At 45.6% G+C, this 142,673-nt stretch overlaps 9 protein-coding genes across 9 annotated transcripts in view; 7 read left to right on the top strand and 2 right to left on the bottom strand.

Annotated features, from left to right (window-relative positions):
- Nucleotides 1-22,855: 22,855 nt before the first annotated feature.
- On the bottom strand, nt 22,856-48,633 carry rpap1 (RNA polymerase II associated protein 1). Its single transcript, XM_084438735.1, has 26 exons — nt 48,562-48,633; nt 47,721-47,917; nt 46,613-46,767; nt 46,213-46,305; nt 45,329-45,512; nt 44,833-45,000; nt 44,199-44,447; nt 42,472-42,587; nt 40,794-40,892; nt 40,017-40,118; nt 39,077-39,244; nt 37,726-37,905; nt 37,301-37,435; nt 36,477-36,647; nt 36,138-36,295; nt 35,700-35,870; nt 33,291-33,486; nt 32,926-33,035; nt 32,540-32,735; nt 32,045-32,194; nt 30,823-30,965; nt 29,692-30,118; nt 29,178-29,528; nt 28,673-28,849; nt 27,503-27,559; nt 22,856-24,135 (listed from the first exon to the last, which is right to left on the bottom strand). Exons 2-26 carry the CDS (start codon nt 47,911-47,913, stop codon nt 23,986-23,988), a joined length of 4,299 nt encoding a protein of 1,432 aa, XP_084294861.1. The 5' UTR covers nt 47,914-47,917; nt 48,562-48,633; the 3' UTR covers nt 22,856-23,985.
- Nucleotides 48,634-49,482: 849 nt separating this feature from the next.
- On the top strand, nt 49,483-54,104 carry LOC311309324 (transmembrane protein 151B; the record flags this gene model as incomplete). Its single annotated transcript, XM_084438550.1, has 2 exons — nt 49,483-49,599; nt 52,440-54,104. 2 exons carry the CDS (start codon nt 49,483-49,485, stop codon nt 54,102-54,104), a joined length of 1,782 nt encoding a protein of 593 aa, XP_084294676.1.
- Nucleotides 54,105-55,758: 1,654 nt separating this feature from the next.
- heatr4 (HEAT repeat containing 4) lies at nt 55,759-61,975 on the top strand (the record flags this gene model as incomplete). Its single annotated transcript, XM_084438456.1, has 18 exons — nt 55,759-55,971; nt 56,095-56,255; nt 56,566-56,754; nt 57,026-57,109; nt 57,376-57,563; nt 57,705-57,884; nt 58,019-58,255; nt 58,820-58,963; nt 59,086-59,262; nt 59,394-59,563; nt 59,731-59,835; nt 59,980-60,098; nt 60,338-60,518; nt 60,876-60,945; nt 61,065-61,254; nt 61,537-61,615; nt 61,721-61,877; nt 61,965-61,975. The coding sequence occupies 18 exons, from the start codon at nt 55,759-55,761 to the stop codon at nt 61,973-61,975; spliced, it is 2,655 nt and encodes an 884-aa protein (XP_084294582.1).
- Nucleotides 61,976-62,913: 938 nt separating this feature from the next.
- Nucleotides 62,914-64,786, bottom strand: haus2 (HAUS augmin like complex subunit 2). The gene is made up of 6 exons (XM_084438126.1): nt 64,536-64,786; nt 64,252-64,347; nt 63,972-64,041; nt 63,710-63,842; nt 63,279-63,387; nt 62,914-63,108 (listed from the first exon to the last, which is right to left on the bottom strand). The coding sequence occupies exons 1-6, from the start codon at nt 64,620-64,622 to the stop codon at nt 62,992-62,994; spliced, it is 612 nt and encodes a 203-aa protein (XP_084294252.1). The 5' UTR covers nt 64,623-64,786; the 3' UTR covers nt 62,914-62,991.
- A 291-nt stretch (nt 64,787-65,077) lies between these two features.
- On the top strand, nt 65,078-75,449 carry lrrc57 (leucine rich repeat containing 57). The gene is made up of 6 exons (XM_084437741.1): nt 65,078-65,184; nt 65,554-65,834; nt 66,197-66,332; nt 68,108-68,376; nt 72,666-72,851; nt 73,993-75,449. The coding sequence occupies exons 2-6, from the start codon at nt 65,751-65,753 to the stop codon at nt 74,032-74,034; spliced, it is 717 nt and encodes a 238-aa protein (XP_084293867.1). The 5' UTR covers nt 65,078-65,184; nt 65,554-65,750; the 3' UTR covers nt 74,035-75,449.
- Nucleotides 75,450-79,038: 3,589 nt separating this feature from the next.
- Nucleotides 79,039-108,004, top strand: tyro3 (TYRO3 protein tyrosine kinase; the record flags this gene model as incomplete). The annotated part of the gene is made up of 19 exons (XM_084438455.1): nt 79,039-79,105; nt 79,580-79,763; nt 83,398-83,498; nt 83,672-83,842; nt 85,667-85,753; nt 85,982-86,097; nt 87,682-87,862; nt 90,120-90,262; nt 92,260-92,398; nt 92,648-92,771; nt 93,020-93,120; nt 94,520-94,615; nt 95,105-95,185; nt 103,534-103,626; nt 103,864-103,985; nt 104,506-104,615; nt 104,926-105,085; nt 105,314-105,450; nt 105,689-108,004. 19 exons carry the CDS (start codon nt 79,039-79,041, stop codon nt 106,098-106,100), a joined length of 2,625 nt encoding a protein of 874 aa, XP_084294581.1. The 3' UTR covers nt 106,101-108,004.
- Nucleotides 108,005-108,185: 181 nt separating this feature from the next.
- LOC311309268 (uncharacterized protein) lies at nt 108,186-118,251 on the top strand (the record flags this gene model as incomplete). Its single annotated transcript, XM_084438454.1, has 6 exons — nt 108,186-108,250; nt 110,892-112,065; nt 112,250-112,494; nt 115,078-115,206; nt 117,413-117,589; nt 117,848-118,251. The coding sequence occupies exons 2-6, from the start codon at nt 110,963-110,965 to the stop codon at nt 118,249-118,251; spliced, it is 2,058 nt and encodes a 685-aa protein (XP_084294580.1). The 5' UTR covers nt 108,186-108,250; nt 110,892-110,962.
- On the top strand, nt 118,152-136,772 carry LOC311309144 (uncharacterized protein). Its single transcript, XM_084438323.1, has 19 exons — nt 118,152-118,269; nt 119,019-119,295; nt 124,689-125,005; nt 125,720-125,759; nt 125,985-126,553; nt 126,802-127,111; nt 128,834-129,145; nt 129,286-130,151; nt 130,441-130,563; nt 131,633-131,744; nt 131,836-132,080; nt 132,214-132,326; nt 132,459-132,507; nt 132,653-132,751; nt 132,972-133,083; nt 133,200-133,421; nt 133,673-133,834; nt 134,250-134,378; nt 134,753-136,772. The coding sequence occupies exons 2-19, from the start codon at nt 119,088-119,090 to the stop codon at nt 135,604-135,606; spliced, it is 4,842 nt and encodes a 1,613-aa protein (XP_084294449.1). The 5' UTR covers nt 118,152-118,269; nt 119,019-119,087; the 3' UTR covers nt 135,607-136,772.
- A 3,330-nt stretch (nt 136,773-140,102) lies between these two features.
- The window catches only part of mapkbp1 (mitogen-activated protein kinase binding protein 1), a gene marked incomplete at both ends in the record, with an annotated part of 38,113 nt that continues 35,542 nt past the window's right edge, over nt 140,103-142,673 (top strand). Inside the window, one exon of the mRNA XM_084438453.1 lies at nt 140,103-140,216. Coding sequence (XP_084294579.1) covers nt 140,103-140,216 — 114 coding nt within the window. The remainder of the gene's footprint in view (nt 140,217-142,673) is intronic.

Below are 142,673 nucleotides of genomic sequence, written 5' to 3'. Positions count from 1 at the left end.
TTGCCAAGGTGCAACCCTTTCTCTCTCAGGCTGACACCGAAAGACTAATACATGCTTTCATCACAAGAAGGCTGGACTACTGCAATGCTCTACTATCAGGCCTACCAAAGAAAGCTACAAATGATACAGAATGCTGCAGCACGAGTCCTCACTAAGACTAGACAAAGGGCACACATCACACCAGCCTTAAAATCACTATACTGGTTATCTGTCAACTCTAGAATAGACTTTAAAATAGTCACTCACCACAAAACATTTCAGAAATGCTTGTTAGGTACATGCCACAGACCACTCAGATCCTCAGGTACTGAACTTTTAACAGTTCCAAAAGCCAGGACCAAGAAACACGGAGAGGCAGCTTTTAGTTTCTATGCCCCCAACCTCTGGAACACACTGCCGGAGTGCCTAAGAAAGGCCGAAACAACGGAGGTCTTCAAGCGAGATCTCAAGACGTACCTTTTCGACCTAGCCTACTAGCCAGGACCTTGAGACACAGAAAGGCAGCCTGAAACCTACCTGTGAATCCTCTGTATACATTGGTGTATTTTCTGCTATGCACTGTATATATATCAAGTAGTGTACAGAAGCTGGTTACCCTGAAACAGGCTTGTTTTGTTCTGACATCTGTGTTGATTCAACGGCTCAGCGTGCTATTAACCGTTTTCTGCCTCCCCTAGGGCCTCTCTCTCTCTCTCTCTCTCCCTCCTATCTTCTAACCAGGTCCAGTGGATGCCCCACTGTTGCCCGCACACCACCCTGAGTTCGATTGATATCCCCGTGTCAGCTGTGGATGTTGTAGTATTTAGTTAACACACACACACACATACACACAGACGCACATCAGTCCACATCCGGCTTAGGCCTGGACCTGATGCTCTTAGCCTTTCTTGCCCTGAAAATGTAATTTAATGTAATTTATTGCTCTATAAATGTTCTTAGGTGTTAGACAAATATATTCCAGGAGCTTGCTCCAGGTTGCCTGTTTTAATATCCGTGTTGCTTTTATGGCTCTGTGTGCTACTAACAGCCCCACTGTCACCAGCAGACCTCCCTGAGTCCGATAGATACCCCTGTGTCTGCTGTGGATGTCGTAGCATTTAGTTAACACACACACACATACACACAGACATACACCAGCCCACTTCCGGCTCTAGGCCTGGGCCATAGCAAACACACACCAGTATTTGCCATGTCTCTCCTATGTTGTTTTTAGCTTCCCTTACTCTGAAAATGTAATTTAATGTAATTTATTGCTTTATAAAATTTATAAAGCAATAAATTACATTAAATTACATTTTCAGAGTAAGGGAATGTTCTTAGCTGGTAGACAAACATACTCCAGGAGCTTGCTCGATCGCCTTGTTGAGAGGGGTCAGGGAAGAATTTTTACAGCTCACTTATCTGGCCCCCGGGTGATTACTGTTTTTTTGCTTCCTATACAAATAAAGCTTTGATTGATTGATTGAAGGTTACACAGTTTTCTGGAATAGCCGGACCAAGATTAAATTCATAATTCACAATATTCAAGCCAAGTAGACAATCATACACTGAGTACTAGGTTAGCTTGTACCACAGTTCCTTAGAGGAATTCTATATAATTTCTGGATTCAAATATAAAATTGTCGATTGCATCGTTAAAGCCTAACAGAATTGCACCCACAGGGCTGAACTTCAAAAGCGAGTTCGACAATTCGAAGTGACCTCTTCAATATGTCACAGCATGTATTGAGATTTTCAGATAAACACACAGATTAGGACAAATTAATGATCTAAGATTATTTATGAGAAGATTATATCCAGGTATCAGACAGCCATTCCAAGTGGCGTATTTTTGATCTGTAGGGAAACAGCTTATTCAACTTTAAATAGCAACAGTGTAATATGGATGTTATCTTGCTCATTTAATTCCCATGATTAAGAAGGTTGATCACACCTCCATACCTCAAATGCAGGTAATTCATCCACAATCAAACTCTAGACACCATAGAGCTATCTCAAATTTTCTATTTGTTTTCGGTATATTCTTTATATATATTTATTGTGCTGTTTGTTTAGTTCAGATCCAAATGCTACATTGAGTTCCATGAAGCAAATAAGAAAGGTATTCAGATCTTAAATAATGTTCCTAAATGGAATGCTTGGATAATTTTTGAGAATACTTTTTCAAGTCCTGGATATTCTCAAATCTGTGTGTATCATTTGTATGGTTATTATTTTCATCATTATTATTTTTGAAATGTTCTTAAGTGTATGGGGAAGTGTTTAACTGCTGTTACAGATATGCCTATGCTGCCTTAATGATTATAGAAAAGGTTATATTTAATATTAATTCAATTCAAGACCTTAATGATGTCTGTGCCATTGACATTGGGGATTTTAAATATTTTGATACATAATCTGATGTTTCTAATTTGAATTTAAGGGTTTTCCTCTAAAACAAAGAAAGAGTTTTTTTCCCACTCACTCATGAATATATGAAATGTGTATTAGATTAGTAATCATGTTATCTTGCTTATGCCAAATTTTGTGAGTTTTGGTACATGGTTTGCATGTGGAAAGAAAATAATCTCGAGTTTGTTAAATAACCTTGAGTTTGTACATATTTATTATGGTCCACCTAGTGGAGAATATATTACTTCCTTTCCATATGTGTAGAATTAGGTTTTTACCAAATTTGATTATTTTTATTATGATATTTCTTAATTTGATTATCCACATTGTTGATTCTTTAATTTTTTAATATTGTTGTGGATGTTTAATCCACAAAACCGGGGAAATTCAAGTATCACCAATGTGTTACCCCCCAATTTGTCCTTTTCTTCATTTTCCTACCTGACTGTTGTTCTAACTTTGTAGTGCGTTCCCCTAGAATCAGTCTGTTAAAACTACAAATTGTTCCTGTGCATCACTTCCCTGTCCTCTTCATCCTGAAACTGTGTCACTTCCTTTTTCACGTTATAAACTATCACTTTCATTCCCCAGTCACCCACTCTTGCTCGGATTCACTTCCTGTAAAGAGTCCGGTTTGCAAATCGTAACAGAATAAACTTATTGTCTTTGTTTGAAACCAGCTTGACCGAACACTCAGCGTGTTTTTTGAAATCTAAACTAAACCAAGTAAGATTTTTAATTCATACCCCCCTCTGGGCCACTTGGCCCAGAGTGCCGGAAGAGGGAACGGCATCTAGCCCCCTGCCTCTATGACGATCAGAGTGGGCCGCGATCGGGAAGACGTTCGAAGGTAACTCAGCCTACTAAGACCGTCAAAGAGAGCCACAGGGGGACTGCTGTACATTATAGTCCCTGGCCTCCACGGGCCGACGCTTCGTGGAGTTCTGAAGGAGATACAGCCTAGTGTCTCTGCCTCCATGGTGACTGGTGGGACCGCTGGATGGCCCTTCGGAGATGTTTCGGCCCACGATCAACACGGAGAGCCACAGAGCCAACTTACCTCTTGTCCCTTCTTAGACTTCACTTGGACCGGTACTATGGAGAGTGTACAGTCATGCTCTCCAGCCACCGTAAGACCACTGGTTTGAACAGACATCAGAGCACTGCCCACTGCAGTCCCAGATTCTCTTTTGGCTTGCACTGAATCTGTTTCTTTCTCTTTTTAGCGGATATGGAGTATGCTAGGGTGCTTCAGACTGCAGACTCTACATGAGAGGCGCTTCCTACAGTCTCTACTCATGTGCCCAATGCACAAACAGCCAAAACACACACCATGTTCTTTTAAGGAAGTGATTTTCTCGCTATGCACCTCATTTTCTAATTGAAGGCACAGATCCAATGTATGTCCACCTCCACAGAACATGCAAACCCTCTTAACAGATGAGCTTTTCTGTTTTTGTTTCAGGTTAAGCCCTTTTCTCCACTGCTGCAACGGTGGTAGCAAAGCTACTTCCCTTTGCCCTAGAACAAGGTTGAAATTTAGGTTTCCTCACATCCTTTGTTACTGACGCTGATGGAGTATCTTGTACAGGTATGTCTCCAAACAGTGGATCGCTTGCAATCTTCACTTGTCTTTGAATGAAGACAATATGTCAACAATATCTGCAAACCTAGCCCTATGGCCATGTCTTTCCTGCAACTCCCAGGCCACAGTTCTCCATCTATCCCTGTGTTTGTAGGGCAACTTCTTTATGATGGTGAGCATATTGGCAGGCATGTCCAAGTCATACAGATACTCAACCCCCTCCATGGCGTTGCAACATCCTCTCAGGAAGAGAGTGTATGCCTGCAGAGCTTTCACGTCTTCTGATTTTATTGTTGGCCATGAAAGAGCCTTTTCCATGTAGGCAGAAGCAATTTTCTGTGTGTTACCAAAATGCTCTTGAAGTAAAGCCTTAGCCTTGTCATATCCTCCATCATGGGCCCATATGCTGGCAGCTTCTGACAAGCTCCCTGGGGTGACCTCTGGTGTACTGTTCAAGGTAGTACAAGCAGTCTTTAGGGTTGTCAGTCTTCTCTTCAATTAGGTGCTCAAAAACTCTTATAAATGTGTGATACTGCAAAGCATCACCTTCAAACACCTGAATGTCTCTTCTTGGCAACACTGAAAGAAACTGTTGCTGAACTAACATGGCTGTTATTTCATTTTGTTTTTCCAAAACTGTGATTATATGACTCTGATCACTGCTGCCTGGCACTAGTGCTGCAGGTTGATTATTTTGGTACTGAAGCTGTGCTTCCACCATTTGTGGATGTGCTTGAGTGGTGTAAGATGCACTTTGATGTCTCTTGGCCTCTGAGCTCCTTGAGAATATAGGTTGAGGTTGTAGATCAGGTATAACATCACCCAATTTAGATATTGCACCCATAAGATGTGGATTGGGCTGGCCACTTATTGGAATGTTTGTCAGGCACAAATTTGTCCGCATCAGCATTGAGTGTTTGAGCTTTGTTTTGTCCCCTCTACCTCTCAACATCAGAAGTCATGCCGTAAGAATTCCTGGATTGCATACTAGCAGCGCGAGACCGTCCAGAGCCTCTTAGCACACTCACTTTAGCCATTGATGTGGCTATTTCCATTTCAAGTTCCAGTTTCTCTTTTCTTTTCCTTATCTGTTCCTACTGTTGATCTAATGCATGTTTGTCCTTTAACAGCCGATGTCTTGCCATGAGGGTAGCCATGTCCGCCTCAGCTTTGATGCGTGCTGATGAAGATGATGTTGAAGCACTGGACCTAATTCCAGCAGAGTTCCGCTTTCCAGACCCTCTGCTTACAGTTTTTGACACACTGTCACTTGGCTTAATATCATCTTGCATGACAGAGGTTTGATCATTTTGTTTTAAGTGTTTTGAAACATGACACTCTTTCCCATCATGGCATAGCCCAGCGTCAGCAATTGACCCTTGTTGTAATGCAGATATGGGAACATCATTTTTGACAGCATGGTCAGTAGAAGGCCTACTGCTTATTTGTCTCCCTGTTTCAGTAAGGGAGACAAATAAGACATCCTCAATTAATCCCTGGTGGTGTTTAAGCACATTTACAAACCATTCATTTTGTCTTTCCCGTTCCTCCTCAGGAATTAAAGTAATCAGAGACTGGTGTAGCAGGGTGGTTTTTTCAACCATTTGAATCACGTTCTCGAGTTGAGATCTCACTCGCGAGTTATTGTCATAATTTTACATGAGATCCTTCATCACCTTTATTAGAGCATTGATTTTGTGAATTTTAGCTTGACTCTCTTTTTGGAGCGATTAGATTTTATTCGCCAAAGCATTGGCGGTGAGTTTGATTTGTCTCTTTCCCGTTTCATCCATGTTTGAACCTGATTTTGATCCACTCATTGCCATTTCCCAAAAGCAAACTCGCAACAAGCAATAGCGAACGCGCAACAATCCGTAACACACAATAAACCATCAATCACACTGCTGTCTCCCAAACGACAACACAAGCAAACAACGATGTGTCCCCAATGAACGAACAGCAATGCGACTTCTTAACACTGCGTTTCAAACAAACCATCTACACAGCGAGACTTGTCACAAAGTGACATACCGCTTCTGGTGCTGTGTAGATTGTCGTAGTAGGCCTTTGATCTTGTAGCAGCAATGAATGAATGAACCGCGCTTTCCAATGCAGCGGTGATCCAAAGCGTTCCACAACGATCCACGCAATCCGAGATGGCTACCAGCCTCATTTCCCGTAGATCAACACTTTGGATGAAATCTTTTTCTGTTGACTAATGTTTGCGGAGATCCAAGCTGGCCGTGAGGGACTAAACATAGGAAGATGTACACTGTGACGCGTAGCAAAAATAATTCAGGTCCACTTCAAGTAGTCCGTTTGACCGTTTGTTCCATCCAAAAAACTAACTGGTACCAGATACAAATTAAAGTGCGTTGACGGTCAATAGAAAAATATGCACTTCCCGTGCTCACCCCCTCTCCTTGCCCAAGCCAACAGGTGAACAGGTGAGTGCAAAGCCCCTGTGAACACGCCCACCACCCAAGGTGACAGTGCGTGACTATAAAATATTGTGGACATAAATACATGGCTCCTACAGTCAAGTTTATTCATCAAGTCAACTTCAAGCTCGTTTTTCTTTTTCTTGAATTCCTTAGATCTTTTGATCGAAATACATCTGACCTTAAATTTAAAGAATTCCCAATTTTTCCTATAACCATTTGAGTCATCGAGGATTTCCTCTACAACAATTTTTTTTATAGAATCATTGAAGGAGTCATCATTTAAAAGGGAGTTGTTAAATTTCCAATATCCTCGCATATTGTTGAGTTCCTTTAATTTTGAAGATATTTCACTAAATCATGTCTTGTTATAAGCCTGGGAGTTAAAACCATATATATTGCAAACAATAAAGATGGCATTGTCCTGCTTAACTATTAGGGCAATCCTTCTACCATCGCTAGAACTCACTGTTTCAAGAACATCCCCTTTAAATGTATGCAAAAAAATAAAACACCAGCAGAATGATTCGTACCATGACTAAAATGAGCTAAGTTACCCCATTGTGTTTTCCAAAATGTTGTATCCAATTCACAAGAATGTGTTTCCTGAAGTAGAACTAAATCAGCCTCAGATCTCTTGCACAACAAAAAGATAGCTTTCCTCTTAGTAAGATCCCTAATCCCCTGACATCTAAAGACATGACATTAAGAGAATTAAACGTAAAATCCATAGAAAATAAAAAACATAAGACAAATAGGATTACCTGTAAACACCAGAAACCTTGAGATGTGCTGAAATGGTAAATGGACTGCACTTATATAGCGCTTTTCCACCTTAGCGGCACTCAAAGCGCTTTACAATGGCCCCTCATTCACCCATTCACACACACATTGACACACCAATGGCGGTAGCTGCCATGCAAGGTGCTAATCTGCTCATTGGGAGCAATTTGTTAGGAGCAATTGGTTAGGTGTCTTGCTCAAGTACACTTCGACATGTGGACAGTCGGAGCTGGGATTCGAACCACTGACCCTTCGATCACTGAACAACCCGCTCTACCAACTGAGCTACAGCAGCCCCTGAAAGAATGCCACCGAGAGCGAGGTAGTGAATAACAACCATCTGAACTGGCATAGCAGTGACAGAGAAAATTATTCTATAGCCTTGTGTAATATGGGATCAAAAAACAATACAACAAATAAAATAACTATAATAATTGAATGATCCTTTAGAAAGAAGCAATAAAAGAGGGCCTAGGGGTGTATTACCAAAACATGGTAAAAGGGGTTTGTGTTTCCACCCCTCCAAGGCTTTAACAATGTCCACAAGACAATGAAAAGTAAGACAGGCCTAAAGTCCATTTCAGATTAGATGACATGGGCAGCAACCAAAATACGTCCATCTGAACAGAAATTAACTCATAAATGCATGTCGCTCAAAAAGTATGCAGCTTGTGCAGGTCCTTTGGTTCAAAAATAAATAAATAAAAAAAGCCCATGAGTCATCAAGTCAATCACATATGCATGAGAATACAGTTATCAGCATAGTCCCATATGAACTTTTCTTTGAAAACAAAAGACGACTTCATTAATGAGTTAACCAATAAAAGTAAAGTCTCAATCTAGTCTGTCTCACTCGAAAGGTAGTAGGCCTATTTCTTCATCATTCTCCTCATGACTGAATGAAAAACCTAAAATATGACAATGAAAAACCTAAATAAGAGCATCTGTGTTTGCAACACGCTTCACTGCTAAAGATACTGAGTAGGCTACCTATGTTACCTCAGAGCAGTCACACTTCTTCCCATTTATGAAGACGAAAGGACCTCGAAAAGAGGCTTTCTTCCATTCTTCTTTCGCTTTCTTCACTAAGGGCCAAAGCTTTTCTCATGCAGCTTTATCCTCTGGGGACAGTGCTTCAGTGATTCTCAGCTTGTTGTCGAAAATAAACTTTGAACTTTTCGCCTCCTGCCACACAGTGTCACGATGACGTCTCATTGTGAACAGGACTATGGTTGATCTAGTCGAGTTGTATTGTCGCCGTTGCCCAAGGCGACGGACGATATCGATCCCCTTCTTGAGACTGTCACAAATCTTGGGAGCCGTTTTCTCAAGGATGTCAATAACCTTGCTCCTGATGTTTTCCCCCGTCCTCCTCTCTCACTCCATGTATCTTCAGGGACCACTTTCGGCTGTAACAGCAACCGCCACCTTCAGCATCCTGTTCTCTGCTTGTAGTTTATGAATCTCGTTGTTCATGCTGTCCAGTGTCCGCTTCTGTTGACTGACATCCAGAGTAAGCTGTTGGACTGTCAGGGATAGCTTCTCCACCTGTCTTGATGTAGACTCCGTTGTTTTTTCAGTGGCAGATATTTTTTCCGGAAAGTCTCCATGTTTTTCAGAAAGCGAATGGATTGCTGCTAGAATCTCAGCATTGTCTCTACTGACACGTTTTGTCTTCTTCGCTGGAGGTTTTTCGGGAGTTTGTAGAGGTGGAAATGCGGTGTCATCAGATTGGAAGTTAAGGTTAGCTTCTGCACCCTCTTCGTGAAGTTCTTCTAAGTCCTGCATGTCTGCGGGGTTGTTGCTAGCACCAGGCTCAAGTAGCGTGTCTCGTGTCTTGTCTGTGAACAAAACTCTACTGCCTTACCTTCTTTTCTCCATTCAAGTTGAAATCATCTCGACATATAAAAAGTCACTTGTGCATTGCCTTGTGTCAATAATTAATGTTATATCGGTAGTTAATTCACAAACCCTCCTAAGAACCTGACAGAGCGAAATACATGCGCCCTCCTACATCACTGCCATCTTGGCCCCCATTTGTCACAAGCGGTGATAAAGCCAAGAATACGTGGGGGATGTCGTCATCATCTGCTGTTGCTGCAACGTCCCGAGCCGCTTCATTCACAGGGGCTGTGAAATCGTGGTGTGTCTCGTGGTGTTTTCCGTGAACCACTGAGAATTAAACGAGGGTACAATTCGGGGGGAAAGTCGACACCAAATATTTCAACAAGGTCTGATATCACACTCTCTGCAGAAACGGTCTCCGTGGTCGATTCTGTGCAGGGGCGAAAAAAAGTGAAAATAAGATCAGTGAAATGGAGGACACTTGATAACCAACCGACAGAAAAGATGTTGTTCAATAAAATAATCAATAGAACATACCTAACGTCTGATTAATAGATGGATGGCTCAGCTCTGAATCTGCATGACTGGTAGACCTAGTAGTTTTCTTTCTCTTCAGACGGTTATGCCATCAATCTTAACCAGTGCCCCTGGACCTCTGGAATTACAATAGCCCCAAAACATCACTGACCCACCATCATATTTCACTGTGGGTATGAGGTGCCTCTCCTTGTATGCATCTCTGTTTGGACATCAAACATGCCGATGCTGTATCTGTATTTTCAATTTTGGTCTCATCTGACCAGAACAGCTTCTTCCAGTCATCATTTAAATGATGTTTGGCAAACTCAAAGTGCTTGCTTCTGTGTCTTGTGGTCAGAAAAGGCATTCTTCTGGCAACTCCTCTCAAGAGCCTGTGGTTGTAGCGTCTAATGGTGCTTTTTGAAACCTGGTGAGCCTAAGATGCCACCAAGGCCTGCAATTTTGTTGAAAGGGATTCTTGGGGATGTTGATGCTTCTCTTACCATCCTCCTCAGTATCCTGGGCTGACACATGCAGTTGTGTCCTCCAGTGGCGATTGCTCCTATAAGCCAGGGTAAGCCTGGCTTACCCATACAAATCCAAACAAAACTAGATTTGTGCGCCTGCTTTCAGTGAAAGGCACGAAAATCGACCAGTGAAAACAGTTCAGAGGCGCTACAGGTCTGTAAAGTCTCGAAAGTCGTTTGCACTGTTCGGAGACGCACGGAGCTGGTTAGGACACGTTTATTGAGAATACTGGAAGCGATTCAATTTTTGCTCGCTCGCTTCTCCCGCTCGCGTTAGGTCCGTTGACAGCTGTCTTACTAGCTCGTCATTCACTTAACATTGTAGGCCAGGTAAAAGGATTCAGAAAGAAAGACTCAACAAATCAAATATAGCCCACACATACAAAACCGCGAAAAATGTTGTCATTAGTTGAAATGTAACCTAATCTGTAATTTGTCAAAATGTTAAAGTCGCACAGAAACGGACGTTTGAGATCATCTAACTTCCGTAGCTTGACGTATTTCCGATGCAAACAAGCTATGAGGGTGGGACATATATTTAGAGGAATTTGATTGGAACATTGACAAGTGGACGGGTTTTAAGAACTTTAGACAGATTCGATAGAAGGATAGCATTGATTGACGGGTGGATGTCGTGAGGTTATTGGCCTAAAATCTAAGGTACCTGTTGTCGTCATTGCACGTGACCTACCGTTTTCCAGGAAGTAAGAAATTATATACTTTTATATAAGATTACAACAAAAGTAGAATTTTGTAAATTTTTTGGCATACATCGTTGAATAGGTGAACACTATGACCAATTATGTGAACCAAAATGGGACAGAATTCTTTTTTCATTTCAGTGCGACTTTAAAAGTGGGCGTAGGGTAAGCCAGTTCTCGAAGTGCTTACTGTACATTGGAATTCCCATTGATGTTTTAACATTGGGACGGTTTATCCAATCAAAACTTGTCATGACTGTCCTGTCATTCACATCGCTTGTCAATCACGTTACCCACTTTAGCTATCTAGCCAGACCCGTTTCCAGAATGAAATGCCAGGGGGGGCATTCAATATGTTAGGGGGGGCACACACAAATTGTTTAGGTGCTTTTAAGCCCGTTTTAAGTCGTTTTTCAGCCAGATTTAGAGGGATATCTCATTTCTCATTGTTATTCTAAGTTCTCACCGACACCTACCTCTGTGTGTTTTTGACATAAGTCTATATCTATCTATCTATCTATCTATCTGTCTGTCTGTCTGTCTGTCTGTCTGTCTACCTTACCGTTACCATATCTTTGGAATGTCTCCTCACTGCTCAGAATTCATCAAAACTGTCAAAATAAGTTGATTGCTGTTATATGGAGAATATGCAAAAACATTTTTGTTAAACCTTTTTAAATAAAAATAACACTAAACCTATCAAGTCCATCATAAGTGATTCAAAGTACTGTACATGCAAAAGGGCATCCCTGTTGTGCAAACAAATAAACAAGTTTTCCCCAAAAGAAAATTGCAGCTTATGAAACTAGCATCTTCAGCCTTATTTGACGAGTCACTTAACCAGCCAACTCTCCTCTCCAGATAGGTGGGGTGACCTGAGAACCTAAACCCTGGGTGGATAATTGTCTTGGTAAAGTTAAAACATGTTAAAAACGATTGTAATTACTAAAATGTTTTTATCAAGACAACTAAGCCCTGGCGTCGCGCACAATTTTGGGAGGGATGCGCTTTCAAAGCATGCCCTGATGGGAGGTTTCACAGCACCAGAAGGGCGCTGAGCAGTGGCATTTCTATATGCAAAAAACATACAGAAACAACCAAGCTTTTAGGGACACACTAAATAAACTACAGAGCCATTATATGACAACAATGGCCAAGCACCACGAAGAGGTATGACAGAACGATAAAATACACCCCCTTAGGGCACAGCACTCAATAGCCTACTCCCTCACTAATCAGTGTTTAGGCTACTACTAGCCTACTAGGCCTTAGCCCACCGCTCCAGGAAGCAAAGTTAACGCTCTCGAGTGCCGATTAAATCAAGGCAAAGCAAAACGCACAGCCATAACAACTGGTAATTAATCACAAAAGACCTACCTTATATCGTAACCCAAACTCGTTTAATCCACTTTATTTTGTAATCAATTTTCAACAAATAGCCTACTCAAGATCTCCGTTTTCAATGTTCATTGATGCTGCCAGTAGCTATATAGCTAAAGTGGGTAACGTGATTGACCAATAGGTGATGTGAATGACGGGACAGTCAAGTTGTTGCATCATTTTACCTGGCCTACAATATTAAGTGAATAACGAGCTAGTAAGACCGGTCAACGGACCGTAACGTGGACTGTATTTTCATGAGGACTGTAGGGGGCAACGGAGCACTACCAAAATGCTAAACACGGATGAAAATGAAGCGATATGGCAGAATACAAGACGCATTTAAGACAGACAGTCTGAAAGTCGATTTTCGTGCCTTCTTTCACTGAAAGAAAGCGCACAAATCAAGTTTTATTTTTGTATGGGTAGCCTAAGCCAAGGAGCAATCACCACTACTTCTGAATCTTCTGACATCCACTAATAATTCATCCCATGTATGCAAGTGTTTGCACTAGTATGTCGTTAACATTACCAAAAATAACCGCGCGGCACGGAATGAATGATCTGCCCTACTCTGCCTGGGATTGGCTAATATGGTGCCTTCCTTGGTTGAGATTGGTCAGGTTTTAGTGGTCAGTTCGATTGGTTAAAGTATATCAGGGTAAGCCAATCAGATGCAGAATAGCCCGGGGTCATTCCGTCATCACAGAGATAGTACGTCTTTCGCGTTTCGTTCAGGGCGGGCCCAGCTGATTCAGTGGGCGGGCCTGGCCCCCAAATGCCCGCCCTTGGAGACAGGACTGTATCTAGCTACTGGCAGCATCAATGAACATGGAAAACGGAGATCTTGAGTATTTGTTGAAAGTTGATTCCAAAATGAAGTGGATTAAACAAGTCTGGGTTACGATATAAGGTAGGTCTTTTGTGATTAATTACCAGTTGGTATGGCTGTGCATTTTGCTTCGCCTAGATTTAATCAGCACTCGAGAGCGTAAACTTTGCTTCCTGGAGCGGTGGGCTAATAGGCCTAGTAGCCTAGTTAGTGGAGTGGCTAAGAGCTGATTTTAGGCAGAATCGTTCAGTTGGTGATACAAGCATGAAAATTGGCATGAGCAGTCTCCATGGGTCACTTAAAGGAATAGTAAAGGGAAAATGCATGTTTAGCCCTGTTTTAGGGTTACTTGTGATCATATACAATGATTCAGATCAAAACGTTGACAAAGCTAGCATTTTCGAGAAAGTTAATAATTGCTCTACCACCGTTTTGGTCATACAATGGATGTGGATGGGCATCTTGAAAAATCATTCAAAAACATGTTGAACTCTCGATTTCAAAGACAAGAAACTCACCTAGGTGTTAGTTAGCGTTCTGGCAAATAATTTGACATAAAGTAAGATTCTAGTTCATCTGGAAAGGCTTTTTTTTTATATTTAGCATCAAACTATTTAGTCGCAGCACATAGGTGTGTAAACTTCCGCTTTAACTGATTCCGATATTGCGCAATGCCTTGATCTCGCGGTAGGCGACGTCCGTGGATTCCGCTCAGCTTCCTTATTTGAAAAGCTAGCCACAACAACAAGACAGGCTCGTGCGAAGCGATTGTTTGGGATCTCAACAATGACACGCTATTGTGCCGTTTCCAATTGTGGCAAAATCCGTTCATCTGTAACTTGTCATAGACTTCCCTACAACGATCCCGCAAGATTGAAGTTGTGGCTAGAATCTCTTTACTTGGACGTAAACACACCCGTAGATATTCTTCGGTCTTAGATCACCGTGTGTGCGCTTTGCATTTTGAGGACAAATGTTATAAGCCTAGGCTATTCTCGAAGAAATCTCCCAAAAGGGTCTTCCTCAAACGTGATGCTGTTCTGACTTTACATAGAGGAACGACAGAAGACGAACGAGTGGAAGAACTTAGCAAGTTCTTATTGCCAGCTGTGTGTGTGTGTGTGTGTGTGTGCGCCCGTGTGTGTGTGTGTTGAAGCATAATAATAATAATAATCCCTTCGCTAAGACTAACTTTAGAAAAATATAATTGTAAGAAGTGGTCTTACAGCATGAAATAATCAAAACTGTAGATTTATTCGCTCAGACATAAATACTAGTGGTAAAAGCAGGACTCACTTTCAACAGGCAAGGAGTCAGACTCATGGACCGAAAGGTTTGCCATGTCAACTGTTAGAAACAGGTCCCACTCGGTACAGCACAAACTTTCCTCTTCGGTGGGCATCTGTCGGCAATGTTTGCAAGCACACCACCAAACACCCGTGGTTCGTTGTATAGTGACAGCTTCATCGACCGTCTCTGGCCCTGCGGTTCGGCGAGCCTCCATCTCTTCCATTTGCTGTAGTTCCTCCTCACTATATTCAGGCTCGAAACGATAAGCACTGCTTGTCTGTGAGCTAAAGAGTAGCGTGAGCAGTGAGTAAACTAGCTAGCCTAGCTAACATAAACAATAGCTACCGTAAGTAGTTCCGCTTCCTGAATTACCTCTGCGGATTGATCTACACATCTACAACGGTCGCATCAATACAAGTCAATGGATTTCATAAAATGATCAATTAAACCCTACAGGATTCATACTTTGCGGCGAATTTGATGTCAGAACACCAACGGACACCAATTACACCCTCGGTGAGCTTCTTGTCTTTGCTTTGTAAACGTTTTGATCTGAATCATTGTATATGATCACAAGTAACCCTAAAACAGGGCTAAACATGCATTTTCCCTTTACTATTCCTTTAACAAGAAAATGGTCCGAGCCAACTTTAATTTTCTAGATGGCGGCCATTTTTCAAGATGGCCGCCACCTTAGTGGAACAATTAAATGATGTAATTGTTTAGTAGGTGATATAGGCATAAAATTGGCATGAGCAGTCTCCCTGAGTCACTTAACGAGAAAATCTTCCCAGCCCATTAAAATGTCAAGATGGCGGCCATTTTTCAAGATGGCCGCCATCCTAGTGGAGCAGTCAAGGGGAGACACGGTAGGTGAAAACATCGTTTTTCAACGCCCTGGTCAAATTTGAGATTTTGTGCTAGTTTGCTTCCATAACATGTCTTCTTTCATACTAGTGGAAATAACACATCAAAAATACGCATTAAGATGTTTATTTTACTTCATTTAGTCTGTTTGCGTCTGTAGATTCTTCCTAAAATCACCAAAAGTTAGCATTTTTTCGCAACGAACCAGACCGCGGCCGTCTTTTGGATCCGCTCATGTGAGATATCATTGGAAAGATCTGGCTCTCGTGCGCAATGCTATCGCAACCAAACCTGATAGTTTCATTTGTATCAGCAACCAATCGTGGAAATACAAAGGCGGGTTTGATGCTAAGCGTGAAATCTCATTGGCTGTTGTTGATTTCTGAGAACGTGATTGGTTCAGCGCGTCATGTGACACGTTTCCACTTCCTTATATCTAATCCAAACAATGCCGTCTGTAAAGCGTTCTAAACGTAATAAGCAACAACGACAACAGTGTTTGCCCGCAAGGTTAAACAGAAAACAAGAGAAACTAAATGGAAAGGTTTACATTTATGAGATATAAAGTGCCTATTCGCGCAAGTTGTCATTAGCCGGTGCTAGCATGTCCAGTGAGCAGCAGGGAGATGAGGCTAGCGCTAGCATGTCCGGTGAGCAGCAGAGAGATGCGGCGCGTTTGAATGAGCTGATAACTGGGTTGATTTGTCCTAATTGTGCAGGGAGTGGTCTTAAAACTAACATAGATCCTCAGAATAGTGGGTTCTGTAGTACTTTGCTCTTAGAGTGCAGTCTTTGTGAGAAATGGCTATCGCAAAAGTGTCTACACATCGACTCGGCTTCATGATACAACTAGGAATGATGTTGCATTTGATGTCAATGTGAGGATGGTCCTCTTAGCGCACGAGTTAGGGTTGGGGTATGCAGCTCTCCAAAAGATTTGTAAAGTGTTGGATCCCAGGGCTTCATCTGAAAACGTATCAGAAACATGACAAGAGGGTGACAGGTAGGCTATTGAAACGTGTTCCCTCTCTCTCTCTCTCTCTCTAGCCAATATCGGAAGCCTATACATATGCACAGTAGTCTCCCTCTCTCTACCTGTGGCATTTCTACATGCGTCCATAAACTGACCAAATAAACTGTTTTAATTTCAGTTGCTGAAATAGAGAGAGGTCTGGAGTCCTTGCACAGAAGCAGAGAGCAGATTAGGCAGGCATATGCAGATGTGGACCCAGAGGTAGGTAAGCTGACTGCCAATAAATGCAAAATGTTAAAAAATTATTACAGTTTTTGAGAATTATTACAATAATTCTCAATAACCAGCGTTCAGTGGACAACATGAAGGCGGCAATATGGGGTAGTCTGCTTCACTGATGACAACACCATGCGCACCAGGAACATATTGTGGTTTTAGGACAGTTTTGTGGACTGCAGCTGAGTGGGTTCTACAGACCAGCTGCTTAGAACAGTTTTGTGAACTCCAGCTGAGTGGGTTCTACAAACTAGCTGCCTAGAACAGTTTTGTGGATAGCTAGTGTGGTGCCATCTGAGGAGTGACTCTGTAGACCTATGACGGTGTAGCTTGATGTCTCCTATGGTGTTGCTTTTGACGATGGTTATATCACTTGTTTGTTTGGCAATCTATATTTAGCTTCTATTGGTGTTTACCCTGCATTGTTTACCACATCTTGTCCTGTGTATTTATGAATCAGCTTACTCTTCATGTTCATTCATTCATTCATGTTTTCTCCATGTAAAACGCTTAAAAAAACACAAAAAGCTAGATAATCTGTTTTCTCATGCATGTCCTCGTCAAATGTGTCTATCTTTGTCCATGATCTGTTTAACAAAATAATACAAGCTTTCTAAAAGGGAATGTTCTCTTCCCTACTAACATTGTCTCGTCTCTAGTCTCGTCTTACTAACACCCCACTCGTGGACTGTACCTTGACGTGGTGAGTGGGCTTCCAACTAAACAGGTCTTGCTTCTTTATACAAAATGTCTACTCCTGGACTATTTTGAATCCACAACATGCTGTGTTATTCAGTTTTCAGTTTCTATGTGTTTTCAGATGTTGTGTAATGTTGTGATGATGTGATTGGATATTGTGTTTGTAAATATTGGTTTACAATGCAAATGTATGGTTTTTTACAATACAAATTTTCAAAGCCCGTTTTCTCAAAATGAGTTATTTCTCATCTTTGGGACATCAAAACCACCACTTGAGTAGCACCTACATACACCTAACTTATCAGTTTTGTTCCAATCCATATTCTGAAGGGTTTGGCCAAGGGGGATTTTTTTAATTTAATTCATAGCCTGATTTATATAACAGTTTATCCCTAAAACATGGCGAAGATTGGTCTTTTTATGACTGTTGACAGTATTTTCTGATTTCTGAAGTGAAGAAAAGAGATATTAAAAATCCCCCTTGGCCAAAGTTTTGAATAGGGATATGTGAACAAAATGAAACAAGAATTTTGAATCTGGCTTGAACCAATTAAAAAAATGGATGTCCCGAAATTATGCAAATTAGCGCATATTTATCGCATATAATGCCTAATTTGCATATTAATCCATAAGATTTCAGAAAACTTGTAATACAAAAAAGATGCTCCTTAATGTACCTAACAAACTGGGGGAGTTTGATGGTGATACCTATTAAGGATTTTTTTTTCCTATTCACCTGGGGTGTCTCCCCTTAAATTATGTTTAGTTGGTGATACAAGCATGAAAATTGGCATGAGCAGTCTCCATGGGTCACTTGACAAGACACTGCTCACAACCAGTTGAGATTTCAAGATGGAGGCCATTTTTCAAGATGGCCCACCTTAGTGGAGTAGTTAAGTGATGTAGCCTAATCATTCAATTGGTGATACAAGCATGGGAATTGGCATCAGAAGTCTCCATTGGTCACTTGACAAGAAACTGCAAGACTGCCACCTTAGTGGAGCAGTTAAGTGATGTAATCGTTAAGTTGGTGATACACGCCTGAAAGTTCTTCAAGATTGCTGCCTGGATCTTTAGATTATATATTTTCCCATATAAATGTATTGAGTTCCTAAAAAGGCCAAGACTGGTTGTTTGACTGTTAAACTCCTCGCCCTAGACCTGTCCGATTTGGTAAAACCTGCCAGGAGTTGCCTCCCAACGGCATAGCTCATAGGGTTCAGTGAAGTACACAAGCTCCCTTACCACGACAAGGTAACAGTCACAAGGGAGTTTTTTGTTTTTTACTAACAGACAATAACTTTGTCAAATAAATACTAAGGGATGAGGAAACAAAAAGGAAGATTAGTAAAATAGCACAGCTGTGGTGCTGAATGGACAGCGCTTCAAAATAATGATTGAGCAATTACTAGTATTGAATGGCAATATGGACAGATCAAGAGGTAACAGCAGCTCTGACTGACAGCCGTGCAACATGACAAACTGAAAATATCTCTTACAAATAAAAGGCAGAGGTGCTGACATTACAAAGTAACTCCTCAACTAAAAATATCTCTCAAGAACTAAACAATGCTGGTGTGGTGATTGGGAGCCGAGCCATACTGTAGGTCTACACCTGAAAACACAGGCGGCCAAGGGAGAGTAACCCTGGTAAAAAGCACATAGGTTCTAGCAGGGGCAACTACATAGACATGTGCAAGTGAGTCCATATCTGAAGCACTTACACCTTCCAGTACATGCCTTGGTGCACTCACATTTGGTCAACTCCCAACAATTCTCCGCAATAGGTGGAAGAGAAGTCCAAAAGATTTTTCACCCCTCATCTTGTTTTATCCATCCGCAGTCGGATTGGCTTGCCATTTGTGGCTGTCCCCACACGTATCCAGCCTCATAAGATACACGTTTGACATGCTCTTTGAGTGCAACTTGAGTTGGTGGGATCTATATGGTCTTTGCTTTCTGGCAAAGAGATCAAGCCTAGCCTCATACAGTTATGACATTGCTGGACCTGTCATACATTAGCACAAGAAGTTTCTCCAAAGCTTGCAGGTCGCTGTCATCCACTGCAGGGGGGCATTCACTGAGTTTTCCAAATGTGTTTGAGACCTCATCACACACGTCCCATGTTTTCCAGGCAGACTTCTTTGATTTTCCATGGAAGGCTGACACAACATCACAACCACTGAATGCATGGAAGAAGAGGATACCACGTGTTTCTCAGGTCCTATGGCTGAAACCACCTCATGTATTGGGATCCATATGGTCTTCTCTCCTTAGCCGAAAGTCACCACATTTTCTCAAGGCCAAGTTGTATCAAAGAGGGCATAACAGAAGTGGCTATGATTACAATGTCTGTGTCATTTGCATCGATCTTCACAGATTTGTGTCCTTTATTCACTGCATGCTGGGCATGTAGAAAAATAAGTGTCTGCCTCAACACTATTTTTATGCCCCCTTAACTACTCCACAAAGGTGGCGGCCATCTTGAAAATGGACGCCATCTTGAAATATCAATTGGATGTGAACAGTTTATGGTCAAGGGACCTATGGAGACTGTTCATGTCCATTTTCATGCTTCTATCACCAGCTGAATGATTACATCACTTAACTACTCCACTTAGGTGGCAGCCATCTTGAAAATTCAAGTTGGCTCAGACCATTTTCTTGTTAAGTGACCCATGGAGACTGCTCATGCCAATTTTCATGCTTGTTTTGCCAACTGAAAGATTACGTCACTTATCTGCTCCACTAAGTAGGCTAGTAGTAGCCTAAACACTGACTAGTGAAGTAGGGGAGTAGGCTATTGAGTGCTGTGCCCTAAGGGGGTGCATTTTATCATTCTGTCATTCATCTTCGTGGTATTTGGCCATTGTTGTCATATGATGGCTCTGTAGTTTATTTAGTGTGTCCCTAAAAGCGTGGTTGTTTCAGTCTAAATATTGCCCTTATTCGCTCGCTCTCAAATTATTGGCCTTTGTTGATGTGTTAAAAAACATCAGTAGCCTAGGCTACTGTAGTTTTCCTGTATGTTTTTTTACATAATAAAAATGCCAGTGCTCGCGCCCTTCTGATGCTGTGAAACCTCCCATCAGGGCATGCTTTGAAAGTGCACCCCCCAAAAAATTGTGCGCGCAGTGTGTGCGTGCTTTGTTGGTCCTGGCTTACCCAGTTCTAGGACCCACCAGACACCACTGGTGTCCTCTACCTATGAGGTCTTCAAGGGATCCATATTGAATTTTTAAATAATTGCCCTGACAGTGCTCAGTGGTATATTCAACCATTTGTGGATCTTCTTGTAGTCATAACCATATTTATGAGGGTCTATCTGTCTCTTGAACTACCAGTTATTTTGTTTTCTTCATGGTGTTGGATGACAAAGGGATATTGCATGCGTGTTACCAAATTTTTATACTATAGTGAAACAGTAAGTGATGCAATTGCTCAGTGTTGTTCCTTAAGACTTAAATTAACTTAAATCATGGTGGAATTTATGGAATTCAATACCTGGTTTAATTTTGGTAGATGTCATTTACAATAATTGTTAAGGGTGCCATTAATTGTGAAACCTTGATTTGGAGAAAATAGATTTTTAATTAAATCAGTAAACGGTTTTGGATAGTTCCATTGGAACATTAATATAGTACAGTATTTATCACATGCTGGTATTTGGAGTTTATCTATAGTTATATTGTTTATCTTTTTTTTTCTTCATATATTATTTGTGCATTGCCTGTCAGGGGTGCCAGTAATTTTGGAGTCCACTGTATAATCTATAGTGTATTGTTTACAACAACAAATAACCTACCAGTGTCTGCAGCGGTTTGAATCCTGACCCAGTCACTCTCATCATGCCCTCCCCTAACAATCTCTCAAACCCAGCACGAAAAAACTACTGTATGCTTGAAATCTTAAATGATGGATGGATGATTTGTTGGACTACAAGGGATGAGGACAAAAGAGAGAGAGCTTATTCCAGATGCCTCCGTCTCCTCCTTTAGTTCTTCAGCCTCTGATTTATTTACAGAGTACACTGATCTTTTTAAATATTTTAACAGTCTGCTGGACATCCTGTGCTCTTTACGACTAGCTTTTATATGGAAGCTATACTTTTAAATAAGGCGCCATCCAGCATGAACCCCCAGCCCTGCATAAAGAGAAATAACACAGAACAGATGTGGAGACTAGACTTCGGACTGTGCAATCACAATTAGAACCCACACCAGCCTGCATTGTCTCTCTCTCCCTGAAAAACAACAGAACATCAGCATTCCACAAGGAACAAACAGGAAACCAAACCAGGCTGTCTCTATCGCCGAGATACCCTGACAAACAAGCTGACTGTATGAGGGGGGGGGTAGAAACAGACAGAGTGAGTGGGGGAGATGGAGAGAGACAGAGGTTGGGTGGGGGAAACGGCGAGACAGGGTGAAAAGCAGAGGTAGAGAGAGGAGGGAGGGAAACAGAGGCAGAGAGAGAGGGAGTGGTATGGACAGGCAAAAAAGTGTGGTAGATAGAGATAGATACAGACAGAGAAAGAGAGAGAGAGAGCATTAGGCCCCATCCTAGGAAGCTCCAGTCTGACACAAGCCAGCGGCCCCATTCTGCTCTGTTATGTGAAGGGAGGCCCTCTGCTAGCCATCACAGCCAAATCAAACTGGAGGAAGAACAGCAAACCAGTCAAGTTGGACAAGAAACAGACGTTGAGACCAAGGAACGTGATAACGCATATTGCAATACTGTTTTTGACAGAATGATAGACATTCTACAGTACATCCAGTCCTTTACTGTCCTGCCGGACCAAACTGTTGATGCCTGCTTAGGCAGTCCGTCTGAATGCTCATGTAGTCTTGTCCAACACAAACACCCCTTTGTACCTCACATCGCATGGGCATTTTTAAATCAGATTTTTACAGTACAGTCACTATAGCTTTAATTCAAATCTGATTTCACACAGCTATGTAGCAACTTCAGTGGGAAAGTAATTGGACCCACGGTGGCTAAGGTCAGCGGGATTTCACAGTGTGAGTTCTGTTGGCATGGTAACAATGGGAGCAGACAAAGCTTAGCGGTTGTCTGTGGAGTCTGACGTCCCCGATGGGTCCTTCTGCACAGTCTGATCTGACATCATTTATACCCTGGGATAACTAACTGTGAGTCAACCAAAACCTAGGGGCGCAAATTTGCTGGTGCACAGCAATAAACCAAACCCATTAAAGAAACAACTTAAGACTGAGGACAGAGGGGAAAGATTTCATCTTTAGGAAAAATCATGAAAAGTATTTTTTACGATCCATCGGGACCAACGTCTACAAGTTCAGTTAGAGGTTGAGTCAAACACTGTACAGTGCCTATCATGGTTTCAAAGAACCGAGACAGAAACAAATAAAATAGCAAAACAGTGCTGAAATGTGAAACATAAATACATGCACATACTTAAAGTGCCTGAGCCTCTAATTTTGGAAAACGCAAAACGCGGCGGCGTGGCATACAGTAGCCCACATCAGCCTGGTCGCTTGTAGAGTCTCTGTCCCATACTCTTGGCCTAGCTCATTCAATCAATTTATCATTCAATGAATCTGTCCCTGTTTGTGCTCGTCTGGTCTTCTGCATTCCGCAAATAGATTCCCAAGTTCACATCACCATAGGTTACTTTCTCAAATGTTATACCTTATACATGTACATACATTGTACATCTCAAATGTTAGGCTATATAATTATTTATATATATATATATATATAAATATATATATATATATATATATATATATATATATATATATATATAATTTAATTATAGTTTATATATAGGCCTAGTTATAGTCTTGATTTGATTTTGCAGAATAGGCTACATTCCAGTCTAAAGTTAGCCTACAAGTCCCTCAATAATCTACAGTATTGTCGCTAAGCTCCGCTGCCACTAGTTTGTTCTTGATCAACGATGCCTCCTGGTGGTTAGTGTGCAACACTGCACAAAAATACGTTGGTGCTTCCCGCCATCGCGCTGTCATCACAGCAGGCATGCCACGCCGCCGCATTTTGCGATTTCCAATATTAGCACTATGAGCACTGTACACATACTTGCAAAATCATATTTATTGAAAATAACAGTTTTGACACTTTCAGGCACTTTTCCAGTCCTCTGTAGTGCAAGCAGCAGGCCACCTGGGCCTGGCTACCCCCAATGAACATAAGTGTCAGAGAGATCATAAAGGTCTAGGAGACAACAACCATGGAAAGACTCCCAGGTGCTGTCACGAGCCACATGTATAGCAGACACTTCCATCTTTGTATGTTCCTAGCCAACCCCTTGCCTGGCCTGACCAAGGAGTTCATCAGATCCACATTTATGTAACCTACTTGGAAGACCTGAGGGGATCGGAAGCAAGTATAACAATAACTCTGGTTAACACCTAACCAGGCCTCTCAGAGACACTGACACTTCGTCTTGGGTGATCAACGTTGATTAGAAAGTAAGGTTGATTTGGTATTCAAAAATTACATTCTCAGTCTTGTACTGTATATCATAAAGCTGCTGTCAGGTCAAAATCTCATAACTCCATTTTAGTCATTTGTTTTTCCAATCAATTGAAAGTTGTTGAAAGCTGGGATTACTCATCTCATCATTAACATCTAAATGCCTCCCAGCCCTTCTAAATATGTGATTTTATGTTCCAAAACATAGAAATTGGAATGTTCTTTTCAACATTCTGAAAACTTGCCATTTTGGAGATAAAAGATTTTTACCCGACAGCAGCCTGTACTGTACCATATTCTCTCTCTTTTCTCAAGTCCCTCAGAGCTTTCTCTCTCTCCCCTCTCTCTCTTATCCTCCTTTCTCTTGCTCTGCTCCCTCCATCCTCTTCCCTCCCTCCATCTTCAATCCCCGTGGCCCTCGGAAGCCGCTGGAGAGCCCAGGACCGCCTCCAGCCGGTGGGCCCGGAAGAGGGGCAGCTGCTCGTAGGTGGAGAAGCCCAGCTCAGAGTGCTGCTGAGGCAGCCGGAACAGCAGCAGGTGGCCCCTCAACACCTAGAGAGGAGAAAGAGGGAGTTAGGAGGTGGAGGAGAGCTGGGAGGAGATAGATAATTAGGAGGGGGAGATGAAGACAGGGGGAGGAGGAAGGGAGTGGAGGGAAAGAGGAGAAGAGGTAGAATAAGAGTGCCCTGGGGAAAGAAAGCGCTAACCTGGACCCAGGGAGAAAATAGAGAGACAGAGGGGCGAATTCACTAAAGCAAATTGCGCCCGCTAATTGCACCATTATATTGCGCGTCAGTTGCGCCCGCTATGTGCTCCGTTTTAAAAACCTATTCACTAAAGACATTGCGCTAATAATATCCCAGCGCAAACACGCCCATTCGGTGTTTGCGGCTGAGTGCAATTTGCTGCTGATATAGGAAATGACTATAAATACAGCGCATGCAGCGCAAACAACTCGTATGCATATCATTGGACGATGGCAGACAGAAAGAGAAAAATACGATTCTCAGACCGCGAACTTGAAGGCCTCACGGACGAGGTTCAAAAGCATGCCTCACAGCTTTCCACCAAAAATATGACGGCTACAGCCAAAAATCAGATTTGGGGTTTAATTTCACAAGCAGTCAGTGCCATTTGTGTGTGTAAACGCGGAAGACTGCAAACGGAGGTGGAATTATTTGAAAAGACGAACAAAGGAAAAATTGTCATTTTATGTTATGCAAGTTGCAGCACGATGATCTGGCATACTTTTGGGGGAGTGTATAACATTGCCCCACCGGTACGATCTAGGCATCTAAACGGCTTTTCAGGATTCCAAATGTGCACTCAATCACACCGCGCGTCCTGATGTGAGCCCAGTTGTACGCCGCCTCTCCAACGTTGGAAGGATTACGCACGGGAGTCATCATCCATGGCTGAAGATGATACCTGCCGTCAGCTATGATACAAAAGCAAAATATTTTCAAGACCATTCAAATAAACAAAATATTGTGTAGGCTATGTTTTTATTTATTTATACCTATATCGGCCCCCAGCCGTTCAATGAACAGCTATAGGGAATGCGCAGTTTCGCGTATAGACTATTATACGCACAGTTTCGTGCTATGTAGGCTATTATAAATGAGTATTATTCATTGGGGGAGCTTGGACTCGCTGGGGACGGGTGGAGAGACGCATAGTCAACTGAGCCTTCCCAGACGCGACTTCATCCTCCAGTTGGCTGAAGAGCTGCGCGCTCTGGTGTCCAAACAGGTACCGCTGTGGTTCTAGTGTTAAATCAAAAAGTGACCTTCTTCTAAATATTCTCTCACGAACAACATGCCTGGCATTGCGATGCCGAATTCGCCTCGCAACAATCACTGCTGCCATGATCAGCGGACAGGCTGGCCGCGACACACCCCTTGCGCTTAAATACCACCACGTTTCTGAAAACGGTATTAATTTCACTTTAACTGCGTGAGGCAATTTGCGCCGATCTTTGTGAATTGGGCGGGTTTTGCAATAATGTTCATTTGCATAGAAAGGGGAACATTCTCCGCCCATATAACCTAATTTAAATATGAGCTAATAACACCGGCGCAGAGAAACGCAATGACGAACGCAACGCAGTTAACACCGTATTTCACCCTTTGCGAGGGCTTTGTGAATAGCAAACATAATTTTTACTTATTTGCACAGGCTTTGCGTCAGGAAAAGCTGCGCAATCCTTTAGTGAATTCGCCCCAGAGTATTCAAGAAAGGGAGGAGGGAGGAGAGAAAGAGGGGAGTGAATGAGAGAGAAGTAAAGAGATAAAGGGACAGTGGTGTAGAGAAGTGAGTGTTAGTGTGTGTTAAGCCCGCAATATGCTTTTTACATGTACAGTACACATCTACCACGCATCTCCTGGGTTCCTTTGGAGCGTCGGCTGCGGTTGACTGTGTAGGTCGTCAGAAATTAGCGTGCCACAAAATACGCGCTTGTCTACGCATACACATTGTTAAACAGCAAGTACTGTATATTACAGGTAGCCTGGTATGACCATCCCGATCTAGCGAGCTCACTGCTTTGCTCCGCAATATCGGTCTGGCCTTCGCCCCAAACACCTTCAGCCAATGAGCGTTCAGCAAACTTTTGCCAAATCCAGTCGGAAGAACGGTAAAAATGTATTTTCCACTGAGAAACTCATACTCTTGTTCTTGTTTAATTGTTGTGATTAAGTCTATTTCTGCAATTATTGCACTTATAGCTGCATTTATTCTTCTAACGTTAACATTAGAAACACCAACAGGAATAATTATTTGCGCGTTGGCTTGTGTCCGTAAAGTGTTAAGCTATTGGATCTCAAACATGCGCATTGCCAAATGGACGGCTTGGTTGACAGCCTACTGAGAGCCAAGGGAGAGCTGGCGCCTCGCTGGAGACCTGGAGCGCCGGATAGAGTGGGGCTCCTGGAGTGCAGTGTTCGGTTTCAAAATCGTACTTTTAGACTGACCATTCACAAGGTTTTATCAGAATACTCTTCTCTAATACATTTTTCTTGTATCTTGGAGCTTTATGAAATCACTCTATGCTATCTGTTGTGCCAATTGGCACTCCAAACAGCATAAAATATGAGCGGTGTGATCAGCTCATCACGTACGGCAGTCAGAGCTTGTAAAACATCTTAGAAACATCCCGTAATTATCCCATAACACGATTTATTCCAATAGGCTCCAACAATCTCCATGTCAGACCCATTCACTTCAAAATTATGGATTACCCAGTGCAACTGAAATTGCCATGTATAGGCAAAATCAACAGTGCGCATTTCAGGATTTTCAAAGGTAATGTTCGTCATTGCACAATGCACACTTATAAGTTTGGCAGGTGAATAGTATTGCAGTGTTTGGAGTAAGTTCATTTAGACTGCCATAACTCTATTTGACTTCCATCCAAAACATCTCAAATATGAATTTCAAATTCAAATGTCAAAGTTTCATGGACACTGGAGAACAGCCTATTACAATTTTAGAACGCATAAACTATTACATTTCCATCAGGCTAAACTAAAATGTCCCTTTGTTGGACAACTGCAATAACCTTTGTTTTCGATTCTAATTAAAAAGTAAAATAATGCAAATAAGACTATGCATAGGCTATTACAAGCCAATGAACAGCAAACATGTTCTGCCTCCTGCCAGATGAATCAAGCATTTGGTCTGTGTAAATGGAAATGATGTACGTGTTTATTTGCATATAGAGTGGTGAAGTGAGATCCGGATCTCTCGAGACAGACAACATGGTCACTCCTCCTGTCCACTTGTCAGAGATCAGAGACAGTAGTGTAGAGAAGTGTGTGTGTGCGTGTGTGTGTGTGTAATCAGGTACAGTAGTAGGTTAGAGACGGCAGAGAAGTGTGTGTGTGTGTGTGTGTGTGTGTGTGTGTGTGTGTGTAGCTACCTGGTCAGTCAGGTAATAGGTCTTCCTCAGCATACTGCGGCGGGCTGCTTCTACCTCCTGCAGACCAGAGAAACACAGCTTGGCTTCTCACTCATTATGTCACTCCCAGTCAGGCCAGGCTGAGAGAGACAGAGTGTGTGTGTATGTGTGTGTGTGTGTGTGTGTGTGTGTGCGTGCGTGCGTGTGTGTGAGAGAGAGAGAGAGAGAGAGAGAGAGAGAGAGAGAGAATGTACCTACCTGTGTAAATGTGTGTGCGTGTGCGTGTGCGCGTGTGTGTGTGTGTGCCTGTGTGTGTACCTGGGTGAAACTTGACTCCTTGGACACTGTAACAGTTTCTGAGGATATTATAACTGACTGTTTGATCTCAGTAAGGGCTACTGATGTTGATACTGGTATTGAAACTGAACATCATTCAGAGGTACCTTGCACGGAGGTAACTTTTAGACTAATCCAACAACATTGGATTGGTCTAAAACTACAAGGAAAGCTAGCTTGCCTTCCTGCAGATCCAGATCCTACGGTCTCTCACTCACCGTTGAAGAATTTTGCAGTTGATAAGGACATCGTCACTTTTACAGTTAAAGCCATAGTACAAGTCCTTCCAACTAGACTCAATCTTTCTCTCCAGTCAACTTCGAAGTTGCCTGATGAAGACCTAAGATTGCGATATTTTCAATAAAGTGGACCGGGAGAAATCAGTGTGCGGACCTTTCCTCTCTTCTCACGTATGTACTCCAAGATCCAGCACCTGGCCTACTAAGGTTGGATGTGTGCACAGCTCTTTTGCCTTTTTGACTTATTAGTTAAGGACATAATTCCATCTCCCGTCAAAATGTAAAAGATGCCATTACATAGCTTGGGTACGAATGTAAATTGTTGGTTGTTTATCTTTGGAAGCCTATGTAATATCCACAGACTAGCTGTGTGGGGCTTGCAGATGGCAGGAATGCAGATGGCAAAATTCTGTTCGATGTCTGTGATAATTGTCAGTCTCCATACATGGAGGAGACGCTGCTTCCTGTATAGACTGAGACTGGAAACTTATTTCATTGAGATTCCCAAAGCCTGTGCATCTATTATTTGTGTTCAAGGATTTCTTGTCAAATGTGAACACAAATAAACATATTAAAAATGAGTATGTGCACATCAGCGTGCGTGTGATGTGCATACCTGTGCGGTGGCGTCCTGAGAGAAGATGAAGGCGTTGAGGTGCGACAGCGCCACCACGTACAGGACAGGACACCAGCGGCGCTGCAGAGCGCCGGTCAGCAGCGAGCGGAAGTAGAGACGCAGCAGAGGGAGGGAGTCTTCGGGAGGAGAGGTGAACCGCTCTAGAGGGATGGACAGCTGAGAGGGAGAGAGAGAGAAAGGGAGAGAGAGAGAGAGAAAGGGAGAGAGAGAGGGAGAAGGAAGTGAGAGAGGGAGAGAGAGAGGGAGGGAAAGAGAGAGAGAGAGGAGGGAAGAGAAGAAGAGAGAGGGAGGGAGAGAGAGAGGAAATATTATTGCAGTACATGATTTATTGAATAACATATTTATTCATTTTTAACAATACACATGTTTGTATGTATCTTGATAATGTGATATGGCAACACGCTGGTCTTGGACGTTTAAGCGCTCAAGAGCACCATCTTCTGATAAACTCCATCAATGTCATAACCCTTGTTGTCATGGTTACCTGTTCCGGGGTGACCCCCAGGGAGCGGAGCAGCCCCACACGCTCACCGAACACCTCCAGCCTCATGGTGGCGCTGTAGCGCCTCTGCAGGGGCAGCAGCACCAGGCAGCCGAACAGCGGGTCCCCGAATGACACACCCTCGTACTGGGCCAGCAGGGCGGAGTAGAGGTCCTGGAAGGAGGCCAGGCCCGGCGGGGGGGCGCTGAGGTCCAGCGCATCCAGCTGGGAGGGCCGGGTGAGCAGCCGCAGCAGGGCCCCGCACAGCCGCTGGACCGGGCGCTCCAGGAACAGATCGCTGGAGCAGAGGAAGACGCAGGCCAGCCGCGCCAGCTTGGCCACAGGGGGGACGGCCTGGGGAGACAGGGGGGAGGGGTTGTTATTTTGGGGGTAAGACTCATCAGCCATCTGCTCAAACCTCAAACCTCACCCTGCACTTTGTAGGGGAGTGAGTGGACAAACGCACACTAGACGTCTCCTCTTTCCCTCTCACCACCCCCCCCCCCTCTCTCCTCACCCTGAGCGCCTCCTCTCTCCAGAACCCCAGCAGCAGCAGCCACTGTAGGCAGTGTGTGGTCCACTGCAGCGCCCCCGGTGGAAGCTCCTCCACCTGCAGGCCGCCGCCGTCCGACGCCCCCGCCCGCTCGTACAGGCTGACCAGCGGCAGGTAGGGCCAGTCTGCGGGCAGGGCGGGGCCGGTGAGCTCCGGGAGCAGCTGGGAGGAGACCCAGGGGTTGCGACCCAGGTGGGCGTCACGCGAGACCAGGACGTGGGGCTCCAGGTGGGCCAAGTGGGTGAGGTAGCAGCCCCGAAGGGAGGGGAGCTGGAGGCAGGCCTCCCGGAGGAGGGGGCCCACGGTCTGGGGGGAGGGAGAGGGGCCCGGCGGCTCCTGCAGACGGAGCTCAGCCAGCTCCACAGCCTCCGGACCCCCGCTCTGGCCCTCTCTGGGAGGGAGAGAGAGAGAGATGGAGAGAGAGACAGAGAGAGAGACGGAGAGAGACAGAGACAGGGAGAGAGACAGAGACGGGGAGAGAGACAAAGAGACGGAGAGAGAGACGGGGAGCGACAGGGAGAGAGAGAGAGAGAGAGAGAGAGAGAGAGAGAGACAGAGAGTGAGACAGAGAGAGGGGAGAGAGACAGAGAGAGATGGAGAGAGAGGGAGAGAGACAAAGAGAGGGAGAGAGACAGAAAGAGAGACAGGGAGAGGGAGAGAGAGAGAGAGAGAGAGACAAATAGCAAGGGAGAAAGACAGAGGAGAGGCAGAGAGATAGATAGTGAGAGAGACCGACAGGGAGAGAGAGAGGTCAGTACATGATAATCACAGAAAGAGACAGAGAGACAGAGAGGTCAGTACATGGTAATCATGGAGAGAGACAGACAGAGAGAGAGAGAGGTCAGTACTGTACATGGTAATCATATAACTCACAACCAAGCCACACAGTCAGATATGCTGTACCACAGAACCACAGACTGGGACGGCACAGCACAGGGCTGATTAGCAGTTGGTGTTAGATATTCTCTTAATTCAATTTCAAAAATATTTGCTGCAATCTCAAGAGGATCTTGGACAACTTGGCACTAAGTCTTTGAACATACACTGAGAACTGTGTTACTGTCAGAGAGCTGGAGCTGTGACCAGGAGACTCACGGTATGAAGTCTTTGTTGAAGATGACGGTGGACAGCAGCTCGTGGGCCAGGTACTCACTGCCCGGCAGCAGCCACGGCAACAGGACCAGCGCCACCTGGTGGTGCAGAGTGGCATGTCTGGCCACCTCAGGGTCAACGGCCACCTGGTAGTAGAGCACAGCAGAACACAGCACAGAGAAACATGGTTACCGGTAGGTCAGCACAGAACCTTATTCCAACCAACCTCACATGTGCTGGTGAAATATGCATGTGTGTATGTGTGTGTCAGGCCAGTCTGTGCATCAGACAGGAGCAGCGAGTAGAGGAGGTGGTGTAAGGGTTAAGCCTTGGTTATACTCCCAAACGGATGTGTAGACAAACAGCCGAGGATACCGCGGATGTGTAGGCGCTCTGTTTAATACTACTCCTGTGGTCCGCTTGGAGGAAGCGGCAGTTGGCGCTCTCATAGCGTAGAGGGCCAACTGTACTAGTCCGCTCGATGATTGAAATGAAGTGCTTAGCAGAGAAATGAGTTTCAGCTGTTTTACTTAACTGCTCTGCCCATCCTGCTTCACCTTACTGACCTCTGTGCTTGGTGTTCACATTCTCTTTGAAGTTTGTACTGTAAGAACAGACCCCTGCTCTGGGCATTTCATGGTTTATGGCAGGATAACCCCTCTAGGGAGTAGTTTAAATGACCTTTCCAGGGCTAGTTTAGGATTCCTGTATTTACTAGACTATATAAAATTATTGTGGCATTGTTTTTGCTATAATTGCACCCTCTGGAAAAACACCTGGAATTGTAAACTCTTAACCTCGTCTTGCTTGCCATTGTTGATGATGTGTAAATGATGTGTTAGCCAATCAGATTCTAAGAATCTGGTCCCACCCGGTCCTAGCTTTAAATATAGAGCTGTGCCCAAGATGAAAAGTTCCGTTCTTGGGGGAATCTCTCTCTTTTGTGTTCTTGCCAAGAGCCCAGTTGCAACTGTATGTATTTCTGGAATAAAGAACTAGTTTTTGAGGTTCCGGTCAAAACTCAGCAAATCTTTTTACTCTTTATTCACATTTAGATAGTTAAATTAAATCTAGCATTCACAGGTCACAAAAAATGGGAGGCATGTGGATGTCCCCACAGAGCCTACACGTACACCCTCTGAAGACGGAATTTATGTCACAAGGACCCTCGCGTACTCGCGGACGCCGAAAGTATAACCAGGGCTTTAGGGGTCAGAGGTCATACCAGTCTGCGTGCGAGCCGGAGCAGCAGGTAGAGCAGCTGGTGTTCGTGGCGAAGAAGCCAGGCGCTGCCGTGAGACAGGTGAGTGGGCGTGGCCTGGCTACAGGCACGCAGGTACACCAGGACAGGCTCTAATAGGAGGAGACCACTGAACTGGAGGAGGGGGAGGCGGGAGACAGAAAGAGAGAGAGAGAGAGCGAGAGAATGGATGGAGATTAGGGGAAGGAGGGAGTACGAAGGGAGAAAGTGAGGAACAGAGAAAAGGGAGGGAGAGTAAGAGAGGGAGGAAAAAAAGAAAGGAAAAAAAAAAGTGATAATAAACATCATGTCACTGTGTACACCACTGTTAACACTAGATGGCAGTAGATAGATACTTAACACAGGCTTTCTTTATGGCTGTTTTATATGTAATTGGGGGATGACGGTACATTTTCCATCATTGGATAGATAATGAAGTGATACCTTATTGTATTCTTGTTCTATTCTATCATACCATACCTTGCTGCTGAGACCTTTGTGGATGCCGGTGAGAGTGTCCAGGAGGTGGGCCAGGGCGGTGAGGAGGGGGAAGGGGGAGCCGGGGAAGGCCAGCCCCAGACGGGCCTTCCATCCCCGGCAGCCCAGCCCCGGCAGGCTGGGGGGGGTCTCCGGGCCCGGGGGGCTGGACTGGAGGTTGCACACCGCCGAGCAGGACCTGGGAACACAACACAGGGGGGTTTGGAGACGGTCTATAGTGGAGGTTTCTGGAATGAATGCACTGAATGTGAATGTAAACATACTGACCCAGCCATAACGAGTGCTTAATGTATTCAGTATGGCAGCTAGCATCTGTACATCCACAGATATAAAACAAGACTGTACGTCTACGGTTACATCTGACTCACTTGAGGTTGCTGACAAGGCCCTGCACGGCCTTGTGGGACAGCAGGGGAAGGAGCACCTCTGATGTCATCAGCTCCAGCTCCTGGAGAGTCTCCACAGGGCTGAAACATGTCTGATAAGGACAGACATGTACAAACATGCCAATTGAGACTCTCAGATCTAGTGTGTGTGTTTGTGTGTTTGCGTGCCTGAATGGGCGTGTATGTGTGTGTGTGTGTGTGTGTGTATGTGTGTCTTTGTGTGTGTGTGTGTGTGTGTCTGTGTGTGTCTGTGTGTGTGTGTTTCTTTGTGTGTGTGTGTGTGTGTGTGTGTGTGTGTGTGTGTGTGTGCGCGTGTGTATGTGCCTTCATGTGTGTGTGTGTCATACCTGTCCAGAGAGCTGGGAGTAGTGTGCCCCCAGGTAGAGCAGGTATGCGGGCAGCAGGATGAGACAGCTGCCCCTCTGGGCCGGGTAATCCAGCCCTCTCACGCAGCCCTTCAGGAGGCCCAGCACCGTGGGCTGCAGACCTGACACGTGACCCCACAACACCGGGGGAGGCGGGGGACACTCAGCACCCTGGGAACTGTTAAAAAGAAAACAGGTTAGGAATGGACCACAATTGGAATTGGGTCTCTGTGCAGGCCACAGGGGCTGCGTGTAGATAATAATTCCTGCACACTCTCTGTTGTAAAGCACTTTGATTTGTATGAAAGGTGCTATAAAAATAAAGGTTATTATTATTATTATTATTATTTAGAACAGGGCCCAGGACAACCATGGTTCCCCGGGCAGCCATATTAAATAAGAATTTAATGACTTACCTGACGAAATAAAGGTTAAATAAAAAGTGGATAGAGCTTGATGAAGGGTCTAGGCCTTGATACAGAATGGGGCCTCAGACCTGACTAGTCTAGTGAGGCTAGATGTAGATGCTAGTACCTGATTTGGAATGGGGCCCAGCCAGACGAGAGCACCAGGCGTTAGGGCTCGGTATCATTTCAAAAATTACGATACCAGTACCAATACCAGTACCCTTAAAGTGATAGCGATACCAATTGAATACTTCAATCGATACTTTGAATTTCTTTTTTGCATTTTTTCCATTCCATAACCATCATGTGAATGGAAGCATTCAGTTGTGTAAAATGCCATCAATCCTCCCACATTCAAATAATGTTTACAAGAATACATTTTGAAAGTGTTTAAAAGAGTATAAAACTGCATTTATTACAATATAACTACTGACAGTGACTACACATTTTTTCGTCATCCGTGACCTTGCAGCTAATGTGAACGGTGTGTCAAGGCTGCTGCTGGGGGTGGCAACATCAGCAGTAGCAGTTGTGGTGGTAGTAGGCCTAGGGGGGTCTTAACATTAAGCATAACATTAGTTAATAACGTTAGCCTAAACACATTTCGCTGCAACAGAAGTTAAAACTACCACTAAGTAACCAATGCACTAAGCAATGCATTACAGTAGGGTTGCTAATGCTAGCTAGCTAATGGGGGAAATCCAAGTTTTTATGCTTTTTTTTTACCATACGCCATAGGCGTGTAGTATAATGTAGTGATTTAATTTGATTTAGCTCCCCTGCATTTTAATCATGTCATTATATTGTCATAACCATCCTATGGTATACTGAGTGATATTAGATGAAAACCCCAATAATAGTATAAAAAGTCACCACCAGGTGTAGCCACTGGGAACGGATCTGTAGAAAATGGAGTTTCCCCACTAACTCAGCAGTTTAAGAAGTGCTTGGCCAGCAGCTTTAAGGCGGGAAGAATAAATGTGCGCCCGGCCTGAGCATTCAAAATATCCCAATGTCTTCCTGTTAGATTCCCAGTCTCCCCCTCCTCTCCTCACAGAGTTGCCAAAAGATTTAATTAATGCAACTCAGCAGTTTAAGAAGTGCTTGGCCAGCAGCTTTAAGGCGGGAAGAATAAATGTGCGCCCGGCCTGAGCATTCAAAATGTCCCAATGTCGTCCTGTTAGATTCCCAGTCTTCCCCTCTTCTCCTCCCAAAGTTGCCAAAAGATTTAATGCTGACACTGCAGTCTTATGTACAGAAGCAGTTTTCAGGTGCCCATATACCCAGAGGGGATTCCCGGACGGGAATCTGATGGGGGGGGCACGGATGTAGGACATATTTGGACATAAGTTATTGCTGAGCCAGCAAATTAGACACCATTTGATTGGTGGCAAAGTAAGTGATGTATGGAAAATGGGATGTGGTCAAACTATAAAGGTCAATAACACAAAGGAAAAAGGTGTGTTCTTCCCGGGAGACTCCGACTTTATGCTGTTTTGTTTCTGAAGAGCAATAAAGTCAAATCGCATTTGGAAAACTTGGTGCCTCGAGTTCTTTTTCCTTCATTCGGACTCTGAAGTTATTTTGAGACTCTGAAACCAATCTGGACTTAGATTTATTTCTTGAATTTTGACCTAAGACATAGTAAATTATTTTTACACGACAATAACCATACCTTTGAGCGTTTTGGTGGCATTACCTCAGCGTGCTAAACTGTGTCAACAACTCGAAGTTGCAGTCGATTTCACCAGACGGATTGTAGCTGTCTGCCGTAATGGACCAATCACGCGTCGCATTAAATTGAAGAACGCTTGCGGTGATTGGACCATATTACAACGTCTTTTTTTCCTAGATCTCAATACAAAAAGGATCGAATGAAGTACTGGTTTGACTGAAGATGTTTCGATGCTACTTGGTATCAGTTTGTTTCGATGCAGTACTACAAGGTATCGAGTACCGATACCCAGCCCTACCAGGCGTGTACCTGACCAGGCCAGCCTGCAACTCCTGGTGGCAGCCTGCGGTGTGGGTGACCTGAGTGAGCAGGGAGAGCAGGGCCTGGGTCCTCTGGAGCTCCAGGGCCACCAGGAGATCCCCAGGGGGCCGGGCCCGCGGCCCAGACTGCAGAACCCTCACCAGCACCGGGTACAGCTCTCTGAGGAGGCAGGAGAAGAAGAGACACCGTTACCTTAACAAACAGAACCCTTCTTACAAAGAAATGCCAACCAATATTTGATATGGCATGAAGTGAGTTGGCTATAGTAAAATTGATCAGGGATGACACGGATACTGTAGCACTGAACATCCTGAGGGAGTCTATTCATTCATGTCATACATGCATGTTGTACAGTAGGTATGCGTACTGTATGTGTGTGTGCGTGTGTGTGTGTGTGTGTGTGTGTGTGTACTATATGCGACTCACATGTAGATGTTAGTGGCCTGTCCGTAGCTGGCGGCCACAGCCCAGAGCCTGTATGTTTCTGTAGTAACCCTGAGGGCCTCCCCCTCCTCCAATAGCAGCTCTGTGGGGTCAGGGGTCAGAAAGCGGGACAGACGCTCACGCGCCCCCACAGAGTTCATCTGGGTACGGCAGAGCAACACAGGTTAAGCTATTATCATAACAACACATTTTAATTTACTACCCACAATACAGCACCTGAATGCATGTTTTTTTTATATAGGATAGACTGATTGTACCATGCATTACTAATACAGTACATGCTATATAAGCTGGCATCACCAACAAGGTAGCCATACTCACCACTCTGGCACAGGCGTGCCTACCGGAGGTCGCCAGGACACGGAGCAGCTTCATGGCGCTGGCCAATGGCAGACCATACACCGATAGGAGGAGGGGCAAAGTGGGCGGGGACCAGGAAGTAGGAAGGAACTCTGACATCACAGTCTCCATCAGACGAGGGCAGTTCAGAATCTGCATGGACAGAACACACAAAAAAGCACGCACACGCACGCACGCACGCACGCACACACACACACACACACACACAGGGCACAATGCTGTTACTACTACATTCAAACTGAGCATAGCTTTATTAATTAAGCTCACTTGGTTTCATCTCCACAAGGTCATAATGTGTAATAGGAGAATCAAGTGCACATAGCTTTAGTTTTATTATCAGGTGACAATTTGATTAATCATTAAAAAAAATAAGAAATTATATCAAATATAAAACAAGCATACTGTAAAGGAATAGAGTAAACAGCTAAGACGAGACAGACTGAGCCTGGTGTTAACTGGGTGGCAAAAGAAGAAACAAGTCTTTGGAGATATGAGACCCACACTAGCCCTACTAACTAACCAACTACTAACCCTAACCCTAACCCTACTAACTAACCAACTACTAACCCTACTAACTAACCAACTACTAACCCTAACCCTACTAACTAACCAACTACTAACCCTAACCCTACTAACTAACCAACTACTAACCCTAACCCTACTAACTAACCAACTACTAACCCTACTAACTAACCAACTACTAACCCTACTAACTAACCAACTACTAACCCTAACTAGCCCTGTAGACTGAACGGGTCCCCAGAGAGAGGCTGGTGCTGCAGTACCTGAGTGGCGGCGGAGGAGGAGTGTCTGGCGATGCGGGTCAGAACCTCCAGCAGGTCCTGGACCACCCGGGGCGACGGCCGGACAACCTCCAGGATGTAGCGCAGTCTGGGGAGGAGCGTCATCCTCAGTAAGCCCTGGGAGAGGGAGAGAGAGAGAGAGAGAGAGAGATAAGAGAGAAACATTGAGGGGTCAACCGACAGACTCAACTTTACTAATCAACAGAGAGAGAGGGGGGGGGAGGGGCAACCGCCAACAGATTCACACCACATCTTTATGACTTGAAAGTAAACAAAGAGAGAGTAGCACTGCTGATTTTAAGACAATCTCTCTCTCTCTACACAACTTTATTGACACGCTTACTGTAGGAGACAGAACAGACTTGAGACTACAGTACTGTAAAGACAGAGACGTTTTCTTTGTTCACCTTGACGACATCGTCCCTGGCGACGTCGTGGTCAGTCTTCCTCTCCTCCTTCTGTTGGTCCGTCTCTCTCAGGCTCTCCTCCAGCCCCTCGTCCTCCTCATCCTCCTCCTCCTGGGCGGAGGGGAGCAGGGGGAAGCAGGCCAGGCCCCGGAGCCAGGAGAAGCTGCTGTCCACACAGTCCTGCATGTCAGACCACGCACGGACAAGGACGCAGATGCAGACATGGAGACAGACAGAGAGATGGACAGAGAGACAGACAGAGAGATGGACAGAGAGGAAACAATGAGGTGTGAGTGATGCAAAACACTCTCTTGCCCAATCAATGATCCCATCTCAACCTCACTCAGCCCAAACCTCGGGTGACCTAGCCTCTAGCCCCTGAGTACTGTTCCTGAGAAAGGCCTGGGTGGGTGCATGTGGAGGCAATGATACCTCAGTAACCACTGATGTCCATGCCTTGTTGTAACTAAGATAGAGCTATTGACCATGTTGATAGATCCATACCTCTAAAACCAACACCAGTGATGTGTGAGATTGGTACATCTCTCTCTCTCTCTCTCTCTGTCTCTGTCTCTCTCTCTCTCTCTCTGTAACTACGTTTCCATCTAAAAGTGATTCGAATCTTTGGGAAATGCGCATTATAAGAAATACGAATCATGTGTGTTTCCATTAAATGTTTGGAGCGTGAAAACTACACTACGAACTTGCGCGAGTTGCAAGATTACCTGACCACAGAACCGGAAACAAAACAAGTCTTGCATGCTGTTGCCGGCATCAAAACAACGCACCATGCAATATTGTTGACGAAAGGAGCGCACGTCTGTCGTGTGACTAGCCAGATGTAAACATTTTGCTTTCCTACCCAGAGAAGATGATTCCTGAGACGAGTTGGTGATTGCAGAAGGATGACTTGTGTAACTGATATATTGTGCTCATTTGAATTTTGAATGTACATTGCTAAAGAACATCTTTAGATCTGAGAGCTAGTCACGTGTGTGCAAGTACGCTACGTCAGACTTAATTAGAATAAAACTGTTTCCATCTCCCGTTCAACACTTTTTTTAATCAACCAAAACCCGGATATAGCGAGCATATTTTTGTTTGTGCGAATCAGGGGATTTTAATTCGAATTTTGCCGTTTCCATCATCATTTTCCGATGCGATACTTCTGCATCTAAACAGGCTAATGGAAACATAACTTGTGTCTCTCTGTCTGTCTGTCTCTCTGTCTCTCTGTCTGTCTGTCTCTCTGTCTGTCTGTCTCTCTCTCTCGGTCTCTCTCTCGGTCTCTCTCTCGGTCTCTCTCTCGGTCTCTCTCTCGGTCTCTCTCTCTCTGTCTGTGTTCTTTTACCTCATCCTCTGATGACACCAGGAGGGCTCTGAGCGCGTGCACCGCTGCTGACATCACTCCCTCCACACTGTCGTCCAATGAGAAACGGAGCAGGAAGAGGAGGCCGGCGTCCAGGAGAGTAGACACCACACTGCCTCGGAGTGCAGACGCATATTCTCCAGCACGTGCCTACAGACACACACACGCACGCACGCACGCACGCACACACGCACACGCACACGCACACACACACACACACACACACACACACACACAGGGTGCGTTAAATAGCTGAGCGCTCAGTGAGCGATCAGTGATCAGAATTCACTTAGCGGGTTGCTCAGTTACGCTCAGACTGATCTGCTCAGAGCACAAGTGAGCAGTTTTGAACTATGATCTGTTTGAGCCAAACACCACGACATAATCATCATCACTGAACAAAAAAATAAAATAAAGATGGATGCCGAAATTATGCTGGTATGCCTGTCGGATGGCAAAATAAATGCATCCATTTTTGTAACCGAAGAAGAACTTTGACGTATAAATGAAGGTAAATAAATAACATTACATTTAAATTCCATTTTGATAATTTGCCTAGCTAACATTGTAACGGCAAGGATGCCATTTGGACCTACGTTAGCTATAGTGGCAGAAAGACAACAGGTGGTGATTAAAGTTCTCGTCTCCTAGCAACTCAGCGCTGTTAGAGCAGACCGTTAAGTGGAAAAAAAAATGCTCCGAGTGAGCATTCGCTCACCAAGCGCTCAGCTACTTAACACACCCACAGAATAGAAGTGTACAGAATGACTGCAAGAATGACTGTAATGTTTGGAACACTATTGTGTTGTATGGTACTGTGTGTATGTGTGTGTGTGTGTGTGTGTGTGTGTGTGTGTGTGTGTGTGCGTGCGTGCGTGCGTGCGTGCGTGCGTGCGTGCGTGCGTGCGTGTGCGTGTGTTACCTTGTTGAGGACATTAGCCAGGGTGCTGAGAGCCAGGCTCCTCTGCTGGATCACCTGACTGCGAGAGAGGAGGAAGAGCTCCTGGAGGGAGTAGCCAGCCAGCTGAGGAGAACGTGGAGGAGAACCATTAACACAGCTAGCTGAGAAGAACGTGGAGGGGAACCATTAACACAGCTAGCTCAGGAGAACGTGGAGCGGAGCCATTAACACAGCTAGCTCAGGATAACGTGGAGAGGAACCATTAACACAGCTAGCTCAGGATAACGTGGAGAAAAACCATTAACACAGCTAGCTCAAGAGAACATGGAAGGGAACCATTAACACAGCCAGCCCAAGAACGTTGAGGAGAACCATTAACACAGCTAGCTCAGGAGAACGTGGAGAGGAACCATTAACACAGCTAGCTCAAGAGAACATGGAGGAGAACCATTTACACTGATAGCTAAGGAGAACGTGGAGGAGAACCATTAACAACACGTCCTGCTGAGGAGAAACATTAATGACACACTCAGCAGAGGGGCTGGCTGAGCAAAGAGACAAGGGGTGGAGAGAAGAGGCTAGATCCGGAAATAGCCCAGCTCCAGTGTGTTCTAGGCCCTGTTCCAACACTCTGAAAATGCCTCCTTCCTTCCTTGAAGTAATTTCCAATCTAACGTGACTGGATTGTGAAAACATCTAATTACATCTAATCGAGCCATATCAGACTAACGATTTCACAATGTGAGAGAGGAAAGAAGACTGCTATCTCTAGGAAGGAAGGAGGAAGACAGGGCTGACCTCAGGCTCGTCTCCATGGTGATGCAGACCCAGGTGGGTGGGCAGGTCCACAGTGGGCGGTACCAGGGTGCCAGTGAAGTCAAAACGCGCCTGCATTGCCTATCAAAACAAAGACACCGGAATAAAATAGGTCAAAGTCAAACAAGACCATGTTGGGTGCAGGTTGCTGGGTGTAGGCTGAAGGGTGTATGGAGTACTAGGTATATAGGCTTGGATGTAGGATCTAGGGATCAGGGTGTAGGAAGTAGGGTGTACTGTAGGATCTAGGTTTAGGGTATATAAACTAGGGTGTAGGATTTAGGGTTTAGGGGGCCTTTTTACAATACCAAGTATGCCCAAGTTCGGACGTGCGTCCTTGCTAGTCTGGACTTGGGAAGTTTGCATCAGAGTATGAACTTCCAAGGATGGGAGGAAGCAAGTTCAGTCATTCAGCAATTGGAACAGCAGCATCCTTGTTGACGTCACCTTCTCGGCTTGTTTTGTGTGGACACCGGCAGCCGCCATTGCTAGGATTTTGAAAAGTGTTTTAAACTGTTTTAAAGTAAATATCTTTACGTTTTCATTGCTTTTCATGCGGATAATTACCACAATTGAAACCAATTATGTGGCCGTTTTAGCCAAATAACATCTGTTTCTACTAGTTTAAATAGATTATTTAGATAGGCATTTTCAATGGTGTTGCCCTAACAATCGTTAGCATAGCCGCTTGATGCGAAATGATTTCTGGGATATCTGGCTGTCTCAAGTCCATACAAGTCTGCTCCGATGCATCCTCGATAAAATGGGCAGAGCAAGAACACATCCTGGCATTTGATGCGGACTTGGGGCTTGCCTACTTTTGAATTGGAACAGTACTTGGGCTCCGGCTGATGACGTTTCACAAGTTCACAAGGACGCAAGTACGGACAAGTACGCATATTGGAAAAGGCCCAGTGTGTTGTAGGATCTAGGGTGTAGGATCTAGAGGTTAGGATGTAGGAACTAAGGTGTTGAATCTTGGGTTAAGGGTGTACAAACTGGGGCGTAGGATCTAGAGTTAAGGGTATAGGAAGTAGAGATCTAGGTTAGAGTATAGAAACAGTAGGATCTAGGGTTTAGGGTGTAGGAGGAACTAGGGCGTATGATCTAAGGTTCAGTGTGTAGGGGTTAGACTGGCTACACGAAGCAACTTTGACACAACTTTAGTTGCTTAGTTGCTTCTCGGTTGCGTCGTATAACACCTCCACCAATCGATAAGCAACTCATCTGCAACTTGACAACGATCGGACACAGGTTCCCGACCCCTGGCTGTTGTTGGGTGTGGTGGCTAGGGTGTAGCGGCTAGGTTGTATGGACTAGGGTTTAGGGACTAGGGGTTGGAGTGTAGGGTTAAGGGTGCAGAACGTAGGGGCTTGGGTGTATGGACTAGGGTTTAAGGACTAGGGGTTAAGAGTATATGGACTAGGGTTTAGGGACTAGGGGGTAAGAGTATATGGACTAGGGTTTAGGCACTAGGTGTTAGAGAGCAGGGTGTATGGACTAGAGTTTAGGGACTGGGGGTTAGTGTAGGGTGTAGGGGCTAGGGTGTATAGACTAGGGTTAGGGGTTGGAGTGTAGGGTGGATGGGGCTAGGGTTTAGGGACTAGGGGTTACAGTGTTAGGTGTAAGATGTAGGGGCTAGGGTTAGAAGGTTCCCTACCTTCTTGGTGCCTCTCCTGTGGGGGGCAGGCAGGTCTCTGGTCCACTCCAGCTTATCAGGCTCCAGCTTGTCCATGTGGAGCCACTCCTTCTGAGGACGCAATGGCAGCTGCTCCACTGGAGACACACACACACACACACACGCATGAACACACGCATACACGCACATGGCCATACACACACACACACACACACACACACACACACACACACACACACACACACACACACACACACACACACACAGGCACAAACACACACGAAGGTGGCTGATTTCTCACATCATAAAAGATTATCTGGCTGGAGTCTTAACTGAAGTTACAACAATGAGCAAAGAGGCTGGGTCTATACACAGTAAATTGGATACGGACCTCACAGAGAGTCTGGGAACAAACTCAAGCCTGTCAACTGAGCTCAAGCCCGTTCATCAGTCTCAGCTCCACAATCAATGTAATGAAGAGTCTAAAGTGGCCATCAGCTGGCTGAGCTGGGATACTGCAGGAGGTGCTGAGCTGCGCCATCTGAGGCCCAGCCCAGAGTGACGTTTCAGTGCAGGCCGGCCAGCATGCACAACCATCACTCCTCCTACCTCCTCCTCCCCACATTGTCCATCCATTCTGGGCTGTCGCTCTCCTCTATTACCCTGAGTGGATCTCCCTGGCTCTGGCCCTGGCCCTGGCTGTGCTGCTAATCAGACAGAGTGGAATCAATGAGCAGCTCCAGTATTCTAGTCACGCAGCCAGTAGGCGCTTTCTCCTCTCCGCAATACTAAATGAGTTAGGCAATTAGAAGCAAAGAAGGCGGGGGTAGGGAGAGAGGGGTTGGGGAGAGGGGGGGGGGGGTGTAGGGAGAGAGGGGTTGAGGAGAGGGAGGGAGGGGAGTAGGGAGAGAGGGGTTGGGGAGGGGGCAGGTTGGGGAGAGAGGGTGAGTGTTGGCAGTCATCCTAGTGTGCTTGACTGGCTGGTCTTGATAGTGCAGACCAAGACAAGCTCTCCATCTCTCTCCCCTATAATAGTGCTGGTGGTTAAAATGTTATCTACTGCTGAGGACCTAACAGGTCCCTAAACACTACCTCATAGCCCTTACCCCCTACACCCTAGCCCCTGCATCCCAGTCCTTACATCCTAGCCCCTACATCTCAGCCCCTACCTCCTAGCCCCTACATCCTAGTCCTACATCCTAGCCCCTACATTCTAGCCCCTACATCCCAGCCCCTACATTCTAGCCCCTACATCCCAGCCCCTACATCCTAGCCCCTACATCTCAGCCCCTACCTCCTAGCCCCTACATCCTAGTCCTACATCCTAGCCCCTACATTCTAGCCCCTACATCCCAGCCCCTACATCCTAGTCCTACATCCTAGTCCCTACATCCTAGTCCCTACATCCCAGCCCCTACATCCCAGTCCCGGCTTACCTCCTATCACATACTTTCTTCTTCCTAGCCCCTCTTCCTACAGTACCTCCAAGCCTACGCCTCCTTCCTCCTACCCCCCAGCTCTTAGCTCCCCCCAAAACTGTAGATCTGGGGAGATTAAAAAGGTCAAATAACAGCAGATCTTACCATCACCCTAACCATACCCTAACCGTACCCTATCCCCAACTTCAACACCAGAGGGAAAAGCTGAGCCATTGCCATTCAACTCACCTGGCCAGTATTCAGAGATCTCTAGAGTGGAGCAACTAGCTAAGTGCTCCTTGGGACAAAGAAGTCTACAGACTACTGTACCTTTAATTGGAGGTGTTTGTTCTTCCTCCTCCCCCTCCTCCTCTTCCTCCTCTTTCTCCATCTCCACCTGCAGAGGGTCTAGTCCTGGTGTCTGGGGGGGTGTCTGTGTGACCGGTCCTTCCTGCGGCCACTGCTCCCTGGCCCCGCCCCCCTGCAGATCCCCAGGTTGTGGGGTGGAGGAGGCCAGGGAGGAAGAAGCTGGAGCTTTCTGTGGTCCACGGGACCTTACAAAGTCCACTAGCCTGGGATCTGAGGTGCAGTGACAGAATATTGATGAACCACATGCAGGGGAGTGGAGGATTTATTCTGATGAATCCCACCCACTGCATTTCAAAATCCTCCCACACCACAACTCTTGTTGGATCTCAGAGTAATAATACATAAATAATAATAATTATTATTATTATTATTATTAATTTATTTTTATTATAAAACATTATTTGTATAGCACATTTCATACAAATAAATGCAGCTCAAAGTGCTTTACAACAGAACACAACAGGGTCCCAGAGTACCCGCGGGATTGCCCCCGGGACATGCAGCCCTCTAGTGCAAAGTCTTCTTTATAATCCGTAATGAAGACTTGTTGAATGTTCTCCAGAAGACGGAAGTATAAACCAGCCTTCAGACTCACCCAGCTGAGCCAACAGCTTCCTCTGCTCCTCCAGGATCTGGCTCTTAGACATGGACAGCAGCTTGGCCTGGTTCTCCTGGTGGATTTTCAGTGTCTCCACCCCGCCGCCTGAGTCCCCCAGCCCCCGGCCTGACACCAGCCTGGGGCCCGCCGCAGCTCCGGACTGCCCTGGGAAGGAGGGGAGGGGGGTTCCGAGAAAAAGGTCAGTCTCACTTACTGTCTGTCCTAGAGGGAGGCTGTCTGTCCTATGGCGAGGCTGGTCAGTCTAACTTACTGTCTGTCCTAAGGAGAGGATGGTCAGTCTAACTTACTGTCTGTCCTAAGGGGAGGCTGGTCAGTCTAACTTACTGTCTGTCCTAAGGAGAGGCTGGTCAGTCTAACTTACTGTCTGTCCTAAGGAGAGGCTGGTCAGTCTAACTTACTGTCTGTCCTAAGGAGAGGATGGTCAGTCTAACTTACTGTCTGTCCTAAGGAGAGGATGGTCAGTCTAACTTACTGTCTGTCCTAAGGGGAGGCTGATCAGTATCCATGGCAGAGTCTGTGGGTGGCTCTGTTCCCTTGGCCGCAGGCGTCTGAGCCCTAGCCACTGGAGCAGGGTGTAACGCTGCTTTCCCCTCCTTCAGCCTCTGGGCTGCAATCTGACAGGCAAAGATGCTCCTCTGCCCTCCGCCGACTGGCACCTGTACACAAGGCATGGATAGACCAAAGACTTAGTAGACTGATTGGTATGCTAGCATGAGTAGCGTTACATCCTTCTTATCTAAAGCAATACCTAGTTCCACGCTGATCCCCATATTCACTGTTATGTTTCAAGGACCCCCTTGAAAACGAGATGATTCATCTCAAAGGGTTTATCCTTCAATAAAGTTAACTAAGTATATGATATGTAGTGGGGCCTATTTTGCTGGTACAGAGCAATGATCAACCCCCCTAAAACATACTTAGAATAGGGAGGACAAGCACCTAAAAAATGCTGATTTCCCTAAAGAGGAGATCTAAGTGAGCACTACAAAAAGGTAAAGCAACAGACACTATCACCTGCTATACTGTACAATGCATTATGCTTTTTTTAGGTGCATGCTCATTGCTCTGACCTGAACATTTGTGGGCGCATAAGGAACTTGTGGAATACCATTCTATATTCACAGTTTTATTTCTAGAAGAGCTATTGTTAGCACACACAAAATCATAAAAAAATGAACATATAGATTTAACATATTCAATCTCAAGATCTGAGAAAATCTGGACTGGATCTCAGATGTTGGACTTTCCACACAGACGGACGAATCCGATCCAGATGAGCTGACTCCAGATGTTCACAGATGGTCTGTCAGGACCATTCAGGACATAGTGAGCAGCTGAGGTCCTGTGTAGCAGTACCTGTTTCTCCGTGTCCGAGCGATGCAGGACCTTAGGGAATGCAGTGTCTGTAAATGCAGGTAGGGATATGGGGGTAGCACTGGTGTCCCTCTCCTGGATAAAACAGGACCAGAAAAGAGCTTGTTTGTTTGTTTGATAGGAACACACACGCACGCACACACATCACCTGCAGTCCGGCACCACCAACACCAGGCAGACGTAGAGTTACATTAAGCAGGACCCATCGCACACTCATTTACTCCAAAACGTTATTTTACTGCGACAGTGTTTCAATCCCCTAAAAGGATCATCTTCTAACCTAGGCATCCCTACCTCAGTAGATGAGAAACAAGATATTAAGTAACTAAGATATGAAGTAATCATGTGATGATGAAGACGATAATGATGATGAACCACTTACTACGATCCTGGAGAGGACGGCGCTGATGTGTGTGTCGTGGGTGTCCAGACGCTCCTCTGCGTCCTCGTCCTCGAAGCGGACTCGGGCCTGCTCCGCCTTGAGGCGGGACTTCTTGGGCGCCGCCGGGGTCAGCGTGGGGATCTCATCAGGGAGATCTACAGAGCCGGACAGAGGAGGAAGTTGCTGTTGTTGGTCATCACTTGCAGACAAGTTTTGGCTTAGGTTCAGTATAGACCGACACACTCTCAACTAGAAAGGGTGCTCACAGAGCACAGATCTCTGCCCCTGAATGCATTTCGTGGCTCTGCGCACACCAAAATTGAATGGGTTCTAAATTGGCCCATGCTACACCCCTCCACCGAGTTTCATGGTAAGCAGTCTGGTACTTTTTGTGTAATCCTAGTCCAAAAAATGAATGGAAGTGAATGGCAGTCTGGGCCGTGTTTGGGTGGCTCATGGACCCGCCCTGTGATTCACTGGGGCAGAGGTAAAAATAACTAGAGAATGGGTGGCTGTATTTGGCCAGCTCTGTGGCGCCCCCCTCGGGTCACAGCCAGTGGGGGACAGTGTGGTGCACTCCAGGCTCTCCCCCTGCACACCCCAGTCCAAACTCCCTGTCTCTGGCACTCCCACACAGGGAGCTGGCTTCGTTCTAAGTTTTGTTTTCTTTCGCGGATCTGGCCTGTGATTCGGATCTGCTCCAAAATGTAAAGGGTTCTAAGGTGGCCCACCCCTCCACCAAGTTTAATAAAAATTGGTTTGGTACTTTTTGTGTAATCATAGTCCAAAAAATGTATTGAGGTGAATGGTCAGTCCGGCTGTGTTTGGGCGGCCTGTAGACCCGACCCGTGATTTGGATCTGCTCCAAAAATGAATGGTTTCTAAGTTGGACCATGCTACACCATGAAAATCGGTCCAGTAGTTTTTGCGTAATTCTGCTAACAGACAAACACACAAACAAACTCGTAAGCACAAGCTACTGTAGCTGGGGTGGAGGTAACTATGCTATTTGGCTATAAGACACACTGGCTAAAAACTAATTAGTTTTATCAGCATAGATATTTCAATGCAAAGGTAAGATGACAAGAGAAGACCGTTCATTACAAACCTTCTATGGTGACTACATCTCTCTGGTCTCCTCCAGCCTCCTCTGCGTTGTCTTCTCCTCCTCCTCCCGCTCCTCTCCTCTTGTCAGGCCTCCTGACCACAGTGACTGTGGAGGGTGCCCCTGTAGCAAGGAACTGCTGCTGTTCGCGGAGGAGGTCGGCCTCAGAGTCTGAGGGCTTGGGACGCCGCAGCATCTCTCTGGAGGAGACGGCACCGTCAGACAACAGCACACTTGCACTTTATCCCCCACTGGGACTCCCATGCCTTCCATTTTCTCAATAGATTACAGAAAAGGAGTGACAGATGATGCTGGCACTAACCATGTGGGTGAAAATAATACAATAATACTGTACTTCATGGAATAGAGATTTTGCTAATATATTGATAAGTGAACCGTACTGTATATGTGCTAAGTTTACTGAAGAGACTGTAGAGTTGAATGTAGGAGCTAATAACGTTAGCCGTAAAGGGACAATAACCTCTTAGTTGCATAACAAGATATTGCATTGTGAATATATGAGATTGACAGCCTCAGCCTGAAAGACAAACACAGCAACACCTGTTATCACTTTCAACGCACGGGGTAGCCACTACTCACAGTCAAATTGAAAACCCTACTTGTTTTAAGACTGTTGAATGTATTATTTTGCTAGCTATGAAGTGTGTTAATGCCAGAACTAAGTTAGCAATTAAACTAGCTAGCTAGCTTAAGCTAGCCAACAGTTGCATTGCTTGCGTGCAAAGGAATCATTTAATATTCTTATCCGATCAATTGTGATATTAGTAATATACCAAAACGACAGAAATATCAAATGTTCTCTATGTATATATATTACATTTACCTTCAATAAGTGTCTGTTATGAATACGCAGGACTTGCACAAAACGTATGCTATCTCCACACTTCGTTTCAAGCCACACTGACACAAGGGGGAAGTATTTACTGTAGCACTCGGCCTTCAAAATAAAAGTCCTAAATATAAATTACTTTGGATCCTACCTTCTCAGAAGGTTCTTCAGAAGTAATAACTTTATCAATGTTGTAAGAATGTGCTCGCATTTCAAATAACCGTATTGTCAATCAATAACAGTCAATCGCAACTTATCAGTCAGTTCCTTGATCCAAGTCATCTAGGTGGATTCAAGTCATCCAGCACAACGTTTCTGCGGGCAGGACTATGGACAGCGTCGCTTGCTGTGGCTGCAGAGCAGAAGCCTCGGATTGCAGGTGGAAGCATCGCTCCTGATGCTGCATATGGGAGCTCTAACCGTGTCTGTGGTTTGTGTCTGCGAAACTGGATACAATTTTAATTTTGTAGTTATTTAGGCCCTGAAGACCGAAATATGCAGTAAAATATTCTGGTATAGACAGATTGACTGTACATTAATTATGTTTGATTAAAACTATTGTTCCACCTATAAGATGTCAGCACTTTCTCAGTAGGCTACACAATATTTAGCTAATCCGGTGCATAGTGCGGCGCGCACGTGTGCATTTGTGACTGACGTGCGATCCAGAGCAACCCGCACTGTCCCGCAGTGTTTCAAACACTTTCTGTTGTAAAATCTATGCGGTCAATTCGTCCCCGCCCCTCGACCGGGTCCAAGTGGTGGAATACCTAAATCGGCATCCCCGTCCGCCGTCCCTCCCTCCCTGGCTCCGGCCCAGAGGAGGATCTGAAGTGAAGCGGAGAGGGGACGAGAGAAGCTACCGTGCGGGTCGGAAAGCTATAGAACTTGATTCTGCCATGTCAATGCAGCAGCATGTTCTCCCTCGATCTGGAAAGTGATAGCACTGCGGAAGACACAGCGCTCAACACCCCCAATGATGGAGAGGAGGAGGAAGACGCACCACCAGCTATTGTCGAGGTGCTGGAGGAGGTGAGTGTCAGCTCGGCCAAAGGCGCAAATCTCTGGCTCATCACACCGGTGGTCCTAATTAATTTACTATTGCATTGCACTGTTTAAAACTGGTTATGACTGCAGAGGTAGGCTAGAGTCTCGTCCTTGCCCTGATCAAGGGTGATTTTAATGAACTGGAACTCTTTTTTTAATGAAGCAAGGTTGCATACCGTAGGCTATTGTGTGATCATTGGCCTCTATGTTGGGTGGAAGCTAGCCTAATAAAATGCTGCAATTTGATTCCAGTGCGAACACGTGCCTCCCTACCTCTCAGGAAGATGCACTGACCTAATCAATACCTGCATTGATTTGTCCTAAATCATATTGATCGTTTCGTATTGGTTGTTTTTTGGTTTATTCAAGTCTATTTCAGTCATATGCAATTCATCAGATGAAATATAACCTAAGTGACTTCCTGTGGTGTACCACATAACAGAACCTGTATTATATGATCTCTCTGGAGTTTATTGGCTTGCTTGACCCAGCAGCAGAAAGTCTGTTTCATTCCACAGCAGCTCACGTGTCACTGGAGAACATCTCCGGTGATGGCTGGCTTCCTGGTCCTCTGAACAGCAGCCGATGCACGTAGAAGAACATGCCATCTCATTTGAAACCATGAACAGCAATGAGCACCACCGCCAATGTCAATCCTATAGTGGAGTGGATGGGATTGAGAGTCAACAGTTTTGCACTCAAACTCTCTCTTGCCACACATCAACCCTGCATACACATGATGTAATTTACTGAGCTCCCCCAAATCTGTATAATTTATGATTTTTATGATATTTTATGATTACTATGATACCTGATAATGTAGTGTTCTCAATAGGTCTAATGAGGATGAATCAAAAAATATTACTGTATACATTTTTTGTAAGCAATATATAGCCATGATGAGCATTAATATAATGTTTATTGGTGGTATGTTAACTGTCTGCATGTTGTATTGTGGACTGACCTATTGTGATGTGTAAAGTACTCTCCCCTCGGTGCTCTGTGGAACTCTTTCCTCCGTGCGCTGTGGAGTTCTGCCCTCCAGTCTGTCAGCCAGTAATTACTCTGATTCCATCTGGGGAATTGGCCATGTGCAGCCTACCGTGAAATACAGCTCCTAGGACAGACCAATGACGTCGCTTTTTTTTTGTTTTTTGCATCGGCCCTTAGAGGTAGCCTATCATACTATTGTGTTGTGTGGTGGAGGTATAAGCTCTAACCTGTCCTCTAAAGTCAATGCTATTTTTGACGTTTGCTTGACTTGTCATTGATGCCTGGTCTATAGATCCTGTCACCTTCATCTTGATAACCTCAGTACAACACTTTGACTCACTTTATATGTGAATAATTTCAATATGTGGACATAGCTTTACAATATGTATGGCTTTCCAGGGGTTCAACTGAGCTTTGTTGACATGGTGAGATGGGTTTCCCTGACCCTGACTAGGCTCTCTTGTCAGATAAATCAAACACAACTCAAATGAATTGGTAGAAGTTTAACTGATTAGAGTATTGATTCATCTTTCTATTATGACAGAAATCGTAGGGCTGGGTAGGGCCGGGTAGTGGTAGGGTCGACCGACCTTATCTCGACAACTGGGCCTTGCCACCAGAGGGCGCTGCGGGCACAATATTGAAACGTCCATATCTCGACGTGGGAAGGTCACAAGGTTTGGACTGGGGCGTGGGGGGAGAGAGCCCGGAGTGCACCGAACCGCCCCCCTGCCGGCTCCGACCTGAGGGGGGCGCCACAGAGCTGCTCGAACACAGCCGCCCATTCACCTCCATTCATTTGGACTTGGGCTCAGGAGCCGAAATGGATGGATGGATGGATAGATGATCAATGGAACGTGCAGAACAACCACGATGGCTCCTCTATGCACTAGTTTTCTAAAAGGAGTCCATGTTCATGTATTCTTACTAATTAACTGAATTCAAGTCCAGGACAGTGCTGTATACACCCCATATTAGATGCTGTATGATGGCCAGAGTAGCTCAGAAATGAATGCCTCAGCTGAGCAGGGAAACATTTGTTGGCAGCTAGAAGTGCAAATGTGAGCAGATTGTTTGCTCTCCGGACACAGCCTATAGCTGGGGAGGCAGCAGGGCAGTTCACCTGACACCCAGCAGGTGAGAGGACACAGGGACAGGGTGTTGGCCAATGACCTGTGCCTGATTCTGTTATGGACCAATAACCACAAGGACGTTGTCAGTGGTTGCTGAACAAGTCTCAGGGGAGATGTACTGTGGAGGCTAGTGCCAAGCTAAAAAGTGAGAACACATTCAGGAGCCGCACAGACCTGCAGAGGGATATTCACTAGCTCAACACTTTTTTATTAGATTTAATTCAAAATAAGCGGTTACGTGATTGTACTGCTTTAGTCTATTTTGATTTATTGTATGTTGAGTTTCAAAAGCTCAGCAACCTACAGAGCCGTTGTGTTCCTTTGCATTCATGCCCCAAGCTGTGAAATCACTGCCATCTTTCTGGGGATCACAGGGATATGTGTTCATGTATGCAGGTCATGGAATAAACTCCAGTCTCCCCCTCACCAAGTTCAGAGGTCTACCATTAGACCAAGAGGACATTCAGGTCTCAGACGGGGACACCTTATCACAAGAGCATGATTCAAAACCACATCCACTACACCCATGTCTTGTTACACCATTTCTCTTCAGGTTCTACCTGTTTCTCTCTCCCTCTCTCTTATCGCTCTCTCTCTCTCCCTCTCTGTATTGCTCCCTCTCTCCCCTCACTCTGTCTATCTTCTTCGAACACACCCCTTTCTCGCCCTCTCACTCTCTCTCCCTCCCTCTCTCTGCAGCAACAGCCAGTGAAGCAGTCCCTGGGCGCGTGCGTGTGCCGGGAGTCTCATTGGCGCTGCCTGCTGCTCTCGCTCCTGATGTACAGCTGCCTGGGCGCCGTGACCTGGTGCCAGCTCGCCCGCGTCACAAAGCTCAGCTTCGACTCCTCCCTCACCTCCTCCCTGACCTCCTCCCTCACCTCCCTACGGGGTGCGGCGTCCGGGGCGGGCGGCCGCTCCATGATCTACCACGACAGCCCCTGCTCCGACGGCTACCTCTACATCCCGCTGGCCTTCCTGTTCATGCTGTACGTGGTCTACCTGGCGGAGTGCTGGCACTGCCGCGCCCGCAGCCAGCTGCAGGCCAAGGCCGACGTGGACAGTGTGTACGAACGTGTGCTGCGCATGCGCCAGGCGCGGCCCTGCGTCTGGTGGAAGGCCATAAGCTACCACTTCGTCCGGCGGACGCGCCAGGTGACGCGCTACCGCAACGGGGACGCCTACACCAGCACGCAGGTGTACCACGAGCGCGTCAACACGCACGTGGCCGAGGGAGAGTTCGACTACAGCCTGTGCGGGATGCGCGACGTGTCGCGGGAGCTGCAGGGGCTGGAGGGCCTACCCGCCACTCGGCTGCGCTTCACCAAGTGCTTCAGCTTCGCCGGGGCGGGGCCAGAGAATGCCTACCTCAACCAGCGGGCGCGGTTCTTCTCTGAGATTGAGGGCATGGACGACTACATGGAGGCGCGCGAGGGGATGCAGTTGAAGAACGTGGACTTCAAGGAGCACCTGATTGCTTACGTGAACCCGGACCGGCTGCCCTGGTACACCTCCCGCGTGGCTTTCTGGCTGACTGCTCTGCTCATGCTATCCTGGCCCCTGAGAGTGCTGATAGAGTACCGCACGGCCTACGTCCACTACCACGTGGAGAAGCTGTTTGGGCTGGAGTACAGCCACAACAGCCCCTCGCCCACGGACGAAGAGGAGGTTACCCTCAGGGGCAGGGGCTGCGGCGGACTCCCCAGGGTGGACACGGTAGACAGTACGGAGCTGGAGTGGCACATCCGCTCCAACCGCCAGCTCGTCCCTAGCTACTCAGAGGCTATGCTCCTGGGGCACTCCGGATCCAGGACGGCCGACGCCACCGACGACGACACCGTGTCCTCCGACCACTTCCTGCTGGAGAGCAGCCAGCGAGCGCAGAGCTACGGGACGCTGGTGCAAGACTGTGAGCACTGCTACCAGCAGCAGGGCGGTGGAGGAGGAGGAGGAAGAGGAGGGGTGGGGAGGAGGAGGAGGAGGAACACCACCACTAGCTCCAGTTGCTCCTCCATCTTCTCCCGCCATGCCTTCCACTCCCGCCTCTCTCTCGACACCTCCAGGTTCTCGCTGTGTCGCATGTACGGCTCCCGCCGCACTGTGGGGCTCTGGCGCAGCCGCAGCAGCAACCTGACGGACCGGGCCGGCGCCGCTGGTAACGGCAACAACTGCTGCGCAGACGAGCAGTGCTGCCGCTCGTACTCCAGCCAGCTAGCGCTCACCGACAGCCCGCCCACCTACCGGGACGCTCGCTTCTTCCCGGTGCTCATCGTACACCGGCCGGAGGGCTGCGCCGGGTCAGATGGCACGGAGGTACGGCGCTACTATGTCCGACGAGGATCCTGCTGCCTGGAGACCTCGCTCTGAAGGGTGGAGAGACTTATGAGAGAAATTGTGTAGCTTGAAAAGAGTAAACATACAATTAGCCTACTAAATATGACTGGTGCATAGGGCATTAACATACAGACTGCCTTTTCTTATTCAGTGTGTTGATTCATTCTTCAGTGTTAGCTGGTAGAATGTTTCACATACCAGTAGGCTATAAGATTATGATGATATTTTTGTTTGCTTTACTGATCTGACAGGAATCCTTGAGTTGCAGCAAAAAATAAATGGTGCATGTTTAATTGACAAGGTCCACTGTACTGTAGCCAAGATTGACTTGATTCTCAAAGTTGGATTGTGGTATTACCAGAGGTAGGCCCACATTTTGTCTGTTTGTCAGATATAAAAATCAGTTTCATTTTTGACTGAGGTCTGGATGAAATATTGCTTTAGCCTTATTGAACTGTTGAGATTGATTAACAATAAAATGAATGACAATGTAAGCATACAGAGAGCAATAATCTGTAATAATATATCATATTTTAATGGCAGTGACTGTTAATAAAAGAGGCATAAAGATTTTCAATGAGTTTTTTTGCCCTTACACACTGCGCCACCATCCAATTATTGTAAAACCCTTTCTCTCTCTCAATTCAATTTAAATTGAAGTAGCTTTATTGGCATGACACTGTAGGCTACACAGTAAATGTTGCCAAAGTAACCTTGATTAAAAAAAAAAAATAATAATAATATTTATGACGAGAACAAGAATAATCAATCGAATCAAACAATTTATGTAGGCCTATAGCATGTAGGCTTACATGAAGTGTTCTGGTGTAGCAGGATAAAACATAATGCTGCTATGATACAGTCCTGTCTCCTATGTACACTATGCTCTAAACATCTACAGGCATGTCTGAATCTGCCGCGAGACCGATTTTCAAGGGCCAGTGATGTCTGCGGTTCTGCAGATCCTGTTGGGTGAACACCGAGGTGCAGGTAGCCTAGCTACTACCGTAGTTAGTCGTCGAACTACAATACAGTAGCCAACTCGCAACTTGTCTCGTCTAGTTTCTCATTGGATCAATAATGACATGGTGATTAACCGCAAAAATGTAGCAAAGCTACGGGAATGTTGTCTAGCTACGATGATAACAAATATATAGAGGATAACGTAGCTACAGATCTGCAGTCGGCTTGGCTCATGGCTACATAGCGCCATCACGTTGCTTTGTTGGCATGGCAACCTCATCGTCAACATCTGAGTTAACAGGTGGTTGTAAATCCTCTACTTCCTATTTGTGTTAACAGGAAGCAAAAACGAGACCAAACAAGTTCTAAAATGCAAGTAAGTGTGATTTCTAATTAAAATGAATATGCTGTATTTAATCTAGTCGAATATCTCCTTATCAAAGTTTAAACTCTTTCACTTCGTAAAATGTTATATTGACAGATGCGATGCAACTGATTGGAAGAGAGAGAGAGAGTTTAGGTTTAATGAGTAATCTGTTGGATAATATTCAAATCAATGTGTCAACTAATTCACAACTTTTTATAACATAGGTCAAACCATTTTATTTATCTTGATTGATTCTAAATTACTGTAGTGTTGTCCTTAATCATATCTGATCAAATTCATTTTCTTTTTTCTTTCTATTTTTTGTTGAATGTCCAAGAGGACACATCACTAGACAACATGGACATGGTGAAACGTGCCAAGTCGAAGGTGAGCCGCCTCCAGAGCCTGCGAGGAGAGCGTCTCTACAGACAGCTTCTCCACAACGCCACCTGTGGCCTCACCTTCTCCAAGGAAGTTATCTGGGAGCTGGGGGCCGAGAGCGTTCCCTACAGCCAGGCTGACTTCCACTGGCTCTTCAACCCCTCTGGACCCCTGGCACCAACCACCAGGGCAAAAACCCCATGGGGGAGGGCTCTCAAATGCCCCCCACATCCCACCACCTCTCCTGTCCATGCAGAGGGAAGAGCTTCCCTGGCCCCCTCTGGTCCTCTCTCTCCGCTTCCAGCCTTACAGCTGTCTCAGACCACTCCAATGAGAACCATGGAGTCCTTCACTCTGCCCAGCCACCAGCAGGGGGGGCTGCTTGATTCATTCAAGAGGACAGGCCTGCGTGGGGTCTCTAATGTCTACAACCTTCTCAAGGAGGCGTCTGCAGGAGGCAAGCAGGAGGACAGGTCTGATTTTCTTTTTAACCTATTTAGGTGTCTAGATCGTCTAGATGTTTTCATACAAGCCATCTTTGATTTCATTATTGTTCCATTTTGTCTTTTTTGATTGTTCTATTTCTTCTTTATTTTATTTTTTATTTTTAAGTGTGACGTAAAATGCACTTTAAACTGAAATTAACTTTCAACTTTAATTTAGAGCTCTAGCATGCACGGATCTGCACAAACTGCATACCTCTCCACCTGGCACAGTATTTCTTACCTTGTCTTTCTTGTGTGATACAGTTGCTTAATAAAACAAACAAATTAATAAACACAGCTGCCACTGGGACGAGTTTGTCCTGAAGAAGCTGACCAAAACCACAGCCCAGTGGATTGTGAGTCAGCAGATCCCAGACCGCTGCCAGAACAAGCCTCGTCTGCAGAACCTGCTGAGGGACCAGTACGGCTCGGCCAGCGCTACTGACCTGGTCAGCGAGGAGCCTATGAGCGAGGAGGACTTCTGCAGGTACAGTATTGTAGAGATCCTCCGAAGCTGGGCTAATCAGAAAGATCGGGGACTACTTAACCAGTATCTGGAAGACAGACAGTTGGGTGTGTTCCTGTGTGCAATAGCCAGTACCATTGTGCTTTTGAGCAAGGGATGTAACCCCAAAACTGCCCCAGGGGCACAGCTCAATCTGTGTCTGCAATGAGATGTAAGCAGAGAATTTCCGCTGTAACTTCTGGATACAGAAGGACCAATTGTTCTCAGAATTGATTTTGATCTCAATCTCCAGGTTCCAGGAACTGCGCAGGCAGACAGAGAAGCAGAGGACTCTGCCGAGCGGCCGCATAGAGACCCCTCTACCGGTCTACTACAGGCAAGCGGGGGGCCAGCTGAGGCCTGTGTCATGTGCTACTGAACCTTCTGTGACATCTTCTCTCTAAACTATTGAAATATCTGCTTACTGCTTCAAAGTTTAGAACACAGAAAATTATATGCTCTTGTTTAGGTGCATTGCAGTTGGTCTACAATGAATTTTACCTGGAAAACTTGTTGAACTGTCAGAGTCTGTCCCGTCGTACTGACCTTGAGTTGACCTCTGCTTGTGTTGCCTCCTGATCCCCTGGTCTCTGCCTCCTCCAGGGTCCAGGGCTACTCTGTGCCTCCAGCCTCTACGGATGAACCTGGTGGTCTGAACCAGACCGCCAACACGGTGACAATCAAACACATTGAGACACCCCAGCCCCCGCGTCTGCAGGACAGTCTCAACCCCCGCGCCAGAGGCCATGTTCTATGCACAGAGAACAACTTTGAACTGGAGCTCTACTCTGGTAGAGAGCTGACTTGTTATTCTAACAGCACAAAGCCTACCTACCCTACCCACAATCCTCAATACATAGTCTACATATAGCTTCTATGGTAGGTGATGTCTCAGACTGTGGAAATGTTCTTATACTCATGCATGGTCTCAGGTATAGCCAAGCAGGTGCACCAGCGAGATCCCCGGAACCACGACCGCATTATCATGGACAACAACTCAGAGTACCAGAAGAACCTGCAGGAACTGTTCCCCTGCACCCCAGAGAAATGGACCAAAGCCTTGACCACGGCTACACAAACGAATACAGATGGTAAATACTCATGGTCTTCGAGTAAACCCTGAACTCATCAGAGGGAATGTTTGAGCAGCTATTACCTGATTTGTCCAATCCTTTAAGATCTACACAGGTGTGTATTAATGCAAAAGGACGAGGGGTTGAGTTTGCACATAGAGTCGGATGAGTAGGATATGTTGTAATCATTCACCCGCCCGCAGTAAGGATGCGCAGGCTGCAGAAGGGCATGTGGCGCTGGGTGGACCTACCTACATCAGCTGACTACACCACGGAGGCGGGCCTGCAGCCTCCAGACTACAGCGGGCCTGACACGGCAGTGCCGAGGCAGCAGCTGCTCTACCGGCCCATGCCCGAGCTCGCCTCCCTGCGATACGCCGTGGAGGAGTGGCGGAGCGCCTGGAAAATCAGTGGGTCACTGTTGGCTGATGGTGGATGCTAGATGTTCAGGCCACATTATAAATTATATTTAACCAGAATGCTTTTGTGCAAAGCAACTTGCAATATAATTGAGATAGAACACTTAAAGGAGTAGTAAAGGGAAAATGCATATACTTTATGGCGAATTATATGTCAGAACGCCAACTAACACCTCTCTGAGTTTCTTGTCTTTGAAATCAAGAGTTTAACATGTTTTTGAAAAATTTTTCACGGTGCCCACCCACATCCATTGTATGACCAAAACGGTGGTAGAGCAATTATCAGACTTTCTCAAAAGTGCTAGTTTTGTCAACGTTTTGATCTGAACCATTGTATATGATCATAAGTAACCTTAAAACAGGGCTAAACATGCATTTTCTTTACTACTCCTTTAAGAATGTCTGGAGACTCAGTTGGTGTCTGTCTGTTAATAAGTAGGATAAAGAGAAGTCACCAGCCATCTGTTTCTCGTTCATCCAGCGATAAGGAGCCATCAGTGGGTTCCTTTTCCGTGGGAGATGTCACATCTAATAGAAATGTGTGTTTTTTTCCAGAGACCACGTGGCAGAGCGTGACCATCGAGGGCCTAAAGAAGGCGCTGACAGACCTGCACTACCCCGTCCGACTGTCTGCCATCGCCACCTGCGCCTCTGCAGCCGTCAACAGACCCAGGGAGGAGCCAAAGCCCGTAGACGCAGGTCAGCTGACACTCAACCTCTCACACTCTGGATTTGTCAGCATGATAAGAAGAGATAAGCATCCCCGAGTTCAGAGAAAATGTTAGTGTGTGTGTGTGTATGCATGTGTGTTTGTCCTCCAGCCCAGTACGGCCGTGCATGGGACATCCAGGCGGTTCCCCAGGAGCTCCAGCCTCTGCTACTCCAGGCGCTGGACGACCGGGTCAGGAGGGTCCGGATGGCAGCCGCAGTGTGTCAGTACGCCACAGGCTCTCCTGACGCCCGCGCTCGGGACATCCTCCGCAACGCACTCCACCAAGGTCGGGCCAGGAATGGGGCCTTTGAAGACCACACATAGATGTTGTTGGTTCTACCTTTAAAGACTTTGTTGTATACTGTATACAGTATTTCCAATAAGATGATGACCGGTCAGGGATTGTGTTGTGAGCAGACTCCACAGGGGTGGGAGCAGACAGCTGGGTGGCAGCTCAGTGCCTGGCTATGGAGGGCGAACACAGCAGGCCTGTCATACAGAGACTCCTGTCTCAACACTTCCTGAGCAAGGCTCACTCTGATAAGGAGCAGGCCGCCTCCCTGCTGGCCTCCCTCAGCAGCAACACTGTGGGTACACAGCTGTCAACAATCTAATCAGTCAATCAGACAATCAATCAGTTCCTTCCTCTAGTCACGTTTCGTATAAAAAATGTGTAATACAATATGATTCACAAGGTTTACATTAGTGCTCTCTTAAGGTCGATCCCAGACTTGTGTTATCTGTCTCCCTCCAGACTCTAGTGCGCTCCCTGCTGGCTGAGGAGCTGAACTGTGCCAGCTGGAGGACCAGGCTCTTGGCCTGCAACACCATCTCACAGCTCAAAGGCCCAATCAATAAGGTAATCAATAGTAAAAACACAATTTATTACTATTCTTAATATAAATAACTAGTCTAGTTCTGTGCTTTATTTCAGATGTCTAATTTGAAATGTACTGTAGTAGAGTGATAATGTTGTACTAATGTAGATGTCCTCTCCCTGTAGGACGTGACTAACAAGCTGATCTACTTGATGTGGAACGACTGGCATGGTAAGGTCCGCCAGGCAGCTGCCCAGGCACTGGGGAAGTTGGGCATGGGACAAGATGTCCACAACGACCTCAGGTACCTAACGCATCACCATGGAGGGCTAGTCGTCCAGGTCGTCTGCTATCCGACCTGGAGATTTAAACTTACCCAGAGATCTCTGTCAGTTTCTCCTAGTTTTCTATTGGTCCTATCGGTTGGTTGTTCCTGACCCCATTGGTCCTCTCCTCTGGACCTGTTGCTCCAGTTGGCATGTTCCACCTGTGTCCTAGTGATACTATTGGCTGCTCCATACCCCTCTGTCTGTCTTGTCCTAGATTGAAGCTGGAGGAAGGTCCGGCCTCACGGAGGGTGGAGGCGCTGGTCCTGATGGCCGAGCTGCAGATCATGACGGCCAAGCTGCTGCCCACCTTCCTGGGCTGCCTAAACAACAACTTTGTTGCCGTCCGCAAACAGGCCTGCCTGACCGCCGCTGCCCTCATGATAAAGGACAAGATGGTAGTAGTGGAAGTAGTCTTCTTCTTCTTCGATATTACCTGGACAAATGCAGCCGCAGTTGATACAAAACATAAGCTGTGTTCGGAATCGCTCCCTATTCACTATATAGGGCGTCATCCATTTTGTTTGTAGTGTCCGAATTCTCCACGGGATTTTCGTTCTCTATATAGTCCACTATTTATTACCCACAATTCACCTTGATTTGTAGGGAACAGTGCATGTACCCTACATTTTCTCCGTTCCCTAGGTAGTTCACTACATGGTCAACCCTATATAGGGAATAGGGAGTGAGGGAACGAGGGAGCGATTCCGAACACAGCTATAGTGTCTGAGAGTATCTTTGCTTATCGGTTGCAGGTTCTTTACCAGCTGATTCAGTTGATGCAGAATGACCCAGCATGGGAGGTTAAAGTGGTCGCCATTAATGGTAAAGAACTGTGAAGTATAAGTCCACTGCAAGGACAAACTTTGCAACTTGTCCCTATATCTGTCTGCTGGTTGTAGTCTACCTGCCCCTCTGTGTGTGTGTGTGTGTGTGTGTGCTAGCTCTAGGTAAGATCGGCTGCCTGACCCTGGCCCTACAGGACCATCTGCTGTGGGCCCTGCACCACGAAGAGGAGCCCCTGGTCCGCATGGCCGCCTGTGAGGTCCTGAAGATCCTCAAGGTGAAGGGCCCAGAGCTACAGCACCTCCTCCAGGAACGCTTCGTATTGGAGCCCCACCCCCAAGTCCATAGGTGAGACAGGTACTGTATAGAACCCTACCTTCAGGTTCCACAGATGAGACAGAACCCTGGCAGCAGGTTCCACAGATAGGACAGGTATAAAACCCAACCCTCAGGTTCCAGATGAGACAGGTATAGAACCCTACCCTTAGGTTCCCCCACCCCCAACTTCTGTGTTGATGTTAGTGGACTGGATAGGCGACAAGCAATACCGAGAGACTTACTTTTGATTCATGCAGTTAGATCTGCTCCCAGTGTTGCCATTGAGTGATTTCCTACCTTCCATGTCTGAAGGCATATAGAGGCACTTCTCAAAAACTACGGCTACAGCCTGGAGGGAGACAAGGGCATGGTCCGCAAGATCAAAGACCAGGTAAACAACTCACCCTGACTGGGTTCAGTCAGCCACCCCCTCTTTATTAAACAGTTGACATTACTGTGGGGGGTGTTTATAAAGTTGTTTTGAATCATCATGTAGGTCAACCGGCTGTGCACAAAGCGCATCATCACAGACAAGGTGCTGCTGATGGAGGAGCTGGAGGATATGCACCAGCAGCACAGGCGGTCTCTGGGCAACTCCAACCAGCCCGACACGCCACCGCCGATACCCCAGCTGCTGCAGGAACGCTACAGAGGTCAGTCTGAATCTGAACCGCCGGATCCCTCATCCGACAAAGGAGTGAAATGCTTCTCCATAGCTGTCCTGTGTATTGTTTTTGAAGGTAACGTATGACCCTGATGCAGATGGTCTGTATTCCCTCCAGGTCTGAAACACTCTCCCTCTACAGTTATGTTGCTCTGCTCCTCCGACTCCTCTAACACTCAGGTACCTAGGTCTCTGCATCTGCTGGCTTCAGTATTTAAAGCTGCAATAACCGATTTTTTTCACATTTTGTCAAAACTAATTAAAACCACCTATCAGATGATTGTTTCATTGAGCCAGTGTCCTAATAATAGTGTACTACTTCAATGACTCACCCTTACCAGTCGCCATGTCTTATTCCAGCATTTCTGCCAATGTTGTCAAACTACAGCCTTTAACTTTGCTCCACCCCTGTGCCTTAAATGTATCTATTGCGCGTTTTAGGCCTTTCATTTGTAAACAAGCCTCTTACTACCATATAGCGGTAGGAAATTGTTTATTGCCGCTTTAAGTTGAGAGACTACAAACCAACAAGAGCCTACATATTCTCCATATTAGTTAAATTCATTGTACAAAGAGAACACAATTGTTATTAATATTTACAAGAGATATAATTTCACCTCTTGATGGGGAATGCAAAGAAATTAATTTCAATAAAAATATAAAAAACATGAGACACTCCAATTGATATTAAGAAAATGTACATTACAGGGTATATGACATAGCATTTTCTCATTATCCTGACAGACTTCCTCTGAGTGCAGCCCTTTCCCAGAATCCTCCTCACCTGTCAGTCAACAAGAACAAGAACTTTCTGCTTCCTGTGACAAAGACAACAAATCAGTGCTGCAGGAAACAGGAGAAAACACCCAGTAGAACTGTGGCTTCATAAAATGCATAAGTTGCTGGGTGGGGGGGGGGTTGTTTTGTTTTTTACAATGTCAGTGTACTGTACACATGGGTAATGGGTTTTCAGGTCAAGTCAAACTGGACCAAACTCTATACCTCATTCAACAATGAACCAATATTTCTGGGAAACAAACTCTGGGAGGGTTTCACCAAAGCCTAACATATAACATATAAAGTCCCCGGGTTTGACCCCGTTCTCAGGTGGAGCTGGTGTCGTTGATTAAACTGCTGTGGTGGGACCTCCACTGGAGGATCTGCTTGGACAGCTTCTCCACCTCTGCCACCTCGGCCAGGAGCTGGGCAAGACCATTGTTCTGGGGGGCGGGGGGGGGGGGGGGGGTAAAAGGACAAAGGGTGGACAGAGGGAGGGAAAGAGGGAGAAAAGAGAACGGAGAGAGGGATTGAAAGAGACAGACAGTAAATGTTCGAAACGTTCTGAGAAGGCCAAGGGCCGCCTACAGTACAATAGACTTATAACGCTCACCAGTTTGTTCATGGAATCATCCATGGTTGGTATAGTCCGGACAGTGTTCATGCTCATCTCCAGGTTCCCGATGAAGTCTACTACCATCCTGATGACCTCCACCACATACCTAGTGGTTTTACAGTTAAAAAGGGTTATGAAAGTTATATGGCAGTTAACAATAAACTTACTATCCTTTACATAACCATAGGTCATCTGTCACTGTAAATCAAAATGTAGCCTCAATGATGTATGTTCTTAGCTAGAAACATAAAGGTAAGAGAGAGAGATGAGAGCTGTAGGGTTGAGGAGAGGAGGGAGGACAGTAAGGGGACATGGAGGGCTGTTGAGGATCAGGATGAAGTAGAAAGAAAGGAGAGGTTGGAGAGGCGAGGAAATGGTGGAGAAGGGTTGTGGTGGATGGGATTAAAGAGGAGGACAGCAGTGTAGACCTGTGGAGGTCAGCCTCTACGGGCAGGTTGGTCTGACAGAGGGGTTTCATCAGTCTCTGCCGCAGACTGGCCTGCTCCCTCAGCACGTCCTGCAGGTGGCTGGTGAACTGCTGCAGGGCTGCGAACCGCTGGCCTGGTGGACGACACAGAGCAAGACGACACATCGCAGGAACGTCACCCGCACACGGCCAGTCACACTCACAACAACATACAAGCATCTTAGACCTCACTGAGCAACAGTGCCTCACCCCCATGAACTTACTCAGATGAAATTTGTGAGTGACGTCTGCACTTTCCTTCTCCAATCTTAGCAACTCTGTCTCAAGACTGATCTGGAACAAAGATATTAAGGTCAAAATACACCGACCTGGGACTGGGCCAATGGGATTGGTTTTGGCTTGATACTGTTACAGCTTGTAACAGTCAAGGGATCAGGATTCTAACACATTGCAATGGAGGTAGCTCCCAGTGATTTGAGTAAGCAATGATTACCACTTCACCAGACAAGGCCACAGTCACACACATCATGCTTATGAGCTTACCTTGTCCATCTTTTGCGTCATGGAGATCAGCTGCTGAGCCTCTTGGAGGTGTGGGGAGAAGACATGGGGTTCTTTGGGGACTGCATCCAGGTTTGCCTGTGGGGAGAGACTGGTTTCCGTAGGATATGTCCAGAAAACTCCGGCTATGGTTTATGAAAACGGCTATGGCTTATGAAAGGTAGACGTTCATTGACTAAGTAAATAAGTAGGAGGCGCATGAATTGGATTAATTAATTGATTCTTGGTGGCAGTGTATTCGAGTAAAAGATTACACGGGGGCTAACCTGAGACAGAACACCCGTGGCGACACATTTGGACAACACACTGGCGGCAGGAGTCACCGAGTATGAAGCAAGCTCCCAGGGATTCATGTAGAGACAGCGATATCCTCTTCAGATTTGGAAAGAAGTACAGTATGCAACTACGCGTATGATTTCTGAGACGACGAAACGTCGGCCTAACTATACACTATGGCACAAGCGACACAAAGTAGGCAATGGCAATATGTAATAATACGCAAGTATGCTTATCTTACTTGTTGATTAATTTCAATTCAAACGTCACCCGCCGCCATATATTCTTCGGTGGAAATTGTTTTGCTTCCGGTTATATTAAAAGCATTTTTTCCACTAGCGACATCTAATGGTCAACGTGTTAGTAGAACCGTCGATCGTTTTGTATCCTGCGGGGTATTGCCCCGATCGGCCATGTAAATTACAATCTGCGGTGGAACCCGCGGTGTGGCTCGGGTGACCTAAACGAAGGTCTAGCGAATGAAGTCTGACATGCGCATTGACGTACACTAGATAGCTTCATGGTAATCTGTTGCAAGTCTTCCTGGAAGCAGGATTATCGAGGCAGTTGTTTGACAGGACAGTATACACACAGTAGCTACAATATGAAGGTTTGACACTGGAAAGAAAATATTTTTACGTAAGTAAACAAACATATTTCAGCGTGTCTGGTTAGTAAGCTAGTGTTGGGAGATGTTAGCTAGCACTAGCTAGATTGCTAGCTCAAAGTGTAAACAGTTACCAGATGGCTACACCCAGTGCATATGGAAACAAGTTTCGTATTAATTTCTGTTTATTCCATTCCAATACTAGAGGACAATATTTAACATTGAATGAATTGAACTGTATAGATGCAACGTTAGCATACAACTGTATGTGACTTTATTAGCTTCTAGCCATCTCTGGCCACAAGCATTCTTTTCACCTCCCTGTTGCTTGTTGTTTTGACAACGCCCTCAGCCACGATCGATCATTGTTACTCACTAACAATGATCGATCGATTTCGCAGGGGGACAAACCATCTACAGCTGAATCATCTGACCGCAGCGGAAACCAGTCAGGACGAAGCCACGGAGCAACACCCATTCTGTACCAGCACTGGGGGCTACAGTTTTGGTGTAGTTCCAGCGGGGTGTGTGTGTGTGGCAGGTTTACACTAAGTTGCATCGCACCGGAGGACCGCTTCAGTGGGCAGCTGTGGTATAAATGGGGAACACTGCTCTGAAGTCACACCTGGAGACCTCACAGAAGACTGGGGTCTTTCAGCTAACTGGAAAGGGTCTTCCTGAGGTAAACACACACGCACCAGATGCAAGCTGTGCCAATAATGGCTTTTGACTCACTTCAACCCACTCCACTTGTGTGTGACAATAGTTGTTTTTATACAGAGATCCCGCCGCATAGAAGATCCCTCAATTTTCCAGCATTGTGTGTTTACACTGAACCAAAGAAAGTCATCATAATGTGGGATTCGGCCTTCTTTGGTTCAGTGTAAACAAACAAAGCTGGAAAATGTAGGTTTTGTTTTACAGCAATATAGCAGGATTTCTGTATAAAAGCAGTCACTAGTTTTTCGGTGTATGCTGTCCACTGACTAACTGCTGCTGTAGAGGTCTTGTGGATGCTTTCAATACTCAAGCTGTGTATTTCAGTTCCCTGAGGAGCTGCAGAGACTGACTGGAAACCTGCGGACTGTGGATCTGTCCAACAACAAGATAGAGGTGCTGCCGGCCTCTATAGGAAACTTCTTACAGATGAAGAGTCTGACTCTGAACTGCAACAGACTCAGTAAGTGGTTGTTCTCAATCTCTTATTATGTCTTTACTGTAACCTGCAGTCTGATATGGGAAACATTTCAAGCTCCTTTTGGTATTTGGAGCTTCACTGAATAATTGATGTCCATTTGCGGAATTGTTACAATACAGTCATTTAGCAGACGCTTTTATACAAAGTGACTTACAATAATTGCATTTAACGTAGGTAGTCAAGAGTACTACTATGCTCCTTTCTAAGCAAGTGGGACTAAGACTAAAATCAAAGTGAAAGAATGTTGTTGATCTGCAATTCTCCCTTTACATTAAAGTGTATACAGATAGGTACATGTAAGTGTGTTTGTGTGTGCATGTAGGCTTATGTTTAAAAGCGTATTTGTCACATGCACAGGTATCAACAAGTACAGTGAAATTCTTATTTTACGAGCTCAATTAACATTGCAAAATCAACAAATAATGTAATCATAATAAATGTAATAGGTAAATTATCAAAATAGGACAAACTACAAAGGGTGCTCGGAGAGCACAGGGCTCCGCCCATTAATGCATTTTGTTGGTGTAATTGAGTTGAAATGGTTACACTCACTCCTCAGTATAAATATAGTACACTTGCACCATTGAAGAGTAAGCTTTTTGGTGGTGTAACTGATTGTGGTGTTTATGAGAGGTGGTCATGTATGAACACAACTGAACATACTTGTATGCATAAGTTACAAAACTATATACAGAAATTAAGTCCAGTGTTCATTCCTCTGGGGGGTAAAAAGGATGGCACTAGCCCAGTGTCCATGCCTCTGGGAGGGGTAGAAGGCACTAGCCCAGTGTCCATGCCTCTGGGAGGGGTAGAAGGGCACTAGCCCAGTGTACATGCCTCTGGGAGTGGTAGAGGAGCACTAGCGCAGTGTCCATGTCTCTGGGATGGGTTCTAAGTTGGCTTATGCTACACCCCTCCATCGAGTTTCGTGAAAATCGTTCTGGTAGTTTTTGTGTAATCCTCAGAGATCATTATGCATAGAAACATAAGATAATATTGGTTGCTTAAACCGAAAATATATAAAGTTGATACCTAAAGCTGACTTGATTCCTCATTGTAACAAAGAGCCAACGTTCTCTAAAGAAAAATCAACATCTTCCTTGTGGCTCGAACCTGGAATAAAAATTAATGAGACTAACGCCTTAACCGCTCGACTACAGATCAGAAGAAGTAAAGACTAGAAAGTGTTCTCCGAGCACAGGTTTCCGTGCATGAATGTGTAAGTTGATAAAAAATTAATAGATCAGCTCAGAACAGCTCGATTTGACTGTCCCTGACTTTTTTCATATGATATCAGAGTGCATTTATTAGAAAATAGTTGTGGGATGTTCCAATCGCTCTGGTATTTTTTGTATAATCCTGCTATGTGACGGATAATACTGTTTTTTTCGTTTGCTTCAACACTCAAATTAAAAAGAACACAGTTAGTGAAACCTGACACTCAAGGGGCAAAACCTCAGCCCAGACATGCAGGTAGTTTGTGATTTATATGTAGGCTAATACCACAGGATCCAGGCTAAGAAAACGTAACTTTTCCTAATGCAGTGTTTATCTGATTTGTTTTTCACGAGTCAGATATGATTTTGTTTTACATGCATAGAAACATAGGACAATATTGGGCATAAACAGCAAAAAAAAAAGTTTATATCAAAAGCTGTAAATGGGGGTAAAAAGTAACATTAGCACCTGCATGGTATTTCTAAATGCTATGCAGAAAAATACAAAGTTAACGTGTGTGTGTGTGTGTGTGTTTCCAGCAAGTCTCCCCTGCGAGATAGGCAAGCTGAAGAAGCTGGAAACGCTGCTGTTGAACGGTAACCAGCTGCAGCAGCTTCCGGCTACCATCGGCCAGCTCAAGGCACTGCGGACCCTCAGCTTGGCGGGAAACAAGTTCAGGGAGTTCCCCCCGGGGCTGGGCACCCTTCGACACCTGGACTTGCTGGACCTGTCCAAGAACCACATCCGGGCAGTGCCTGCTGAAGTCTCTGCCCTGCAGACCATAGAGATCAACCTGAACCAGAACCAGGTACTGTATTCCAGCTGGATCTGCAGCTTAGTTAATGTACAGTATTTACACAAACACAGCAACAAACAAAGGCTAAAAACAAAGTGCCAAAGAGGTAAATAGGTGTACTGTAGGCAGTGTTACCAATTCCTCTGTAAGGGAAGTAGCCGTTGGATCTCCCAAAAGTAGCTAAATGACGCAATGAACTAATTTGCATAATATGCAGTTCAGAAAGAGGCAAAATGAATAGAAAAAGCTGTCTAGGTACTGCAGTTTGCAAACTAAACATTCCTAAACCCAAAGGAATTAAGCAAGTCGGTTAACGTCAAAACAGGTGATCGTCAGGTCAAAAAGGCGGTAGGCTGGTAGCTGGTAACAGACAGACAGACAGACAGACAGACAGACAGACAGACAGACAGACAGACAGACAGGCAGGCAGGCAGGCAGGCAGACAGGCAAGCAGGCAGACAGGCAAGCAGGCAGACAGAGACATCAGTGCTTTGATACCCTCACAATTTCTCTTCTGTTCATTCACAGCACAGCTGTTAACACACATACTTTAAACAACAGCACAGCTGGTCAATTTAGTTAAGGATAAACCAAAGGAACTCCACATCTGGGCCACAAACTCTGGGAGGTCTGATTTGGGAGTCAGATTGTTGCATGGGCCAATTTAGAACCCATTCAATTTTGGAGCGGATTTAAATAATGGGGCGTATCGAATTAAAACAAAACTTTGAGCAAAGCCAGCTCCCCGTGTGAGGGCTCTAGAGAGGGTTTGGACTCAGGGTTGCGGAGGGAGAGCCCGGAGTGCACTGAACTGCCCCCCGCCTAGATTACTGCCGTTGGTTCTGTCATATCTAGCTAACTAGCTAGGTAGCTCAGAGAGCAGAGCCAAAGAGCACCTGTTCAGCTGACCCCAGCTGTGTCAAACCCACCCAGCCCATAAACTGTAACAGTGATGCACCACCAGTATATTTTTTACATTTGTCATATCTAGGGTTGCAAAATTCCAGGAATATTCAAAGTTGGAAACTTTCCATGGGAATTTATGGGAATTAATGGGAATAAACTGGGAATTTTGGGGCTATTTATACCAACTGTATTTACCTCATCATAAACAGACATAAATATAAACATTTTGTATTGTCATACGCAGACATTTCTAATACAAAATTTAAAGATCACATTAGCCTATTTGTGAGTGGATTCTACAGCCCTCTTGGTGTGCGGGATTCTAGGGATTTGCTATGCATGTGATGGAAGAATGCCACTGCACCTGTGATGGATAAATGCACAGTACAGGGTTGAAATTCAACTGAATTTGCATTAAATCTGGTTGTTTTAACCAAGATCATGCTGCAAGATCTAGCATTTTATGTTTTTTTCCCAGACTAAGTCTGTGGTGGTGTAGCGGTCTAATGCATTGTGTTCCAGTGCAGCTGCCCACCGGAAACCGGTGGTCTCGCCAGATCCGAGTATGGCCGGATCCCAGAGCGGCCTATTGGGCCACCGCTCCCCAAGGATGGTTAGTTTCATCTCTGCTTGAGAGTTCGTCACACAACAGCAATCCTGTCTGGTGTTGGAATTACGGTTGCGAGCTGAGATAGTCAGGGAGTTGTTTCTCCCTTTCGCATTGCTGACTGGCCGGGTTGTGTGATGAATCCTCAACAGTTAATAGGGGGTAACTGGACACTAGGTCAGGGTCAATTGGCTACCAAGTTGGATGAAAATTTGATAAAATCCTAAAATAAGTATATAAAATAAAAAATTGTTGAAAAAAAGATGTTATAGGCTACAAAAAAGGTAAACATTTCCAAAATTCCGATGGAAAATTTCCAGAAAGTTTCCAGAAATTTTCCGCCCCTTTGCAACCCTAGTCATATCGGCACCCTAATGTCACTGTACATGCTGACTACATGCATTTATGGGTGGAGGCCTGCGTTCTCTGAGTGCTTCTAGTGTCTAAATGTTTTGTTACACATGACACTCATATGGCTTTTCTTCTGTGTGAATGCCAAGTTAAGCACCATTTTGAATTTTCCGTTACAAAAGTCATTAAGCTACAAGACTGGAGAGGTTATCATGTATTAATGTATTCATATTAACCCTATTAACATTCTGGTACCACTAATGTTTGGACCAAAATCTAGATTGGCCCCTGGACTACATGTTGCGCAGGGGGTTTGCATAGCTTGTGCATCAAAGGGTTAACTGTGTAACCTTATACCAATGTATGTGTATGTGTATGAAAGCTAAAACAGATTGGAGATATATATTGTTTGTATTGTCTAGAAGTAAAAAAGAAAAGAGAAAAAGATATACATGTTTTGTCATTTTATATGGGGGTACTGTATGTTTGTTTGTAGTGATTACTATCATCAAGCTACTAGACAGGCAGGGTTATCGTACCAAAATATAAACATGTGGGAAGACATGTAGGAAGACAAAAATACCAAAATTGTTTGGTCACCTTGAGTGGTACCAATTTGTAGAAAATATCAGTATTAGCCCCTGGACCAATTTACATATTTACAGTTTTTTGTTCTTGTTGCCATATATCTATAATGTTAGCTTTTTTTCTTTTCTTCAGGAATGTGTGATTTATTTGCAGGCAGCTCTTGCTCAGAGCGGTCCCGGTGTCTGCTGGCTGCTGCAGCTGGCTGGGACTGCGGAGCTGCCATGTAGTCAGACAGGCCGTGTGGTGCAGTGTGAGTGGTGGAGGAGGAGGAGGAGACGGCAGCCCTCGCTGTACTCTGCTCTTGTGAGCTTGGTTGTAACATGAACCGCACAATGGGATATGTTAGATGCTTTTGCAGAGCTTTGTCAACACAACCATTCCCAAATGACCAGAAAAACTCGCTAGATTTGTCAGTGGTCGCTTTTGACTAATTAAGTCTCCAAGGGAGTCTGGAAAGTCGCCAGATATAGCGAAAAAGTCACCAAATTGGCAACACTGCGACCGACAGAGCATGCTATAGAGTAGCCCTTCTCAGGATCTGTGAGTGCGCTGATGACGTACCATCTGCTACCACAGTCCTTTCTACCACCATAGGAAATTTTGACTTTTAAATAGTCGTGAAGTTGGCAGCGCTTGGCGCTCATATTTAAAAGTGTGAAGTTCTGGTCGGAAATCCTCGAAACTACCTACCGAAAAATAATGACGATGCCATAAAAACCGGCTAAAAAGATCACTTAACGGTAGCGCCGAGCTTTCAAAACCCATTGTTTGTTAGAATAGGCGTTTCTGCTTTGATGGGTGGCTTTGAAGTGTTTATTTGACACTTTTAAATATGAGCGCCAAGCGCTGCCAACTTCGCGAGTATTTAAAAGTCAAAATTTCCTATGGTGGTAGAAAGGACTGTGGTAGCAGATGGTACGTCATCAACACACTCACAGATCCTGAGAAGGGCTAGCTACAGTATAGAGCTGCTGGACGCTGCTAAAGAATGTGTACTCTGATTTTGAGCGGGTCCTGAGGAATTTGGTCTCAAGGCAAGGGAAAAAATTATTATAGTCTTTATATTGTGAGTGTATCTTTATATTGTGAGTGTATCGTATCATGAACCTTATATCGTGATTCATACCATATTGTGAGTTGTGTGTATCGTCCCAGTAGTGTACAGGTGAGGTGGGAAGCCCAAGACAGTTTATGGTAAATGGACTGCACTTATATAGCGCTTTTACAATGGCCTCTCATTCACCCATTCACACATACATATTCACACAACAATGGCAGCAGTTGCCATGCAAGATGCTAGCCTGTTCATTGGGGGCAATTTGGGGTTCAGTGTTTTGCCCAAGGACACTTTCACATATGGACAGGAGGAGCCGGGAATCAAACCACCGATCCTACGATTATTGGACGACACGCTCTACCTTATGGTTTATCAGCTTCTGGTGATTAGTTGACTTGTCTAGGGGAGAGTTGAAGGTATACATGGAATCTACTTAATAAAAGCAGGAAATCCTGGTGCGTGTCTGTATCCCGATTTGCTTAACAACCAGGCACTGTATGAAGTTGATATGTGGCAGGTGAATTGCTCGGGAAGCAAAGATGTGCTTTACAGATGTCATCGTGCAATTATTAATCGCTTGAACAGCACGGTCACATGTTCAATGGGCACAGGCAAGTGCAGCCAGTGGGCGCTGTGCCGTCACACATCACAGCTACATGTTAGAAGTAGCTGACGTTGTACAGTAGCCTACATCATACAATAATGGAAGGGAGGGACACAACTGTGTCATGGCAAGTGCATTTTGAACTTGTTCATACAGTAATAAGACAAATCCCTGTTCTCTTCCTCTAGATCTCAGTGTTGTCTGCTGAGGTGTCCACGTGTCCCAGGCTGAAGGTGCTGCGTCTGGAGGAGAACTGCCTGGAGCTGAACTCCATCCCCACCTCCATCCTGACCAGCTCCCAGGTGTCCCTGATCTCCGTGGAGGGCAACCTGTTTGAGGTGAAGAACCTGAGGGACCTGGAGGGCTACGACAAGGTGAGATGACTGTGCCTGTTTGCGTGTGTGCGTGTGCGTGTGTGTGTGTGTGTGTGTGTGTGTGTGTGTGTATGCGTGTGTGTGTGTGTGTGTGACATGGAGAGATTGTGAGTGTATGTGTGAAAGAGAGAGAGATTGTGTGCGTGTGTTGCCAAATCACTGTGCAAGACTAGAGGAAGTGAATGTCCTTGTTTACACTCTTCATCTATCTTTGTGCTGTTTATAAAAATGTTCAGATATGAGTAACAACACTCAGTGGCCTTGTGGTTAGAGTGTCCGCCCTGAGACTGGGAGGTTGTGAATTCGATCCCCGGCCGAGTCATACCAAAGACTATTAAAAAAATGGTACCCATTGCCTTCCTGCTTGGCACTCAGCATCAAGGGCTGGAATTGGGGGGCTAAATCACCAAATGATTCCCGAGCACGGCACTGCTGCTGCTCACCGCTCCCCCAGGGGATGGGTCAAATGCGGAGAACTAATTTCACCACCCCAGTTCGGGTGTGTGACAATCATTGGGACTTTAACTTTAACTTTAACTCTAGGCGTAAATAAATACCTCCCATGTCACCATGCAAAGATCTTATTAGGATGTTTCCCAAAGTTGCTTATCAGGATGTTTCCCAAAGTATTTACCAAAGCCCATTTTCTTTTATTCTGGACAATATAAAGCTTTCCTAAAGCCTAAAGTGCCCATCAGATTCAGTTTCTCTATGAATAACACAATTACGTCCAATATGTCCATGGGACTGATAAAACCATATTATTATGTTTCTCATAATATTTCCCTTGTTCAGTCAAAACCCATTTCCTGTATTATAAGATGGTATCCGTGAACAAACAACAACAACAGTCACACAATAACAGGATTGTGACCCTGCTTCACTGGATCAATAGCCTCATGAAAGTACAGGCTGAGACAGCTCAGTGTCATTTACCAGTCCTAATCCCAATATAATCTGTGGTCAAATTTAGCCAGAGCGCCAAGATTAACAAGTAACATAACAGTCATAACTTGGACCGCCAAGTAATGCGCTGCGCTCCCTCAAAGAGGTTATCTCTTTGATTTGTTGTAGTGTTGCTGTTCTCCTTTCCTCTCTGGCGTATCAGTGTCTGATGTTTATCTGATCCTTTACTCCTTAGTACATGGAGCGCTTCACCGCCAACAAGAAGAAGTTTGCCTGAGGAAGATGCAGTAGACTACAGCGCCCCATGGGGCCCAGCTTCAGAACTACACTCAGGCTCCGATAGGGTGGTCGTGGCTTAACAACAAAATTATAACAAAAGCTTCTGCAACACCAGGGTACAGTGACGGAGGATGAGGACCAAGAAAAAGACAGCATGCTACTTAACTGTGTCTCTCGTTGGAGAACAACATCAGCAGATTTCAGTCCCAGAGGTCACTAGAATGTGATGAACACTGTCCCCAGGAGAGCACATTCACTTAGGATCTCCATAGAGACGACATTTCAGGATACCAACGGGTTGTCAATAAAATTATTGTCTGTATATTAATAAGGTGCACTGTACATGGGAGTATAGTGGTTTATTAGTGATGTTTAATTACTATTTAAATTGACATGTAATTTCAAACCACTGGTATGCAAATACTTCTAATCTATCACACAAGTAACATGGCTGTAGAAGTCTCATTTATGCTCAGTATCCCAGTGTCAGTGACACTATCTTATGCAGATCCCTTTGAAGTCTAGCTATTGAAACCTGTGTTACGGAGTTACAGAAGGTCAAGGCACTGATGAAGTCTGTGTTATCGCCACCTACACAGCCACAATGAGATTATGATTTTGAAATTTATTGTACAAGTTAGATAGAAGAAGTGTGAAGGGCAGCCATATTTTTCTCTTTTCTTTTTTTCTTTTCTTTTCTGGAAACAAGACGGACACAGGGCTGGGGTCCTTCTGAGCAGTAGCACTATGCTCACCCCTAGTCATTAGAGGGCAATGGTTATAAAATCACTGGATGATCCTAGTGCTACACAGCTTAACAGATTCAGCCTTGAAACTGGGAAGAGTCCCTCGAAAGGATTGTAGCATGAAGATAATGAGTCAGTGGAGGTCAGGCGGTGTAAATCATGGGTATAAATATGGTGTTTGTGCGCTGGTGCTTTAATGAGAATCATCAGAGAAACTCCAGATCAGGTTTGCTCCCCACTTGCCTGCTCATTATACAGTTAGTGTATATTCAATTGTCTTTTTCGGGATGTCATATCTGTTCAGTTTATTGTAATGGTATCTTTTTCACCAGCTACCTTCTCTGACCAACGGAAAAAGCAAAAGTGTATGGCAATGTAACTCCTTTTGTTTTAACCTTGTACTGAATCTTGTACTAAATATTTATTTTTGTCCACAACCTCTGAAATGGGTTATTGCTATGTCTAGTCAGTGTTGTTAATTGGTGGTGTTCTTTCTGTGAGAAGAGTAGCAGTAAGCTGTCTAATGCACCATAACTAAGATTTATTTGATACCTAATGACATGTATACAGACATGGCTACTGACATGTATACAGACAGAGATGATGAATTCACTACATATTTCAAATTACTTTGCTTTTTATTCAGTGTTTTAGTGCTATTTGTCATTTATTTCCTTTCTAAACATCTGAGTCAAACCATTAAACAGTCATGGCTTGTCCATCCTAACATCTCATTAGTTTTGCCTAGGCTTACTTATGGTGGTGTTTGCTGTTTTTTCCTCAGTAAATCATTTTAGCTGCTGTTTTATCACACAACACAATCAATTTTGGTCCAGCATACTTCATATCATAGCATTCTCTTAATAAATCAACACTATATGGACAAAAGTATTGGGCCACCTACACATTACACCTACAGGAGCCTTTATGACACCCCATTCTAAATTCATAGGCATTAATATGGAGTTGGTCCTCCCTTTGCAGCTACACTTCCACTCCTCTTGGAAGGCTTTCTACAAGATTTTGGAATGTGCCTGTGGGAATTTTTGCCCATTCATCCAGAAGAGCATTTGTGAGGTCAGACACTGATGTTGGGCAAGAGGGCCTAGCTTGCAATCTATTCATCCCAGAGGTGTTCGGTGGGGTTGAGGTCAGGGCTCTGTGCAGGCCAGTCAGGTTCTTCCACACCAACCTCACCCAACCATGCTTTTATGGAGCGTGCTTTGTGCACTGGGGCACAGTCATGCTGGAACATAAAATGGCCTTCCCCAAACTGTTCCCACAAAGTTGGAAGCAATTGTCCAAAATGTCTTGGTACTGTAAACTGAAGCATTAACATTTCCCTTCACTGGACCTAAGGGGCCTAGGACAACCCCAGAAAAACAACCCCAGACCATTATCCCTCCTACACCAAACTTGGTGTGTCCCAATACTTTTGTCCATTTAGTGTTAAGTCAATGCATGATCAAATGTTGATGGTCCCATCCCCAGACTAGCCTGCTTCTCGCCTGATGTCCCCGAGGGGGCGCTCGTGCGCATTGTCTTTCCACAGCGCGGGCGCTTCATCAGAACATATCCTGCCGCGGGGGAGAAAGAACAACAACTTGAGGAGAATGTCGTTTTGAAACTGATTATCAAACTTGTGTCACCATCGGGAACTTATGACAGGGAGAGAATATATCGAGGCTTTCTCAGTCTCACGTCGCCTGGTATTTTTCATTGTTGTATCAGCTGGATGAATTGTAGCCGACAAATCTGGAGAACTGGAGTCCCAGCAGGCGAAGGGAATGTAGCTGGCTGACTGTCCCGACTAACCTACCAGCGCCGCGGTCACAGGGATCGCTGAGATTGAGCTAAAGAGCCTCACAGTTTGTGAAGATAGATGATGAAAAAATGAAAATTGCTCTTTGGATTATAGTCTTCTTTATACATAGTCATCAAGGAAGCCATGGTAAGTGCCACTCGGGAATTTACTTCACAGTCACATATGCATTTCTCAGAGCAAAACTATCTCGCAACTTGATAGAAAAGTTGCCCGATAGTCGGCTTTTTAAACATTCTCTCAATTGAAGTCATATTCTGAATTTGTCTCACAGAAGTTGTTAGTTTTAAGAATTCAGATTGAAGAGCTCAGCGTGGCTCTCTGGCACTCTGTCTTATAAAATTCGCTTAGCCAACAAACTTCCAAACGTCAGTCTCCATATCGAATACAAGAGATTAAATTGAATTAAAATGCTGTCATATTCTACTGTAGTCACTGGACTAACTTAGTGGGATGAAGGATACGTTGTCCCTGACCTTTCGGCAATAAGACATTGACCCTCCAGAATTTGGTCTTGTTTACACAGAGCCTTTCGCTCTGATCTGCACGTGTAAACACCACTTATGGAGATTTACAGATTAATCTTTTTCTCTCTTTATTATAGCAGAAGCATGTGAAGGATCATAACATTTTCTTGTCACTTTAATTATCTGTTTTTATGTCTGTATGTTGCTAGTGGCAAACACAATTCCTCCCTTGAGTGTGTTCATTGTCCGACCCCCAGGAGAGACCGTTCTTTCGTAGCCTACCAGATCACACCCCTGGCGGTGTTAGTGTAACCGAGTTGAATTGGTTTAGACCCCGATTACACTACTACGTTTTTCTGCGTTTTTCCCGAAAAAGACCTACTACGTTTTTCTGCGTTTTTCCCGAAAAAGACCTACGTTTGCGCCTAGCAATTACACTACCACGGCCAAAACGAAGCTCTAACCCGGAGGCGTTTTGGAGGTCGAGATCCGGAGCTGCGTTCTAGTGTAATAGGCAGATCCAGAGGCTTTTGTAAAAATGATAGGAAAAGGGCTGTGCTGTAATGCTGTGTTCACTTCACATTAAACCAATCAAACAGGTGATTTACGAGTTTGAGTTATATAGCAGCCTATCTTAGTTAATATACATTTATATCGTATAACTAGGATGGCGTAATGACAAAGCTGTGTTTATGGTGTAGAGCCATTGTGTTCAGAGTCAGAGAACCCGAGTTCGAACCCAGCATGGGCAAGTGAGGGGGGAAGAGATACTGATGAGCAGCTCAGTGAAGCCTTGCCTGTGACAGTGGTGCTGTGACCCGGATACACAGTTGCGCTCGACCGGCAGAGGTCGCTGTGTTGTGTGGAATGAGTTTAGAATCTCCCATCGCCACTAATTGGGCTGATAACACCCCATGTATGTCTATGGGAAAAAGTTTTTTTGGGCCACATCTCGCATTGCGTCAAGTGACTAGGCAGTCAAAAAAGGTGCAGTTCTCCACATGTAGCCTATGTGATGTGCTTTTGCTAAATGTTTCAAAGATTGCTTGTGTTTCCTCCCTCACAAACGTTTGACCGTTACCATTCTCTCCACTCAGAGCAGCTGGTCTCTCCGTGCGTGTGTGAGCGGGGTTGTGCAATACGGTGTGGAGCGGAGGAGAGACGAGAAATCTGATAATTCATAGAAAAAATGCTTCCTAGACGCGTATCTTAATCGTATTGCTAGTTAGAAACGGGGTTGGAAAGATAAAAGGTGCAAGATAATGTTTATATGGCGTAAATAAATAGAAAATCAATTTCCAATACTGTTAGTTTTGACCGGGCACAGCCATCTTACTTTGCGATGCGTCGACGCACGTTTTGCAAGTCAACGTATTTACGTACTACATCGACGCGTCGCCCCAGCCCTATTAGTGACAGCCAAAACATTTCCTTGTAGACTACTGCCCAACGCAGAGCCTATTCGCGGACGCCTTGAAATGCGTAGTTGGGGAGACTATCGTCAAATTGCCCCATCATAAACACTGCATAAAACAAGGGGGCATGGCATCCAAAGTAAATTGACAATGTGGGCTAGATGATGCAGGTTTAGCGAGAATTATTATTTTTTTTTATTGTGATGCCTGCGAGTTTGAGTTTAAAGTTTGAAAGCCGTCCCGACTCCTGCGGTCTCCCCCGAGCCTAGGCATAATGAGAGAAAGAGAGAAAAAAAGGATTTGTTAATTCGTCGAATCTGGTTTGAACAGGCGAATCTGATTCGACTCACAAAATTCAGAGTCGGGTACAGCCCTAATGTTTACACTGCGTCCAGTGCTTCATTGTCACAAATGAGCGATACATCATTGGTGGGGGACAACATGTTTACTGTGCACTTGTTTGGTGTGTGATAGAGAACTGTGGGTCAGGTAAATACGTACAGCTTGTTGAAGCAGCCTCTGCCCCCTCTCTCCCAAGCCCTGAAGAAGAATATGGTCATTGATAGCTGTGTGCTGCTGGCAGAGTGTCGGTTGGCCCTGCCTGGAGGACACAGCTGTAGTGAGCAGTCACAGGGAGAGCTTTCTCTGCTCCACTGAGCCTCTAGACGCTCGAGTCACAACACACTCACCAACCAAGGCATATCAGGCCACAGCACAATAGACACAAACTGTGCCAGACAAAAGCTGTTGGAATAGACGCAAGCTGTCATTTAATCATATTTATGTTCAGTAACAGTTTTGAATTGCCAACCCCAGCAATTATTAATCATCATAGCTGAACTTGAAGCATGTCGTACAGGCCTTCCAACTTCCTGTTTGTCTCCAAACTAGTATCATACTCCATGTATCTGTATTCCTCAGTTCCTCCCCCTTCTACTCAATGGACTTACTGTCCTATAGCCCCGAGTGTGTTTGTGTTCTCCTCAGGACAATCTCATTCATCGCTCTGATGTGGTCTGTGTGTGTGTGTGTGTGCGTTCTGGTGTATGTGTTCTGTTGTGTGTTTTGGTATGTGCGTGCGCCCTCCTCCTAGGACAACGGTTCACCAAGAACCCTGCCAACCTGACGGTAACCCAGGGCAACATGGCGCGGCTGGGCTGCGCCATCGAGGGGCTGAGCGAGCCGGAGATCATCTGGATGAAGGATGGAGAGAAGCTGTACAGTACAGACCAGATGTACATCACCCTGGAAGCACACCACTGGGAGACCTTCCACAGGTAGGCTAGGCTGCTGACATACCCAGCTTAGCTACACTTGGTTTAACTACACTTGGCTTGCCTAGCTGTCTAGATACACACATCTATACTGTAGGTAGGAGAGTAGCTTTACTCTTCAGGCCAGATGTACATCACTTTGGAGGTGGAGGCCCACCACTGGGAGACCTTCCGCAGGTAGGTTAGGCTGCTCCTGACACTACCTTGCTTAGCCACACCTGCCCTAGCTACCCCGGCCCTAGCTACACCTGGTTTAACTACACCTGATTTAAGTATACCTAGTTTAACTACACCAGGGTTAACAACACCTGATTTAAGTACACCTGGTCTAACTACACCTGGGCTAACTGAACCTGGTTTAACTACACCTGGTTTAACTACACCCGATTTAAGTACACCTGGCTTAGCTAGCTGTCTATACTGTAAGTAGGAGTAGCTTTACTCCTCAATCAGACCAGATCATCACTTTAGAGGCCCATCACTGGGAGATCCTCCACAGCTAGGCTGCTGCTAACTCTATACCTGAATTAGCTTTGCAGATACCAACTGAGACTGGTGCCTGCCATCACCTGACCAGTGACACTTCTCAGGAAATAGGTAGTCGTGCTGATGGTAGGAGAGGTTCGGATGGAGAAAGCACCGGTTTATCAGAAAAGCCAGAGACACAACAATGTGCAAACGTGGCCATGCTTTGCCACCTATTTACCCTTCAGCCTCCTCCGTTCAACCTTGTGTTGCCTCAGACGTCTGAGAGAGAGACTGGTCTACGGCGGACTGTGTGGATGTTTGGAGGTGACACTGCCGTATGTTGGCTGTGTGTTATGGTACTAGCCTCCTCTGTGTCATGGTCAAACACGTCCTGTAACACAGTAAATACTGGCGGTCAGTTGCCACTTCTTGTTCTTCCAGTCTTTGAAGACTTTTCTCCTCCCTTCAACATGGCTGAACTTGCAGGAATTCATCTGGGCTTGGAGGAGGGCCCCAGGGGGGAAGAGTCCCATGGGTACTGATCCAAGATCAGCGTTGCCTCCTCACGTTCTGATCCTGACCTCTAGTTTAAAACTGGAGAACTGGCCCTGGATCAGTCTGAATGGGCAGGTGTCCCCTGGTTTGTGTTGGGGTGGGGGGGTTGAGCTAATCGGCTTTAGCAGCTTAGTCCCAGCCAGAGCCAGTCAATATGGCTGGAGGTAGGGGGCCAGCAGAGACCATAAGGGACCATATGGATCAGAAATGCATTTTCACCATCAACTTAGCTGATGAGGTGGAGTGGAACCTAAGGAGTCACGTCAGGATCCGTACCTGCTCAGTGAAAGTACTGGTGTCTAACACACCTCAACCACACACTCTTATATTTGGAAAGCATCTCAGATATTTTGTTCAAACCCATGTCTGGTCTACAAATCCAATATTGTGCACAGAAGCCTGTACTGAATGTTGTTGAACGTCCCCCTCAGAAATCTACTTTCTAGAACAGACATGGTGGTCTTTTTGGAATAGGGCAGTCAGCTCTCTCCATCCAATTTCTATCTGTAATCTTTCATGTTTCACCTCAGTGGACATGCCTCAGAGCTAGGGCATGAGAGACACCAGCCAGATTTTGGAATGCAGTCAACTGGCCTTGAGTAATGTAAAGCTTGAAACAGGACTGTCCAGAGAGCTGTAGAGATAGCTTGCTAGTGGACTTGGTGGTAGAGTAGTCTTGCATTGCCAGACCTATCTCCGCACTTCGTTTATGCTGGCACTGGAGAAAGGTCTGGCTGGATTGAATTCATTATCATTCCGGGATAGGGGGGAAAAAGAAGCATTTCTTGAAACCAATTGCAATCGTCTTTGGTGGAGCGGTTGCTAGGTTGCTGTCGTTTCATGTTGTCTGGATTGGCCGACTGCATGAATAGGCGCCACCGATTGGGCAGTAATAAACGAAAATGACAAGGGTTATCCCAAAAAGCCACATCCGTTCAGTCAGACTAGTGACAGAGTGAACCATGCGTCTTCACTCTCAGCCGCCCCCAGTCTAATCTCCTGCACATGCAGAGCCTGGCACTGGGATTAAAGTTTCTCTGGACTCTCTGAACTCCCTCCTCCTCATAGCTAAATCGTCACAACTGGACTTTGCCCAAATACCAGTGAGGTCATATTTTGCCGTGTAATTTGTTTGGGTTTTAAATGTTGGTGAGTTCGTAGACTAATCTTAGCAGTGTCTGGAAAGGGGCCAGTTGCTGTACAGATTAGTGTCCTGACAGCCTATAGACATCTGACCACATTACCTGTCAACAAATACCGTCGATATCTTCGCTGATTACAATCCTGGGTCTGTATTTCATAGATGGATCCTGGTCCTGGGTAGACTCATCCACCTACACTCGACCTCACTTCACAGTTTTATTGTCTCTTTATGGTTCTTATCTCTGCTATTAGTTCAGACATAGATGTGTGTTCCTCTGGAATTGTCACGATGCTTGAATGATGATCCTGTTCATTTACATTACATTACATTACAGTCATTTAGCAGACGCTTTTATCCAAAGCGACTAACAATAATTGCATTTAACATAGGAAGAGCCAATGTACTACTACTTGCCAGAACTCACAAGTACATCTTCTTTCTAAAACAAGTGACTAAGAGCATAATCTAGTGCTGAAGGCAAAGTGCAAGAATCACAATCTAAAGTACAGTGCAATATAATATAATACAATAAGTGCTTAGGTGGGAGGATTGTTGTAGTACTTCTTGAAGAGATTAGTTTTGAGCCTGCGACGAAAGATGGGCAGCGACTCTGCTGTCCTGACATCAGTGGGCAGCTCATTCCACCACTGCGGGGCCAGGACAGAGAAGAGCCGTGACCGTGTCGATCGACCGCAGGAGCCTCGGAGTGACGGGGCAACCAGTCGCCCTGAGGTAGCAGAGAGTAGCGGTCGGGAGGGGGTGTAGGGTTTGACCATGGCCTGGAGGTAGGAGGGGGCTGTTCCTTTCATAGCCCTGTAGGTTAGCGCCAGAGTTTTAAACTGGATGCGAGCCGCTACAGGGAGCCAGTGTAGGGAACGGAGGAGGGAAGTTGTGTGGGAGAATTTGGGGTGGTTGAACACCAGGCGAGCAGCTTTCTGGACAAGTTCCAGAGGTTTAATGGCTGATGCCGGTGCCCCCGCGAGGAGGGAGTTGCAGTAGTCCAGGCGGGAGATGACCAGGGCCTGGATGAGTACCTGCGGCATTTCATTAGTGAGGAAAGGGCGAATCCTCCTGATGTTGTAGAGCATGAATCTGCAGTTGCAACGTGTGACGGATGTGACATGTGAGGAAAATGACAGTTGGTCATCCAGGGTCACACCCAGATTCCTCGCAGTCCGAGTCGGGGTCACCACTGTGTCTTCAATGGTGATGGCCAGGTCCCGGTGCGGACAGCCCTTCCCCAGGAGGAACAGCAGCTCAGTCTTGTCCAGATTGAGCTTGAGGTGATGTGTCGTCATCCACTCCGAAATGTCAGCCAAGCACCCAGCTATGCGTGTCTCCACTTTTGTATCAGAAGGGGGAAATGACAGAACCAGTTGGGTGTCATCGGCATCGGCATCGTTCATATGAGCGAGGCTGCGTTCGTTTTCAGCTTGAAGTCTGAATGACTGACGGTGCGTTTGTTTTCAGTGTGAAGTCGGTGCAGCAGCAGGACGCGGGGAAGTACTGGTGTGAAGTGGAGTTCCACGGCCTCACCATCTCCTCTGCGCCAGCTTGGATTACTGTAGAAGGTGAATACTACTCGCACACCTGGTACTCACACATCTCTCTCCCTCTCCCTCTCCCTCTCTCCCTCTTATCTCTCACATGTCCCCTCTCATCATCATGACCCCATGCCTTAATGTTCCTCTGTGAACCTAACAGCATAGCTCAGCCTGTCACACTCCTCTTTCCATCTCTGCAGGTGTCCCCCACTTCATCATCGAGCCCCAGGATGTGGCCACCTTCCCCGGGGTGCCCTTCAACCTGACCTGCGCTGCCGTGGGGCCCCCCGACCCCGTGGAGGTCCTGTGGTGGCTGGGGGGCGCCCAGGAGGGAGACGCCACTCCCGCCCACTCCGTGCTCCATGTCAACGGTACGCCTCTGTCTGCGTCATCAGACAGAGTACATCCTCTCCGGTTCTCTAGTAAAGGCTTTCTGTCTGATAAAGGCGCTGCGTGCTAACATGGCGGTTCCCCGCAGATGGATGACGCAAGTGTGCGACTTGCATCATCCCTTGTATTTTGTGGGATCTCCCTCAGAAAGAGGTGGTGGTGTCCCGTTGTTGGGATGAATGAAAGATCCCTCCTGTCACGCTCCCCCTCTTTTTCAATGACCTGTTAAATCAATAGCCGAATGAGTCAGATATCTGGATGAATCATAGTTCACATGGATGTATTTCTCTTCTGCTATGAGTTCATCACAGCGACGGGCTTGTGTGTCGTAGTGAATGCCATCCCATCATCAACATTAGTCATGGTGTGGGTAAGGGAAGGGATTAATATTATGTGTTGCTGGCTGGGAGACCTGACTACCTGAGAGTCTGGGGCTAGGGAGGTACTGAGCAAGGTCACTCCCGGACTGACTGACTGACTGACTGGCTGACTGACTGTTTGGTTGATTGACTTACTGCCTGGCTGGCTGACTGGTTGACTGACTGCCTGACTGTGACTGACTGACTGACTGACTGATTGGTTGACTGACTGCTTGACTGACTGACTGATTGGTTAACTGATTGGTTGACTGACTGATTGACTGACTGCCTGACTGACTAACTGGCTGATTGGTTGACTGCCTGACGAACTAGCTAGTTGGTTGGTTGGTTGACCGTCTGATGGCTGGCTAGTTGGCTGATTGACTGAATGCCTGCTAACTTAGTGGCTTGTTGACAGGTTTGCTGCCTGGCTGGCTGGTTCTTCATATGGGGGTTTACACTGTCCATGGTCTCCGCTGTTGACCAGTAAACAGACTGGGCTTGGTGGATAGGGGTGGATGGCGCCTTGTCACTGCAGTGAAATACTGTAGATAATAATATGACTATGGATTTCCGTGTGGAAACAGGTGGGTTGTAGGGGGGGGGGTATTTGCGTTCAGCAGCGTGTCTCCCCAGCGCTCTGCTGTAGAGGATATTTCATCAGCCGTGGTTCCGGTAATAAGCAGCACTGTGCGTCTGTCTGTCTCTGCTCATGTACTGTAACTGAACACGCCTCTTTTACCGCCAGTTAATACTGCTGACTCACACAGGGCTCTCTCTTTCTGTTTCATCCCTTCATCTCCCTCTCTCCATCTCTCTTTCCCTCTATTTCTCTTTTGCTCATTCTAATCTCTTGGCAGTGGTGACTAACGTGGCTATGACACACACACACACACACACACATTCCTGTAAATGTATAGGTCATACAGGACTAATTGGAAGGAGAATACTTCCCGGAAATGAAATTTGAAGGAATGACGCAACAAGCTTATCTTGTCAGTCTGGTTAAGGAGCCCTTCCTTATGCAGCCTGGCTTGGTTTTAGGCTGTTGGTTATCCATACCCCTCACCTCTGTAGTACGTAACTTGCTCTCCTGGTCCAGGCAGGTCCAGAGACAGACGGCTTCCTCCCAGAGCAGAGGCTGTAGCTGTTTCTTATTGTCCGTTATTCACTCAGAAATCCTTTCCTCCATTTTGTCCCAGGCTACCAGGTTGCCCTGCTCCGGTGGCACAGCAGGGACTGGGTCTGGTCTAACTCACTCTCCCCTCGCCCTGTGACACCTTACCTTTAAAGGGATGTGGTCTGGTTGACTGCTGTGTTGACGGTAACATGGTCACTTAACATTTCATCACTGCCGGCCTCTGTCCTGGTCCTGCTCTGGTGTCCGTACGTCTCATGCCGGGCCTGTGTGTCTGTCTGTCCTGAGTCTCTCTGTTTTCACCGTAGGTGTGAATAACAGCATCAAGTTCTACTGTGAGGCCAAGAACGCCAGAGGGATCTCTGTGTCACGTACGGGTACCGTGCACATCAAAGGTGAGCTGTCAGCGCCACTGTTGATAACTGTTATTACTGTAGTTGGTGCTACAGAGCAGAGTGGGATAGTGCTGTTTGTGTATTTGTTAAAACTGGGATTTGACAGGACTCTAAATCAGAACAACTGATTGAGGATTAGTGGATGAAGCGGGAAGTAATACTAACGTGACTTTTTTTTTTATGTGACTAGTCAGTTTTGTGAATAACCTAGAAGTGTGTGTGTTTCAGTCCTCCCATCACCCCCGGTGGGTGTACATGTGGTCCAAGTGGTTGAAAATAATGTCACGTTGGCATGGCAACCTGGGTTCACCGGCCATTCTGACCTATCGTCCTGCACCATACAGGTACTGTAACACTCTCTCCCTCACACACATACACACACACACACGCTTGTGGGTAAAGCCTTGGATATGCCATTGCTTATATAATGAAAGGGCACATTCCTGTTTCTATCAAAGGAGTTTTGTGGTGCCAGTAAAAAAGAAAAATCCATTAAATTTGTTGATACGATGAAACTTGAGGAATCGGAGAGGAAGGACTTCTGGAGTTCAACTCAACTCAACTCAACTTTATTTATAGAGCGCTTTAAAAACAACCATGGCTGCAACAAAGTGCTGTACATGAGTAATCATAAATACTATACAAACAAGTTGCAGATTTAATCATCCTTTTATTAGTCAGGCTTTGAATCGTCAGTAACAGCAATCCTGCATCAGACACAGTACAGTGGTGGTTTACACTAACGTATAGATATTTAAAAGGTAAATATTCCTAAAATATAACAGCAGTCTGACTTCTGGCCATATACAGTGTAGGTTCTGACCACTAGAAAACATAGGCCCCATTATGTGTGAATTCCTCTCAGAGATACTGTTGACGAGGTTAGCAACACATGAGCTCGTCCTCGAGGATGGCACCATTAGCCTTCCTGCCTCTAGGAAGGAAACACATCCTAACATTTGTCCTTTTCATTTTTATTAAAGGAGTAGTTTAGTATTTAGCATCATAAGCCCTGCTATAAAGTTATTTATGATCCAGGGATGAAAATTAACACCTGCCACCGGCCAAATGCAGGTAAAATTTCCAATTGCCGACTAGATTTCGGAAGGCTATCTGAAAAAAATATATACTTGGCCGGTAGATTTTTTCATCTACAGTCCCTTTGGCAGGTGACTCACCGTGAGCCAAAAAGTAAATTTTCACCCCTGTATACAACGGTCCATATAACAATTTTGACAGACTTTGCACTCTTATGATATTAGTGCTACAGGTAAGTAGTACACAGAGGTTTTCTTTGGGCATATTAATACCCATGCAGAAGGACACCATAAAAAACATTGTGTACTTTGTGACTGTGACATGAGCAATGAGCACTAATATCTCAAGAGTGCAAAGTCTGTCAAGATTTTGATATGGGAAAAAGAAATTAAACCGCACACTCAAGCTCTCGATGCTGGGTGTCTTAATCAAACAGCCTTAGGCCTAAACGCTGTCAAGATTTTGACAAATGCCGCTAGGCCGAAAGTTGTCTGTTTAAATAAATCACCCCGCATTGACAGCTTGAGTGTGCGGTTTCATTTCTTTTTTTAGTATATTTCACGCGTTACCGGCACCTCTCCAAGACTACGGTGTGCGTTTTCTCCTTTTTCCTCAATATTCTGATATGGACCATTGTATATGACCGTAAATAACCTTATGATGGTAAATAGCAAACTACTCCTTTAAGGGAAGAATTTGTCACTGAAACCTGAAGAATTTCTCCTTAATGATTTGATAAGCAATATAGCATCCATATAACTCCATGTATCCTCTATTAATAGCCCCCAAAATCTTCTCATGTTTATCATAAAACCCTACCACTCTGGAATGTTTTAAGTGTAATATCTGTCCTTCTTTCTGTCCTGCCTGTCCTCCAACCTTGCTGCCAGATGTCTAAGCGGTCTGGGCGGAGGGCCGACCTCCCAGAGCAGCGCGTGGCAGTGCCCCCCCACCAGCTGGCCCTCCAGGGCCTGGCCTGCCACGCCAACTACAGTGCCAGGCTCCGCTGCACCAACGAGGTGGGCACCTCGCCCTTCTCCCTCTGGGTGGACTTCCAGACACCAGAGGCAGGTGAGGAGATGTGTCCAGGGCCTAGCGTAGCAGGACAGTGGACAGCAACAACTGTCCCCTGTACGCTATGTTATGTTTTGTTGTGCTATGCTATGCTATGCTTACACTATACTATACTGTACTGTACTGCAGTGGAAAAGTACAGCAGAATTAAGAATATACAGTACATAGAGAATATACATAATGAATTTAAATTACAAGAAATATATACATACAGTATGCATAAATATAGAATACATACAGTACATACATACATACATACATACATACATACATACATACATACATACATACATACATACATACATACATACATATATGCACACATATCCACAACACTCAGCGCTCAGGCATTGTTGTGAGTCTGATGGCCGCTGGCACAAAGGAGCTTCTGAACCGTTCTGTATTGCACCTAGGGGGGATGAGCCTGTGGCTGAAGGTGCTTCCCATCTGCCACAGCTCGTCATAGAGGGGGTGGGAGGGGTTGTCCAGAATGGACTTCAGTTTGTCCCTCATCCTCCTCTCCACCACAGTCTCTAGGCTATCCAGCTGCCCCTCGACAGAGCTGGCCTTCCTCACCAGCTTGTTCAGTTTGTCTGCCTAGAGAGCTGTGGGCCTTCTGCTGCCTTTTGCATCATCCTATCTGTCTGAGATACTGTAGGCTTTTCTGCTGTTGTTTGAGCTTGCTTCCGTCAAAACAAAATAAAGATCAAAGTTGAACATTGAGAATGAACTGAGATTAGCAATCTCAAAACAACAACAACCCTGTTTTGAGCTGATTTGCAAGGGAAAGCAAGCACACACAATCACTGATAGGAATGTGTGGAATATGAATAGGAATAGTGATGGGATTATTTGCAACCTGCAGTAGAATGGAGTTGTGTGTGTGCCCCCAATTACCCATGGGTTTCTTGACTGAAGTTTGGGAACTGCTATACTACACTATACCATACTATATTATACTATACCATACTATACTGTACTGTACTATAGTATACTTCATTATATTATACCATACCATACACTATACTATACTAATGCTTAAACGTTCTGAATCCCCACAAACTACCACGAGCAACTGATGATGTGGAACAACTGTTTAGGGCAGATTGTTGCTGCTGCTGCTGCTGTTGTTGTTGTTATTAGATGCTAGAGACAAGTGAGTGGTGTCCAGTGAGGCAGGACAGGCCAGCCTGGATATGGTTGGGTCTGTCTTTGTTGGGGCATTGATGAGCTGGTTGTTTTGTCCAGAGTGGGTCCACCACCAGCACCAGCTGCAACTATAAAAAGTAATGTGATTGATTGAACTAATAATATGGGGACAGAGTGACAAAAGGAATAGAATGACTTTGTATCTGCAGTCTCAGAGGCTCGTAACCCCCCCCCCCCCCCCCCACACACACACACACACAGTACAAACCAGACAGTCAACAAATATGGAATCTAAATGTCTGAATATGTGGGTTTCCCTAGGTATGAATACTTTCTCAGATACTTGTCTATGTATCTGCAGACAGGTCTGCGATGCTGTACTATGTGTGGAGAGGAGCTGTGATGTGTTGTGCTGGGGGAGGTTCTGGTGGTGACCTTGTTTATATATTTGTAAACTCTCTAAACTGCTAGCGCTGGAGACTGGCCAGAGGATTCCAGCACTGATGGTACAATGGCCCATTGTGGCTAGTGCCCTCAATCCATATCAATGGGCTATTGCTGCTGCCGGAGTCCGGCCCCAGGGGCGCCACCTACTGGTCAGAGCAGGCTGCGGCTGAGGCTGCAGATCAATGCCTCATATGAACCGTTATGTCATCTTTGTCCCCCCCCCCATTTCTCTCTTGGTTCTGGGTTGATAATTACCTTAATGAGGGACGTTCTATAAGAGTTTAGTCATTATGCTGAGCCTGTTCTTCTAAGTGCTTACTGTGCTTTGTTATATGATTCACTTAAATATCATATTAGAGACTACAGGGATAGATAACACATAGCCTATAGACAAACATTTTCCAGGAGCTTGCTCAATTGTCAGGGAGAATTTTTATAGCTCACTTTTCTGGCCCCCGGGTGAAACTCTCTGGACCTGCTTCCCTCTGGAATATGTAGGGGTGGGACCCATGTCCACCGCCTCCCCCCCACCACACACACACCCCCCGCCCCCCCTCAAATCATGATTTGATAATGCATTGACATGGAGCCGCTCTGTTTGTTTTTAGGATGCAATATACAGTTGTCATTGATGTGTGTTCCTGTTCCTTTTCCCCAGTGCCCTCTGCCGCCCCCAGGAACCTGACCTTCGACCTGACGGAACAGCAACTGTCCCTGAACTGGGCGGAACTTGACGTGGAGGAGCTACAGGGGAAGCTCCTGGCCTATAAGGTCCAGTGGAACCTGGGAGGGGAGGGACAGGTATCGCAAATACAGTAACCATAACAGCCTACCAATCAATCAGTCATAAGTTGTTTTAAGCTTGTATTCCAAATCAAGAGTGTCTGCCAATCTGCAACTGTTCACATGATTCCCTTGCCTCTGGAAACATTCTAGAACCTTCAACAGCACTGTGCAGACAACTAACTAGTCAACGATCCACTGTAGCAGCTTGTGGTCAAGAACTACCAACAACTGACTTGGCAGCTCGCACACATCTGGCTTGAGACTACATATCTGGCATCTCACACTGAAATATGAGCAACCAGCCTATAGAAAGATATTGTGTGGGTGCACATATATGGTTGTGCAAGAGAAATACCAGGCCAGTCGGTCGGTCAAGTTGAAATAATTGGATCGGAGCGCTGCGTGGGTACCCAGTCAAACAAACAAGAAATAGGTGTTCTTTGGGAAGGGTTGGATCAAATAGTAATACAAATGTTTAAGTTGGTCTGCTTTGTAGTGTATCTCACAGTATGAATACTTGCAGGCAACTTAAAGAATGTCCAATGCACACTGTTCTGTTGAAAAAGTTAAAGCCTGACTGTGGCAGACCTAACGCTGAGACATAAACGCTGAGACACCAACACGTTTCGGCTCAAAATAACCTTTTTCCGGGTGCCTTTAGATACAATACAAAGAAGACCACATTCTTATTACCGGTTGGTCAAGTGTTGGCAAGTGTTGGCAACCCTGCAACAACGTTAGACCCGAGTCAAAATACTATTTGAAACAGTTACTTCAGCAGTTGCCCAAGTCTGCCTGCCTGGAATGTCAGGTGAGTGGGGACTGGACATTGTGTACATTTTTAGGAACAGCCCATTGGTTACATTGTGCCAGGAAAGAACAATCAAGAACAGATAAGTAATCTAAATGACTTTAAATAGTATTTTGACCCAGGTCTGATCAACACCATATTTACGGATGCCTGAATCAAAATCTACAGTTCACAATCTCCTGCTGTGAGCAGCAGTTTACTTATGACCGTCATTTGACTCCAACAGCTTCCTACCAACCCCACTGTTGTTAGAATGTTCTGAAATGTCAGAAATAGTTGGGGATTATGACGCTGGTCATATTTGGGTGCTGGTGTGCAGTCAGGTGGGCAGGGCATGACTCACTCCTTCCCCACGCAGTCAGCTGATCTTGTTGAATATTTAACTCCTGTTCAGAGCAGTGTTGGTGAGCAGGAGGAATGGCTTTGCTGTCCTCTCAAGGCACACCAGGGCCATAATCATTAACTGCAAATGTACACAGTGGTGAACTGAAACGTTAGCTACACTAATAGTGAAGTCACACTAATAGTGAAGCCAGTATTAACCCAATTGGCTTCAAGGGCTGCAACCACAAGGGGGCCCCGTGAGCATAATTGCCAAAAATAACTGAAAAAAGTGTTGGTGGGCCTTTGTTTTTTCAGTTTATCCATAGACTAAACTGAAAAAAACTAAATATTGTGTTCACACAGTCCTGGCTCCTCCTCACAAAAGTATAAACTTGCACAAGAAAAACAAGAACTGACACTTTGTTGACTTCTGTGACTAATTCCTCATTTTCCCAGCAAGAGAATTGTGCTTGTAGTTTTCTTGTGCAACCTTCAGTGTATTCTTCTGTCATACTGTGAGATTACTGTAACTAAATCTATATCTGAGACCTAGAGCTGCCATCCCCCCTCAGTATTCATCATCATAACAGCTGCAGTCACTCGCCTGCATGCATTCCTCAACTCCAATCAGGAAATACTATAACTGCATGTTCTATGTGTTCCACCTTTGTTTGTTCTGTGTTGTTTGTTCAGAATCCCATAATGAAGAATTTTTTTTATTGCCATGCAGTAACGTACCAGGAATTTGCTTTCGGTTGTGGTGCATAACATGGAGACAACATTGGATAGGGGGTAGGGACGAGACAGGACAGTGCAAAGACAGGACAGTGCAAAGAGCAAGTACAAAATGCTAGTTCCACTGTGTTCTCTGGTCCAGGAAGCGCTGCTGTTCAAGGACAATGTGGCCCACCTGTCTGGCGGGGCTCGCTTCTTCAACGCCACGTTCCAGGTGGCGGCGTGCACTGCAGTGGGCTGCGGACCCTGGAGCCAACCGGTCCTCGTCATGCCAGCCTCAGGTAACCATGCCAACCAGTCCTGGTTATGCCAGCCTCAGCTCAGACTGATTGATTTGATTGATTTAGGCAGCTGTAGTAAGTCTAGTGTGGCTTAGTTAGTGGAGCTCAGTGCTTGCAACACTAATGTTGTGGGTTTGAGTGCTCCTAGTGTACTTACTGTACTGAAAATGGCTGTCATGATAAGTTGTTTTAACCATAATGGTGTGTGTGTGTTCGCGTGTGTGTGCACGTGTGTACCTCTCCCAGCAGTGCCAGCCCAGACCCAGAGAGGTCACATGTGGGTGGGCCTGCTGCTGGGGTTGCTAGTGGCGACCATGGTGGGACTCCTCCTTACCGTCCTCGTGCATCGCAGGGGGAAGGAGACGCAGTTTGGGTACGCTGCCGACTTCTCTCCCTTCCGCTCTTTCTCTCTAAATAAATAGTGTTTGACTTTAGGGGCACTTGATATAGTTTGGTGTGTGTATAGTTTCTTACTTTTGTAAATGTTTGATCAGTTCTATTACACTGGGTAGGCTAAATCAAGTTCACCCAAAGTCACTGAAAGAAAGACCACCATTTTGACCTCCAGCAGATTGTATAGTCTGTGTGACCTGTGGGTGTGTTGCTGCTGTGGTCCCGCAGGTCAGTGTTCAAGCCCCCTGGAGCAGAGAGCTCCACCTCCGTCTCCTTCACGGCCGCGCGCTCTTTCAACAGGCAGTGCCCCGAGCCGCAGGAGTCCACCCGTAAGTCCTCCATGATGCCGCCACCGCAAATACTGGCGCCCCTATTGACACACCCACCAAGGCCCCGCCCCTCCTTCCAGAGAGCTGCAAGGCATCCTGTGGCCAGGCTGTCACTTCAACACAAATATAGACTACACCGCCTTGATACAGCCTTTCAGACCATGGGCCCGTAGTGATCACGCTTCTCAGAGTAGGAAGTTGGTCCTAACTGCCCGGGAATTCTCGGTGACGCAAACGTGGTCCTACTTCTACGCACAGGAGTATGAGCATGTTATTAACATTCCTGAAGATACCAGCTAGATAAGTATGGTATACCTTTGTGCAGTACGAGATTGCACACACATCCATGTTACTTCAACAGATGCCGGATAGAAAGATGATCATATAGAAAAAGAGAATATCCGCACACCGTTTTCCATGCTCCCACGGTGATTTATTAGTACAACATCAAAATGCTATGCTCTTTTTCGACTCCAAAAACTACAGAACGTCATCACACTTTCACATAACGGCTCTTCTCGTGTTGTAAAACATGCTGAGATCAACCCATAAGACCTAGTCATTACTGAGAGTGGAGGAGCGAAGCTTGATAACTAACTGTTAAGTTCTACTCTGAGCGGTGAGTAAATTTGGTCATAGTGTTGTCACAATACCAAAATTACAACTTCGATACGATACCTGCTAAAAAAATATCTCAATACCTATACTGAAACAAGACCACAGCAAAAACCTAAAACATTAGGAAAAGTAGGCTAATGGAATAATACAATGTCAGGTGTAGCCTACTGATCTCAGTGTTTGCAGTCTGCTGAGGCGCAGCAAGAACGTGAACTGTTTAAACTAAATAATTTTCATAGATAACTGTTAGGGTTTAACTGTTTACAACAGGCACTCACATGCTCGCAGTGTTGCAAATGGTGTTGCGATAGCGTTTCCATAACCTTGATAACTTCTGACAATGCTGATAAAACGTTACATGTAACTTGGATGTCATTCGTTCTCATTGTCTTTCTCGTTCTCGAAACGGCGCCGTGTAACCCAGAGAGACGCATGCACACTGCCCCGACACACTGCCTCGATGCAACTCGGAAATACGGCTCATTCTTAAAGTACCGGTACTAATAAAATGGGGTATTGTACCGTTTTTGACGGCAGGGAATCGCGGTACAGTTCTAGTATTGGTATACCGTGAAACACTATTTGGTCATAGTCATACTTTTAGCATGATTCCTAGGAGTAATTCTGAGACTCGTGATAAGGGTCCTGGTCTGCCGCCAATAAGTAGAGGTGTTCTAGTTGTGGGTTGGGGAGGGTGTAAAGTCACCCTACACTACACCCTACTACTGACTATTCCTCCTATTGAAGTGGGTGGTCAGTGATCCTCTCTGTCTCCCTCCAGTGGACAGTCTGGGGATCAACGATGACCTGAAGGCCAAGCTCCAAGATGTTCTAATCCCTGAGAGGCTGCTGACCCTCGGACACATGCTGGGGAAAGGTGTGTGTGCGTTTGTGTGTGTGCGCGTGCCTGCGTGTCTTTGTCTTTGATGCTACACAGTGCCACAGCCAGGTTGAGTTTTGCCAATCCTCTGTATACAAAATACATCCAGAGAAGAACTACTGAAGACAAGTATAAATTATGTGCTGGTTGCTGCTTTGAAAGACAGAGATGGAAATGTCAACTACAGTTAACTATGGTGTCGTTCGGTGTGGTCTATAATTATAACTGTATATTGAAAATAACAGTGTTTTGTCTGGGTGATGTTTTGGAACAGTGGAGTAGTAACAATCTTGTTAACCTGAACCTGCTCACCCTTCAGGTGATCCTGGCTCACACACAGGCCTAGCCTTGAAACACTATCTCTCAATGAGACTGGAACGAATAAAGATTCCTTAGATAATCCCATAGATTAATAACCATAGGCAGGGATTTTGATGTGTCTTTACCTTGTTCTGTTTGTTTACCTGTGTGTTTGTGTGTTAACAGGCGAGTTTGGATCAGTGCGTGAGGCTTTCCTGAAGATGGAGGACAGCAGTGTGCAGAAGGTTGCTGTAAAAGTTCTCAAATGTGAGTGACAATGTTACCGAAGCAGTTACTGAATGTGAGCTCTCGAGATAAGGGTGGTCTCTTGAGGCTAGCGCTGAGTGCTGTTAATGAGCACAACCTTGTGGTATATTGGTGATATATACCACAACCCTCAATTGAGTTATTGCTTTTATACAATGGTAAAATCATTGGAAACATTATGGGATAAATACTGGCTATTTCAGTGTATTTTATATTGATTTTAGTGAACTCCCGTCAAAAAAAGCAGTTCCTAAAACAATAACGTTGCTACGGAATTTCAAATGGTGAACATATTCCTAACATAATAGTTAAAGCTGCATTCTTTGATTTTATGCATATTGTCAAAACTAATTAAACCCACCTGATAACAGGGTGTTTCACTGAGCTGTAGTGTCCTACCTATGACTCACCCCTACTGGTCGCCTTGCTGTTGTTATTCCAGCATTTCTGCCTGTGTTGTCAATAGCCATGCCTTATATGGCTTTGGCTGTTCATTTTAGCCATTGGCTTGTAAATTTGCGTGATTCCCTTACTGCCATCTAGTGGTAAAATAACATCAATGAAAGCAGTTTTAACATGGGTTTGGAACGTAAGTGAAATGGAAAGTGTCCATTACCATTTCTTTCAGCAGGTTTCCCATCCCTGGATAAAACATGCTTCCATAGCAACAAACAACAAGCCCTAGCAACCAAAACTAATGCCAGGCTTCACTTTGATAGCAATCAGCTGAACTGATCAGTTGTCAAAACGAAATGCCATCAAACTGGTTATGCTAGCCAGCTAGTTTTCCCAAATAAATGTTAAGCTGGATACGATATTTGACTACCTGTTGAAATATTATGGTCACCTGTCACAAATAACGGTCCCAGCTGGGTAGCACAGATGAACGAACAAGTTCAGTTTTTGTGGACATGTTTTTTTCACCAACTGTTAATGTTGTAAAAATACAGTAAGCTAAATGGAAACTGGAAATGGCTACATCCCAGCGTTCTTCCTTGTCAGTACAAGATCAGTACCAGCTGCACAGTCAGTTCTGCACATGCGCGCCTGGTCCGCCATCTGTACAAACGGATCCCAATCCCTTCCACGTATAAATATAGCTAGATGGCGTTCATCTAGGAAACGTTAGGTTAGCTAACGTTACAGCAGTAAGTTATTCTAGTGAATTTAGACAAGTTCATAGGAGCTAGTGTAATGTTAGCTTAGCTAAGCAGACTAGCTAAAGCTAGTAACTGATACCGAGCTGTAAATTAATCACCAAAAATCTCTTATTGATGAAGAAAAACATGTAATAGCCTAGTTCAAAATGTCTTGATGGCAATAGATTTAAATGAAAACGAACAAAACTGTCTTTAACATAGCACTAGTTTATTGCATGTTTGCATAATTCATGTGTTACCATTGGCATTGTTGTTACATGACAGACAACAATAAAACATACAAGCTGAGCATTTTATGTGTTGGTTAATAGTCATGTCAGCTCTTACATGCAACAATCAAGCATAAAAATTATGTAGAGGGCATACTGTGAAATGGAGAGAAAGGAAGTGTAAAAAGTAACTAAAAGTAAGTAAGTCTTTTATCAGTGGACTATGGGGATGTAGTCTATAGTATGCCTCTGTTTTTTGTGCGTGGCTGGCCAGCCACACAGCTAGTATAGCGTTTGTCGGGTTATCACTCCTTCCCTCCCTCACTTACTCCCTCCCTCCCTTACTCCGTTACTCCCGACAATGTTGGCCTGCAACTGTGAGTAAAACAGAGTGGTAGGCTACAGGACGGGTAGAACAACTCAAAATTGACATTGAATGTTTTAATTTTTCCTGATGAAGCAATAGCTCATGCAAGGGTATGGTATATCACTAATGCCACGCCAAGTTGTGCTGCGGTCGACAGCAAGTGACGCAGCCCAAATTGGTTATGCTAGCCAGCTATTTTTTCACAAATAAATGTGACGCTTGTTTGGGATGTTATACATGGGTCTGTCTGGTCAGTCACAAGTCGGGAGTGACAGACTTGGCTAGCTTGCTTGCTGTGAACGACTATTGTAGGCTAGTTAGCTAGCTGGTTTACCGAACTCTAGGTAAAGATATTGTCCCCCAATTCATTTTGCAGTTTGTTTCGTTTATGGTGTACAGCAAGAAAAAGCTAGACACTTTGGCACTAGTGCATGAAACGTTCAGAAAAGTTTTCCCCACGGAGCTAGCTAGTATGGAACGGAACGTGATGCTGCCAGCTAGCTAGCCACCGAGAGGCTGTTGCCATGGGACATTAGCAGTTTACGGCAACTAACGTTGTGCTGTCAGGCGCTGAACTAGCTAGCTAACTAGCTAGCTTTAACACTTAGCTAATGCTGTGGGCTTCAACCTATTCGTGCTTGTTTGGGAAACGTAGCAAGGGGGCATCCTGGGATGGCAAAACAATTACATGAGTAGGTCGTGTGTCCACCAAAGCTTTTTTTCGGCTTAAAACGTTGGCCGCTCTGCTCAAAACACTCATCTGGGAGCGCTCATGGGCGCTGGGGAAAATGAAGGGCCCTATTTTTCGGGTCCTATTTCTAGGGTTCTATTTCGGGCGGCTGCACGGCTGGAGCTAGATATTGGGTATAGCGCCTTTTCAGCTGAAAGCTTATCGTCATAGAAACCAAACATAGCATCTTGTGTCCATATCAGAAATTGACGCTCATTTCTAGTGATTGGTGATATCGAAGTAAATATGTCAGCACAAAGTAGAGTTCTTGCCCTGGCTCAAAGCTAATTTTCTCCATTGTTGTTGTCTTCAGTAAAAACATTACAACAACTGTTCGTCTTCCGGTCCAGACAGGATGATTATGCGATGCGTCATCGCGCTTCCACTCTAGACTGGCGAAACAACACCGAACGAGAAAGGCCCCAGACTACTCGGCCACCGCTGACTTTAGCCTCGCGTCACCAGTCTCTCCTCGGGGAGAAGAGCCTGGTATCTATTTACTTCACTGCCTTAAGCCCGCCCCATCATCCGGCTTGAGCCTGTAGAGCCCGCCTCCAACATCTGCTTGCTTTATTTTTCCTTAACCGGTAGTTCTAATCTACTAATCTATCTAATCTAATCTACACCATGTGCAGCCTACAGTAAAAACATTACAACAACTGTTCGTCTTCCGGTCCAGACCAGATGATTATGCGATGCGTCATCGCGCTTCCGCTCTAGACCGCTGAAACAACACCGAACGAGAAAGGCCCCAGACTAGCTGACCTGGGAAATCTGTGGAGTCTTTTTGCTTTGATGTTCTGGGACCACTGCCTCTTGTGGTAGCAACATAGAACTGCAGGTCAACATCGACAAGGAGGAAGGGAGCGACAAATAGGATTCCCTCTTCTTGGTGTGTCGGCTTACAGCCAACACACAAAAAACACTATTTATTTAAACCAATCACAGTTGTCTTGGGCGGAGCCAGCCCCGGACGCAGCGACATAGCCTCGCGTCACCAGTCTCTTCTCGGGGAGAAGAGCCTGGTATCTATTTACTTCACTGCCTTAAAGGGCAATGCTCGTTTTTGACAACCTGGACCTTATTTACGACATATTATAAGAAGTTTGACTCACCGAGATCACTTTGGTGTAGTTCGGAGGCCTGTAGAAGAAATTTAAAATCCAGCGCGAGACAGTATATCCATGTAATGACGGTGATCGGGGCACCGAGAATGCAGTTTCTCAAAATCTATTTTCGGCCGCTAAACGGTTGTTTTCATCAATCAGATTGGATGAATCGACAGTTGAGATTCCTCAACGCGAGGCATTGTTGTCGTTTTCAAATACGGGGTCTTTAGCCTCTGTAATATGATCTTTACACGCCTTTCCCCACTTGCTCCAGCACGCATGCGCACAGGCCAGCGCGCAGACTGGCTATTCTCCGGCTCACATTCTCTGCGCTACGATCGTTGTTGGTGCCGAGAATATTGTCGTCGTCATTCGTCAGCAACAATCCGATCGTAGCCAATCTGATTGATGAAAACAACCGTTTAGCGGCCGAAAATAGATTTTGAGAAACTGCATTCTCGGTGCCCCGATCACCGTCATTACATGGATATACTGGCTCGCGCTGGATTTTAAATTTCTTCTACAGGCCTCCGAACTACACAAAAGTGATCTCGGTGAGTCAAACTTCTTATAATATGTCGTAAAATAAGGTCCAGGTTGTCAAAAACGAGCATTGCCCTTTAAGACCGCCCCATCATCTGGCTCGAGCCTGTAGAGCCCACCTCCAACATCCGCTTGCTTTATCTTTCCTTAACCGGTAGTTCTCCTTGCATCTTCTTTTACAATTTTGTTGGTTTAGATGGCTTGAGCTTTTCAGCCCAAGTTGAAAATTTTTCAACTCGGGCACACTAATGCTGTGTTCACACCGGCCGCGGCGAGAAAATGTACGCCGCCCAGTTCGCCCAATCTCGCCGCGGGATCAATGGGTCGGCGCACGAATCCGCGGCAGAAAGTTCAAAAAATTGAACTTTTGCAAATGTCGCCGCGCGGCGAATCCTGGCCACCGAGTTGTGCGATAACTTCATCAATGGGTCGCCGCGCGAATCCGCAGCAGAAAGTTAAAAAAATGTAACTTCTGCGAATGTCGCCGCGCGGCGAATCCTGACCGCCACGTGGCGAATCCTGCCCGCCGCGCCGCCGAGTTCGGCCATTCACGCCGCCCAGTTCGCGCAAATTGCCTATTATATATTTATATTTTCTATGTAAACTCGCCATGCCGCAGGAAAAATTTGCGCCCTGTGTGAACACAGCATAATAAAAAACGCTTGTCATGCACGGCGCAGCGCAGAAAATACGCTCAGCGCCACGCTGCTGGCGTTTCCAAAAACGCGGCGCATGGGTATTTTCAAAATGCGCTGCGGATTTCGGCAGCTTATTTTCCATTCAAAGCTATTGGAAAAGATCAAAATGCGGGCGGATATTGAAATGCGCTGCGCATTTGCGCTGTGCGCTGGCCAGAGCGGATTCCTGGTTTTCCCGGATGCCGAAATCCGCAGCGCATTTTAAAAATACCCATATGTGTGCACGCAGCCTAGGTAGCCTACAATGTATCGAACTTGTCAAGAATGTTGTTATGGAAACGAAGAGCCGAATCTTTTTTTCAACACAAAATCCGCTCTGGGTTTCCCATACGTTAATTTGTCCCACCATAACCTACATTTTGCAGCTATCAAAAGTTTTGACTTCTCATAAATAATTTTTTTTTAAACTCGAACGCTGTTTGTTTTGCGCTGTGCTCATGGTAGCCTACTCTGCTGGGCTACTCCCCCTCCCCCGCAAATCGCGTGGATTGAAATAGGTGTGCCAATCCCGCTTGTTGCAAGTATGATTATACAACGCTTAGTTCTGGTTCTTCATTCTGATTGGCTGGAAGCCGTGTTAAAATACTTTGTAACACACACCTGGGACCGCATATCATTCCATTTTCAGTATTAATGCGCCTCCCATTTGATCCAATGCATTGTAGTTGTTGTTGTTGCTTGGCAACCCATTTGTTAGGGGAACTATTTTGCTCCGCGGAATTGAGGGAATGATGCTTCGTTTTGAATAAATGTTAATATTTACATTGCTGTGTGTCTATTTTACACTAATAGCTGTAGTAACCGTTGTATAAAAGCAATAAACCACTCGAGGCTGTGTGTTATAGTGATTTTATAACAGCTAACAACGCCCCCTAGCTGTTATAAAATCACTATAACACACGGCCTCGAGTGGTTTATTGCTTAAATTGCACACAGCTGCTTTGATTCACGCTGGAATTCCACACGGAGTTGAGACACGTTTGTTTCAGGTAAGTTAACGTTAGCTACTTACAATATATACAATACAATCCATATTGAATATCCACTGTAGTTGTCTACTTGTCCAAACATAATTTGGGCTATGCTGCAACGTTCATTTTCCAGTCTATGTAACGCAAATTTTCCAGGCTAGCAAGCTAGACTGTTAATTAGCTACCAGAAAAGTTACCTAGCTAAAGTTAGGCTAGCACTAGCTAACGTTAGTTAGATAGATTTGCATGTAACGTTAGTCAGGCCAATGTCAAAACGGGACTGTCTTAAGCTTAGCTAATATGTTTGTACTCTTGATGTTCAGGTCATGAGTACCAGACCAATATACACATTCTTCAAGAAGAAAGTGAGAGTAGAAGCAGATGAAGAAACTGCTGCCGAGCCTGAGGTAATGTTGCCTTGCTAGCTAGGATAACGTAGCAATAGATGCCAAGTCAATAGCTAAACATATTGGCAATATTGCCTATGAATAATTATTATTCAAAAGCTTTTGTAAAAAAAAAGAAAAGAAAGTGGATTGACTAACAGTGAAATGTTTATTTGCAACAGGAGAGATGGCTTCTCCAGCCAGCAGCCGCAGCCAGCAGAGCCAGTGGCGGGAGAGGGACAGAGAGAGAGAGGGACTGACTCGACTCTCAGGCAGGAGAGCTTCCTCTCCAGCCAGCAGCCTCCACCAGCAGCCAGCAGAGCCAGTGGCGGGAGAGGAACAGAGAGAGGGGGGGACTGACTGACTATCAGGCAGGAGAGCTTCCTCTCCAGCCAGCAGCCTCAACCAGCAGCTAGCAGTCTCTCAGAGAGGGACCGAGAGAGAGAGGGACTGACTCTGATGGCAGGTAGAGGCAGCAGGGCAGGTAGCTCCTTCACTCATTCTCTCACACACTCTCTCTCACATACACACACACACACACACACTCACACTCTGTTAGTGTCAGAGGCTCATTAGATAGTAGGAAGGAGGGAGAGAGGGTGGGAGATATATTAGACCAGTGAGATGTCCAGGCCCTCTGCCCTGGTGTGTGGCAGCTGTTGGTGTCAGGGGAAGGCTTGTTCAGACTGCATGGTTGGTTGCTATCTATGAGTCTTCTCTATTAGATGATGGTCAGCTGGCTCTTTTTAGCAACTGCAGTAATTTCAGCTTCCACTGGCACATTCCCCCCAGATTTATCTTTTTCAGAACTGACATTTTTTAAGGGCTCATGTCCCGCAGTATGTTGTATTAAATAGTCTTTTGTACAGTAGATGAAAATGTGGTCTTTGGCACATTGAGTTGTTTGTCAGGGTGTTACCTGTATTTTCATTAAAAAAAGACTGGGCACGACACTGGATGTTATTTAATATTGATTTGTATTTATTAAAGTCCTGTCTCGTTTACCATGATTTGTGTATGACTACTTCTTTGCCATCCATGTGGTCCGATGATTAAATTGCTATGGTTTCTTGATTTTGCTCTCAAAGTGCGCCAAATTGATGCCTTTAAATTAACAATGTTAAAATTTTTCTCCCAGGGGAGCATGCCCCCGGACCCCCCTAGAGGGTCAGAGGTCCACCCCCCATAGTTGCCCAAAATCCTGTGGGAAACACTGTATCCACTACATAAAAAATATGGAGTGCGCACACAGACTTTGCACACAGCCTTTTATAAACAATTAAAAACATACGCTGCGCTCAGAAAAAAAATCTTTGGTGGACACACGGCCTAAGTTAGTTATTATAACTCATAGAACTGTGCTTACCTGTGGTATTGTGAATATACAACAGCTCTTAAATTAGTATGATAGTTTAATATTAAGCATCATAAGCCCTGTTATAAGGTTACTTACAATCATATACAACCGTCCATATACAAATGTTGACAGACTATACACTCGAGATATTAGTGCTCAGTGTTAGAGATGGCAAGTTAGTGCTACAGAGACATCGGCTAACAGATCTCTATGGGCATCCACTGTGTAGTTAGCTGTGACATGAGCACTAATATCTCAAGAGTGTAAAGTCTGACCAAATAGGCTATGTATATGAACCGTTGTATTAGGGATGTGTACAACTCACATTTTTCATAGTCGATTAATCAGTCGGTGGTATGAACGATTAATGAATTCATTGTTTTTTGGCCGACATTCGAAAGATTTGATTCCAACGTTTTAGAAGTGTTTATTTGAATGAAAAAAGTAAAGACCACAATTCCAATCGCTACACAAGCGCTACAGAATGGATGATGCATGACATTAGTTCAGGTTAATTTAAATATTTTTTATAAAGGATGTGAATGAAAAAAAAGTAATGACCACAATGTGACCAAAATCGATTAGTGACCAAAAATCGCCTTTCACCGTCATGAACAATTAATTGATTAATTGGACCCACCCCTACGTTGTATCGTAATTAACCTTATAATACAGCTTATGAAGCTAAATACCAAATTACTTATCACTGACTGTGAGATCAACTACCCGTTGTATATACAATGATTAACATGCAAATCTTTGACAAACCAGCTAATAATGTCTTTATCCCTCATGTTGTTTTGCTCTTGCCTCCCCAGCGGACATAAACTCTTCATGTGACATTGAGCAGTGTCTGAAGGAGGCGGCCTACATGAAGGACTTCCACCACCCCAACGTCATCCAGCTGATTGGTGGGTCTACTCAATACTATCTCTGACTTAGTCTAGCTGTCAGTTCATTATATGGAAATTGAATAAAAATAAACTATCCATCAGTGGATAGAAAGTGTCACATCGTGCAGTCATAAAACTGTATTAGTCACAAACCCTGCCTTACCAAACTACTGTGTGGTTTCACTCATTAATGCTGTTTGTCCACTCCCCCCCCCCCCCCCCCCCCCCTCACGCCCTTCTTTTTCACCTCCCAAGGAGTGAGTCTCCACAGGCGTCCACAGCAGAGGCTGCCCATCCCCATGGTCATCCTGCCCTTCATGAAGCATGGAGACCTGCACACTTTCCTGCTCATGTCACGTCTGGGGGATGAGCCCTTTGTGCGTGTCTTCTTTACACACAATACAAGCCACAATTTGTATTAAATTATAATGTAATCATATTAATTATTATTTATAACAGTGGGTACTGTGGCGTCTGTGAGCACTGTCCTCACTCCCCGGTAGTTTATTATGACTTGTCTTCCCATGCCACATAAGATTATTCTGGATGTAGGTTTTTGAGATAAGCCTCTCATTGGAACCACTCAATTCCATTGGCTCCAAACAGATTCAATCCCCGGACACTAGATCTGCCCAAGGCGAATGTGATTAGTTTAAAGAAATACAGGTTTTTTTCCCCCCATATCTCAGAATGATAATCGGGTGTAGCCAGACCCTTCTCTATTGGAACAGCACAAAAGCTGAGTCCTATATGTCTCTTGGAAACCCAAGCTTGTTTACTGTAACATTTATCAACTAACCAATATTTGTTTCCTTTATCTCCTGTTATGGAATAAATACAGGTTGACCTGTGTGGCCAAGATGTTTCACTCACTCACTGTCCCACTCTCCCTCCCAGACTCTGTGCCTGCAGATGCTAATCCAGTTCATGTTGGACATCGCTCAAGGGATGGAGTACCTGAGCAGCAAGAACATCATCCACAGAGACTTGGCAGCACGCAACTGCATGTAGGACAGTCTTTATCAAACAATAATAGAACAATACACAGCAGTCTCTAAACAGACAAGGACACAAACAACCTCTAGCCACGTATTTCCTAAATTAATACTTTGTAGATCTGATATGACTAGATGGGTGTAAACAAGATGGTCATAATCTCATCCATCTTAACAAAAGGCAAGATGGTGCTAGTACTCTATTGCTTAGACCTGTCCAGCCTACACTGGTGTTTAAGGATCGCGTGATAATGATTGGAAGGGAGTGTGTGCTCATGTGCCAAGATGTGCATGTGTGTTTGTCCGTCTCTTCTGTCCCCAGGCTGAATGAGAATATGACGGCGTGTGTGGCGGACTTTGGCCTGTCCAAGAAGATCTACAGCGGGGACTACTACAGACAGGGCTCTGTGTCCAAACTACCTGTGAAGTGGATCGCTCTGGAGAGCCTGGCAGACAATGTCTACACCACACAGAGTGACGTGGTACTGCACACACCCACAGAGGCTGATCTCATGATACACTCCATACATGTTGACAAATTGACAGGACATACACACACACTTTCACAATATCTTTAATATAGTCACCTTTCAATGGTATGTAAAACAGTGGAACAGTAATACCCAATGTTGTTGTGACAAGTTGTATTGCTCCCCCTAGTGGAGTGAGGTAGTCACTGACTCTGTGCCCCCCCCCCCCCCCCCATGTAGTGGGCGTTTGGTGTGACCATGTGGGAGATCATGGCGCTGGGGCAGACTCCCTACCCTGGTGTGGAGAACTCTGAGATCTACGAGTACCTCATCAAGGGAGAGAGGCTCAAACAGCCTCCGTACTGCAGAGATGACATGTGAGTAGATTGGTCAGATTCATCTGCTTCTGTTAAGATTGCTCATGTGTGAGCTGCTCATCTGCGTGACCCTCTTTTATGCCCTATCAAATGGTTTCACCCACTTAAAAAAAAAATCTTATCTGCTAAAACTGAAGATTTTACACAATACATGAGCTTTCTCTTTGTGATTCGCCTTTCAAATGATTAATCATCCATAACAATGTATTTGACCTCCCAATGCACTTGTCTCTCCCAGTTATGAGATCATGCACAGCTGCTGGAGCCCAGTTCCTAAATTTCGGCCCAGCTTCCAGCACCTGATCGACCAGCTAGAGGGCCTGTGGGCTGGCCTCTCCCCTGGGCCCCTCAAGGAGCCCCTGCTCTACGTCAACCTGGATGGGGAGGAGGGGGCCGAGCAGGGGGCTGGGGCCCAGGGGGGCACTGAGAATCCTGCCTGGGGGCTCCCCTGGCAGTGTGCGGGCATGGAGGAGGATGAGAAAGACTGGCTGATGGTATCGTCTGGGGCGGCCCTGGCTATTGGCGGAGACTACCGTTACATCATCGGCCCGTGTAGCACCATGGAGGAAGATATGGAGGAGGGGAGGAGGAGGGCAGGGGAGTCCATGGACAGGTTGCATGAAGAGGATGATGTCATCATTAATGTGTGATGTGATTGGACCATGCTGGACCCCCCACTCCCCTCTCTTGCCCACAGACCTTATGTATTCAGGTCTCACAGACTGACCTAACCGTCATGTAGACAGGGTCTCTGGATGCATGTGAATGGCTGTGTGCCAGTAGGCCTATGAAATGGCCTCAACTAGGCAGATATGGGTGGAAGTCTTTCCACCTCACACTGAACTCTCTTCCAGTCACACTCCTCAAATTATAAATGACATCACACATCTAGATACAATCAGCAACACTAACACCTTCATGAGATTCTATTGATAAAAGCATAGTAGCACTACTCCAGATTTACCATTGCTAATGATCATTAACATGGACTGTGGTATGAATTGGCATTAGGCATCAGTGTAACAGAAACTCACTGATGGGTTCACAGAATGAGCTCCCTCTCGGTTATTTCAAGTTTATTACTTGTAGGGACTGTACATTTCTGCTGCCTACATCTGAAATGTCTGTTGTACTGTATGTAGCCTACTGACAACTGTCTGTGCTGCTGTGTAAACCTAACGTTCTCTCATAGCCCCCCAGAGGAAACTGCTCCGACACTTGTACTGAAAGATGACACAGTGAACAAATCCTTCTGAACTCTACAGCTGAGAACTTCCAAGACTGGATGTTAAGAACCTTATTTGTGTATTTGAGATGCAACTGTACCATCCTCATACTGTAGCTGCGTGAAGATGGATGCCTCTTGGAGATTCTAGTCAGTCTTGCTCTTTGCTAATTTAACCTTTGATTTGGCTATCTGGAGCATTCATCGTATGGGATATCAAGGGACTTGCGTATTAATATTCTAAATGTAAATGTTTTTGTATATTGTGTTATAAAAAAAGCATTTTCCTAAAATACAACCTAGATTAATTGAATATACAGAGACTTGAAGCCTCAAGTTCAGCCTCCAGTCTCTGCCTCTTCTGTTGTAGGTTGGTTGTTTTTATCGCGCTGCTACATGATTTTCACATGACACTGAGAAGTGAATAATAAAGTGTTGATTGTGTCTTGTCTCATGATTGCCAGGTCTGTTGTCTGATCATGACATGGAGAATCACTGACTGGGGGTTCCACATCCTGTGAGAGGTAGTCAGTCTGCCGATGAGCAGTCTCGAGAGCCAGCTTCAGGAGAAACAAATGTACCTGCAAAAACAAACTGCATGACATTGCAGATAATCTAGACCCAGAGGCACACCCACAATATGCACACATTGTGTAGTCATGAGATCGGGGGCTAGACAACTGAACACTTCAGCATGTCATGCTACACACCAAATACATTTTAGTTCCTATTACATGTTCGGGTTTGCATAGCATTGTATGGCAGTTTGAGACATGCGAATGCTTCACAACTAAAGCATGGTCAGCCATTGCAGATGAATCCACCGACGTCACGCATGCCCAAGCGATTATGTGGTACAGGACGGTCTGTTGCGATCGTGAGTTGACTGCCAAGCCGTGTGCAAATAAAATCCGAGGTTTTCTATAGACATTTTCGACGTACGTTTACTGCAGCATGATCCCGAATTCCAATCCACACCCTCCCATTGTTTCGATGGGTGAACCCCCACCTCAATGCGTCTTGCTAGGCTGACGTTAGTTTCCCACATACACAACAGTAAAACTTTGGAGATTCGGGGATAGGAATATGTTCAACCAACATTATTGTACCCAACAAACGATCGTCCTTTAACTACTAGGTCCATAATACCACGTGTCCGTGGATGAAAAATGATCAGCTCCCAGAACCTAAACTAGCCGTTGCATGCCCTCTCATACCTGTAAAAGGAGACACACATGATCCACCCAGACACCTTTACCAAAGATCTTGTTCCTGACTACTTTAAGGAATTACTTAGTATTGATATTCCCTGCAAAAAACACGTTTCGATTTGTTTCATGGCAGAGTTCGCTGGCGCCTCCATAACAAGGATCCGTTTTGAAACGTGTCAAAATGGGTCCCGAGACTGCGCACTGGGTAGCTGGGATATGAACGCGCAGTGACGTTGTCCGACACGCAATGTTTTCCTCAGATGGCAAAAATGCACGATGTAATTCAACGGAGAACAGAGGACCAACAAAGGATCTAAACTCGCATTATAGCACTTTGATCTATTGGAATAGGCCTATGCAAAAGGTAATATTGTGCCTGGAAAAACACACGGTCCTGCGATGAAAGGCGGAGATGATTTTGCTATGTGGAGGGGAGGGTTTTGTGGTCAAACTCCGCGGCCTCGTGCTCTTACAAGCCACCATGTTGATTTGGGAATCACGCGCCATTGAATTCGGTTGGTAGTGCGCGTGCTGACTCTTTCTTCTTATTGAATGTTTCATCGTATGTTTTCGCGGTTGTAGGAAAGTAGGACACAGGCAGCATTGATAGGAAAGAATGAACATTAGTCCCATCTTATTGACGTCAATAACCATAGCTCAGATATTGCCTAATGTAAATAGAGCTAACCTTGTTGTTGGCTTGCCAGCTAACTGTGGGTTAGTGTGGCTAAATTAACATGACTAGTGCAGAGTTCAAAATGCGCTTGCCATGACATGGTAGTCACCTTCTTCCATTATAATATGGTGGTGCATGCGTAACCCATCTCTTTTGGCATGCCCGGGCAGGATTAGAACTGGGTCTGCTGCTTGAGAGGTGGACGCACTGACAGTTGCACCAATAGGGACGTCCCTCTTGGAGGGACTGTCAGCGCTCCTTTTAAGAGTGTATTTCACCTGCTACTCCACATTTCACTAGGTTACACTTGAAAGAATCTTAACGGCAGAGGTCCCTGGCTCTGTTGCATTCAAATTGAAGTAGCTAGCTAGTTAGCTAACTTGAATGCCATTGTCCACAACATAGCCGTTGAACATGTGCCCTTGCCTTTGTGAACCAATCAATAATTGCACAGATGACATCTAACTATAAAGGCAGCCTCATCCTCTATCTGAAACTAATTAGCAAGATAGAATGGAAAGCTTCACAATGTAAACTATATAGCACGATAAGGCATGTGTCTTCTATTTACTGAAATACCTAAAAAAAAAAAGCTACCCATTGCAAACATTAGCTGTACTATAGCACCATAAGGCAGACGTCCACTATATATTGCAGTATCAAAAAAGGATGGAGTGTTACCTGTTTTCAGTGTTGTAGCCAAGACGAAGACTTAGTCTGCTGTCTGGTCTGTATCCGCTCAAGAACCGATCCCATACCACATATGCATGACGTAGCCTATGTACAGGGAACAAAACATGTTTCTCTTGGACCACAGTGAAACACGCTAGGATGTCACAATACCAGAAATGGAGTTGTAGATAGAAGAAGAGTGATTTGATAAGCTTACGTTAGCTAGATAGCCAGCTAGATAGGCATATGTTTTGCATTGACTGGCATGTTCTATCTAGCTAACATAGCAACATGACTGAGCTGACAAAACAACCTGGCTAGCTAGCAAATAGCATGTTGACCTGCAGCTTGCGTCACAAACATGGTAAACTAGCTACCATGGATACTACAAAGGGATACATACAAAAATGTTTATTGTAAACCTGGCAAAGAATTCTGGAATCTAAGAAACCGACTGGCTAGAACTAGCTAGCTTACGTTAGCTAAAAACTGACCTCAACAAGATGTAATTGGTGGTTATGGCTACCACTAGCTAAGCTAGCAAGTATTGCTATGGCATATGCGCTGGGTGAGCAACTTTCATTGGAATGAATGGGCTGCCATTTTTGAATGCCTCATCGAACATAGCAGCTCCCTGTCTGAATTTCTGTCTGCATTTTCTGGTCAGTAAAATCGACCAAATGTCAAGAGGTGGACATCATTGGATTCCTTGCCGGACTTGCCAAGCAGGAAATGTCTGCTAGTCGTGATGCTAATTTTCACTATGTTCTACTACATTCACTTATGTTAACAATGCTGACAATCAGAACCATAGTAGTTGTTGCTTGAAAATCAAACAAAATATCAAGAGGTGGACATCATTGGATTCCTCTTCGCTTACAGAATCTAGCCAGGTGCTTTTGAGCAGTTTGGAGTCGTTATGTGGATGGTAAATTGACTGCACTTACATAGCGCTTTACAATGGCCTCTCATTCACCCATACATTCACACACCCATGGCAGCAGCTGCCATGCAAGGTGCTAGCCTGTTCATTGGGAGCAAATTTCTTGCCCAAGAACACTTCGACACGTGGACAGGCAGAAGCTGGGTTTTGAACCGCTGGCCCTACGATCATTGGAGGACTCACTTTACCTCCTGAGCCACAGCTGCCCCTCGTTATAAGCATGGAGAATATCCACCCATTGACCACCAGTCAGTTGGAACTTTGGTTCAAGAGCAAAATACATTTCCCTATTCATTCATCTACGGGGTCCGGTGCAATAACTGTTGGGCATATAATGAACTAAATGGCCAATTACTGATTGTGAGCTCCAACAGGTATCATTACTAGTATCATTGAAATTACTAATTAGTGCAGGCTAGCTAGTTAGGATCACCGTTTACGCAAAGCGTCACTGTAGAATTGCTCCATTCCAGTGTTACATGTGGGGAAAATTGGGGCATGTCCTTGCTGTTGTGTGATTAGCCAAATTCCAATGACCAAACAAAAATTCTTACTTAAAAGTTCACTCCCCTTTATACCAGATTTGCTTCGCTGTTTTCCCAGATTCTGGGAGAGCCTGGAACAAGACCAGTTCATGAAAGTCTCAGAGATCGAAATGCTTCTAAAATTGTCTATTTGTTTCCCTCATCATCTCCCTCTATTTGTCATTTTCAGGATGCTGACTGTGGAGATGAACATAGTGATGTGAGGGGGCTGGCTGCTCTCTAGATGACTGCATCACGTTCATGGCCGCTAAGAAGAAGAAGAAGGTGATGGTGCTTCATGACGAAGGGGCCGCTGCCCCTACTGCAGCGCCAATGGCTTCTTCCCCCCCTGCCCCTTTTGTTTTCAAACCAGGACAGGTGTTTGAGGAACAAGGCATTCTACTCACCAAGGAGGAAGTGGACATAATGGCAAAATCCAGCCCGGGGTCAGCAAAGAATATAATTAAAGTCTCTGCTATGCTCCCCTCAATCGAGTCAGCTGCCAAGTCCAATCCTCAACTGGAGAATTTACCACCAGACCGCACCTCCAAAGGTGTTAAGGTCACATTGGATAACAACAACATGTGGAATGAGTTCTTCAGGTGCAAGACAGAGATGATACTAACCAAGCAAGGTTGCAGGATGTTCCCTTATTGCAGATTCCGCATCTCTGGTCTTGAACCCTTCCAGAAATATGCTTTGCTCATGGATATCCACCAAGTTGACAACAAACAGTACAAGTGGACCGGGAAAGATTGGCAAGCCAATGGCAAAGCCGAAACCGATATACAGAGACGGCCTTTTGTTCATTCTGAGTCTCCTAACACTGGGCACTATTGGATGCAGAACCCAGTGTCTTTCTACAAGCTTAAGCTTACCAACAACACAGAGGATCAGGAGGGAAACGTTGTCTTGCACACATCACACCACTACTTACCCCGTCTGCATTTGGTTCTGGCAGACAAAGCCTCTGAAGACATTCAGCTCGATGGACCTGACATCATAACCTTTACATTTCCCCAGACTGAGTTTTTTGCCGTCACATCGTACCAAAACCCGCGCTTCACTCAGCTCAAAGTTGACTACAACCCTTTTGCCAAAGGGCTTAGAGAGGATGGACTTGGCTCCTTCACTATGAAGCTGAAATCAAGTCCCCCAAATGCCTCCAAGAAAGATGAGGCCAAATCATCCAATGAGCTGAACCCTATGAAGAAAAGCTTGAAGTCTCTGCTGGCAAACAACAAACCTAAAAACACTAAAGCAGTAAATCATGGACTCAAGATGACTGAGATTGTGAATGTTACCGATACCCCTGCAAACAAGGGTGCATCAGACAGCTCTGAGTCAACTGAAGAAAAGTCTAGGTAAGTAGGACAAAATGGATCTGTTCTTTAATCGGCATGCCAACTTGTGATTGTAATGTATGTTAACAGATACATGCATATGAATGAATTGTAGTTATTAACAGGTGTATATACTTATGGTACAATTTCACAATCACACTAAGATAGTTTTGCCCTTTTCTTTTGACGCATGTCCCTCTTCAAGGAATTTCTCAGAACTGATTCGAGAGTCGCATGTAAAACTGAGGAGATGCAACCTAAAGAAATCCACTACAACTTGCACAGTTCGGCTTACAGAAACTGACAGCTTGGTTTCCAAAGACAAAGTAGAGGAGGTAGCTGAAAACAAAGTCATGCCTCCCATTGCACACCCCAAAGGGCCATCTGGGAAGACTGTTAAAAAGACTACAATCCAGGAAAGCGTAATGCCGACCAAGGGTGTTCAGAACCGTATCCTTCCATCTTCCTCCAAGAAACCAGTTCAGAGAATTCCTCAGGCAGTCACAAAGCAGTCAGCTGACGAAAGAAGTGGAAATGGTCAAAAACCCTCTGTGGGCTCCTCTATAAACTCTGAACCTCAAAGAACCAGTTCTGATGGTCAGGTGCCAGAGAAAGCTAAACCCCACAAACGGCCTGCACCTGTGCCTTTGCCTGCCCTTGCACTATATCTACAACAGCTGAGGTCCAAATCAAGCCCTGGGAGGACCAAACCAACATCTCCCCCAGTAATGCCCTCAATGTCATCACCTCAGCTAACCACAACCTCAACATCCCCCTCCTGCTCACAGTCATCACATGTTGCTGCTCCCTCTGCTGGTTTGAACACTGATCCCAGTAACCCAAATACATATCCTGATGGCAAAGCTTCTAACAGTGTTTCTGGTTCAACGTTCTGTCCTGCCAGTCAGGCCTCTGATCCTGTTCTACTTTCTGATCCTGCAGCTGAAGCTACTGATCCTATGGCTCCAACACATAGTCCAACCACAGAACGCTCACATCCAAATGCGGATGCTCCATTTCCATCCACTGAACCTGAAACTCAGACCCCAGTCCCAGACCCATTGTTACCAGACACTGGCCCAGTGTTACCTTCCTCAGATCAGTCATTAAACGCCCCATCACCACCTTTACCTATGAGCCCTTTCTTGACAGAAACTGTCATGTCATCAGCCCCTGATCGAATGTTACCATCCCAAGAATCATCTGAGTCTGCCACAACAGTGTTGTCAGTTCAAGAGCTACAACCACATTTACCTGCCACAATGAAGTACAGCCCACCTGATTTACAGTGCCATATTTCAGACCTCTCCTCCCACTCCCCTGCACTGTCCTCATTGTCTATCCTAGCCACCTCAGAACCCCCAACTGTCCTCACCTTACCAGGCCCAGAGCATCTATCATGTGGTCTTGAGCCTCTGTCCAGTGGATGGTTACCAGACCCTGGGCCGTCTCTACTTTTCCATGCTGTTGTAAAACCTGCTCAAGCCCCCTTATTACCACCCCCTACCTCATCCATAGAAACACTTGGACCATTACTAGCTTCGGGGGTCCATGTGGCTGTTCTTGAATCTACTGCTGAGGCCTCTATGCCAGGACTTGGGCAACCCGGTGGGGATCCTGTGCCTGCTTTTTCTAGTATCCCAGTATTGCCTCCTCCCGATCCATTTCTAACAAGCTTCACCTCATTTCTGCCAACCCCTTACTCTGGTTCACTCAACATGGGGTCTTCTTCACTGTTTTCTACAAGTCGACCTTCTCTTTCTCACCCTGGCACTCTGGATTTTGCGTCTGTCTCCTCCCTCCCCACAGACCATGACCCATTTCAAGTCAATGACCAGTCATTACCTTTCCCTGCCACGCTCTCTCCCCTTGCACTCCCGTTGTCACTCTCTCCCAGTTTTTCTTCACTAGGACCTGACCCGTTGTCCCCCACCCCATCATTTTCTGAACTGGTGCACTTTTTTGCAAACAATGATGATCTGGAGATCGATGAAGACTTTCCAAGCAATGAGCCAATTCTTCCAGTCCCCTGTACGCCTAGTATTGAAACACCCGTTATTCCAGTTCATACTCACCCAACGGCTGGCAGCAAACCCAGGAAACTGAAGGGGAGATCCAGGAAGAGGAGGGGTGATAAGACTCGGAAGGTTCCAGTGAGTGTCCCTGCAGATATGAAGCTGCAGCCCAACCTGGAAGAGGTGGAGGAACAACTCTTCGTATCTTTTACCTCCAAGGTAAAACTATAATGGTGAAATGATGAAAACCATAATCCGGGATGTTGGTGAGACAGTGCCATGCTGACCTTATCTAGCTATGAACTAGCTTTGTTTGCTAATATGGCTTCACAAATGAAAATATTAGTCCAGAGAACCTCGTTGTTCGAAGTTGACTGTTGTTGCCCTACAAGCGGCCAGACAGCAGCATCCCCGGATTATGGCTTTAATGGTGAAATGGTGTCTCTGTAGTTGTTTCATTGTGTTATGTCTGTGCTTCTCATCTTCCCTTTTTGCATTGTGTAATAAACAGTCATTCTGCCATACAATTCTCACCATTTTGATATTATGCAGTTGAACAGTCCCCCTAAAGACAGGCATCTGAACATTTCAGGAAGCACTTGAAATCCACATTGGAGACTCCGCCCCAGCACCTCAAATAGTAGAGGCACCACCTCAGAAAACCACCTCAGAGACCACAACAAATGGTAAAGGAAATGTTTCATAATCTAACATGCCTCTAAGTAGCTTCATAGTGGATCAACTAAACCATTCGTCCCCATTTTTCTTTCTTATTTGAAGGTACAGAAACCCTGGAGGAAAGAATAGCTGCCCTTGAAGAGGTCCTTCTGACAGATTTAAAGCTTATGAAACATCGGCAGGTCATACACCCTGTGTTGCAAGAAGGTAAAACTCAATGCACCCAATCGCTGTGCAATTGCAAAGTGGTGAATGAGTGAAGTGTGAGCTACCTGTATCAAATTCATAGTAGACTTTTAACTTATTTATTTGACTCCTATTGTTCTGCTTTTCTGTGAAGTCGGCCTGAAGATCAGCTTGCTGGATCCAACTCTGGTCATAGACTTGCAATACCTGGGCATTCGTCTGCCCATACCTCCACCTTTCTCCACTCCAGAACAGAGCTCTGAAGATCCGGCACCTTCTCCAAGTTAGTCATGGTTTGGTAACAGTTCTAGAGTGTATCTGTGTCTTATGTATGATCCACAGATGGTACTGATTGAAGATATTTTTCACTCAAAATAGACATCAAACAAGATGGTCTTTGGTTATTCTCATGTCTTAAGGTAGTTCAGCGGTATTTGTCTCCAGAACGGGAAAGACTAATGACTTCACCCAGATTAAAGGCTGGAGAGAGAAGTTTGTTCCCGAGTCTTCTTCATCATCGTCTTCATCCAAGCCTGAAGGTACTTCCAATGATGTAAAGTGGTGTTATGTAATTTATGCTTGGAAATACAACCACTCTGTGGGCTGCAAGGGTAAATTCAGCCAGTTCGAGCAGTTTGGGTATGCCCACATAAAGCCATACAAGAACACCCCGTGTTGCTTATTGAATACCAGGTGTGGTCAAGCCTCTATGGGAAGAGGCAACCCTCCAAGCTAAGCTTTTTTCTCAAGCTATGGTGCCGACCCAAGCCAAACAGTGGTCTACAAAGACATGGTTTTCACAGAGGTACTGAGGTAATGATAAATCCACCCTTTGGATTTATCATAACAATAGAGATATTTCCGAATTTAAACCATAGAAGGAGAATATTATTATCCTACCTATTAGGTTTAAATCTTGGAAGTTCTAAAGTTATGGCACTGGTTTCCCAGGCACAGTAAGCCTGGTATAGAACTAGGAAGTCCTTTTAGTGATGTATCCATGTATTTCAGGCCTGGGTTACACAACGTTAACATGAGAATGACAATGAGAATGAGAATCACCTCCAAGTTACACATAACGTTTTAACAGTGTTGCCAGAAGTTATCAGGGTCACATGGAAACACTTTCGCAACACCATTCACAGCACCGGGCATGTGCATGCCTGTTGTAAACAGACTGACGGGTATCTATAAATACTAAAAATAATAATTTAATAATTTGTTTCGAAAGCACTTATTTAGGGCTGCCTGTCTTCAACCAAAGGACATATTGGTCAGCCTGTTCTCAGGGTGATCCTATCCTTTGTTAGTAATTAACTAGTAGGCCTAATTTGTTGTTCAGCATACATATTATTATTGTTGTTTCTTTTGCTGTAGACTTACTAGACCATGCGCTTCCACTCTTGCTTCCACTCGACCTCAAGTTGGTCTACCCTGGATCATATTCCATAATAACCTCTCATTTTGTCCATCCATCCAAATGATTTAAATAAATGCACTTTCCATAACTGAATAAAATCAAGAGTTTTGCTAGAGTCTGATCATGCTCCCCGTTTGAGGTGGCAATCCGAGTCTTAAATCAGTCATTTTCTCTTGAAGTTCCGGTAAAATTAGAGATGTTTAATATTATCTGAAGTTTTTAATCCTGATGCAAGTGACCTGCATGATCCCAGTCTTTTCAAAATCGTGTTGTCAGTGACTAAAAAGGCCATGCCTAGATATGAGACAATGTCAGACTTTTAATCTTTTCAAAGTGTTCTAGTGTATGTTTGGAGATTGCCTTTTTCTAAATTATATGAAGCTGCTGCTATGTCTTTGGAGATTGAGTTTTGACTATTATAATGCATAAAGAATAACAACAGATTAGAATAGCAGAACATAATTGAATCGAATAGAATAGCCTAACAAAATGAAATGACGATAGGCCTACATTTTACAACCATGCATTTTAGATATTGGGCTGGACTTTAGACCCTTTTGTAAGCACCCTGCTCAAAATACGCTCCCACAGCTATGTATGGAAGCAAATCAGTCATCACAACATAAATCATATAATTAGGAAACACAGTCTATTTTATTAATGCTATATGACCTATAGCCTATTTTTTGTCTATCAAGCTTTATTGCTCAACTAATAGAATCTTGGTCGGACAAGAGTATTTCGACCAAGCAATCACATTGAATCCTACAATCACATTCTGGGCTTACAAATGATGTGTCATAATTTAACTGTACAATAGCCGAATGTGCTCCATCGTTATCAAAACGAGATTACCTTCGCCTGTTTACACGAGGGCAGAATCCAGCTAAATGAGAATGAAAACACCCCTTCATGGGTTTTCACAACGCTAACGCCGTGTTTGTGTAACTGAGAGGTGCAAACGGGAACCGAAAGTCCCGTAAATGGGGGGGAAACGACGCCGTGTAACCCAGGCCTCAGTAAAGGGCTAAGCTTGATCTTGTTAGTTGAGCTCCAATTTGTTTTACAGTTGCCCCAAGCTCAGATGGAACCGTGTCGAAGAACCTGTCAGCCTTCTGCAGCGACATGCTGGATGAGTACCTGGCCAATGAGGGCAAACTGATTGACGAGCGTGCCGCCAGTTTCTCCCAAACGGTAGTCACTCCCGTGACGTACGAGCTACCCACCAAGAGCACCAGCTACGTCCGTACCCTGGACAGCATCCTCAAGAAAAAAACACTGGGACCCACCTCCTCCATAATCTCTGACTTTATCCCTCCATCCAAAAGACCAAAACTCCCTCCCCCGAGGCCCAAGAAGCCCAGAACCACTGATACGGGGCAAAAAAAGGGCTCCAAGCAGAACTTAACCAAACCATTAGAGGCTTCTACAACTGCACATCCAGTTACACCTGCATCTGCACCAAAACCTTCACTAACCCCTGGTCCCTCTGTGTCACAATCAGCACCATCAGAACACACTGCTCCTGTAACCCATAGCCCAAAAGCCCAAGACTCTGTCCAGAAGAAGAAAAAGAAGAAGAAAGCCAAGGACTCATCAGCTCCACCAGATCACACTGCTCCTATAACCCATAGCCCAAAAGACTCTGTCCAGGAGAAGAAGAAGAAGAAGAAGGAGAAAAAACCTAAGGACTCATTAACAGAAGCACCTTCGGGAACCTCTGCTGACATGGCTCCCCTGGAATCAGACTCCGAACTGGGGCCATCTCCTGAGACACACCCCTTCCCTAACTCCAACCCTCTGATGACCAAAGGAATGCTGAAACAGAAGGATCTGGAGGACGGGGTCACGTGGGAGGGCAAACCTCGGACCTATATCACAGGGGAGAGGGCAGAGGTCGCCCTCTAGTCTCTCTTCACCTTAGAGGTAAGTCAGCTACAGTACACCCAGTATACACCTGCTTATACTTATTAGTTTTACCTTTTTCATCCTATGAGATGTACAGAGCCCACTACTAGGAGTCCTAGCCACAGTAAATCTTTCCCATTGCCAATACATTTTTGCTTTGTTCACAAAAAATGTGTCTCAGTAAAAGTATAGTACATTCCACTTAGGAGTCCTTTTACTTCCACAGTTTAGAACTTTAGGAGCTTCCTCAGAGGCACGTACACTCTTCAAATTCATAGAATCCAGAGCTTGAGGAGCTTCCTTGTGTGTTTGGCCCTTGTTCTACACTAGTGCAAAGTGCCTGTCAAAATGCACTTCGATTACATAGTTGCATCCCCCATTCCCTTATATAGAACTATGTGCATGTGCTTGAAAGAATCACAGCAGATGTCCCCTGTTGCATTCAAATTGAAGTAGCTAGCTACACATAGTTCCATAGTCATTGAACATGCGCTGTGCTTTTGGGAACCGATTTAAATATTGCTCAGAAAACTATGTAATAATGAAGGCCCCCTCTGCTGTCTGAAGCTTATGGGCAAGAAAGAAAGGCAAGCTTCACACTTGTTGCCACAAAGGAACATGCATCATGGGTGAGGGGACAACATGTTTACTGTGCACTTGTATAGACCTAAACGCATAATGTCAGTTGATGTACATTCATGTTATGAGGGAAAAGTTACCCACACGCTAGCATTTTAGTCTCAACACTTCTCCCTTCATCTCCCCAGGGTTTTGTGTGTGAGAACCCTACAGCTCCTGTCAGGATCATCAGGTGCCGTGCTCCTCCCTGCCTCAACATGTTCTGTCGCCTGGGCTGTGTGTGCTCCAGCCTGGCGCAGGAGAGGCGTATCACGCACTGTGGCAAGACAGAGTGCATCTTCGGCTGTAGCTGCCTCCGTCAAAAAGTAGTCCTGCTGAAGAACCTGGAGGGGCTGGACTCTAGCACCTCGGATGAGGGCTTACCCAAGAAGAGGAAGAGGACAAAGAGGATGAGGATGGCGTACGGTGAGTAGATATGTTGTTGTGGAAATTACAACCATAGAATGAGAACATTATAATTTATAAATATATAAATTACCAGGTAAATCCAGCAAGACCACCTACTGTAATGACCAACTAAGGTTTGTAGCTGATTCTCGGTGGATTCTCCAGTAGGGTATGACAGCGCCATCTACCCTGTATACCTCAATAATGGGTAGGTGCCGCTGTCATACCCCATTGTGTCACACATTTACCACGGCACAATGTTATATAGCACCTAGCAGCCAGAGGGCACTGTGTGCAGGTTTTGAATGGGCACTCCAGTGCCAACCTTGTCACGTCAGAAATAATGTGTGCAGTTCTTAACAAAACAACTTATTCTTATCACATTTGATGCAGACAATGCCCAAGAGTACATTTGTGATGCCGACTGAATCGGATGAAGCGTTTTAATGCACTACATTTCAGAATAAGCATTTGTTTTATTGCCATGCAGTTTTTCAACATACTAGGAATTTGCTTTCGGTTGTGGTGCATAACATGGAGACAACATTGGCAGGGACAAGACAGGAGAGTGCAAAGAGCAAGTACAAAATGCTAGTGCAAAAAAAGATAAGCTAAGAAACAATACAAAAGTAGTGCAGTCAGTGTATATACTGTGAGTGTACAATGTGTATGCGAGTGTTTGTATGTGTATATGGTCTGTGCGGCATGATATATGAGTGCTATACAGTACATTCAGTGGTCATGTGAAATGTCTCTCAATGGTGGCTGGGGGCGCGGGGAGTCAGAGGGGGACACAAGCCTTGTTGATGAAGCTGATGGCCGTGGGAAAGAAGCCTTGTTGAGGAAGCTGATGGCCGTGGGAAAGAAGCTGCATCTGTGGCATGTGGACGTGGCCCTGGTGGACTGTAGCCTCCTGCCTGAGGGGAGAGGCACGAAGAGATTATGGCCGGGGTGGGTGGGGTCGGCTGCAATCTTCCTGGCACGCTTCAGGGTCCTGGAGTTGTGCAGGACCTGGAGGGAGGGCATTGTACAGCCGATCACCTTCTTGGCGGATCGGATGACACGCTGGAGTTTGGCCCTGTCCTGTACTCGCGGAGTACCAGATGGTAATGGAGTAGGTGAGGATGGACTCTGATGGAGGTGTAGAAGAGTACCATCATTTTCTTTGGTAGTCCAATGTTCTTCATCTGCCTCAGAAAGTACATCCTCACCTGTGCCTTCTTCGCGAGGGAGCTGGTGTTTAGTTCCCATTTGAGGCCCCGGGAGATAGTGGTGCCCAGGAAGCGAAAGGAGTCAACAGTGGTCACTGAGGTGTCACTGTGATGGGGTCGGTGGGTGGGGGGATGGCTGGTCTCTTTCTAAAGTCTACAATCATCTCAACTGTCTTGAGAACGTTGAGATCAAGGTTGTTTTGGCCGCACTAAGACAGCAGCTTTTCAATCTCCCACCTGTAGGCAGACTCGTCTCCCTCAGAGATGAGTCCGATGAGGGTGGTGCCGTCCGCAAACTTCCGGAGCTTGACAGACTGGTGGCTAGAGGTGCAGCTGTTCGTGTACAGGGAGAAGAGTAGGGAGGAAAGGATGCAGCCCTGGGGGGAGCCAGTGCTGATGGACCTGGAGTTCGAAGTTTTTGCCCAGCTTCACGTGCCGTTTCCTGTCGGTCAGGAAGTCGGTGATCCACCTGCAGGTAGTGTCAGATACGTGCAGCTGGGAGAGCTCATACTCTAGTGTGGGTGGGTGGATGGTGTTGAAAGCAGAGCTAAAATCCATAAACAGGATCCTGGTGTAGGTGCCTGCGTGTTACAGATGCTGTAAAAGGGCTATGTTTACTGCGTTGTCCACAGACCTGTTTGCTCTGTACGCGATCTGCAGGAGTGGGTCCATGATGGATTTGAGGTGCAGCAGAACAAGGCGCTCAAAGACCTTCATTACTACAGAGGTCTGTAGTCATTTGCATTAGCAACTGCAAATGGTACAGAGTAGTACCCTCTTCATGCCCAGTCCATTTCAAGTCCCTACTGTAGGTCATTGTTGTAAAATGTTATAAGCACTTGAATTCTGTGGCCAAATTTTATTGTACAAAAATGCCAGTTTCTCCACCATCTTGGATTAGATCTCTTAGCTGTTAACACTCATGCACCAGACATGTACGTGGGAAAACCGAGAAGAAACCTTTTATAGGTTTTGCCAAATTTTCAATCTATGGCAAAATCCATCATGGCGGACATTATGAGTCCAAATGTCAAATTTGTTCCCCATGAGGAATGACATACAGTGGGCTCCTGTTACTGGCACCCCTGACTGGTAATGCACAAACAAAACATAAAAAATAATATAATTATAGAGAAACTGAATATACCAACATGTGTGAAATACTGACTTTTAATGTTTCAGTAGAATCAACCAAAATCATAACAATTATTTAAATGCCAAATTTCCACAAAATTAAGATTTCAAAATGATTGGCACCCTTCATTTAGTACTTAGCGCAACTACCTCCAGCAAGGATGACAGCATTAAGTCTTTTCCTGTAATGTTTGACAAGGTTAAGGAAGACATTTGGAGGGATTTTGAACCATTCCTATAGGCAGATCCTTTCAAGATCCTTCATATTCTTGGGTTTGTGCTTATCAACCGCCCTCTGCAACTCACAGTCAACTCTGGCAACTTAGATGGCCATTGCAGAACATTGATTTTGTTGTCAGGGAACCATTTCTGTGTGGATCTTGAGGTATGCTTTGGGTCATTGTCTTGTTGAAAAGTACACCTACGGCCAGGTCCCCGCCTTCTGACGGAGGCAACCAGATTATCAGGCAAAATTGCCTGATACTTGGTGGAATTCATTATGCCATCAATCTTAACCAGTGCCCCTGAACCTATGGAATCAAAACATCCCCAAAACATCACTGACCCACCGCCATAGTTCACCGTGTGTCTGAGGTGCCTTTCCTTTTATGCATCTCTGTTTCGACGCCAAACATGCCAATGCTGTATCTGACCAAAATGTGAGATTTTGCTCTCATCTGACCAGAGAACCTTCATCAGGTAATAATTTAATGACGTTTGGCAAACTCCAAGCGCTTGCTTCTGTGTCTTTTGGTCAGAAAAGGCTTTCTTCTGGCAACCCTTCCAAAGAGCCTGTGGTTGTGGAAGTGGCGTCTGATGGTACTTTTTGGTAAACTTCTCTCACCATCCTCCTCAGTATCCTGGGTGGCAACATGCAGTAGTCCAATACCCATGAAGGTTTTCAATGGTTCCATGTCTGTATTTTTTTTAAATAATTGACCTGACAGTGCTCAGTGGTATATTACATTTTTTGTGGTATATTAAAGCACCTTGAGGTTAGGTGCTTTGTGGGTACAATTATCATTAGTTACAGTCATTATATTTTACATCACAACATGGATCAGATGACTCTTATTTAGGTTGTTTGATCATGTTGGATAGCTCAGAGATAAGTATGGCTAGGTAGGTTATATGTGCCCAAGCGTGACAAAGTTAGTCATGCCCTTAGGGAGTCTGTGGGGATTGGTTGTAGAATTGACTACATGTTCCTAATCAATGCTGTGTATATTCGCTAACGTTAGACTTTATGAGGTAACTCCACATAAACCGTAAGTCCGAATTGGTCTGCAATTTCATATAAATGTGTATGGTGCATGTCTCCCCATTAGATGTTAACGGCTAAGAGATCAAATCCAAGATGGTGGAGAAATTGGCATTTTTTTAAAGCAATGAAATTTGGATACAATTTTCAAGTGCTTCTAACTTTTTACAACAATATTCTATGGACTTGAAATGGACTGGGCATGGGCAGCCAGCTTTCTACTGTACCATATTGTGCCATGTCAATACAATTGCAGATATCTCCAAAAAACAAGGAAATGGCAGGCATTTGAAATTTGACCATTTTGGCAAATTGAGAAGCTACTGCTAATATAATGCTTTAAAACTCATCTTCTCCTGAACGCTTAACCAGATTCAGTCACCATGTGTGTTCTTGGGTATTCTCTCTATCAAGGGTGATAAGGACAAGTCGTTTAATTTAAAAAAAAAAAGTGATTTGTGGCGTTATAAAATGGGCACTTTATGCTAACAATTTTATAATTTTGAACATAAACTCATCTCCCGCTCAACCATTTAGCTGGTCTATAATAGCTCGGTCTGTCCACAAAAAAAATTGTGCTGCACATGCACGCATATGGTTGCAACTATTGTGAATTTGTGCTTGTTTTTTGTTTTTTTCCAATTTGGTCTCTTTTCTTAATTGGTTAGGTTGTAGATACATTTTATAATCACAGTACTCTTGATGGCAACCCTGCCAATAATCTCAGTAACTCAACTTTTGTAAATTATTGCCTTATTACTGTATATCTCACAAAAGGAGGCCCATCACGGCAGCTTTCGTACTGGCACCAGAGCCATAGTGTAGTAGCAGCAACGGTTCTCCATCATCACCAACAGAGTTCACCACTGATTCGCCAGATACTGTACACGCCCACTGTCTGGATAGACCAAGCATCAAGATCAACTGATAGGGCCAAATAGAAACAATACGCCTGGTCATACAACAACAACAGCTGGTAGAGTTAGGCCGGGAATGAGAGAAACAGCAGTGGAGGGCAGTTGTTGACGAACTCTAGTTTGACTGTACTTTTTAAATCTGATCAATTGAAATTTGTATGACCCTCCCCTGGACTCTAATGAAAACACAGTATACCTTTGTCAAATTAAAATTAAAAAAGCATGACCCTCCCATTTTCTTCCAGTGTCACTTAGAATTGCGCTTTAACAAGGCACTTACGACGGAACGAGCGTCTTTTGGAACGAGAAATGGGGCACCAGTGGTCAGAATCTGTATCATACTACACTGAATCCTTTGATTCACGGTCAGACATTTCACAAATGCAGGAAATGTACCTGCTTCGCATTGCCATGGCGCAAGCAAAAAACTGATTGATGCACAGCAAATTCCATCAGTCATTATGCATTTTCCTGGATTTCCAGAATTGAAAGAAATTGACTCCGGGAGTTAAATGCTACACACGCAAAATGAATGAAAATGCAAAAAAAAAAATAACATTTCATATATTCAAGAAGAAAATATCACGTTTCCTCTTCTTCATTACCACAAAGGAACAGGGGAGGGGGACAACATGCTTACTGTGCACTTGTTATAGAATACATTAATTAGATGTGAAGTTAGTATTGGTATTTACGCAATAGACATTCATTTTATCCACTAGATGTCACCGTCACGTCAGCTTTCATAGATTCGATTTTTTATAGATTAGATAAACTATATAAAAATGGATCACACTGATGACTTGCCACAAAGTGTGCTCCTGCTACAAAGATTTCTCAAGAGTGTCACACTATTTTACTTCATGTTTTATTCCTTACTTCCATCAGCTCTCAAAGAGGCGGAGTCGGTGTCCCAGCCTGCTCAGCGTGTGAGGACCCTGTGGCAGCTCAGAGATGTCGATCCTGAGCCGGTGCACAAGCCTACCCCAGTCTACCTCCCCTCTCCCCCAGCACCCTCAGACCCCGAAGATGGAAGCATGACCTGCGCCAGGGTGCAAGTGTTCCAAAGAAGGAAAAAGGAGCAATCCAACCAGCCCACTCAGAAGAGCAGGGAGCAATCCAACCAGCCCACTCAGAAGAACAAAGAGCAATCCAATCAGCCCACTCAGAAGAACAAGGAGCAATCCAACCAGCCCTCTCAGAAGGTAAGACCATGGAATTTATTGCACATTAAAGGGCACCGCATACGCTGTTTTTACCTACCTAAAATCGGTTTCTGGGGTCTCAGAAAAGTTAATTTTAATGTCCTATGCAGAAAAAAAACTCACATTTCGCCCCTGAGCTATCTTATTTCGTCTGTCTGAATGGATTCCTGTGAAAGCCCCGTTGACCAATGAGATGGAGGGGCGGGGGAGGGGTGCCAATTTCTTCATGAAGAGTTGGGACAAGATGTAGCGATACGTGTGGATTTTTGCAGCTGAAAACAGAACAGCCATGCTGCATAATTCCTGATGTGACGCGCTCGACTCGGCTGGAAAAAAATGGCGGAGTTCAGAGCGGCAGCAAACCTGGCCACTAGGGCAGGCCCTGGGCGGGACTATCTGCCCTGGGCTCCTCAATCTACGTCACCAAAACGTCAGTAACAACGCGGAAAATCCGAAGGGCTTGTTGAAGGGTGGAGCTCTCAGGGCAGGAGAAAGTTTGCTGACCATAAACAAACGACTGGGTTGTTTGATATCAACTTTTGTACATTGGTAGGAACATCAGAGACCAACATGTATATGATAAACACATTACAAAATTGATTTAGCATGTGCGGTGCCCTTTAAAGGTCCTCAATTGAAAGGTCCTCACTTTGTTTTTACTTACTACTAGTGCTACAAAAGTATTCTTATGGAGACTAATCTTATCTGTTTCAGGACCGTGTGTCTCAGCCTAAATTAGAAGACTCAGCATCAGGTGGGTCTGATGGTTTAATAACCCCCCCCCCCCCCCCCCCCCAAACACACACACACGCACTCACTCACTCACTCAAATATAGCTCTAATACACATTCCCCTTGAAATCATATTGCACGCTACAAATTGCATACTATTTTATCTCTTATTTTCCTCCTAGTCAGTGCCTAAATTAACATATAAAAATATATCTAAATAAAATAACTGTTTCTGTCCATACTTCTAGCAAGCCACTCCAAGATCACAGCGCAGAAGCCCTCTCCTAACCTACCACCCAGCACGGAGCTCGCCAGGCGCCTTGAAATCGTGTCAGAGTGCCGGTGGAATAGCCGTTCAGACAGGAACTTAATACTGAAGGTGGTGTGTGAACACATGGCTATGGACCGTCTCACCAACCCCTTCTGGGTCAAAGGTTACCTGGTCCGGCCGCTGTCTCAGGGCCTGACGCTGGAGGGGGAGGCCTACGCCGTCACCTACAAAGTCCACATCTCACAGGCTGCACAAGCCCCCAGTGCAGTACCGGTGGTGGAGGTGGAGGAGGAAGAGGATGGTCTGGAAGATTGGCAGAGGGCGATTGAGGAGGATATGATGGAACAAGGGGAGGAGGAGGCACAGAAGGAGGAGGATAAGGAGGAGGGAGAGCTGAGAAGGAGTGAGCAAGAAAAGAAGGAAGAGGAGGTGAAAAAGAAAAGATCGAAGTACCAGGGTCTGCCTTTCATCACAGGCGTCTCTCACGCTGGAGTCCTGATAGCCAATAAGAAGCAGCCAGCTGGCTCAGACCAGGGACTTGTCCAGGTAAGGACATTCACACTCAGGAGTGAAGGATAGTTGTCTGTATGGCACAGATCAAGGATCACTTCTGAAACCTTATCTTTAACCATGGGGGAAAGTTTGGAAAATCTTCTTGTGGTACCTTTACTTAACTGCCATTGTACTCATATCATTCATGATTCTATGTCTATAAAATGTTGGTTCCCTACTATGAGGGATGAGCTATGAGGGCTAAGGCCTGACGCACATCTCTCTATCCTGTTTCTCTGCAGGTGAATGGTAAACCCTACCCCTACGCTAAGATTCAGCTGGGCCAGATGGGCGCCATGCATCCTGCCAACAGACTAGCAGCCTACCTCACCGGCAGGCTGCGGATTGGAAGCCAGGAGCGGGTTAAACCGGCCTCTTCCTCTTCGTCCTCCAGTTCCTCTTCCGCCGCCACCCCCACCACCACGTCCTCAGCCCTGGCTCCCTCTGCTGCTCAGCCCACCCAGTCTGCTGCCACCTCTGCCACTGGCACCACCTCAAAGCCCCAGGATCCTGCCGTCAGTGTGGGTGCTGTTGCCCTCAAGCCCACAGCAGGTGAGGATGACTGATGATGTCTATGATGTGTTGTGCTTTTGTGTTGTCTTATGTGTTTTGTTATGATGTGTTTTGTTATGCTGTGTTGTTTTCTGGTTGTTCCCCACCTGATGAATTTGGAGGGGGTTTAAGTCTGACACCCTCTCACATCTAAAGACAATGTGTCATAGACTATAAGATTTAGCAAAGACTAGGATCATGCAAGGTCACAAGACTAAAACGTACGATAATATTAAACGTCTTTGATTTTATTGGAACATGAAAACGATAGTCGAACCTCAGATCGAAGAGGAACAATGCGAATTTGTCCTGGTCGGAGAACCACCAACTAGCTCTTCACTCGCGAGGATCTTGGAGGGGGCTTGGGAGTTTGCCCAATCTGTCTACATGTGTTTTGTGGACTGATGGCATCATCTGCCTGCGACCTCCAGCACTCTGGATAGGTTCGCAACTGAGTGCGAAGCGGCTTGGATGAGAATCAGCACTTCTAAATCTGAGGCCATGGTTCTCAGCAGGAAACCGGTGGTCTGTCCGCTCCGAGTAGGAAATGAGTCCTTACCCCAAGTGAAGGAGTTCAAGTATCTGGGGGTCTTGTTCACGAGTGAGGGAACCATGGAGAGGGAGTTTGGCCGGAGAATCGGAGCAGCTGGTGCGGTTCTGCAGTCGCTTTACTGCACTGTTGTGACGAAAAGAGAGCTGAGCTAAAAGGCAAAGCTCTCGATCTACTGGTCTATCTTCGTCCCCACCCTCACCTATGGTCATGAAGGATGGGTCATGACCGAAAGAACGAGATCACGGATACAAGCGGCCGGAATAAGTTTTCTCCGGAGGGTGGCTGGGGTCTCCCTGAGAGATCGGGTGAGAAGTTCAGTCATCCGGGAGAGACTCGGAGTAGAGCCGCTGCTCCTTTGCGTCGAAAGGAGCCAGTTAAGGTGGTTCAGGCATCTAGTGAGGATGCCTCCTTGGCGCCTCCCTAGGGAGGTGTTCCAGGCGTGTCCGGCTGGGAGGAGGTCGCGGGGCAGACCCAGGACTAGGTGGCGGGACTACATCTCCGCACTGGCCTGTGAGCGGCTAAAGATTCCCCAGGCAGAGCTGGTTGATGCTGCCAGGGAAAGAGATGTCTGGGGCCCCCTGCTGGAACTGCTGCCTCCGCGACCTGACCCCGGATAAGCAGATGAAGATGGATGGATGGATGGATGGATGGATGAAAACGATAAAAGACTGTCTTAAGACAGCTCAGACTGCCACCTTACACAAAACGATCGAGATGACGGGAGCACGCTATGACACTAGCAAAACTCTCATCATGATTTTATTCTGATATTGGAAATTTGTCTGTGACACTGAAATCTGGTGAGAAGTCAGTTGGTATAAGGCCGCCATTAGACTACAATGTGACGTCAGACTTAAGTTCTCTATTGCTTCTATAAAGCGCATTTTGTTGCCTCTGTGTATGAAATGCGCTATACAAATAAAGTTTGATTTGATTTGATTCTTTCATTTCTTAACAAATTGTCTGTCTATTCCCAGTAGCCTGGTGTTGATATTAACCTTTTTTTCTTGATCCTAACTTTTTACAATTTCTTCCACTGCTTCAGAAACACAAATTGCCGATACGTCATTTGTGTGGGAGGACATGTTTATCATGTGTTGTATTAAGCTGGGATATTTTCCCTCTCTATCCATATAAGTCATTACTGTTCTATGTTCTCATTTTTCTAGACGGCAAAGCAGTGCCGGTGCACAAGACGGCAATCCCGGTACAAAAAACGTCCCCATTAGGAGGAGGAGGAGCAGAGGTGCCCACACAGACCAGGTTGTTTGTCCCCGTCCCAGGAACCAACACGGTGGTCAAGATGACCTGCTCGCCCTCCCAGCCCCTCGCCCCCCTCACCGCCAGCCAGAGGATGGTCCTCCAGCCCCTCCGCTCCTCTACAGGGGCCACTGTCTACCGCACCCCCCAGGGGAAGCTCATTCAGCTGGTCCCCCTCAGCAAGCTGCAGGCGCTGAACCCCAACCTGGTGGTGCAGAAAGGTGAAGGGTCACATCCTCCATAACCAACGGCAAAGTAGTATCGTAACATTGCTCTAACGTTCTGTCAGACTAGTGATAGCATTGTTGTTATAGCATTGTAAAGACATTATAAAAACATGGACTTTTCACTTTCTTTCCAGGCGGCTTTCTCACCTTAACCAAACCAGTGCCCTCTACCTCAGCATCCTCCTCCGCCTCCCTACCCAGCAGTGTTCCCCCTAGTGGCCAGCTCCTCATTACAGTACCCCCTCCCCACTCTGTGCCCCCAGTCCACTCTTCCACGGTCACACACATTCTATCTCCAGCGGGCTCCGCCTCCACCGCCCTTCCGACTGTATCTGTCCTCTCCAGCCCCAGGTCCCTCACCCTCCGCCCCATCACTCTGTCCAGTTCCGCCCCCAGTTCCGTCCACGGCGCCGCCCCTGCCTTGAACTTCCTGGCCCAAAAGGGCACATCCACCCTGAAAATCATTCCCTCTGTGAGCGAGAAGGAACGAATCCTCTCGGTCTGTTCTAAGGATCCTGCCCAGGGTGTCATTAAGGCCTTACCCGGCTCTTTTACGCTCCTGAAGCCCCCCACTATCCCCCCACTGGTGACCCTCAAACCTGCTGGAGGTCAGATCACGGTCACGGAGTCAGGGGTCAAGGCCCCCCCCACAGCCTCACAACCCTCCTCTGCCCTCCCCCTCACAGTTGTAGGGCTTGTGGAGGGGAAAGCTCTCTGTCACACCCGTGTCGGCCCCGATGCTTCAGGTGCCCTAAACGCCCCGTCGACTTCCAGCAAGGCTCCGGTGACAGGTGAGGAGGACATCATCCGTCTTGTGATCGGTCAGGACGTCATCCGTGTTGGGGAACAGACCAGCAAAGAGACAGAAGAGGGAAAGCGGGAGGAAGAGATAGTGGACGTGACGGATGAGGACGTGGACGAGGACACTGGAAAGGGAACAGACTCGGAGGAGACAGAGGATTCTGAGGTTGACACCCCTGCATGCTATCAAGCTTTTGACGTAAGAATAATACAACTGATGCAACAGCAGCACCAGGCAGTGGCTCCCAATTAGAATGCTGACTCGCTTCATCCACGACTTGAATCTCCATTGAAAGTGGATGGAGGCTAGGCCCAGTCTGATTGCAGTTATTTGGTGTCTGGAAAAAGTTATTCTATTCTTTTGTATAGTTGACCACACACCAAAATGAGATGTAAATGAATACAGTAGCACTCTCTAATTAGGTGGCGTAAAGCTATGTGATCATGTTTAAACAGTATATCAGAGTTTTCTTTCTGTCGTCCCATAGAAGAGACTCCATCACAATGTCTCGGAGAGATGGCGTCGAGAGGATCTGTTGCGGCGCGTCGACCTGCTGAGAGAGGTGCTGGAGCTGAATGAAAAATCCCCTAAAATCTTCATCCTGTGCCAGGTTAGAGCACCAGGCCTGGGGCTGGAACCTGGTCTAGGCCTGTAGCTGGGGCTGGGCCTGGAACCTGGTCTAGGCCTGTAGCTGGGGCTGGGCCTGGAACCTGGTCTAGGCCTGTAGCTGGGGCTGGGCCTGGAACCTGGTCTAGGCCTGTAGCTGGGGCTGGGCCTGGAACCTGGTCTAGGCCTGTAGCTGGGCCTGGGGCTGGAACCTGGTCTAGGCCTGTAACTGGGGATGGGGCTAAAACCAGGTCTAGGCCAGAGGGAGATCGGCCCGGTTTGGGCTGCGCCTGAGCAAGAGAGGGTGGCTCTGGAGCTGGACTAGGGGCTAGCTGGAGTTGGGGAGAGAGAGTGGGGCTGCACTAGGGGCTGGGCTGGGGTTGGGGGGAGAGAGAGAGAGAGAGAGAGAGAGAGGCTGGAGCCGAACTAGGAGCTGGGCTGGGGCTGTGGAGAGGGAGTTAACCTGGAGCTGCTGGGGCTGGACTGGGGCTGGGTAAGAGAAAGTGAGGCTGGAGGTAGGGCTGGGCGATATTGACAAAAACATACATTGCAGCGATGCATTTTTTTTGCGATATATATTGCAATGTATTTTGTTTGTTTAAAACAGAAATAAGCAAACTTGTAAACATACAGGCCTATGTCCTATATGAGGTTAGAACTAAACAGTGATCCTCGCGTCTGCTTACACCAGTAGCCAAGTGTCTTGACTGCGTTCCAAAACGCCTACTAATAATGTGTCTTAGTTTTTGACAGTCATCAAAATTAAAAAGTTGAGCAAAAAGTTTGTAGCATGACATGTTTTGAGTTAACATAGCAGGGAAAAAAGAGAACAACATTGCAGGCCGTTGCGATGCGACTATCACGCATGTGCACATTGCCATGGCGATGCATTGTGCAGCCTTAGCTGGAGGTGGACTTGGGGTTGGGCTAGAGCTGTGGAAGAGCGACCAGGACTTGGAATGGAGCTGGGGGAAAGGGGGTCGGGATGGGCCTGGGGCTATGGCGAGGGGCTGGGGTTGGGGAAGTGTGGCTGGTTGGTGCCTTCTGATTTAATACCAACTTGTTTCTCTCAGGCCAAGCAGGAGATCAAGATCCTTCAGAGGACTAGACAACGTCTGAAGAAGGAGAATGCCACCCTGCTTCGTCAGAGATTGGAGTTCTTCAGGGCTATCTCCCAGCTGACAAGTAAGAGCCAATTATTGTAAGAGGCCCAAGGTAAGACATGGCTGCATTTCCCCATCAAGGACCTTGTTAGAAATAAGTATTTTATCTGCAGCTGAGAGCGGAGAAGCAATCCTGGAGAAAATCAAGAAAAAGTGTGCTGACGAAAAGAGCATGGAGGAATCATCCAGGAGAGCAGGAGAGACCAGCAGCCAGTGCTTCTTAGAAGGCACGAGGAAGAAGCCCTCATTGGTCCAGGAAGTGACAGAAGTGGTAAGCCTACTGGATGACACGGAGGAGGAGACGGACAACTCATCTGACTCATCTGATGAGAACGCTCATGTCATCCATATTATCAGTGTAAGAATCAGTTGTTTTATCAATACTTGACTGTGTGTTCAGTCGTCCAGTTCGTAAGAATATCAGTAGAGTTTGCCCTGACGTGCAAGCGGCTTTATTGTTTGAGAGTAATCGTGACACTACTATTTCTCAGGATGACGAGGATGATGAGGAGGAAAGACAGTCTGTGGATACGGAGACGGCATCGGAAAATGCAGATGTGCAGAGCAAGTGCCCTGGTGTGCCACGAACGAAGCGGGACACGGCGTGAGTGCGGTGCCATGACACCTCCGTGCACTCCGAGACATACTTCGCAATTTTGTTTCGTTTGTCTGCTCGGTCTCAAACGGCCAGCTGCAAGACGTGTCCCTCTAATACATGTTCTGTTGTATTTCACAGAGCCAACACAAAAGAAGAGAGCAGGACGAATAGCGGGAAAGAACAGCCCGTGAGTAGCTGTTTGTTTACATTCTCAGCCCAATCCCCTAGTGAAGCTGTGACGACATGGACAAACCTCTCACGCTGTGTGCTGCTGCCTGGTCTGGGTCTCACTGGCAGTGACCCTGTGATAGACACTCCCTTTCTGTCTCCAGAACCCCGCTAAGAGTAACACCCCAGCATGTTACAAGGACCTGAAGCAGCTGCTGGACCTGGACAACAGCAACCCCTCCAAGGAGACGGTCCTTGACCAGGTGAGAGCACTAGGTCGGCCCAGCAACGCCACACATTTTTGCACCTTCAGGTGTAATGAATCCAATAGCTGAAAAACCTTTCCATCTCTGTTTCTTTATCCGTCTCTCTTTCTCCGTCTCTCTCTCTCTCTCTCTCTCTCTCTCTCTCTCCGTCTCTCTCTCTCTCTCTCTCTCTCTCTCTCTCTCTCTGTCTGTCTGTCTGTTCTCCCTCCCTGCCCAGGCCTGTAAGGAGATCGAGGACCTGAATGAGAAGTGTAAGAAGCTGGAGAAGCTGAAGGCTGCTCTCAACCAGACCAGGACGGAGTACCTCCACAAGGTTTCTCTCCTAACTGGTAATGGGCTCTAAATGTCTGTTTGTCTGTCCATCGGTGTCCAACCATCCATCCACTTTGGAAGTCCACGCAAGCAGGACTGTTTTGATGGTGTGTGCTCTGTGTTCCCCCACTAGGGAAGGGTGTGGAGAGGAGCACCTCCTCCACACAGAAGTCCCAGGAGGACGTCAGTAGGAGAGCTTACACAATCCCTTCGGTGGGCCCAGCTCCACCAGTCCCCCCTAAGAGGGCGGCCCCCCAGCCCCGCCCAGACAGCATCGACAGGCCGAGGACCTTCCCCAACATCCTGTCTCGCAGGAAACCCACCACGCCTCCCCCATCCACCACACAGAGAGAAGGTGAGCCCCCTACCCAACCCTCCCTTAGGACGTTTTCTTCCCTTCCTTCCTGTTCCCCCCCCCCACCCATCTTCCCCCACTCTTCCTGCTAGTCTAGATTGATTCCAGAATGCCTGCACATTTTATGTACTTCTGTGAAACTATAAATTCATTCAAAACTCACTCTTTTGATTGTCTTTGTTCCCCAATACAACCACAGGGGTCTAGAGTTGTTTGTTTCAGATCTCATTTGTGTTCCGCCCCCCCGGTAGGTGAGTCCCAGTCGCTCCATGCCACCTTGCTGCCCATGGGGCAGGTGCCCCTGATGCTCCCAGGTCAGCAGGTCATCACCATGGCGTCCCTGGCCCCAGGCTCCTCCCTGCTCCACCCAGTCTGCCTCTCGGGGCTGAGCCTGCACCCGTCCCCGACGTCAGGTAACCTGCTGGTCCCTGTACCTACGCCCCCCCCCCCAGAAACACCTAGGGCAGCAATACGCAGCCAGAACCCACGTCTATAAGAGCAGTTAGTAGCCGTTCAAGAGACAGCTATTACCCCAGCGCTGTGCGGCTTTCGAATTATCTTTATGTGTATTCTAATAATTAAATTATATTTTTGAATTAATTACCATGTATATATTCTCATATCCTCATTGTAATATTTTATTTATCTTTTCATTTTGTTTCTCTTCTTTTCACTTTTGCTCGTATGATGAAATATTCCTATGTATGTATATATATATATAACATAATATGCCTCTAGTATTTCCAGGTCAACACAGCCCTATATTCTCATCTTCTCTTGTTAGGGAAGCGTTGTTGATTCTTTCTATTTCTCCTCCGTGTCGTCCAGGCGTGGCCTCAGTAACCATCAGCATACCAGGCCTCTCTGGGCAGCCCATCCAGGTGAACGGCCCTCCCCTCTCTCTCAACACCCCCTTCAGCAGCGCAGCACTCTACACCACTACTACCAACCCCTCAGGTAACTCTTCTGCTCTCTGCGTGCACTGGTCCATACTAACCAAATATGCCTGACCTCACATGATATATTAGGCGCGGCCGTGGCCCAGGAGGTAGAATAGGTCATCCAATGATCGGGTCAAGTCCTGGCTCCTCTTGTCCACATGTCCGAAGTGTCCTTGGGTGAGACACTGAACCCCAAATTGCTCCCAATGAGCACCTTATATGGCAGCTGCCACCATTGGTGTGTGGCGGATGGGGGAATGAGAGGTCATTGTAAAGTGCTTTGGATAAAAGCGCTATATAAGTGCAGTCCATTTACCATATTGAATGTATTTCGTTGCGGAATGTGATGCATCGATACTCTTTTCTCTTTCCACCTCTGTCTCTCTCCAGGTCCTAATGTGCTGTCTCTGGTCACGGTACCGCCACAGCCAGCTGGGCAGGGTGTGCGTGGGGGAGTGCAGTCCCAGCTCCAGAACCAGATCCCTGTCCAGGTTATGACCAAAACCATGGCCAGGGCCCAGGCAACTGGAATGCCCCTTCCTGCCTCCCTGGTCCAGGGTGTGGCGCCATCGGAGCAGCGGGTCGGTCCCACAGACTGTGTAGAGATCAGCTCAGATGATGATAACGGTGGCAACAACGAAGACGAGAGCCTGAAGATCCTGCTGGACGAGATCGTCTTCCTCAACCAGCAGATGTCCAGCGAGGAGCCGGGCAGACCAGCGGAGGCGGAGCTCCCTGGCGGACCGCCCTCTGAGAGGGGCGTGGGCGTAGGAGGGGCGGCGGTGGTAGGCGGGGACGACGAGCGCTCCCTCAGCCCGCTGTTCCTCAGCCTGGATGAGGACCCCAGCAGAACGGCGGAGGCGGACGTGGAGAAGGCGTCCAGCAGCCTATCACAGCCGGCGGTACAGTCACACGGTCAGGAGGGCTCCGGAGGGAACCCGGATCCACCGTCTGATTCTGGTTGGGATCCTCCTGCGTCAGGCTCTGGGTCAGGTTCTGGGTCCTGTCCCGGTCCGGTTCCAGCTATGAATGGACATGGCCAGGAGCAGAGCCCGCCGCCTCCCTGCACCGCCACTAAACGAGGCGGCTTGACCCCGCCCCCTCTGCTGCAGATGAAGGTGGGGGGTGTGGCCGAAACGGCAGACGCCAGCGAGAGTGTGGTGGAGAAGAAGGGGGCGGAGCTAGCCTGGCGACCCATGCCCAGACTGGCTCCGCTGGGTTTGAAAACAAACCCACAGACCTAGCACCCACCCACCCACCCTCCACAGACTGATAGACTCGGACCACACTCAACACAACACCATTCTGCCGACCAGAACAGGACTTTTCTAGTTCCAGATCCTTCCATTTCACAGTTATCTCACTCTACACCTGACACATCCAGGCCTGTGCTGCAGTACAGGGATGTGCTCTGCTCAGTGCACCTCTGTACAGAACGGCTGTTACAGGCCTCTATGTGGTAGCACCAAGCACTAAGGCCCAGGTCCTCATTGTCGAGACCTACAATCGGGGAACCATCGACGAACCATCGACAGGAAGCCAGATAAGATGGATAGATGAACATGCATTTATTGTTATATTTTATACACTTTACTGATGTTACACAACTGTTAAATTGTGTTCAGCAAAGTAGCAGCAGATAGGAAAAGCAGAGTTGGCATATAAAGACTTGATCAATGTAAAAGACCTCTGCTACTCATGCTGCTGTGCTGCCTCTCTCTATTTCTCTCTAATGTTCTCTTTTCTTTATGGGATCTGTCACTTTCTTCACCCATTTTAAAAAGGAGATGCAATGAATGATGACACATAAGCTACTTGGAATTACCTGTTCATCTGAGGCTCTTCAGTATTGTCCTGCCTTGTTCTTTCAAAAGAACCCAGAGATGTTTATAGTACTGTATTGTTCTTAATGTATGTATAGTTGATGACTGTTTCTGAGGAACGTCTCTCCATATTGGAGAGGGGTATCTTAAATATCCTCCTGTTTGTAGAAGAAATAATGCCTGTTGTACTTTGAAAAGACAAGGAACATTTCAGCTGCCTCTCCTATGTGTAGTCTCTACACTAACTGACTGATCTCCATTGGAAACATTTGACTTACTCTAACAATAATAATTGGGCCCTTGGGGCATGGGATCTGTTGGTTGACTGGCTCTGGTGTGTTATTGACCTTCACTGAATCTTTACCTGCTCGCTAGTGTATGAAAAGCACTCCCAGACATTCACAATCACTTGTTTTATACTATAAAGTCCTTCTGGTTTGGGAGTGATGGTTGTTGTTTTGTTTTTATTAATGGAACAGTTTTTTTGTTAGAGATTGGCAGTATTTTTATATGTGGTATAATAAATTCTCGTAATGTTGACGGAAGTTGTCGAGACCTTGCAATAAAATATCATGAAGGTGGTCTCATTGGACGTTTCTCACTCATCTTGATCAGATTAAGTATATTCCTTTGCATGCTTTGCTGTGAGAAGTTGTATAGAGAAACATATTACACTTTTCTATTTTATTTTACCTTTATTTAAAGGTACAGTGTGTAGAAATGAGTGGCATTGTGTAGATTTGGCAGAAATTGAGTATACGTTTTTTTTTAAATAGGCATAGTGTATAATCCCATGAAAATAATTATAATTTGTGTTACCTTAGAATGAGCCCTTTATATCTGTAGAATAGAAGGTAGATAATAAAATAGGGTACATTTAAAGTCGCTCTTTTCTGAGTGGTAAATAGACCATATTCAAACGAAGTAGACATAATCCACCAAATCACACTTAAGGAGGTTCCGTTACATTTTTAATATACTTTGTATCTATATATTCATAGGCTATATATTAGTTGACAAGGGTCTGGACCACGTCAATGGAAGACCCGCTCTACCTCCTGAGCTAACCGCCCCTAACTGACAAAACAACTGACAAAAAGGAGTAGCCTAGGCTACTTAATTTCTGAATGTATTCATTAGAATCAGAATTTGTTAATTACCTCCGCCGCAGCAACAGCGCAGCACGCCATATGTGCGTTTGTGCTTGGGTTTGTCTGTTAGCAGGATTACACAAAATCTACTGAACCGATTTTCACCAAACTTTGTGGAAGGGTGTAGCGTGGTCCAACTTAGTTCAATCCGTTAAATTTTGGAGCAGATGCGAAGCACTGGTCGCGTCCATGGGCCGTCCAAACACGGCCGGCCATTCACCTCCATTCATTTTTTTGATCCAGGATTACACAAACTGGCCTACCTGACCAATTTTCATGAAACTCGGTAGAGTTGTATAGCATGAGCCAACCTACTCACAGGTCAGGTCCACGGGCTGTCCAAACACACTGGCCCACTGGCCATTCACCTCCATTCATTAGACAATGATTATGCAAAAACTACTGCAGTATATTTCAAATGCATAACTTTGAGTCACAGACACTGGGGCTGCTGAGTCCTTCCTGGGATCATGTTACAGACTAGGCTACTCAGAGACAAAGGACAAATGCCCTCTGTTGAGCCTTGCATTAACATAGTTCAAACTAAAGTGAAGTTTATTCATTATTCTAATAAAAACTACATGAGAGTAATGCAGATGTGATTGATGTAATACAGTATAATACAGTATAAAAAATATACTACACTACCAAACCGATTTTTATTAAACTCGTTGGAGGAGGTTCCAGGCCCGTTTGGGAGATATGCGAGGCCCTGTGCGAAATAGGAATTGCGCGGCCTTTTTGCACAATGCATGCACGTCTTTTTTCCACATGGCAGTGATATTTTTTCTCCTAAGCACTAGGGCTGGGTTGGGTATCGTTTCGAATTTCAAGAATCGATTCGATTTCGCTTCACAAGGTTCAGAATTGATTATCACGATTCAATTCGATTCGATTCAACATCGATTCGGTTAGTGTTACTAAAACCTGTTTTATTTTTTGCTGTAACCGTAATTACATGACTGCCAAGTTATGCAACACATCAATACTATATAGGGCTGGGTATGATACTGATTTCCAAAAATGAATGAATGAATGAATCATTGAATGAATGAATGAATGAATGAATGAATGAATGAACTATTCATTCCTTAATGTATTCATTCATTCATTAAATAAAAGATCGATTCTGAATCATTTGATTTTTGATAATCGATTTTGTTCATTTCTTTTTTAACCCAGCCCTACCGTTTATATTATACCTCCATGAGCCCTACTAGCACCCACCCACCGAGACGGCTGCCCCCCCTCCCCCTAACTCCCGAAAGCGCAGTGTTTCCAGTCACGTCTTGGATAGGTTTTTTCATTTAGGTATTTAATTTATTTGACGGTGGCAAAAAATGTTTTGCTATCAGTCGATTAATTGCCCATCCGCTTTTTTCCTGCTCCAAACTATCGTTATTATATCGGCCTTTTTAAATCCAATATCGGTAGACCTAGAACTGTTTTGCTAGAACTAATGGTGCGTTCGTTTGTGGTCGGAGGTGGCAAGTCGCAAGTGGCAAAATACCTACCTCCGACCTGTGTGCATTCGAGCTATAGCGAATGATACGATGATGATATGATATGATATTGACATCAGCCGGCAACTGGAGGCTGAGAAACATATCCGAATTTGCGACGAGGAAATGCGAGTTCATGCAGCGTTTTATTTAATCATTCCTAGTAGCAAGTCGCAATTTGCCACCTCCCAGTTATAAACGAACGCACCATAATGCTAGAACTCCACGTTTGCTGTCTCGTGCGAGCCGTTCATTTGGTTGCTAGCTACGACAGTTGTTATAGGAGCTATTCCTGATACTTTTGATTTCAGGATTATCAAAACACGCACTGCCGGTGTCAGCTGTAACACAGACTGTGATTGTGAAGAGAAAAACAGCATGTAACTTTAGGCCAACAGAATATGCCAGATAAAAGACAGGTATGAATTAAAGAGGTTAACGTTATGAATGGGCCAGTGAGATGGTTCATTAGGACTTCAACCACTAGATGCACACCTAATAGCGCTGTTGACTATTGGTCTGGGTGGGCAATCGTCCCGTGGCTTCTCCCAAACGAAAGAGCTGTCAAATTAATTTTAGAGATGAGTAGTTAAGGTATAGCTAACAGTTAACTAGCTAACATAGGTGCCCCTGCCAGTAGAAGATACACAACGTTTCTGACTTATTATGTTATGCCATATATTTATTATGCAGTTCTTTCTTGGTTGTCCACGGGGGGACGCACGAATCAAATGAATACCAAGCTAGCCTAGCTAGGTAGCGGCTAACCGGCTAGCCTGCTGCGGCTAACTGCTAACCAACTGGTGTATGTGCGCCGCAGACCCTGATTCGTCAATGCGGGGCGGCTGGCAGCTGTCAGAGACGTGAGGGAGAAGAGTCTCAGCACTTCTCGGTGACGGTAATGACTGTTGCACCGCAGACAACCCAGGACCAGGGACATGGACATTTTTGAGCAAATGCATGCATTCTCATCTTCCCCTGTGTTTCAGGGATAGGGATAGCCGGGTACTGCGGAAAAGCCTTGAGCACATTCATTGAACGGGACTAATGCCTTCAGAACGCGTATCTCTCAAAGGCACGGGAAACGCAGGCAGCATGACAGGAGACCAGTGTTTATTTTAAATATTCAGCTATTTATTTGTTTTACTCAACCAAGACATGATTTTGGTCGTAAAAACGCCAGGAAACGTCCGCCACCATTGGTGTCTTGATTGTCATTCATAAACGCTCATAATATCTCTGAGACCTATCATTCCATTTCAAGATGACCATGGAGGGAACCACGATAAAGAGCCGGATTAAAAACCTACTGCGCTCGCCATCTATCAAACTGAGACGGAACAAGCCTATAAACAACAAAGAGAACCTCAGTAATAAGGTATGTAGCCAGGCTCTCTACAGCCTCTCTCGTCACGCTGTGCTGTGCATTTGTATTGTTTTGGCATTCATCCAGTTCACACTGTAAATGCACTGCACTGTAAAGCCTTTGTAGAGTTAGACTGTTTGCCTGATCTCTCTCTCTCTCTCTCTCTCTCTCTCTCTCTCTCTCTCTCTCTCTCTCTCTCTCTCTCTCTCTCTCTCTCTCTCTCTCTCTACACACACAATCATGAGTGGAAGCGCTATTCCTGCTGTCAAATGTATTGAAGGTTAGCCTAGACTTATTGAAGATCACGCTTGACTATTGAAGACCAGTCCACGACTGAGCTCCTTCTCTACATTGTGCTGCCAGCAATGCTTAAGCAACTCCACGCTGGGAGTGACATGTGCGTCAATCCCCTGTCTGTCCTAATATCTGTGCATGATACTGCATTATTGTAGATGGTGGAAAACACTGAATCCAAATGATGTTTATTTGTTCAAAAGATGCACCACAGTGAAATGCTCTGATGCAGCAGTGATATTACTGTTCTAAGTGGTTTGTTTACTGACAATGTTAATGTGAAGCGTCTGGTGGTGACATGAGAAAGTGGTATATGACCTCTCACAACTGCTGATAAGCCCTGTATTTCAGATTTGCAGAACCTAACATGCCAACATGCTCACTCACTCACTCAGTCACTCAGTCACTCAGTCACTCACTCACTCACTCACTCACTCACTCACTCACTCACTCACTCACGCACACGCACACACAAACACATTCTCTCTCTCTGTCTCTCTCTCAGTCTCTAATTGTCTGACTTTACTGTGCTTTGGCCTAGGCTTGTGTTGAATGCTGGCTTCAACACTATACAGTTAGCTCTCCTCCATAGGGTAGGTCCAGACCGTACTATTGGAGATTGTTTGCTGGCTGTGTGCAGGATGGGGTACTGCTGACAGGTTTAGGAGGCGGTGCAAGGTCAGTGTCACCATTCACACCTGGTGTTGGCAGTCTGCCTATTCTGCTCTAACACGTGGCTCACAAATAGATAGGAAAACAGACAGACAAACAGAGGCTATATCCTGTGCTCATGAGTAGCCTGTTACTACATTCCATAGTGATTGACTGTTTACTGCTGCATATGCTTTCCTGTGCCGTCCCCAGGGGGGCTAGCCCTGGCTGTAACATTTAAGTAATAGAGTTATAATACTGTATATTTTATGGTAAAATGGTAAATGGACTGCACTTATATAGCGCTTTTCCACCTTAGCGGCACTCAAAGCGCTTTACAATGGCCTCTCATTCACCCATTCACACACACATTCATACACCAATGGCGGTAGCTGCCATGCAAGGTGCTTACCCTTTAATTGGGAGCAATTTGGGGTTAGGTGTCTTGCTCAAGTACACTTTGACATGTGGACAGTCGGAGCTGGGATTCGAACCACTGACCCTTCGATCATTGAACGACCTACTCTACCAACTGAGCTACAGCCGACCCGGATTTTAGCAACACTTATAGGCCTAAGGTTCAGTGTCTAGGTCTATGTCAGTGCCCATGTCATCCTCACACTGCAGAACTGCTAGGCTACCATCCGCCAAGGAAGCTGAGACTACGGTTTGTGCAGCCTGCATTAGCAGTAGGCTTTGTAATTGCGTACAAGCTGCGCCGCTGCCCTCCTTTGATATTGGTAGCCAGATCTCTTTTGTGTTCGTCATACCTGTAGGCTATTTCTCCTCCCCTTCTACACCCGAAAGCCTGACATGTAGGTGTAAATATAAATATACAAAAATATAAATAAAAAATGGCAGGTCGCCAGAGCCAGCAATTATCCATAGAGGAATCAGCTAAGCTAAGTCACGGGGGGCAATCCGTGTCAGAGTGTGTGTTTTGAGTGGACTGTCTCTTACAGTTGGTCTAATGTCCCTGTGTGTTTCTGCCAGTAGTTTAGTTTTACTACTGTGGTGTTTCTGTGCTCTGAACAGAGCTGCTCCCTGACACAGAACCAGCAGAGGTACACCAGATATAAACACTAGCAGCGCTGTTATGCAACACAGGCTGTAGGCCAGGCCTACCAAGGAGCAAGCCTTCCCTGGCTGCTGTTTAATGGCCATTGAAAACTAGGCCTTATGTGAGTAACATACTCAAACTATTTTAACATTTGTTTTATGTCAGGCCAGGCCACTAAAAAGATAAAGTCCTATGATCAATCAATAGTGATATTCGATTATTTAATTATATTTATATTTAATTAATAATTATTTAACTCTATTTTTGTCATGCTATATAGATTGAATAAACTCGGTGTTCATCTCCTGCAGACCCAGTGTATATTCAGCTCTGTCTGGAGTGCTGTAGGAAGTCAAGACAATGAATACTGTTGCCTTTGTTTCAGCTGTATTTTAGATGCTGTGTGTAAATATGGAAGACTGGGCTGGGAGATTGTGTGCGTGCGTGTTAAGTTCTAGACTGTT

The sequence above is a fragment of the Borostomias antarcticus genome (assembly GCF_949987555.1).
Source record: "Borostomias antarcticus genome assembly, chromosome: 5".
NCBI lineage: Eukaryota > Metazoa > Chordata > Actinopteri > Stomiiformes > Stomiidae > Borostomias > Borostomias antarcticus.
Note: the sequence above shows the minus strand (reverse complement) of the source record. Positions and strands in the feature narration are given on the sequence as shown.

Excerpts from the sequence above, each read along its gene's own strand:
- rpap1 (XM_084438735.1), bottom strand. The coding sequence starts at position 47,913 with ATGCTGCGGCGTCCCAAGCCCTCAGACTCTGAGGCCGACCTCCTCCGC. Across the intron at positions 45,513-46,212 it reads GCTCGGACACGGAGAAACAG|GTGCCAGTCGGCGGAGGGCA; the intron begins GTACTGCTACAC and ends CCTTGTGTACAG. Across the intron at positions 36,296-36,476 it reads GGCACGCCTGTGCCAGAGTG|ATGAACTCTGTGGGGGCGCG; the intron begins GTGAGTATGGCT and ends TGCCGTACCCAG.
- haus2 (XM_084438126.1), bottom strand. The coding sequence starts at position 64,622 with ATGAATCCCTGGGAGCTTGCTTCATACTCGGTGACTCCTGCCGCCAGT. Across the intron at positions 64,042-64,251 it reads TGACGCAAAAGATGGACAAG|ATCAGTCTTGAGACAGAGTT; the intron begins GTAAGCTCATAA and ends TCTTTGTTCCAG. Across the intron at positions 63,388-63,709 it reads GTAGAGGCTGACCTCCACAG|GTATGTGGTGGAGGTCATCA; the intron begins GTCTACACTGCT and ends TAAAACCACTAG.
- lrrc57 (XM_084437741.1), top strand. The coding sequence starts at position 65,751 with ATGGGGAACACTGCTCTGAAGTCACACCTGGAGACCTCACAGAAGACT. Across the intron at positions 66,333-68,107 it reads TCTGAACTGCAACAGACTCA|CAAGTCTCCCCTGCGAGATA; the intron begins GTAAGTGGTTGT and ends GTGTGTTTCCAG. Across the intron at positions 72,852-73,992 it reads ACCTGGAGGGCTACGACAAG|TACATGGAGCGCTTCACCGC; the intron begins GTGAGATGACTG and ends TTTACTCCTTAG.
- LOC311309144 (XM_084438323.1), top strand. The coding sequence starts at position 119,088 with ATGTTCTGTCGCCTGGGCTGTGTGTGCTCCAGCCTGGCGCAGGAGAGG. Across the intron at positions 126,554-126,801 it reads CAGACCAGGGACTTGTCCAG|GTGAATGGTAAACCCTACCC; the intron begins GTAAGGACATTC and ends GTTTCTCTGCAG. Across the intron at positions 132,508-132,652 it reads ATAGCGGGAAAGAACAGCCC|AACCCCGCTAAGAGTAACAC; the intron begins GTGAGTAGCTGT and ends TTCTGTCTCCAG.